The sequence below is a fragment of the Rhododendron vialii genome, chromosome 8a (genome assembly GCF_030253575.1).
Source record: "Rhododendron vialii isolate Sample 1 chromosome 8a, ASM3025357v1".
Lineage (NCBI taxonomy): Eukaryota > Viridiplantae > Streptophyta > Magnoliopsida > Ericales > Ericaceae > Rhododendron > Rhododendron vialii.
This window is the reverse complement of record NC_080564.1, coordinates 32,193,305-32,315,200: the sequence shown is the minus strand read 5'-3', so window position 1 is coordinate 32,315,200 and position 121,896 is coordinate 32,193,305. Positions and strand designations below refer to the sequence as shown.

General features: G+C 37.7%; 13 protein-coding genes, 1 long non-coding RNA gene and 1 other non-coding gene across 24 annotated transcripts; 12 read left to right on the top strand and 3 right to left on the bottom strand.

Annotated features, from left to right (window-relative positions):
- Positions 1-3,599: 3,599 nt before the first annotated feature.
- Positions 3,600-9,404, top strand: LOC131335420 (phospholipase D alpha 1). Of its 2 annotated transcripts, none has more exons than XM_058370752.1 (4): positions 3,600-3,748; positions 4,031-4,133; positions 6,278-8,177; positions 8,729-9,404. In XM_058370752.1, exons 2-4 carry the CDS (start codon positions 4,038-4,040, stop codon positions 9,163-9,165), a joined length of 2,433 nt encoding a protein of 810 aa, XP_058226735.1. In that variant the 5' UTR covers positions 3,600-3,748; positions 4,031-4,037; the 3' UTR covers positions 9,166-9,404. The 2 variants fall into 2 exon arrangements, with proteins under 2 accessions (XP_058226735.1, XP_058226734.1); XM_058370751.1 differs by having other exon boundaries at positions 3,602-3,767.
- A 3,175-nt stretch (positions 9,405-12,579) lies between these two features.
- LOC131335419 (uncharacterized) lies at positions 12,580-13,671 on the top strand. The gene is made up of 2 exons (XM_058370750.1): positions 12,580-12,981; positions 13,192-13,671. The coding sequence occupies exons 1-2, from the start codon at positions 12,810-12,812 to the stop codon at positions 13,416-13,418; spliced, it is 399 nt and encodes a 132-aa protein (XP_058226733.1). The 5' UTR covers positions 12,580-12,809; the 3' UTR covers positions 13,419-13,671.
- Positions 13,672-16,782: 3,111 nt separating this feature from the next.
- Positions 16,783-21,454, top strand: LOC131335418 (uncharacterized). 2 transcript variants are annotated; one of them, XM_058370748.1, is made up of 6 exons: positions 16,783-16,943; positions 17,061-17,165; positions 18,833-19,086; positions 19,277-19,367; positions 21,097-21,163; positions 21,244-21,454. In XM_058370748.1, the coding sequence occupies exons 2-6, from the start codon at positions 17,092-17,094 to the stop codon at positions 21,295-21,297; spliced, it is 540 nt and encodes a 179-aa protein (XP_058226731.1). In that variant the 5' UTR covers positions 16,783-16,943; positions 17,061-17,091; the 3' UTR covers positions 21,298-21,454. The 2 variants fall into 2 exon arrangements, with proteins under 2 accessions (XP_058226731.1, XP_058226732.1); XM_058370749.1 differs by having other exon boundaries at positions 18,809-19,086.
- LOC131299365 (small nucleolar RNA snoR100) lies at positions 20,197-20,304 on the bottom strand. Its single transcript, XR_009190750.1, has one exon. It is a non-coding gene; the product is annotated as a small nucleolar RNA snoR100 (small nucleolar RNA).
- Positions 21,455-22,825: 1,371 nt separating the features above from the next.
- Positions 22,826-24,511, top strand: LOC131335417 (26.5 kDa heat shock protein, mitochondrial). Of its 2 annotated transcripts, none has more exons than XM_058370746.1 (2): positions 22,826-23,376; positions 23,971-24,511. In XM_058370746.1, exons 1-2 carry the CDS (start codon positions 23,088-23,090, stop codon positions 24,360-24,362), a joined length of 681 nt encoding a protein of 226 aa, XP_058226729.1. In that variant the 5' UTR covers positions 22,826-23,087; the 3' UTR covers positions 24,363-24,511. The 2 variants fall into 2 exon arrangements, with proteins under 2 accessions (XP_058226729.1, XP_058226728.1); XM_058370745.1 differs by having other exon boundaries at positions 22,844-23,376; positions 23,956-24,511.
- A 3,189-nt stretch (positions 24,512-27,700) lies between these two features.
- Positions 27,701-29,001, top strand: LOC131335416 (EPIDERMAL PATTERNING FACTOR-like protein 2). Its single transcript, XM_058370744.1, has 2 exons — positions 27,701-27,982; positions 28,585-29,001. Exons 1-2 carry the CDS (start codon positions 27,739-27,741, stop codon positions 28,821-28,823), a joined length of 483 nt encoding a protein of 160 aa, XP_058226727.1. The 5' UTR covers positions 27,701-27,738; the 3' UTR covers positions 28,824-29,001.
- Positions 29,002-29,788: 787 nt separating this feature from the next.
- On the top strand, positions 29,789-34,393 carry LOC131298777 (uncharacterized). Its single transcript, XM_058324248.1, has 3 exons — positions 29,789-29,865; positions 31,042-31,358; positions 33,582-34,393. The coding sequence occupies exons 1-3, from the start codon at positions 29,789-29,791 to the stop codon at positions 33,728-33,730; spliced, it is 543 nt and encodes a 180-aa protein (XP_058180231.1). The 3' UTR covers positions 33,731-34,393.
- A 483-nt stretch (positions 34,394-34,876) lies between these two features.
- On the top strand, positions 34,877-38,619 carry LOC131335414 (glucan endo-1,3-beta-glucosidase 14-like). 2 transcript variants are annotated; one of them, XM_058370741.1, is made up of 3 exons: positions 34,877-35,095; positions 36,153-37,180; positions 38,309-38,619. In XM_058370741.1, the coding sequence occupies exons 1-3, from the start codon at positions 34,918-34,920 to the stop codon at positions 38,393-38,395; spliced, it is 1,293 nt and encodes a 430-aa protein (XP_058226724.1). In that variant the 5' UTR covers positions 34,877-34,917; the 3' UTR covers positions 38,396-38,619. The 2 variants fall into 2 exon arrangements, with proteins under 2 accessions (XP_058226724.1, XP_058226726.1); XM_058370743.1 differs by having other exon boundaries at positions 34,885-35,674.
- Positions 38,620-43,923: 5,304 nt separating this feature from the next.
- LOC131335413 (cucumber peeling cupredoxin-like) lies at positions 43,924-45,253 on the top strand. Its single transcript, XM_058370740.1, has 2 exons — positions 43,924-44,282; positions 44,631-45,253. The coding sequence occupies exons 1-2, from the start codon at positions 44,096-44,098 to the stop codon at positions 45,095-45,097; spliced, it is 654 nt and encodes a 217-aa protein (XP_058226723.1). The 5' UTR covers positions 43,924-44,095; the 3' UTR covers positions 45,098-45,253.
- A 2,724-nt stretch (positions 45,254-47,977) lies between these two features.
- On the top strand, positions 47,978-49,264 carry LOC131335412 (cucumber peeling cupredoxin-like). The gene is made up of 2 exons (XM_058370739.1): positions 47,978-48,347; positions 48,626-49,264. The coding sequence occupies exons 1-2, from the start codon at positions 48,161-48,163 to the stop codon at positions 49,093-49,095; spliced, it is 657 nt and encodes a 218-aa protein (XP_058226722.1). The 5' UTR covers positions 47,978-48,160; the 3' UTR covers positions 49,096-49,264.
- Positions 49,265-52,305: 3,041 nt separating this feature from the next.
- LOC131335411 (uncharacterized) lies at positions 52,306-62,161 on the bottom strand. Of its 2 annotated transcripts, none has more exons than XM_058370738.1 (13): positions 61,865-62,161; positions 59,043-59,140; positions 58,795-58,881; positions 58,617-58,722; positions 57,737-58,417; positions 57,215-57,357; positions 56,930-57,127; positions 56,740-56,830; positions 56,474-56,642; positions 55,652-55,762; positions 55,465-55,561; positions 52,868-53,032; positions 52,306-52,597 (listed from the first exon to the last, which is right to left on the bottom strand). In XM_058370738.1, the coding sequence occupies exons 1-13, from the start codon at positions 62,015-62,017 to the stop codon at positions 52,561-52,563; spliced, it is 2,136 nt and encodes a 711-aa protein (XP_058226721.1). In that variant the 5' UTR covers positions 62,018-62,161; the 3' UTR covers positions 52,306-52,560. The 2 variants fall into 2 exon arrangements, with proteins under 2 accessions (XP_058226721.1, XP_058226720.1); XM_058370737.1 differs by having other exon boundaries at positions 57,737-58,501; positions 61,865-62,160.
- Positions 62,162-66,328: 4,167 nt separating this feature from the next.
- On the top strand, positions 66,329-69,953 carry LOC131335410 (uncharacterized). Of its 5 annotated transcripts, none has more exons than XR_009202517.1 (6): positions 66,329-66,492; positions 66,603-66,726; positions 66,862-67,236; positions 67,381-67,525; positions 68,564-68,634; positions 69,305-69,953. It is a non-coding gene; the product is annotated as an uncharacterized LOC131335410 (long non-coding RNA). The 5 variants fall into 5 exon arrangements; XR_009202516.1 differs by having other exon boundaries at positions 66,329-66,562; XR_009202515.1 differs by having other exon boundaries at positions 66,330-66,726; positions 66,858-67,236; positions 69,305-69,950.
- Positions 69,954-71,519: 1,566 nt separating this feature from the next.
- On the top strand, positions 71,520-72,780 carry LOC131335409 (umecyanin-like). The gene is made up of 2 exons (XM_058370735.1): positions 71,520-71,856; positions 72,158-72,780. The coding sequence occupies exons 1-2, from the start codon at positions 71,670-71,672 to the stop codon at positions 72,622-72,624; spliced, it is 654 nt and encodes a 217-aa protein (XP_058226718.1). The 5' UTR covers positions 71,520-71,669; the 3' UTR covers positions 72,625-72,780.
- Positions 72,781-80,903: 8,123 nt separating this feature from the next.
- On the top strand, positions 80,904-82,159 carry LOC131335408 (cucumber peeling cupredoxin-like). The gene is made up of 2 exons (XM_058370734.1): positions 80,904-81,259; positions 81,542-82,159. Exons 1-2 carry the CDS (start codon positions 81,073-81,075, stop codon positions 82,006-82,008), a joined length of 654 nt encoding a protein of 217 aa, XP_058226717.1. The 5' UTR covers positions 80,904-81,072; the 3' UTR covers positions 82,009-82,159.
- An 18,436-nt stretch (positions 82,160-100,595) lies between these two features.
- LOC131335407 (protein LURP-one-related 5-like) lies at positions 100,596-102,667 on the bottom strand. Its single transcript, XM_058370733.1, has 2 exons — positions 102,273-102,667; positions 100,596-101,157 (listed from the first exon to the last, which is right to left on the bottom strand). Exons 1-2 carry the CDS (start codon positions 102,495-102,497, stop codon positions 100,741-100,743), a joined length of 642 nt encoding a protein of 213 aa, XP_058226716.1. The 5' UTR covers positions 102,498-102,667; the 3' UTR covers positions 100,596-100,740.
- Between the last annotated feature and the right edge of the window lie 19,229 nt (positions 102,668-121,896).

Here is a 121,896-nt window from a genome sequence, read left to right as displayed (position 1 = left end):
TAGGGTCCTACGGACACGGGATGAACCACAAAACATAGCCAGACCATTCAAAAAAATAGGGCCCACAAAACTCGCTACCGTTTTTAACTGCCCGCGGTCGCTGCCGTCGCTGCCGCTGTTGATGCCAAAACTTCTCCACCGTCGCCATCAAAGACAAACGTAGATTCGATCTAATGTTCACGAGTTCATTTTTTCTCAAGAAAATGTTCGTTGAAAAGATCTGCTATGTTTGGATTGAGATTTGAAATTTTTTTTGAAAAATAGTAGGGATAATAAGTGAAGAAAAATAGAGAGAGAAATGTTATAAGTAGGGAGAATTTTTAAAAAAATACTTTTTAAGTTGTGAAGAGAACATTATTGCCATCCAATGAACTCTTTTTTGTTAAGCGGACAGTTTAGATCATCAAAACGGACCGTCAAGACCCAAAAAACGGGCACATGTTGCAGTTGGGAACCCCATATCCAACTTTTAAGCTTTGCTATGAAGTATTAGGCACTGTTTCAGTTTCTTGAGAAATGAATTTTTTGAAAAGAAAGGTAATTTCAAATTTAAAAATTATATATTTACGCAAATAATTTTTCTATCAATATGGATCTTGTTTGATAAATTTCATTAAAAAATTTTAAACGGTAAAAAAAATAGAAAAAATAATTTTTATTTTTATTTATTTAAACTTAAAATTACCTTTTAAAAAAAAAATTACAAGAAAGCGAAACGGCCCCTTAACATCTTTATTGACAAATATGTTACCTCAATTCATGCCATTTATTTACAAAGTCTCGACCATTTATGTGGCAAACCATTGAGACACTTGGCAATGAGCATTATCAATCAACTACTGTATTATAGAACATCAAATCAATACTGTTGGTGGTTGGTTTTCGACATTCATGACTCAGGGTGGGTTCCAAAAACCCAAATAAAAACTTATTTTTTAAGAAGACAATTTCAAGCTTAAAAATTATGTGTTTACGCGAATAATTTTTCTATCACTATTGATCTTATGTGATAGATCTCATTGAGATCTTTAATACGGTACAAAAAAATTTAAAAATTATTTTTCATTTACATTATTTTTGAGTTTGAAAATGTGAAATAAGTACTTATTTTTTAAGAAGGTGTTCTGGAACGGAGCCTCAATGAATTACTCCATGCTCAACCTCAAGTAAAAATTGGCTCAAGTGAATGAGCTGAGTTCAAACATTGTAAAATTCGGCTCGATCGGATTTTTACTTTGGGATTTGCTTGAATTATGAAAAAGAAAGGAAAGTTCGATACATTGAACTCCCATTGTTTGGTTTGAGAAAGAAACAAAGAGAAAATTGCAAAATTTAATTCAATACCTAGTGAAATTTTTCTCTCAGTTTTCTTCCATTTTCCTTTTTTATTATTTTATTTCTTTCTTACACTTTGCACAGGTTCCAAAGGGAGTGTTTAGGAGCAACTTCAACCAAGCTCAATACAATAATGTTCAAAATCTCTACATGGAGGAATTTTTTTTGTAATTTACTATCTCTTTCCCTCAACTTTTTGTACTTTATGGGAAAATCTTTGAAGGACCTATCGTCTTTTTAGAGACTTGATTACCAAAATAGAAGCGATTAACAAAATAAATTTAGAAATCAAATGTCTAAAAGTGACGATGGATTATACTTTACAGACAATTGTAAAGAATGATAAATTATACTCTAAATATAAAAATTGAGAGTATTATAGAGCTTGGTTGGAGTTAGTCTTAAGACCACATACAATTGAAAATACTCATTGAGCCCCAATTACAAGAACTCGGGGCCTGTTGTACAGGGATGCGCATCCCTTTCATGCATAATCTCAGTTGTCCGTTTGTATTTTAAACGGTCTGAATTTAAATAATAAAAAATTTTGAATAAAAATTTAACTATTTTTAAATTTTTTTTACTTAAATCCGGATCATCCAAACACAAACGGACCGTAAAGATTGTGCACAACACGTTATTGGGCAGCAGGCCCCCGTTGCCCAATTGTAGTTGTAGGGTCAACCGATCATTCATCAAAAAGAAGATTACAAAAAGTTAATCAAAAAAGAGAAAAAAACAAAACAAAAGGACAATTATGGAATGCGCACTTGCCGACACCCCGGACTACGTTCACAAGGGTCCAATCATCAAAGCCAATAGAGAGACGCCACATAAGCAAAAGGTGTAACACGTGTAATGAATTCATAAGGCTGTTACAGAAGCCGGTGTGATCGGAGCGTAGATTTGTGAATACTCCAATCAAGAGCCACTAACGAGCGACCATTGGATATTCTCGGGAAGTAGTACTATATTTTTTTCAATTGATAGAAAACATCGTTCTACATCATATATGAAATACTACGTATAAATTCAGGATACTATATCAGTTGTAAGAGTTCACAAATATAGAGTACAAATTCAGGATTCAAGAAACAATCAAGCCCATTTGCTGTGTTTGGTTTGTGTTTTAAAAATTTTTTTGAAAAATAGTAGGGATAATAAGTGGAAAGAGATAGAAAGAAAAATGTTGAAAGTAAGAGAAATCTAGGAGGAATTTTTTGAAAAATTCTTTTCAAAAACTAAAGAGAACAAGGTTAAATAAATACAAAAAATAAGCTCATTATAACCTTATAGGATAGAGAAATAAAGGAAAAAAAGGAAAACCACCCATATGTAGTTAGCGCGATTCGAACTCCTGACTTCTTAGTGAAATACAAGAGTCCGGTCAACTATGCTAGCTCTGGTTGATTGGTTCGGAAAACACTAGTTGGAAAATGGGAAAATTTTGTCAAGGATTGCGTTATTGCCTCCTTGATTTCTACATAAATAAACAATCATATCCTTTTTTTCCAGTGCAATTAGGACCTTCCACGTGCACCTGATTTGTCTTGTAATTGTTTTCGAATCTCGCCCCAAACTTCTTCAAAATTTTACTCTAGCCCCGACAAAATGAACAGATGCCGTAAGATGAAAGTATATTAAAATACCTAATCCCTCATTTTTTAGATGTGATTCGATATTTTTATTATTATTAAGTTTGACGGTTGTCTCTAAACAACTGCAGTGACTAGCGATTCCGTACTTATTTCCGTGCTGAAAACTTAACTTACAGTTCAGTTACATATTTTTAAATAAGTTAATTAAGTTGTGCAATGTCTTGCAACACTTTTCCATGAGAAAAATAAAATAAAAAATAATGTAAGCGAAGCAATTAAAAAGAATTTAATTTCCATATCTTTTGGTTAACGCAAAATACCGTTCGTTTTTCACTTTAGTATTACGCTTAGGTTTTCAAGACATTGTGATGAGTGAGAGGTTGCAAGTTTCCCCACATAAATTCGGCTTCAGATCCTTTGTGCAGAAAATCTCTGTACCTCTCTGCTGAGGGTTTTTCGGCCAATTTGTGTTTTTTTTTTCAAGGTCCGAGAAATAACAGTCGAAAAACCACTCCGCACATAAGCACATGATTTTCCCGGCACAGAGACTCTACAAATTCACGGGTGCGAAAGCACAAAAATAAAAAGATCACATGAACCATAAAACAATTTACATAAAGATATGGTCCTGCGTATTAAAATATTGAAAATTCCGTATGAACATCCATACTTGGTGAGCATTTTAAGAGCAGTTTTCGCGAATCACTTTTCCTCTCCTTCTCTCCCTCTCTCTCCCCCATACTATATCGGATCTATGCGCTCACTGTCTTGACCGTCTCCGATCGGTTTTTTTACTCCAGATCTCGCATTCCAAAGTAAGTTCTTACCGTACAGGTACAACTCTCTCTCTCTCACTCATCGCTCCGCCGCATATTCCTCATCCACGAACACACACTTCACTCTGCCACGATCGCTAGATCCGTCCATCCTCATGATCTGATCCATTTCCCTTCACCGTCTTCTTTTGGACTAGCTATTTCGAGTTCAGTTCCTGCGATTTTCGTTTCAAACATTTTGTGAAGTTGATTTCTCTTTCTGCGACGTGTACTGATCGTGAGTGATACGGGGGTATATTACGCGTACGTAATTCTGTGCAGGTGAAAGATGGCGCAGATTCTACTACACGGGACGCTTCACGTCACGATCTACGAGGTCGATCAGCTTCATGGCGGAGGCGGAGGATCGAACATCTTCAAAAAGGTTGTTTTGTTTTCGAATCTATACCGTGATTTATTTCGCTTCCGTTTCTTATTCTGTTGTACACGTCACTTAACTTTCGACTCGCAAATCTTTCGAATTGGAGGACGCGATAAGTTGGGGATACGTGTTACGTGTAGGAGAAGATATTTTGGTACTCATGATATGCTACTAAAGTGTTTAAAAAAGGTTGATCCCTCACATGTAGCTTTATTTCCATCGAGTATGGTCGAGCACTTGAAAGTTGAAAGCAAGTGTCCATAGAGTGTCCTGGCATGTTTCCGAGTGTCCCGGGAGTGTCCAAATAGAAAAAGGTTACGAAAAATAGATGACACTTTAGGTTTGAGTGTATACGGGGGGTGGGTATGCCACATGCCACCCCGTTTCCAAAAAAAACGACTTATTTTTTACACTAATGAAAGTCGGTTTGGTACTTATCGGTACCCGAACAACTTGATTTTCTTACACAAACAGAAAAATACCAATTGAAAAAGTAAACGGTTCAGAAATATAAATAAGATCTCATTAAAGACCATGAGATAGTTGAGCCAAGCCTTTGTTTTTTTTAATAAAAAAATAAAACTCTAAGACAAGCCTGATGTTACAGCATACTTTCTCTTGTTATTTATACGAACAACATGCAACAATTATTATTGTACTTCTATCGAAAAGTGCCACCCCATTTGCCAAATTCTGGCTCCGCCTCAGCATCTGGTAAATTGTTCGTGCTACATAGATGGCTCCTTTTGGGGCTTTTTAATTTGTTTCGTTGCACTTATATTGTAAGTTTTGGCATTCTGAAATCCTAAGTTCTTAAAATAATCAGGAAATTGGAAGTGTTCACATTCTCAAATCATACGAGTTTTTACACTGTCAAAGCTTAAGTCCTGGATCGGTCACCGAATGAGTTTTTGTTGACATTGCTTTATGAAGTTGCGTAATGAATTTGTAATCTAATGCATTTTGGGTAGATAAGATCTAAATCATGCTCCTTATTTTGGGCAAAATATATCTCTTTCAGAGCATGCTGCCTTAGACTGAGCATCAAAATGAGGTCTATGGTACTTGGTGGTTGGAAGATTATGGCCTTTTGCATTCAAGTTTTGTGTGTTCTTTTGGTCGCTGTGAGGCTATGCCGCTATGGTGGCCTAATCATTCTTAAATGTCCTGTTCTTGAGTCTTGAGCACTTTTTCCAGCATATAACATCTTACTCTCAACTCTCAAGCACCTGTTTAGCTCAAAGGATTTTTACATATGATGTAGAAAGTGATAGGTACACCGGAGTCCGTACATATGGCTGTGCAACTATGCCTGATCTCAGTTCAGTCTCCATATCTGATACGACTTCTCTCTTTACGTTGAATCGTTGAATCTGATGCAGTAGTTGCAATAGTATTGTAAACCACGAAGTATATCTTACAAGTATACGAGTATTGCATCTTATTTTACTGCTTGCTGCCTAGAAGTGTACTTCCCATTTCCACATTAGTTCCAGTGTCTTTCAATGCTAGAGACTTGCGAGAATTATAGCAGGAAGTGTGATAGCAAAGACTGTTAGTCCTTTTTATTTAGATGCCCTTATTTTTATTTTTGTACTTGTTTAACCCCTGAATTCTCTGTAAATCTACCTGCTTCTTGCTATTTGTTTGTTGTACTGTGGGCATCTGATGCACTTCTCTTGGCCCTTCAATTGGACTTCTGGTTGGCTGATTACAGAATTTTACCTCTCTTGTATCGAAACTAGAATTGTGATTTACTTGCTGCAATTATGCAGAAGTTTCATTATGCATCTTTTTTATTGTGTATAGTTTTTTTTTTTTTTTTATCAGTGTTCTGTATAGCTTTAAGCCCATTAATTTTGCTCTCTATGTTGAAACTCTCCCTATTTCCACTGCTATTTTATTTGTTGCTGATTATTTTGATAATTCTGACAATTTATGTTGGTCGTGCTAACTTTAATCTTTCTTGAACAATGGAGATCACTACAAAGAAGAGGCTTCAAAATTACTGATTGACTTTTGTCACTTAAGTGATTGTCTTGTGGTGCAACATATTCTTCTATTATTGGAATTTCAGTGTTTATAGCTTCAGATTGGTTAACTTTCTCTCCTGGCTTACATTTCTAATTGGTGAATTTTTCTTGTAGTTTATGCAAAACGTTGAGGAGACTGTTGGTTTTGGCAAAGGGACTACCAAAATCTATGCAACTATTGATCTGGAAAAGGCTAGGGTTGGACGGACCAGAATGATAGAAAATGAACCTAACAACCCCAGGTGGTACGAGTCTTTCCACATCTACTGTGCCCATATGGCTTCAGATGTTGTATTTACTATCAAAGATGATAATCCTATTGGGGCAACTTTGATTGGAAGAGCTTATGTACCTGTTCAAGAACTCTTGGAAGGAGAAGAAGTTGACAGATGGGTTGAGATCTTGGATAAGGAGAAAAATCCGATCCGTGAAGGTTCTAAGATCCATGTGAAGCTTCAATATTTCGAGGTCGCCCGCGATCGTAGTCATGCTCGTGGAATTCGAAGTTCTAAGTTCCCTGGAGTTCCTTACACATTCTTCGCACAGAGAAAAGGATGCCGTGTTTCTTTGTATCAAGATGCTCACGTGCCTGATAAATTTGTCCCCAAAATTCCTCTTGCTGGAGGAAAACTTTATGAGCCCCACAGATGTTGGGAAGATATCTTTGACGCTATCACCAATGCAAAACACATGATATATATTACTGGCTGGTCTGTATATACTGAAATTTCCTTGATAAGGGACTCAAGGAGGGAAAAGCCAGGAGGAGACACCACCTTGGGTGAGCTGCTTAAGAAAAAGGCAAGCGAAGGTGTCAGGGTTCTTATGCTTGTATGGGATGACAGAACCTCTGTGGGTCTACTGAAGAAGGACGGATTGATGGCCACCCATGATGAAGAAACTGAACACTACTTCCAAAACACTGATGTCCATTGCGTCTTATGCCCTCGTAATCCTGATGATGGTGGAAGTATAGTTCAGGATTTACAAATTTCCACCATGTTCACTCATCACCAAAAACTTGTGGTGGTCGACAGCGAGATGCCTTCTGGAGGGTCTCAGCAGAGGAGGATTGTCAGTTTTGTTGGTGGAATTGATCTCTGTGACGGCAGATACGATACACCCTTCCATTCACTTTTCAGGACTCTGGACACTGCACATCATGATGATTTTCATCAGCCAAACTTTACTGGCGCTGCAATCACGAAAGGTGGCCCCAGAGAGCCTTGGCACGACATTCACTCCCGACTTGAAGGACCCATTGCTTGGGATGTCTTGTTTAATTTTGAGCAGAGATGGAGAAAGCAAGGTGGGAAGGATCTACTCGTTAACTTGAGAGAACTCAATGACATCATTATTCCCCCGTCTCCAGTTACATTCCCTGATGACCATGAGACATGGAATGTGCAGTTGTTCAGATCTATCGATGGTGGAGCTGCTTTTGGCTTCCCTGAAACACCTGAAGATGCAGCAAAAGCTGGTCTAGTCAGTGGGAAGGACAATATCATTGACCGAAGCATTCAAGATGCTTATATTCACGCTATCCGTCGAGCTAAGAACTTCATATATATTGAAAATCAGTATTTCCTTGGTAGCTCTTTTGGCTGGTACTCGAATGATATCAAAGTTGAGGATGTTGGTGCTTTGCATCTAATTCCAAAGGAACTTTCGTTAAAGATTGTTAGCAAGATTGAGGCTGGGGAGAGGTTCACTGTCTATGTTGTTGTCCCAATGTGGCCCGAGGGAATTCCAGAGAGTGGGTCCGTTCAGGCCATTTTGGATTGGCAGAGGAGGACAATGGAGATGATGTATAAAGACATTATTCTGGCTCTCCGAGCTAAGGGCATTGATGAGGACCCTCGTGACTATTTGACATTTTTCTGCCTTGGCAATCGGGAGGTGAAGAGGGGTGGAGAATTTGAACCGGGAGAAAAACCAGAGCCTGATTCAGACTATATTCGAGCCCAGGAGGCTAGGCGCTTCATGATCTATGTTCATGCCAAAATGATGATCGGTGAGTGGCCCCCATAAAAGGTTTTACTTACAGGAAATAATGTCTACTTCAGAAATACATTGAATGAATCTTTTGATTTTTGTTATTTTGGGGATATGATTTTGTTTGCTTGTGTAGTAGACTAGTAGGTTATAACATGGAACTTTTGTGTGGCTCAAATTCTATTTTGCGATATCTATGTTTTACCTCAACGGACATGAAAAAACCTCAATCGAGATAGTGAAATACCAATGCATCTTTTTAGTTGGAATTTTGGGCGGTTCTCGAAGAAGAAGAGCGAAAAAATGGGCCCTAGAGGCGAGACTAAGAGGAATGTATAAACCAAAGCTTCCATAAAGTTAATCTTGGTGTTCTATTACGTAGTTTCTGGTCCTATTTTCTCGGATAAAGAAAGAGAGTCAAAGAAAAGAAGTGATCCAAATCAATATTTATCTGCTGTTCAATGTCATATCACCAAAAGAAAATAGAAGTGAAATATATGATATCTATGTTGTATCAGGCTATTTTACCTACTCAAAAGGTTGTGTAATTAACCAAAATTACTGTTGCAGTTGATGACGAATACATCATTGTCGGATCAGCTAACATCAACCAGAGGTCAATGGACGGTGCTAGGGACTCCGAGATAGCCATGGGGGCCTACCAACCATACCACTTGATGACAAGGCAGCAGCCAGCGCGGGGCCAGGTCCATGGTTTCCGCATGTCACTCTGGTACGAACACCTTGGCATGCTCAACGAGACATTCAGCCATCCAGAAAGCGTCGAGTGCATCAAAAAGGTGAATGAGGTAGCTGATAAGTACTGGGACCTGTACTCGAGCGAGAGCCTCGAACGTGATCTTCCGGGTCACCTGCTTCGCTACCCCATTGCAATCGCTAGTGAAGGTGAAATCACGGAGCTTCCGGGAATGGAGTTCTTTCCGGACACCAAGGCAAGGATTTTGGGTGCTAAGTCTGACTACATGCCTCCCATCCTTACTACATAAGTTGGTTTTCTTCTCAGGTATGCTGTTTTGAGAATAAACTCCCTACTTACGCAGCTGTGTAATAAGTTGTGTGCCGTATCCTGCAGACTACTTTACTGTTTTTCTGCAGATGTCTTTATGTTAGGTTTGACCGCGGTTTAGGAATGCTGTTGTGTGATTTTGATACTGATAAGATAACTTTAACTTATTTGGAGTGTTATAAGGTTTTCTCATGTTATCTGATTACACAGTTCTTGTTAGTGTTCTTTGTTCTTGTTAGTTATGTCTCCATCTATATTCCGCTCGGGATCCAATTCTTTTATGCAGGGAAAAAAAAAATACGTACAGGGCAACTGAGCAGTTATCTACGTGAGAGGATCTTGATTTTGCTTTTTCATTTTTTGATTCAAGCCAATTGAGGGACTTGAACAAAGCCAGTGGCCCTAGAAAAGGTTGGGTGTGAACCTAACTTTCGGACTTCACTGAGAGTTGGAAAAACTGGGAATGTCTGAATCGGAGGGAAGCAGAGAATTCTATTGGCCATATAGAACCAGGACAAGGGGTACGGCTCGGATTGCGCACTAAGGCTGTAGTGCGCGGGGACCCCAAGTCGAGCAAGAAAACCCCAAAAACCAAATACATCTTGTTATGCTTTTGTTTTCTATCTTCCCAACTTCCTTAAAGACCCTAGCATCCACATAGGAATAACCAAAATCATAAAGTTGCTAAAGTTATCGATGTTCTTTTTAAAAAGTGTTTACAGTGGTATAATCAAATTTAACAACATTTTAGCAATTCATCAAATTTTAGCTATTGGGTAATCAAATTAGCAACATTTTGCCAATAACCAAAACATTTTCTCTGTCTCTTGCTCTCTCTCAACAATGTTCCTAAGAAAAATATTTTTTATTCAAAAATAGTTAAACTATTTTGCAAAAACTGTTATTTAAAAAAAAAACTGTCTTTTTTTTCAAAAAACTATATTTTTTAAAACTTTTTCCAAAAAGCGTTTTTTCTAAGTAAAAATTTTCAAAAAATTATTTTCTATTTCTCATAACCTGTTTTTATTAGTTTGAAAATTATTTTATATGGTGATAATTTTTAGATTTTTATAGGTTGAAAAGATGATACAGTAAATTTTGATTATTTAATGTTAATTATGTCACTGTAAACATCTATATTACAAAGAGAATCAAAAAATGATGCGACAACTTTTAATTATTCAATTTTAATTAGTCCACTGTGGATGCTCTTAGACCCTAGAACCGGACATGATCTTAGAAAGAGGGATGTGGAATCTGGATTATCTATCAATCACAGCCACCAAAAAGGTTGTGTAGGTTAGTCTTGGTGCACGTGGGATCCACCCCGAGTGGATACGTGCAAGTGTTTGTGCGTTTGCACGCGATGGTAGCATTGTCGATTTGGCTGAGAATCTATATAGTAGTTCCTACCGTTCACACTTCTGGCGTCCAAAAAAAGTTGGAGTTCCCGTGATGCTGATCAAAAAGGTCCGTGTGATTTGGGGAACAAATCAATATCTCACACTTGTAAGGAACCAAAGTACCATGTGTCCTCCATCCCAGATCTGGATCCTCTATACTTCCACGTGTGCCAACTTACAGTACAGAAAGTCTAGGTACACCGCATGAAAATGCGGTGACCGTCTATTGCGCGCCTATTGGAATCTATTCTGGGCCCAAAAAAATACAGAAAATATTCGTAAATTTTAAAATAATATTTCATGGGATCCTGTAAAAAATCAGCTTTAATGAATATCGGTAGGTATGTTTTTCGGAATTCGTAGGGACGAAACTGTTTAGTTTTGCATTTTCGTCTCTACAAATTCAAAAAACATATCTACCGATATTCGTTGGAGCTGATTTTTTGTAGAGTCCCATAAAATATTATTTTAAAATTTATAAATATTTTTCTATATTTTTTGGGAGCCCGCAGACGTACGATGGACGGTCACCGCAAAATTCATGCGGTGGTCGTAGTGTTGCTCCTTACAATATGCACTGTTCTCCCATTTTAGTACAATATATAGTATCAATTCCATTAACTAAAATAAATATTTATTTTTAAATTAAAGGTGATGTATTATGAGAAAACGATCTATCTCATAAAACGAAAAATAATCTGAAGGGTCGAGAGGGAAAATGTACAGCTAAAGTGTCTACTATGCCTATGTTCTTGTAAAATGTGAAGTGTTTTTTTTGGTAAGTATGTTCTTATAAAGTTGTAATAAATAAATAATAATAATTGCCGCTTAAACAAAGAATCCGGAAGAAAAATAAAGCAGTGGGAAACCAAACATAATAGTAAAAAAAAAAAATATATATATATATATTCAACGGTCCTACACATTCTAGAGAAGACACGGGAAGTCAATGAGAAATACTAGTCCATATATTCCATAACATACAACCCAAAAAAGGACCTAATCCACATTGGAGTCTCCATTTGACCATAGATAAGATTCTCTCCGCCAGGGCAATAGAGTTGTCTCACCGATGCTCACGTAATTTTCCTTCTTTATATTCTTAAAATATCGTACTCTTCCTAACGTCTCACGTTGAAAACCTCTCTCTTTAAGGCTATTAACTCCTTTAGGGACCATTCATGCTGGGTACTGCCGTAATTTTGATTGGGCTTTTCGCTTTTGGATGGTGAGTTTGATCCTTTAACATTAATCAAGCAACCCAACTACTCGCACAACTGTTGTGCACAAATCACGGTATGGAGCTCATTCAAGAGCTCACACAAACAATCTGAGTCGTTCATTAAATTTCAAACATTTTTTTCGAGGATCTATCCATTGCCTATAAGTTCTCGATCCAATCGTCTAATTTTCTTTTAGATTTCAAGATCCTAAAAAGTTATGATTGGATCAAACATCTATTGAGAGAACTCATTTATGAAATCCGTTTCAGAAACTTTCTTAAAAAAAAAACAGTTTATTTCACATTTTCAAACTCAAAAATAATATAAATGAAAAATAATTTTTTAATTTTTTTTGCATCGTATAAAAGATCTCGATAAGATCTTTCAAACAAGATCCATATTTTATATTTTTAGATTTCAATAATTTTTCAATTCTGATCTCTGAACATCAGAATTGTAAACGCATAATGATAACAAATATTTTTCTTCATAAATAATTTAAGTAAAAAAAAAAAGAAGACTTTTTTTCTCCTCCACAGTCAAATCAAGTCATTAATTGGCTTCACCCCATAATTAATTCTCTCTCTCTCTCTCTCTCTCTCTCTCTCTCTCCTCCATGCGGTGCACTAGGTTCAACGAAAAGCCAAAACGAGTACTACCAAACATCCGGTCCACCCCACCCCAAAAAAAAAGAAAAAGAAAAATTAAAAAAAATTAAAAAAAAAAAGTACCACCAAACACCAAACTAATACCGAATTCTATTATCCCTCTCCCATTCATTCACACAAGAAAAGGAAGAACAGCCCCCAGAGAACTCCAGATTCTCACGACTTTTCATTTCATTTGAATCTTTCTCTTCGATCTCCTCCCCTTTTTCACAAAACAAAATTACATACATATATATATATATCTCCTCCTTCGTATTTATTATTAAACAAAATAGCGGGTCTGGCGCGTCCTCTGTTTTCTCCACCTTCTTCCCCCAAAATTATTTGAACATGTCTTCCATGTTAGCATCGCCAGGGTTGGTCTTAGCGACGGCCATGGCCGTCTCCGGCACCGTCATCTTCCTCGCCCTCCGCCGGGAAAAGAATTTCCCGCCTACCCATTTTCTGGCGAAACAAGATTCCCGCCCCGCGAAGCCAATTCTTCGGTCCTGCATCTGTTCAGGTACATGAGCATCATTATTAGTCTCCTCAATTCCTTTCACCCTCACAAAATTCATGAAAATTGACAAATAATTTGTGTCGGCGGTAACAGCAATTTATTTTTTAAAAAAAATTGTGCACAAAGCACCATACAAAACAACATTTATTTTGATTGAAAAACTCATCGGAGCCGCCCATTAATGTGATTTTTCTTGATCTTTTTTTATGAAAGATGGAAAGAAGAGGGAGAGAAAGAACAAGAAGAGAGTTCAATTTGCGGCGAGCGTGAAGGACCAAGCAGGGGATGGTGAGGAGTACAGGAAGGAGCACGGCAAGCCACCGGCGTCGGGAATTCAGGGAAGTTGCAGGGGTGAAATCGGTGGAAGTCAAGCGAATCGAGTGGCTTTGTACAGCGGAATTCTTAGGGATCGTTTACAGCGTTTGGAGTGCTCTTATTGATTATAATAATAATAATAATAATAATTTTGGTACATACTGTATATTTTCTTGGTTTTTCTTTTTTCTTGGATCGTAATTGTTTGCCAAATAGTTTTCTTGGTTCGTGTTTGTTTGTGTTAATTCCAAACCCAGCTATTTCTAATTTGAATCTGTTTTGGGTTTGGGTGGAGGAGCAAAGGAAAGTGTAAGAAACAGGGGAAACATTTTTGTTTTCCTATCATCAAGTTTGTAAATAGTACAAGAGCTTTGTACATTTTTCTTTTTGTGACTTGACTTTCTTTATTGTGTATTTGTTCAAGATTTGGTTAATCTACAGTCTCAAAAAATTAGAAAAAAAAAAAAAAAACCTTACCTCAATTTTATACTCCCTCCGTACCTAAATAAATATCCGGCGCGTAAAATTAAGTTTTACAAAACATGTATATTTTTTATCAAAAAATTTAATTCTTTTTTGACAATCTAATAAAACTCATTGCTATCTATTAATTTGTAAAAAAAAATTAATTTTTTTAACAAAACAAATGCATCTTTTTGAAGGTCTAATTTTGCGAATCAAACACTTATTTAGGGACAGATAGAGTATATTGTTTCTATCCAAAAAGTAATATATGACCAAGGGAGACGAAAGTCTTCATGACCTATGATAGTTGCAAAGTGCTTGCGAACGTTTGTGAGCTCCTTTTGAATTTATTTGTACTAGTTACCTTTTATTTTTTCGAATTTGTGGAACACATTAAATAAAATTACGTTAATTGGATAGATAGATTCGATTACAAAACTCATATATTTCAAACAAATAAAATTGACATTGTGGATAGAAATCAATTTATTTTAAAATATGTGTTGCGAAAAATAAGTCAGTTGACATTCAATAATAAGTACTCCACTATTTATGAGTTACGTACTATTTTAATCAAATAGGTAATAAAATAATGAACGATTTTAATTATTAATGAAAGTTCGAAACGGATACACATGCGAGTCTAACAGCATGGTTACAGATTGGAGAGGATGTATACTTTTCTATATATTTATGATATTTATCCCTAAGTGTGTGTATTTCTATAATGTTATGCCTAACTCATGCATTTTAGAAAAGGGTTAAATACCGGGACACCCCTCGAACTATTCTTGTTTGTCTCGCTACCCCCTAATAGAATTTTGCCTACGACCAAACCCCTTTATTAAAGTTTCTATTTGGAGGACCTAACTCCGTTGGACGGAATGAATAAAAATACCATTTTACCCTTATGTAAATATACTCACAGCCCCATTCATTCTACACTTCTCTCTCTCTCTCTCAATTCAAATCCCCAGCAACCATCAACGCCACCCCACCCCAATCAAACGACCACGAACCCCCCCCCCCACCACTGAACCCAGCCAATCCTCCATCACCTCTCCTTCTGCTCTAACTGTGTATCCAAGCACACCACCGCCAGGATCTAATCCAACCCAACCACTGCTTGAACTCGTCGAATTTGGGGCCGTCCTCCCGCCGAACGTGGTGGCCAAGTGGGATGAGATTCTGTGTGAGGAGCGCATCCCGGCATGGACAAGTTTTACAGCTCGTTCAAGGACTTCTCGGCGATGATGGTTAGGGAAGAGGAAGTTGTGATCAGAGATTCCATCGGGGAGTGAAGGATTCGGATACAGGGTTCCATATCCTTCATTTTTGTTAATTGACTGGATGATTTCAGGGTTTGCGATCTAGTTTTAGGGGGAAGGTATTTGGGATTTGTTGAAATTGGAGAGAGAGAGAGAGAGAGAGAGACTGAAATTAGAGTTAGAAGAGATGGTTCGGCGGCGTTTGGTGGTGGCGGGTGGCGGTGGTGGTCAGGAAGAGGTGTAGAGAAGGTGGAGGTGGGAGAGAGATTGAAATTGGAATTAGAAGAGTGGTGACGGCGGCGTGGTGGTTGGGAAGATGAGTTCTTATGGGAACCATTTCTCTTGGCAGCCATGGATGACGACGACAACGGTGGTTGTGGGTGGCGATGGGCTGACGACGATGAAGGACGTGGTGGTGGTGGTGGGTGGCGGTTGTGGCGTATTTTAGTGTTAGGGTTTCATAGAGAATGAGAAGGAGTACTAGGGACAATAAGGGGAGGGCAAAATTGGAACATTTTCTCACATTTCAATAAAATTAAGGCAAAATTCTAACAATTTTGGACGGAACACTGATGGAAGAGGTCTATGGGACAAAAAAACTCTTCTTGGGGGGGTGGCCGTAGGCAAAATTCTATTAAGGGATAAACGAGACAAACAGAAATAGTTCGAGGGGTGTCCCGGTATTTAACCCTTTAGAAAATTGACCCATATCAACATCAAAGCTTTTAGTTTAGTTTAAAATTTCTAATAACGTGACCAAACAAATGTTGACTTGGAAGTTTTCTTTTGAAATTTCCCAACTAGCTAAGTCTTAAATGCTTATTCCATTTTTTCAACATTAGACTACCAACATGGGGTCTGAGAAGACATTTTGGTTATGATTTTTTCAAAGGGTGTGGAGAAAACAATTGAACAGGTAAAAGGGTAAAACGGGTAAGAAGCGGTTTGGTCTTTTGATTTTTGGCTTAGTTCATGAATTTAGACTAAAAATTAACAGAGAGTCAAAATGAGCGTTTAAAATTGTTAGATAGACATTGCTCCAAGCATTTATCTCCGTGCACGTATACGGATATAGCTGTATCAGAATCGTTCGATGTGTGTAATCTCATGCATAATGTATGAGACCCAAGTGCATTGGACTGTTGGATGAGTCCTAACGTATCTTTGTTCAAATTTATATACAAATATTTGTGTCCAAACCATTGCTCCAAAAAAACGTACGGATAAGTAAAGAAAAGTAAAACCTGACTTCAAAAAGGTTTTTTACTAACAAAGAAGTAAAATAAATCAAGAACTAATAATTTACTCTTTTTTTTTTTTGAACAGAATAATTTACTCTGGACCTTTTGTTTTTATAACGATTTAATCCAAACCTCGTCTGACTAAAATTGAGACATCCAGGTTCGAGATGGGGTTCCATCTTTTCTATTCCGAGAACTCTTGTGCCTCTTTATTAAGATGCTTTTCAGTCGTTAGATTCAAGGTTATGATCTCTTACCGTACTAATATTATCCAAATCCGATACCCTACACCTCTGATTTTGTTCCGACTCAAATATCGGTCGCCGATCGGTACTAGCCTAAATTCGAAACGGTACCTGGTATCTTGCCGGTCAATAGGAAAATCAATATTCAAGCGGATAGTACAATATTTACAACCTTGATAGAATTGTGTGAAAGCGATTTTCGGCATAGGATGCTGCCTCATTGCAGAGTGGGCATGACCAAAATAGTAAAACTACCACCGCTCTTTATCCTTCTTTTATCCATTTTGCCTTCACCAAAAATACGAACCCCAGAGAAGAAGAGGAACAGAAGCAGCAGCCCAAAGGAGAAAACAAAATCCAAATCCAAATCGGCTAAAAAATCCTATCGATCCCGGGAAGGAGAGAGACGAAGCAATGGCGGCGTCTCGCGGGTCTCTCTCTCTCTCTCTCTCTCTCTCTCCACATATAGGCAATATGCGTATTTAGGGATTCTATATATTCAGGAAAAATCTGATTTTTGTTTTAAAAATCTTATCGTTGAATTGCAGAGCTTTGTGATCTTTCCTTCCCGGCCTCCACATGCTTACGGTGGGATCTCTGCTACGCTACGGATCGATTGTAGTTTTGATTTCTCATATAATCGCATGCATGGGGTAGGTATTTCGATTCCATCCTCTATCCAATCCTGATTCAGTTAGACTTACATGATTTAAGAGTCATGGGTTTCTCGTAATTTAGGGAATTGGAAAAAAAATGTTTGATTTTGAGGTTAAATGGTAATTGTGTTTGTGGAATGTATAATTGTGAGCAAAGCTCAGTTGTCTCTTTATTTAGAGTCGTGTCTGTACTCTATAATAGTTGGACTTTTTTTCCCTAATAACTCAGGTGTCCGGGCTAACTTACGCACACTTCAACTAATCCGGGGGCCCAATACCACCACCTATTAGCAGAGCCCAATTAAAGTGGGAGCAAAGCTCCATATGGAGTGGCCCCAAAGGAGTTGATAACATTTGAGAGGTTTCGAACATGAGATCTTATGAGACCTTATGAGACCTTAGGAGAGAACAAACCCCTAAGTCTTGGGCTTTTGACCACTAGGCCAACCCTTTGAGGTTGTGACTTTTTTTTTTTTTGGTAAGTAAGTTGTGACTTACTATAGTGCTTATGAAAGATATTTTTGAATTTTCTCATTATTTGAAATATCCAGAGTGAGGTAATTGTTACAAACTTACTCCTAATGATAAAAAAGGGAATGAATACTTGTGAGCAAAGCCTTGTTTCAACCTAGGTCACATAATCCTCCAGTAGTACCCTCTGCTCTTCAGAATTTAATTAGCTTGGAATGTTTTCGAAAGACTCTTTAACGCTCGTTCTCACTCTCTCAGTCCTGCATGTGTGTATGTGACTAACATTTCAACTCCTCTTAGGTAAAGAATCTTCCACAGTGAGATTGATTGAGGTTCAGGCTGATGGTTTTCTTTTATCTGTCTTATTTGGTTGAATTTTTTGCTCATCAACCGGCCCAATGTTCTTACCCCTTCTGTTTCACGCTCTAGCTCTCTGAGTAAGATTTCTTCTAGCCTTATTGGATAGTTGGTCCAAGATAAAGAAAGGTAGCTACTTCCGTGAGTTATAGAGTAAAAGGTTATCTATTTAGTCAATTGTTCATGTGTATCCAACCTCTTCTTTAGTATTCCTTCATAGTTATTCCAAATCAACCTTTATTTATGCTTTACATCTTGTAGCCTTTTCTTAAATGTATCTAGTTAGTTCATCCCAGCACATGCGAAAGGATGAACGTTGATGCTTGATGCAAGTATGGTGCGGAAATCTATCACCACACAAAGTTAACATATTTTGATTTTTCCTGAAAGGTGCCTTTGTAAAGCTCCACTTTTATTAACTATTTAACTTTAAACACGTCTTGCAATTTTGTGACTCTCTCTCTCTCTCTCTCTCTTAATTCACTTGCTCAATGGACAATTCTTTACATATTTTCAACCCAAGTTACCTTTTTCTGTCTTGCACCAACTTTCATTTCGGCCTAATTTTTCGTGTTTTCTTCTTCCATCTTGTATCTTTGAATCTCTTTGTTAGCATTGTCATTTTTTTTAGTGGTTATATTGTTCAACAACTGTTGTAGAAGTTTTTGACATTTTTTTGTGTGGGGGTGGGCTGGTGGGGTGCTATGTTGTGTGATGTGTGATGTGTGAACTTTATCGATACTGAATCCTGTGTGTGAACTCTTAGTGGCTACTGTGTGCCAATTATTTGGGATGCTTATGATCTCTTACAGAACCAGATGTTTGTAACATAGCAGTGGTTGTCTGGGAAGCCATAGTAAACCCAAGCCGGTTACCTCAATTGATGAGCCACTGGAAGGTCCAAAGCTTCAAGGTCAAAAGGTATCAAAACCTAGCATATCGGAGGATTTCTGGACCACCAGCGCATGTGATATGGACAACAGTGCGGTGCAGTCGCGAGGAAGCATCTCATCAATAAGCACATCAAATCTAATCATGGATACCCATGGCAGTAGCAGTGGAAACCCCTCTTCCGAATTCGTTAATCATGGCAAGTTTGGGTTGCTTCTTTTTACTGATGACCTTATAGGCTGGAAATTTTATGTGCTTTTTGTCACATGTAACAGTTGTCTGCAAATTTGTCTTTCACCGTTAATTCTTGTCAGGTGTAGATGAATCTGGTGCTTTACCTCTTCTATTTTCCTAGAGTATGGCTTCAACTCTGTTGCTGAATGTCTCAGGTCTTCTTCTCTGGAACCAAAATAGGCAGCAGTGGATAGGAAATAAAAAGCCTGAGAATCGGGCGCAGCAGCTTCACGAACCTAAATTGAGGTATGTTGCTTTCGAGTTTCGAAAAGGTTACAGGGTGAGTACCCTAATAGTAAGTGGGGGGCCGCGACTGGTGTGGTTGCGCTAGTTCTCCCGAGGTTTGGGTTGCGCAGTCGGGTCCAATTGTGGCTCGGCTGTAGGGCTTTTCCTCGATTATCAAAAAAAATAAAATAAAGCAATATTAGTGATCTATGTGTAATCTACGCAAATTGCAAGTTAACCCGTAAAGGCAGAAATTGAAGTTTAGCCATCACATAGTTTAAGTAGTATGATTTTGAACCCCTTTTGTTTATCGGAGAATGTAAAAAGTAACATAAATTGGAACATTCAACATGGTTCAGCATTCTAGTGATCATTGTTTCCTCTAGTTGCAAACAATTCTCTTTAGTGTTCTAAAGTTTTAGGTGGCACCCATATTTTAGTAATGTAGTAACCTAAATTAGAAGAGCATGTTGCCCTAAAATTTCAAGTAATTAATCATTTTTTAGGTTGCATGTATAAAGTTAACAATTATTCTAGGACCACACCCCAACACACACCCAAATACACACCCACACACATTGCACACTCTAGTGTGTGTGGGTGTGTGTTTTGGGTGTGGAGGTAGAATTACTCCTTTAAAGTTAAACGGTGGCTACGCACATATACATACAATATCATGTCTTCTTTGGACTTCACAAATAGCTATATATACTTGTACAACAACAACAGAACCCATGTAGACCCCAATAATTGGAGGTATGGGCGGGAGTGGATTGGAGACTGACCTAACTTTTTGCAATATGCACAAAGTGCTGCTCTCTGAATACCACTGAAACAGTGGCCCTATACCTGTTTTGCTGCTGAACCATGCCTCCAAATCAAAGCCAAATGACATCAGAAAAAGTAGGCCTAAAGACCCAATTCAATTTATGTGCACATTACCATGCTTCCTTCATTGATAGTTTAGAGCATCGGTATGCACACATCTAGTTATATATACTTATAAATATCTATTTTACTATCAATATGAAATATATGTGATTTGGGCCCCTGCCAGACACAAATACTTTGTCCGCCATTCTCTATCTTCTGTATTTCTGGTGCACAGTGAAACCTCTTGTTTCTTGAAGAATACCTATGCTTTTGCAGCCTTCTGAATATGTTTTTCTCGAATATGTCAAATCAGAATACAAGATAGTTTGGCAACGTGGTTTGTGCATGATTACTCTCACGTGTCTTTCTTTATTTGTGCTGAATTGTATTCTTCCGTGTCTTGCTCAGTGTGTGCTTATGCTGTGAAAGTTACTTCCATGGAAGCAACAATAGTGCATGCAAGTATTTTGCAGCTTTGGAGACATCATAATTTTTTGAGTGCCAAATGGTTATCCAGTTATGCTTAGCAAACTTTAGACAGCATTTTCTAGTACCAAACTATGGAGTATACATTTGTTTGTAAAAAGTTTGGAAGGTGCTTTTCATGTTCAAAGAATTTCGTGTGTTGCGTCCAAAGGTTTGAATTGTTTGGTTTGTCCAGTTTCTTTTTCTTTCTTGGGGACAAGTACAAGCATGGCATGCCTAGAACACTTCATTGAATGGTGTCTTATCAATTTTGCCTGTACTTTAGAAAACCATCATAATATGCTCTCCGTTATCTTCTGGAGAAACCATTGTTGATTCATGAAGTTGTTTCTTGTAAAATTGTCAGCTCTTGACTGTCTCTGCATGGTTAAAAAAAGTTCTCTCTTTGCAGTTGGAACGCAACCTATGAGAGTTTGCTTGGTAGCAGCAAGCCATTTTCTCAGCCTGTACCTCTTGCTGTAAGCTTCCATCTTTGGAAATGTCATTTTGTTTTATCTTTTCGGGCAACATGCTCTGCTAATTTACTTTAAAATAACAGGAAATGGTAGATTTTCTCGTCGATATATGGGAGCAGGAAGGGATGTATGATTGAGAATGCGGAGACTCTTGAGGTTTTATTAGAGAGTAGAACCCACGACAGCTGTTGTAGATTTTAAATCGCTTTAGTAAACATTTTGTAATCTGTATACTAATACTGCAATGCATTGTCGAATTTATATGAAAATTTCTTGGCACCAGAATTTTAAAAATTCCTAAATTTGTGCAGTGGAAGTTGGTTTCTGTTTTTTCTTTCTTTCCTTCTCCTTTCTATGAATTTATCGAGTCACCGGTTCTGCGAACTTAGTGAGGATTAAGGCTGCCTCTGTGCATATGAACTTGATAAGTTTCAGTCAATCAGTTTTAGAGAGCAATACTAGAGACACAAGTTCAAGCCACAAGATGTCAAGATGCACATAGATTCCACAATATGCATGTGAAACCCTGTGATCCGGAAATCTTGTAGTGCACCCTGTAGGGCACTTCTATGACCATTGAAAACACTTGTGGACGGCTTGTACGTGCCATGTAGAGTGCACTACAGGAAGTGTACCACAGGATTTTTGATTTCCACATGAGACGGTTCTACACAGGATTTCTGATTCCACATTAGACAGATCTAGACACATCAAAGTGTGAATTGCGTCCGGAGAAATGTCCCAATTGTGTTCCCCCTTTAGAAACACCGAAGGGTGACACAAACACGGAGAGAAATATATAATCTCTTGGTTGATTCTTGGCGGGTTTTTTTACACGATAAGGGGTGACCGGTCAGCTTATGCGCATTTCGACTAGTCGATTGTTTCACTTCCCGACCTGGTCAAAGACAAACCATCTATGCCAGAATTGGGGGATTCATTGAGGTTTCTCTCTTTTGGCCTGGCCCCAGAGGTTGTCAAATTTTAAACTTAGAATGTTTATAGCTCATTCATGTTGCCACTCGAGTTACCATTGGGGTTATTCTTGGTGTTTCTTTTTGTCTTGTATATGAGATTAAATTATATACATTGCCGGTGTGAATATTTGTTTCCTCCAAATTAATTACATTGCACTACGTCGCCATGTTCTATTAATTAGGATCATTGTTTTAATGACATGGAGCAATGTAATTGATTCGAAAGAAAGAAATGCGGTCGGGGATATAATTTATTCTCCTTGTATATTCTTTTCATTTGTTGTACGAGACTAGAAGCCGCCATAAACTAGTCATTTGTGGTTGAGTCGCACCACTTTCCTATATAGTGATTACATAGGTTGACGAATGCATATCTTGTCCTCTGTGACTAGTACTTGGTAGAAGTTTTTGGGTGCAAAAATTGGGTGGTACCCAGATTCGAATACTCTATCTCTCCCTCAGCCTACCACTATCTCTCCTCTTTCTTTCTTTCTAAAATTCTGGCCGTCCAAGGACAGTTTGTATGCGCGCTCGGATACGACGTAGGTTATGACCCATTTGCATCCAAAAACTTCTCAATACTTGGACAAGCTACCTTCATACCCGGATCCCCTCTCAACTCGATTTCGGGTCATTTTCGGGTCCAGAATAATCGGTTTTGGATTTGAAAATTTTGCCACAAAAGTGAAAATAAAAGTGGCATCAATGCATTCCGTCTGGAATACTCTAGGAACTGCATATTGCTAGCATGTTTGAGAAGCAATAAAAGAAATAAAAAAAAAAAACCCTTCTCTCAACTCTCCTAGAAGCTCTTAGAGAAATCTCTTCAACTGTACAAGCTTTACCCATCTACCATCTTAAGTTCCCTCTCTCTCCTCTCTCTCTCTTTCATCGGCAAACAACATAAGGCATTTGCTCTCTTTCTCTTTCCAGTTTCTTGAACCCGTGCAATGGCTTTGGCTCGTTTAGCTTTTAAGAACATGGGACAGAGAGTGGCCTCCCCTTCATGTTATTCACTAGCTTCTCAAAGTTTGGTCATTAGGAGTCTCGACACCGCGCAGAAACAGAGGTGGGGCTCCGATCCTCCGCATGGGTTCTCCGCATCGTCCGGTGATCATCACGAGAAATCGGACGGCGGAGAGGTGGCTGTATCCGATGAGGGTGATAAGAAGTTCAAGCTGTTTCCAAGAAAGCAACGCAAGAGGGGCCTCTGGAAGAGAAACGACGACCGCAACTTTGGTAATCTCTCTCTCTCTCTCTCTCTCTCTCTGAACAGAGGATCAAATAAAGATGAAACTAATTTAACTGCCAGAAAATTGAAAATCAATGAAGATAAATCACAATTAGTGCTTTTGTTGCCTAACACCTAGGAAAAAAGGTGCCAACTTCAGGGTGTTTATGTCATTTTACATGAACCTCGATTAATCCCAAGACCCATCCTTGTTAAGGATGATGAAAACATTTACGTGGTCACTTTAAGGACCTTAATTCTTTGTTTGCCTATCGAGATACTTTCTTTATACATAATTTCTAGGCTGGCTTAATGCGTATGATGTGATCGAGATACATATCATTACTAAACATAGGTGAGAATTAACGTTTTAGCGAGCATGTTTTGTGCACCATGTTTTGTTCGCGGCATAGAAAACAATGGCTTGGTACAATGAGACACATCTAAAATTCTATCACTATGACATTGCCGCAGCTGGTTTAAGGAAAAAAAAATTTGATGTACAAGTGTAGTCAACGATTTGTTATATTACAAGTTGATGAGATAACTAAGGCAACCTGAATCGAATTCATATACGTGTACAACAGATCTTTTGCCCTCAGGGTTAGGAAACGCGTTGGTGCAAGCAACAGAGAACATCAACAAGCTGTTGGAGAATTTTTCACCGTCGAGGCTAATAGGCCGATTCAAAGAGCATGACGAATGCTACAAGCTAAGGTACTTGATGCCAGGGTTGGGGAAAGAGGATGTGAAGATAACAGTTGAGGACGGGGTTCTGAGAATAAGAGGAGAGCACAAGGAAGTGGATGAAGAGGAGTCCGATGATGAGCTCTTCTCGGCTATGAGGTACGGGTACTATGATTTTACGGCTGTTTTACCCGAGGATGCCAAGCCTGATGAAATCAAGGCGGAGATGAAGGATGGGGTGCTGACTATTATCATTCCTCGAGCTGAAACACCAAAGAAGGATGTTAAGGAAGTTCAGATTGATTGATGTTTTGGTGTTTGTGTTTGTGGTTTTGGTTTTGTTGTGCTGTTTTAATGGAGTATGTGTTTTGTATGCTGTGGGGACTCAATAATTGTGGTTATTTTCGTCTAACGGATGACAACTTGTTGCCGCTCTTAATCTATGCTTTTTCTACACAATCCTGTGTATCCCATTGTCCCGCGTATAGAATTGTCAACTATTAAAATAGCCAAATTTATCTAGTTCGAGTCGTATTCGATGGAGTAAATCAGTAGGTTGCATAAACAAATCAAAGTCAAACACATATTTCACTTTTAAGTTTTCAAAACTCTTATACTGATATGCATGTGTTATTTGGAGAATGTTATCCGAGGTTGGCTCTGTTCGACAAATAAATAGTTGTCCTTGGTCTGATGAGCCTGCGGAAAAATGTTGCTGTAAGCTTGTCCATTTGAACAAGTTTAGTTATATCGGCTGGGTTGAACCAATAAATCCTCCCTCATTTGATGAAATTGTGAAATTTGTGAGGAAAGGTAATAACTTGGAGCACAAATCTCTTTGGGAGATGTACATTTGTTCAATCTTGCAGGTGAAATTGCATCGTAATAGAGTTGCAGCTGAAATTGTGCATCGTAATAGAGGTACTGAAGTGAGTTGAATAACTTGATGTAAGTTGTTCAACTAATGAATTAGTAATTGCCGGTTAAATGATCGAATTAAGCTGCAACATTTTAATATTTGGCTTGTTTAGCAACATTCCCACAAAATTGCTACTCTCACCGTTTCATAATGAATGACCATTTTGACGCTTTTTATTGTCCCAAATTGATTATACATTTTGAAAAGTGAAAGGGATAAAACCACTTAGTTTCTACTTCTGCCCTTCCCTAAGTTGAAAAGGGTGGTTGTGTTTCCTAACTGTAATTTATTCTTAAAATGGACATTCTTTTTGGGATAGAGGGGTAATTTTTATTTACTCTCAAGATCATAACTAACCGTAGGTTTCTTGGAAATGTGATTGGTGAATTAAACACACTATTCCCACTACCCCACCACACGGTAATCGCTCTTTCAATCTCTTCATCGTCCGTCTCGGCATTCAATGATCCAGATTTTAACAAATTCTTTCAGGAAAAAGTTTGAAAGAGTTTTTTAAAAATCGAACCGTGCAAAACATTTTTAAACGGTGAGATTGAGTACGGTGGAAGAACGGTGAAAGAGACCGGTGGGTGTAGGCTTTTGGTAAACCCAATACCGACACGATTCCCAAGACAGGAGTTAATTTCCATTCTCTTTGGAAAGCAGGGCTATGTTGATTTGAATTTTGAAGACTACAAAGTCCTGAAGACTGAAAATTTATCAAAGTTCTCTTTTTTCAAACAGTAATGCTACACGCACAGCAAATGTGCACAGATTTTTTGTGGGGCCCACTACGGGTCCCACACAAATAATCCAAGCCGTTCATTAAATGTAAAATATGTTTTCAAGGGCCCTCGCAAAAAATCAGCTCAATCCAATACTCATAGATGCTTGATTCAATCATTTAACTTTTCATTCGAATCTCAGGATAATGAAAAGTTAAATGATTGAATCAAACACTTATAGATATCGGATTGAGCTGATTTTTTTGCGGGAGCCCTTGAAAAAATGTTTTACATTTAATGAACGGCTCGGATTATTTGTGTGGGACCCGTAGTGGGCCCCACAAAAAATCTGTGCACAAAATCTGTGCACATTTGCTGTGCGTGTAGCATTTCTGTTTTTCAAACAAACTGTTGGTGAACAAAGTAAAAAAGTATCACAGACATTTCACATTTTTGCAACACAGATGACCCGTACCAAATGTATATGTACCTCTACTCCTCCCGAGCATTTTCAGTTACAGAATTGCATAAAAATTCCATTATGCGGCTGGAAATATTCGGTACAGATACTGAGAGTTTTCGGTACCGGAGATTTGACCTCATTTTTACCTCATTGCCTCATCACCTATGAATTATATCTTGAGAGACTCTAATGACAGAAAAAGGACAGAAATTGAAGTTCAAAACCCTGCTTAATTGCTTGCTTAGATATACTGCATCAGCCCCGTTCCAGTTTACCTTTCTTTTATAAAAGTTATTTTTTTCAATTTTTAAATTCAAATATAATGAAAATAAAAAATAATTTTTTAATTTTTTTTGCACCGTATAAAAAGATTTATCAAACAAGATCCATGTTGATAGAAAAATTATTTAAGTAAACACATCATTTTTTAACTTAAAATTATATATTTTTTCAAAAGATATTTTTTCCACAATCTGGAACACCCCGTGTGTACGTACGCCTTGTTTGGGTTCCTAGTTTTCCGCTTACAACTCGAAATTAAATCTCTGTACCACTGCCAGGGCACTATTTGAGTGGGAATCTCTGATCTTTTAAGGACGGACAAGTCAAGGAACAAGTCTGCCTACACTAGTGTACAGAATCCGTCGTGGGGTTCACCACAGGTCTTATACAAACGATTTAAATTATTTATTAAATATAAAATATTTTTTAAGGGTCTCTAACAAAAAATTAGCTTAATTTGATACCTATAAGTATTTAATTCAATCATCTAACTTTTTATGATCCGAAAATCTAAAAAAAAAACAGTTTTCGATGTGCTTTTAAGACTTTAATTTCAAACCACTTTAACAAATAGTAGAAAACAGTCACTTTGTTTGGTTTAGATTTTAGAAAGTTATTTTTGAGAGTTGGAGTGGTAATGAGTGGAGAGAGATAGAGAGAAAGATTTATTGAAAACTGTGCCGAGAGTTGAGAGTTACTCTCAAAAAGTCCATCCAAGCAAAGTGAGTGTCTTCTTTGTCATGTTCCTACCTTAAAGTGGGCTGTGATTAACATTTTCCGACAAAAAAAAAACGTTATCAAAACTAAAGTCAGTGCAGCATTTCCCAAAAGAAAAAGAGGAATTTTCCAAATGAATATACTACTGCCATTCATCCACTATATCTTTTGTGGGACTCATTCTGAATTTCAAAAAAATATAGAAAAATGTCCATAAATTTTAGAAAATGTTTTTATGGGGTTCTGTAAAAAATCAGCTCCAACGAATATGGGTAAGTATTATTTTTTGATTTGTAGGTGCGAAACTGCTCAACTGTACAGTTTCACCCCTACGAATCGAGAAGTAGTACTTAACGATATTTGTTGGAGCTGATTTTTTACAGGGCCTTATAATATATTATTTTAAAATTTATGAACATTTTTCTGTATATTTTTGAGACCCAAAGCGGATCCTACAAAAAATATAATGAATGATGTAGTGGTTGAAGGTAGTGTAACTATACTTATGGTTTATAATTGGCCAAGTAGTAAGTGATGGCACCTGAGAACTGTCTTCTTCTTCTAGTGGAAACAGTATATGTGTGAGAGCTTCTCTGTGGAAGTGAACATTTGCTTCTCCACATACCCCATCCAACCATCTTCTTCTTCTTCTTCTTCTTTCTCAACATTTCCTATTCCTCAACCTGCAAATTTATGCATCAATAGTTACATCAAACAGACAGTGATGGCCCCATCATTTACAAACTACCCAAATGGTCTGATCAAAGTAGCAGTCACAGTGATTCTTATCTCTTCTCTCTCAGCTCTGCCTCCCAAATCAGGTAAAAGCCACCAACCCTCTTCAGTAAAACAGGTGATATGATAGGGTCTTCAAACTCATCAAAAAAAAAAAAAAAAAATTTGAAAAACCATTGAGTACTATATATTACATTTTTCATATATGAATATCTGCATCTGTATTATTGTGGAATTTGTGTACATTAACTACTGCATGTGCACTCAGAGTTGCTCTCTGGTTTATACTATATATCATGCGGAGTGGGGGTGGGTTTTTTTTTAGCCCTCACCAAATGAAGAGCCCGTTACCTATTCTATCGATTGAGCTAGAAGACATCTTCACTCTTTTACTTAGTTGGTAAGCTCACCCTCCTCCCTTTGTGGAGGCAGGAGTTCGAGCCTGCGAGGAGCAAAGGTGGGGTTCAGGGCTATGAACAGCCTCGGGACTCCATGTGAACTAACCTACTAACTTACTAACTCCCCCCTTTGGATCTCTTGTGAATTAACCTATTAACTTACTAACTCTCTCATACCTCGTTGATGTATAAACTATGACAAAAATAAATAAATAAATAATATTTCAGGTGTTCAAGTTCTCATGTCTAAGTAAATGTTTTTTTGCTTTCTTTGAAAAATGTATATACAGTTGGCTTGGAGTTGTCAAGTTATAGCAAGATGGTGTTGGGTTCAAGGCCTCCAGGGTGTGTAAACAAGTGCATGAGTTGCAGGCCTTGTATGGCTATTCTGGTCATTCCTCCCCATGTTATTATTAAGAATAATAAAAAGGGCTTCAGAGAATCATCACCATCTTCTCATAGAGAGGATGATAACTACTATCTCCTCTCTTGGAAATGCAGATGTGGAAACAAGCTCTACCAGCCTTGAGATTATCCATTTCTTAACCTACCCCTATAATTTCTGTCTCCATTGGACTGGAAGTATATTTGTGTTTAAGATGCATTGCTTTTTACTAATATTGTTGTGGAATACTTTGAGTACTTTGTTTGTGTTTATGAACTTATTGCACATCGGCTAAATAATACTTTTCAATTTATTAGTATTATATGAGTCTGGACGGCACTCCAATTATTGTCAATTAATTCATTTTGGAGGACTTTGTATTTGATTGACTTGGGGCAAAAAATATAATTGGTTTAGCTTATTTTGATGGGATGTATCTATCTTGTGTGAAACGTGGCTTGAATTTGGGGAAGAGAGGCAAAAACAAGGCCCGCAGCCAAATTCCGCTCGAAAGCAAACTTGGGGGCCGGGTCTGGACACCCTAAGGCAATGACCTTCGCAATTCTCAGTTGTTTTGCAACCAAACGGCGGTTAGTTTGGGGGACACAATAGAAGCTTTTCTGCAGCTATTCTAGGGTTTAAAGATTGTTTTTGGAGAGAAAACTTGAGAAACAAATTAAGAGGGTGAACGCGGAGTGATAATTAATCTTTATTGTTGATATATAGTGTAAGATCTCTTGATCCCTTCCCCCATAGATTAGACACATGTTTAGATGCTTATGTTTCATCTTTATTATTCGTGCGATAGCTAGATCGATTGAGTTGTGCATTTCGTATAAACGAAACACTACTATTGTATTGTCTACCTCTCGACGTTCACACCTGAAGAGTGTTAATTAGATCGAAGGCTTGTTGCATTCCAATTAATTATTCTCAAAAACACTACTACTATGATCTTGATTCTTGACAAGCTAGCTCTCTGCTCATGACTGTCCATAATCTAGCTTGACTTGAATGCATATATAGATTAAATTTTCTCCCTGATCTTTTAATTGTACTCCATTAATAATTTGAAAAGTTGTGTTCTTGAGGGAATCATGATCTAGTCAATGACCTCTCCCTATCTGAAATTTGAAGTTGAGGGAGGACAACGTACAACAGCAGATGCATCCAAGAGCATGGAGATGTCTTGTCTTCTCCGTAACCAAAATGCTCAATTGTTAAATCAAAACCCACAGTGACATTTATATGCTTTTTTTCCTGAATGGACTGAGGCAAAGGCAGGCAGGCATGTATGTACCAACGTTGAAGGAGAAAACACTATTGGAAAGTACTGCATTTTGCCCCTTTACTGATTTACGGAGTAGATCTGTTTGTTTATATCCATTGGGTCAAAGCCTGGTCGACAAAAATGTCCTTCAATCAATTACAGTACTACTGTATTAATTTGAGACAACAAAGAAACAAAATACTAGTACTAGTATCCGGAGAGTTGGATCCGGCTTCTTTTAAGTTCTAACCAGATCCGACTTCTTACCGGTCAGAGTATAAAGAAGTCTTTCTAAGATCCGGCTTCTTTAAGTTCTAACTAGATCTGGCTTCTTACCGGTCGGAGTACAAAGAAGTCTTTGTAATCGCATATCGATCATCCCTAATCGACAATGAAAACTAAAACAAAAAAAATGTAAACTGAATACCAAGTATTTCAGTATAAACAAAATAGTATCGGGAGAGTCTCGGATCCGGCTTTTAAGTTCTAACCAGATCTGGCTTCTCACTGGTTAGACTACAAAGAAGTCTTTGTAATCGCATATCGATATTGAAAAGTAAAAAAAGAAATGTAAATTGAATACCAAATACTTCAGTATGTTTATGTGAAAAATGTAGCAATAATTATTTGCTATTTGTGTAGCAGAAAGCATGTTGTTTGGAGTGGCAATCTCTCGTATGGTCTTCAATAAATTTTCTGCATCTATTTCTCTCAATTTATTATTCTTAAAAATCTCCTTCAAAATCCAGACCTGGGTTCGAATGTCAATACGCTAAATTTCATGAAGAATTTATTTTTCAATCTTTTTTATCATCTAGTTTTCAATCATTTAACGATTAAAAATGAAGAGTTTGGGCATAAAACTCAAACTAATGCGATTGGGGGCCCAATGAAACTCAAACCACTAAAAAGGGAAAATGATAGCCAATGACGTGTTTTGATAATTAATACCTGCTAAAGACATTTTTAGCATTAACAAATATTTTTAGTATATCCTTAGCGGGTATTAATTATCAAAACATGTCTTGAGCTATCATTTTCCCCTAACAATATCCAGCCCACTTATTGAACGACCTAACTTTTGGTCCACAGGCTCAATTTGATCCAATACGGCCCATTCCTTAGCCCATCCGGCCCAATTCTCCACCCCTACAAAAACCCACCAGAAATACCCATTGAATTCATCTCCTTAAAATGGCCCTCTGTTTCTCTCCGACCAGCGTGCTCCAGAACCAGGGTTGGCCTCGCCCGCACGCAAATCTCTCTCCTCTCCACCAATCTAGTTATTCCCTTTTCACCTCATCCCCACTGCTTGTCGCCGTCGAATCTCAATCCGCGGCGGAGCCGGTGCAGCTCAGCTAGTCCCCGCCGTCCGCCGCCGCCGGAATCTGAGCTACCCCCAACAGAAGGTACCTTCTCTAACGATTTTATACCCTAATTATTTGTTATGTATGCTGGTTTTGCTTGAAACGTTATCTAGGGTTTGTAGTTCCTTGTTTTTGTAAGGCAAATGCTGTGATATTTATTGGTAATTGCGGCTTTGTTTGGTTTGGTTTTTGGGAGAGATTTTTGAGGTAACAAGTGGGGAGAAATACATAAAGAAATGAGAGTAATAGTACTAATTGGGAAGAAAACTTACTGGAGACCGTGCGCAGCAATAAAAGGGTTGGGTATTTTGGGGGAGGTTTCTGGGATAATGAGTGGAGGTAGATAGATAAGAAATGAGAGTAATAATTGGGAAGAAAACTTATTGGAGACCATGCGCAGAGAGATAAAAGGTAACCAAAGCGAATACAGGTGTCGTTTGATGAGTGGATATTCGTAAATTTATGGTGATATGTGGTTTTATTAATTTAATAGCTGAGTTGATAATCAAAAAGTGCGAGTTTGGAAGCGGTTTTAGTTTGTTAATTTATTGGGTTAAAGGATTTTGACCTCAACATGAGCTTTGAATTTTCACTAGAGAGGAAAGGTTGTTTGATTTATGGCACTTGGCTATTTTTTGAATTTGGAAACATAAATCAGAACTTCTTGAGTAGAGTGAAGGGTAAGTGTTCACTGTTTAGTGCGCAATTGTGGAAACTCTAACCTTCAAGGTTTGTGAGTTTACGCTATTGTCTAAATGGTGTTTTCAGTATCTAGTCCAAAAATTTCCAATTTTCAGGACTACTCATTTCCTCCAACTAAATGATATTTTTGGTAATTTTAGTAGAAACAAGTGGTATTTTGGTGTTCAAAGACAAAAAAAATATAGCGTGAATTCAAAGTAACCACTTTTTTCTTGTTGGAAATTTGAATCCTAAGCTCAATATGGCATTTTTCAAGTTCTGACTTTCTTGTAACTGTGTTTTAATCACATTTTGTCAGTTAGCTTACTCATTAGGGTTATTTTTGCTCCATTTTGAAAATTTTCACAATGCATTTGGCCGTCCTTAACTGAACAAATAAGCGATCAACCCTTTTGTCTAGTATTAGTCTTGAGCATGATTGCCCATACATGACCAAGAAATCGCTGATGAAGATTTGCTTCTGGGAGAAAGTACTCCTTTTGGTGAAGTTGAGAAAATGCTTGGTAATATTCATTGGTTTGTGCCCGATAGGCAAATCAACTCGGATTTTCTTGGAAGGGAATAGGCCATTTTTTGGAGAATTCCAAAAGTTCATGTTTTGTGCAGGAGGGCTTTGGCTTATTAATGCATAATGTTAGGAGATTTTGGATATGCAAAATAGTGAACTGCATGTGGTCGCTCAGTAGATTGATGTTTATCATGGTTTTTTGATGTCCAATGATGACACGATGACATTGCTCTGCTCTATGACATTCTAAAGCCCAAAGCCGAGTCTCAACCTCCTGTATGGAGCCCTACCACATGTAATAGTGAAATACAGAAAATTTGAATGTCAAGATATGGTTGCACGAATGTTGCTGAAAAGGGTTATTGTTTGCATAGCATTAGGATGCAAAAGTTATCATATCGAACAGTAGGATTTGATGATATTTCCTTCATTAATATATTTTAGTAATGTTCCAGTGATATGTTTGAAACTTAACTATTTTTCTTGGGTTTATGTTTTTTGTGTCATATTCCTATATTGTACAAATAAGCCCCAACTATTTTGAACTTTGTAGTAAACAAGTTCTATAGTTTAAAACTTGGATTCTTCCTCTGTCCCCTTTGGAATGAGAGAAATGTTAGCCATCGCTGTATGTTAGTAACTGCTTGGGACATGATCGGTATGCAGATATATGTTTTTCTTTTGTTCCATCTGTTATGCTGCCATTTGGCCGGCTAAAAATTGCCAGTGAAACTTGGGTCTTATTATTTTAGTAATTCCATAATAGTTAAATCTCCTATAGCTTAATGTTCACGCAACAAATATTATCAGAATATGTTTGACAGAAAGTTTAAAGTTTCTTACCCTACTCTAAATCTGGGTACTTGTTTAAATCTCCTATAGCTTAATGTGATCTTTGGGTACTTGTTTCCATGGCTTCACATTGTTTGATATGGTAGAACTTATAGACACGTCAAGTAGCAACTAGCAAGAGTTATTTTACTCTTGTCCTATTCCATTATGTATGAATTGTTTAGAGCTGAGATTGACTGATCTGTGGTGGTGTTCTTGCGCAGGTCCAGAAGCAACTTTTGCTAGGTTGAAAGATGCAGTGCAGATCTTCCTTGCCGTTCTATTCTGGATGTCCTTATTCTTTTGGGCTTCAGCATGGGATGGAAGAAATGATGATGATAGACCAAACAAGGGATCTCGATTTAGAAGATGACTTACTAAGGATTTTGCTATGTATGTTAACAAAACAGAGAACTGAGAAGCAGTATTATTGGAAATATTATGATTTTTTTTTTATGTTTGGGGATTAATTTTAGATATTCCCTCATCTCTTGATCCATTTTTTGTACAAACTTTTGTTAAAGATTTGTGATAGCCTGGTTGGACAAGGTTGAAGATGTCACCTTGGAGGAATAAATGGAGAACATGCGATACATGGAAACCAAGAATTGAGAAATTGATGAACAGACGGAAGACAAACAAATGGTTGATGCCGGAGGTACTGAATTGGTCCAGATTCCATAAAAGGATCCAGACTATTGTTTAGTCTTGACAAACAAGCAAGATACTGGAACTGATGAGCTTCTTGAGCAAGAATTGTTTTCAAGTAACTGAATTCAAGAAAGTAATGAGGAAGCCAGCTGAGATTGAGGATGATCTGCACATCGTCAAACAACTCCCTTCCGTTTTTAGCTAAACATGGCCAGTAGTTCTATCATAACAATGCTGAAGTCTCTTTTGCCTCTTCAATGTCGTGGTTCCTGGGGTGTAATGTAACTTTGTTCCTGGGAGTCATCGAATTTTTTTTGGGTTCAAATTACTTATGGATCCTATGGTAGTTGTGTTACCCTAGTGGAGAGCATTGTAATTTGAAATTTACCCAAATTGTTTGTTTTATTGTTTAGAGCAGAAGGATTGGTGGATAGCATTGTAATTGAATTATGTGACAACCCTAGTCTTGATTATGAGGAGACCTCCAGAAGACAAATTGTACGGTACAAATATGTTCTTTCTTGGAGCAAGATCCTCTAGCCCAGTGGCAGGACAACTGATCATTACTCCTGGACGAATCGAGCTCTAGGGGCTCTTCCTGTAAGTGTGGTGGCGAGAGCATCTGGAGCGTTGCTCCAAGAGCAGATGTATTAAAGTATTAGGTCGAGATATAATAATTCGTGTTTTTCGTGTATATGTTCCAACAGATTATATTTGTATATAAGGCTTTGCTCCAACATCCTATTCTGATCATAAACACTGAGAATAAGCTTCCCAACTGGACAAGATTGCAAAACGTACATCACCAAAGATTGATTGCTGTCCTTCAGTTTTATTAATGGACATATGAAAAATATATACTTGTACACCTTATCTGCTTACTACATACATCCAATATGACACATCCTCATGGAGAATATCCTAAAAAAAAAAAGGCCCCACAGATCCACCCACTCCATCAAGTTCCCAATAGGGAAAACTATGAACTATTCTTTGTCATTGCGACAGGAGGGGGCTTGCCCATCAGCCTATGTTGTATCCAGTTTCTTCAAAAGAGACATCCAGAAATGGGTAGCAGCAATGACCGGTTCATTTGTCTACATTCTTTTTCTCCTGCTGAAAATATGTTTCACTCCGCCACCTCTATAAACCGCCTTCACTCCACCCCCACTCAAATTCTTAACTTGAACAGCTACGCCTAAGAAAGGTATATAGCTTTAGATGAAAACCCAGAAACCAAATCGGAAGAAAAAGGTATACTTTCAGAGAAAGGCAGATTAGTAAAAGGTAGAATCTATTCCAAGCCCTCTAGGCCAAACCCATAACTCTTCCAATAGATTCCACCTTTTTTTCTCAGAGAAAGGCAGATACAATAGAACAGATTACCCTCACCTTTGGATTAAGGCTAGGAATCTTTTTCTTTTCTTTCTGTTTGTGTTTCAGTCTTATGGCATGCCTTGAGAGGAAGCATTGCATCATAAAAGCAATTGTTGATGTCGAAATAGAGGCTATCTGTTTAGAATTATTGGAGATTGCTGCCAGGCTTTATATACACCAGTTCTACAAATGGAATGGCTCTTTCCACTTGATTTGCCTTTCAAACCAATGGGGTCTTCTTCTTTCTTCTCTTGGTTCCTTCTCTTTTTCTTGGTCACCTTTCCCAAGGGTATTTACCTTTCTTGTAATTCCTTCTATCAGTCTTTAATTCTTCTTGATAAGATTTAGTACATGATTTCTCTTTCTACCATTTTTCATTTCATGTTGAATTCAAATGATAAATTCCATGATGTTTAGTATTACTACCAGGTTGTTCTTGCCATCAGGAACCATGGAGATAATTATTTTGATCTTGTCATTAAATGGAAACTGAACTATTCTGATGTATGATTGATGAGCTTCTTTAATCCATAGTGACATGGTTTTTATGAAATTGTGCAACTAAAGGCTATGCTACTCTGTTTGGTTTGTATTTTAAGGGAAAAAGTTGTCAGAAGAATGTTTTCCAGGTGTTTGATGAAAGAATATGAATTAGTTGATTAGTAATATTTTCCAGGTGTTTGTCATCATCTTTTCATCTCCAATCTTGGTATTCAAGTAGATGAAGATTTGGACAAGGAATTAACTCATTCCTTTTCTTCTTGCAGTCCATGCATTTACTGGGACATACGGAGTAAACTATGGCAGAATCGCAGACAATATCCCAAAACCCGGAAACGTAGCCTTACTTCTCAAAGCAAACAAGATAAAGAACGTCAGAATATACGATGCTGATCACGAAGTTCTAACCGCCTTCAAAGGGTCTGGTGTCGAAATAATAGTGGGACTCGGAAACGAATACTTAAAAGACATAAGCGTGAGTGAAGATCGCGCCATGGATTGGGTGAAAGAAAATGTGCAAGCATTCCTCCCTGGGACTTCCATCAAAGGAATCGCAGTGGGGAATGAGGTATTAGGAAGCACTGATCAAGAACTCTGGGAGGCCTTGTTGCCAGCAGTGAAAAATGTCTACAATGCCCTTGACCGCCTCGATTTAACCAAAACGGTTGAGGTCTCCTCGCCCCATTCCGAGGCTGTTTTTGAGAATTCCTACCCTCCATCATCTTGTACTGTTAAAGAAACAATTCTTCCCTACATGAAACCACTTCTTCAGTTCTTTTCTCAGACTAATTCCCCTTTCTACATAAACGCTTACCCATTTCTGGCCTATATAAGCGATCCTGTTACTATTGATATTAAGTATGCTCTTTTCGAATCAAATTCTGGAATCTATGACTCGAAGACTAAACTTCACTATGATAACATGTTCGCGGCTCAGATTGATGCGGCTTACATTGCCTTGGAAAAGGCAGGATTCGGAAAAATGGAGGTTATTATTTCAGAAACCGGGTGGGCTTCAAAGGGTGATGCTAATGAAGTTGGGGCTACTGTGAAGAATGCAAAGACTTATAACCAGAATTTACGTAAGTTGCTAGCAAAGAAGAAGGGGACGCCTTATAAACCGAAGATTGCGATCAGGGCTTATATCTTCGCCATGTTTAATGAGAACTTGAAGCCTGGACCGACGTCTGAGAGGAACTTCGGACTGTTCAAAGCTGATGGGAGCATTGCTTATGACATTGGGTTTGATGGACTTGAAACTTCTTCAGCAGTATCTTCTCTCCTCTCCCTCAAGGTATGATTTTCACAAATACTCCTCCTACAATTCTGATTAATGTTTATGGTTTTTCTCTTCATTGGAAAATTAATATCAACCATCAATCGTTTGGTGGACATTTGCATCCACTTTCAAGTAGATCATACAAATGGTTCTGCCAGTTATCTCCCTGCTATCTTTTACTTTCTTGATTTCTCGAAAGACCTTGTGAAGTTCTTCCATGATTTTCCCTTCTTCTTCTTCTTTATGGCATTTCTATGTCACTTTATGTATGATGTGAGTGTGAACTTATTGCCATTTTATAAGTTCAAGTCTGATGAAATGCAAGTGTTGGGACAATTCGCATGCCCAAACTTCCAGTTCCTGGAAATCTAGCTAACATCTGTCCTTAGTCCTCAGTTCCATGAGATGAGGCTCTTTGCCAAATGCCACAGAAATAGAATTTGGTGAACATAGGCATCTTGTCAGACATCTTGAATCTCTTATTGTCCTCGGATGGTGGGCTTGATACTGTGTGAATAATCAAGGATGTTACTTTTATGTTACCTTACGCCAAAGCAACTAGTATTTGTTTGGAAGATGGTTTTGAGTATGATGATTTTCAGTTCCACATTCTCTTCTTCGGGTTCGCGAAAAATTCATTTCACATGGAACTGCTGATAATCGTATACGTGTTGTATCTTGCTTGTGAGGATAATGTTGTAGCAAAATGTGGTGCGCTAGTGTCACATTCAAGAATTCAAGGCTTTTCATATATTCCGAATCGATATGTTAAAAGTTAAAGGCATCCACACACCCACTTGGGGCACATAGAGAGGCAAGGAGAAGCAAATGCTGCTCAAGAGAAAAGATTCAATTGGGAAATTGTGGCCCTAAACTTGGGATAAGATTATGGAGAAGTAACAAGTAAATATGAATGATCTAAGGATGGTTTTATCTAGAACTGTCAATTTCCAACCCGACCCATGAACCCGCCAGAACCTACCCGTTGCCTCCTCTCGTTTTATCACTTGAGGAATAACCCGTAATGGACTAGTCCCGTGTCCTTCGTCTCTGTATTTCACTTGCACCAGACCCTTTCTGCTCTTTCTTTGCTATATCCATCTTCTTATGTTCCAAATGTTAATTTTTTTTTTTTTTTTTCAGGATATCGGATTAAAAGGTTGGTTCAAGTCTTCCTACTCGCTGATTTACACGACTTCTGCGGTTGTTCTTCTTCTGATTTTCGCATGATGAGGTCTTTCGAAAGGCGCCAACATCTATTTCCCTCTTTCGGTTCGATGGTACACAGATAATGGAGCTGTCCCATCTCCTTCAGTTATGTACAGATTGTTGCAAAGTTGCTTCTGTTTGATTCAAATGTATGTTCTTGTTACACAATATTGGAATTCTTGAAAGCTGAAAATCGTGGATGTCGTTTTGAAATAATGCAAGAGCAATATTGCTATGTTTAGTCTTGTGATTCTATTGGTAAAGAGCAACTCCACCCATGAGCTATTTGGGCCACCAACGTACGTAAAAACTTAGCAAAATATAGGACAAAGTGCATCAGCTGTGCGCGCTCTACCCGTAAAGCCAAAATTGGTGCCAGAAAATGGTGAAGTCATCTTTGGCGCCGAATTTGACAGTCTAATCATTTCGACCAATAGCTCTGTATCGAAAAATCAGATGGTTTTAATCTAGGGGTGTATATGGAGTCGAGATCGTGCCAAAATAGCAACAAACTGGTACACCAACAGTGCTATTTTCATTTTTTTTTTTAGCTTCTTGACATTGTATCAAGTCCTGAAATGAGTGTGGTGTCCTTTTTCCCAAGTATCATAATCTTGATTTAAATTTGATAGATTATGCTTGAAAAATGTAACACATGCGTACATTTGTGTTCGACACCTGTCGCCATGATATTCGTCTCCCGACCAATACCACAGTTCAGACGGAACCAGTCAAGAAAATTGTACGTTGTACAAGTACGAAATTCTTCAATTCGTTAGGAATTTTTGTAAGCTACCTTACGGGAGTTTCAAACTTTGCTGGAACCCAAATGAGGAAAGTTTGCTTCATTTGACCGTTTGATGCTTAGAAACTTCCAAGTCAAGCACCAGTTGCATGAGCTTATTTGACCGTTTGATGCTTAGAAACTTCCAAGTCAGGCACCAGTTGCGTGAGCTTATTTTTCTTCGTAACTTTTCGTCGTCTAAATGCATTCTTCATTGCCAAATCATCTCACTTAGGCGAGGTGGCTTTAAAACAAGAGGCTATCTCGAACAATAGCGGTTAAGTCCAAGATCGTTCGCAAAGAGTAAAAAGTTAAGTCGCGATACTTTCAATTGATTTCCAATCTAATTAATTCGAAGAACAATGGAAGTTTGGGTTTCGAATATCGTTTAAACTAAAATTAATAGAAAGTAGTTTAAAGGTTTTGAAAACAAGAGAGAGAAGGGGCTCAGGTTTCGATTCAACCTCCCCCCTCATAATATGGTTGTGATGAAATCTAAAGTTACATCCCACATATAACACGGATCACCATTAGGGTAGCGATCCCTGTCGATAATGGCCAAGAAAATTTACAAAATTCGTACTTATTTGTAAAGACTATCTCAACATTGTGCGAATTGTCATACTGGAACGACCCCCTGTTGAAGTAAGGATCGTCCAAGGACATGATCCGACTAATTAATAGTTCCGAGCCTAAAATATTACATTACATTTAGAACGTAAAGACGGGTCACAGGAGGGCCCGGCCATCCGGACGGGATTTCCATGGGGTTTGGTCTATCTGATTTTGATCTTCCCTCAGGCCTTGGATTGGAACTCCCTCGTGACACTCCATGGTTTAGCTTCAAATGTCATCTAACGGATTCCGTGAGTCTTCAAACAGAGAAAACGAGTATCAAACTCCAAATAATACACTAAATGAACATAACAAGAACAAAATTAAGGGGCGTTAATGGACACATTTACGTACGCCCCTGCTAGTGTTACCATTTTTTTTGTTCATTTAATTTTACTCCAAACGTAACAGGATATGGTTCACTTTGTTCGACTATTGGCATGCTTAAACGTGTGTTTGGCCTAACTTAAATTTTCTTGAAGACAATGTGCAATAATTATGGATATTTAGTGATTTTTTATTTGGTTTTAATTTTGTTAGAGTTTTTGAGATTAATCATTTATTTCGATGAGAGGAAACGAAAAAAGTATAAAGATATTTTTTCTGAGCTTTTTTTGTCTAGATCCTTAGTGTAACACTCCTAAAATTTTTAAATAAATAAAAAATTGGAAATGCTAATTTCTAATCCGATAATTAATTAACTAAGTTAATCAATCTAAATGTATGATTAGGTTTATAATAATAGTACTCAAAAAAGAAGAAGAAGGAAAAACAATGCTTAATCAATCGTGCATATACATTACGCATACCTTAGATATATATAAACAGTCTTGCTATTGTCAGCCCACTGGGCTGACGATAATCATACTAGAAGACAAAGAAAACACGTTACTTTTTATACCCTGTAATACACATTCACAGTCTCATTATTGTCAGCTCATTGGGTTGATTTTAGAATTTTCCATATATAAATAGGTAAAGAAGATATCTTTACTTTTTCCCATTTACTATACATATCTGTCCATGTACACAGGGATTTTTGAAAGCCATAAGTAACCCACAAATTATGGCTTCTGTACTTATCTCTTCCGTACCTTACTTCCCTTTTTCATTCCATCACTCCTATACTTATCTCACACACTTCTACTATCTCTACACTTGCACTCTCTCTCACTTCCTTATAAAAACCCAAAAAAACAGTCTGGTTCCCACGCTGTTCTTCTTTTTCTTCTCTAAATTTCTGTTTGCCTTTTTCCTGCTTTCGTCAATTCCATTTTACTTGCTTTTTCGGCCGGATTTAAGATAGATTAATCTCTTTTTTACTTTCTCCTAAGTATATAAATGTGTTATTATATTAGTTGTAATGATAGGAATTGAAAAGAAACAAATCCGTGCATTGTAAGTTTAAAAAAATCGAAAATTTTCGTTTTCGGTTCAGATCTGCGTTTTTCGTGAAATTATTCATATGGAAATCTGATCCGTTCATCTTGTTCATCTTGTCAAGACGATTCCGGAAAGGTATAATAATCCCCTTTTCGATCTTGGGATTGACCACACGACCCGGTCAAAGTTCCGGATTAAACCATATATATATGTATACCTACGTACAGTACACGTTGAAGATGACTGACGTCATCATGAACCCCATCTCACAGAATTACAGTTTACCCCCTGTGTTTTGGTTGTGTTAAAATTTGATCCTAAACTATGTGGAATTAATTGTTTTACCTCCTGTGCTAAAATTTTAAACTTTTAGGATACATCAATGACTATTTCTTAGGGATCTGTGATTTATGTTAACCTCTAAAGAATTTAGTAACTAAAAGTATTAAGTTTAGAAAAGAATAAAATTTATGTATTTATTTATTATTATTTTTTGTAGTGTTATTTTATTAATTGTTAACAAAGGCCCAAATATTTTAATAAAATTTTTGTGTAGTTCATAACTTCAGTAAATACATTGTGGATGTAGAACATGTTTAATTTACTGGAAAGTAAATGTTTGACAATCAGAGAAATAATAACATGATGTATAAGTTTGAAAAATTATTAAATTACTTATTTGCTAAAATTTTCCTGTTATAAACATAACAAATTAAGGGTATCGGCCCGCTCATAAAACACTACACGCTTTACTTTCTCGCACCATATTAAATGTTATATTGTTGTCTCATTGAAATGTATCGTGTTTGAGCTATTGTTGATTGTATCATGTTGTACGTGCTAGAATGAACTTAGGTTCGCTGGGGTGGTTCGAGTAGTGAACACATAGACGTGGTTAAGTAATGGATAAAATGGTAAAGTTGATCAAGCATGTTGGGTGCCGGTAAAGGACCCCGAGTACGGGAGTACGGTAAAGTACTCAGAGTGTGTGGAGGGCGATAAAGGACTCCGGGTACAGGATTTGGGATACGGTAAAGGATCCTAAATGCGGTACAGTACCCAGTGTGTGTGTGAAGGACGGTAAAGGACTCCAGGTACAGGATTTGGGATACGGTAAAGGATCCTAAATGCGGTATAGTGCTCAGTGTGTGTGTGAAGGACGGTGAAGGACTTCAGGTACAGTATTTTGGGAAACAGTAAAGGATCCCTGAATACGGTATAGTACCCAGTGTGTAGAGTTGGGAGACGGTAAAAGATCCTGACAATAAGACAGTGCGACCCCTAATGCTGAGTTGTCATGGAAAGTTATTCCATGGGAAGGTCAATGTTGGTGGATGTAGGAGGAAAGGATCTCGTGGAGAGAATCCTTAGATTTCATGTAAGATAATGGATAGTGAAAGAAATGACAATGTGTTATTATTTTGTATCTCCTGTGAATTGTTATATTGTTGATTTGCTAATTGTAAGGTAAGGGGTTAGTAGGGTTGAGATTATCTACTGAGTTTCAAAACTCATTATAGTACCGTTGGGCTGGCGTTTCATGCCAGGTAATCCAGAGATCGAGGAACAGAATCCGCAGCAAGATGAACAGTACCATGGTGAAGACCTCTCAACTGAGGAAGGAGAGTTTGTTGAGCCTTGGAGGCCATACCCTTAGAAGCTCTGTTAAATTGACGTACTTTTATTTAGATTTTCATAAGTGTTATCACATTTGTCAAACTCTATTTTATTTTGTTGGTTTGTAAGATAATTAAGTAGGTTTGAATTTGGTATTAAGGTTTCCGCTGCTAAACTCTGTTTAATAAAATTTCATTTCTTATATATCAGTTTTATGAATTATTAAATCAATGAAAAAAATAATTTAATTAACGTGTCTAAAATATCGGGGCGTTACACTTAGTAAATTTTTTGGGGCTTTTGGTCACAATATTCTAACTCTTTTAATTCTCTTTTCCAAAACAAATAACTAATCCTAAAAATTGACATTAATTGACAATAATTCAACAAAAAATGACAAGAAGACAGGATAGTAATACCGATTTTTCTTTGTCTAAATTCACACCTGAAATTAACCAGTACAATCTGACTGTATAAAATAGTGATATTAAGTGATGATAAATATCCGGGAAACATATTATATATTTCGCTTAAAAATTAAACTGGAGACAAATTAATCATAGTTCCAACTCTGCTGTATATATATTCTTCTTGAAATGGCCTACATGAACTTAATCATACCATATATGCTAAGAGAAGCATACATACAAGGAGGACTTGGACCCATTTAAACAGTACTCCCTCCGTCCCATAATATTTGTCTGGTCCGCAAAATAAGGATTAAAAATACTACAATTTTTGCAAGAAAAATTCAAAAAAAATTCAATAATTCATTAGATATCGATGAGTTCTTGTAATTTATGAAAAAAGTTTGAATTTTTTTATTGAAAGAAATGTATTATTTTTTAGTTCTCATTTTGCGGACCGGACAAACATTTTGGAACGGAGGAAGTATAAGTCAAGAGCCAAAGTCCCCGCTGGGGAAACTTCATTGATTTTTCTCATATATACAAATTCAATGATTTTTTTTTATTTTATTTTTGGTTTTTAACAGAACAGAAAAGGACAGCCAAAAAAAGAGTTGATTTAGTCTGCAGCCTTTGGAGATGTTCACATTCCTTGTCTGATTTTTCCTTTCCCCGACTTAGCCGCGTTCTAGACCCGACCCCCTTCCCTATATATACCCCCGTCTGTAACCTCTCGTATCTTCATCAAACAATTGCAATACAGTCTTCCTTATTCACATACTATAATTTCAAGAGAGAGAGAGAGAGAGAGAGTCCAACACCAATTAATATACAGAGTTTGTGTAAACTTCATCAAGCTAATACAGCACCTCATCATTTTACATATTGATACCTTGCTAGGAGATACACAGAGAAATGGAGAGGACCATGAGAATGGTACTGGCGCTGTTTGGTGTTGTTGCGGCGGTTATGCTACAATGTGCGGTGGCACAAACGGTGCATGTCGTCGGAGACACCTCAGGTTGGATCGTTCCTCAAAATGGTGCAGAAGCTTACGTTTCGTGGGCTTCTGATAAGACCTTTGTCGTCGGTGACATTTTGAGTAAGTGTCTTGTCATTCTCCCCATTTCTTCAAACTGAATGCTGTATTAACATGATCTTCGGACATACTAAAACCTAACATCTCTAACGTATAAAGTGTAACCCCCCAGAAAAAACATAATCTTCAGACATAACTTTTATACTGCAAAACATATTGTCTCTCTTTGCTGGTTTGAACCAAAACATCGGTCTCCTAATTTAATTATTATATCATTAATTACTACTTACATTTAAAAAAAAAAAAATCAACTACGAATTAATGCGATAAAAACAAAACAAAAAAATTTGTCCCTCGTCTTCTTTATAATTGGTATTCTTTATAATTGATGTGTTGATTTTGAATGTGCAGTTTTCAACTTCGTAACCAATGAACATGATGTGCTCCAAGTAACAAAAGACTCATACGACGCCTGCACTGACACCAACCCCATCGGAAACCCAATCACCACCGGTCCGGCCAACGTCACTCTCACCTCTGCCGGCGACCACTACTACATCTGCACCTACGGCAGGCACTGCGCGTCTGGTCAGAAGCTCACCATCACCGTCTCCGCCACCGGCACTCCCGGTGCCGCCCCACCACCTTCCACGACTGCTGCTCCTCCTCCTCCTCCGTCCACGCCTTCTCCCACCTCGAGCACCACCCCTGAAGCTTGTGCTCCGGAGCCGTCGGCCACCAACCCGACTGCCAATGCGCCCACCAGTTCTACCACGCCCGGACAAGTGGCGCCGCCGCCTCCGGATTCTTCCTCACCTGCGGTTTCGGGTGGTTTCTTTGTCACCATTTTGAGCATTGCCATGGCAGCCTTGTTTTAGATACAAGAAGATATTTACATGGGGGGAATGAGATGTAATTTTTTCTATGGGTTTTTTAATTTTCTTGCATTGAATATTAGTAAATGATTGATTTGTGATTCAATTTTGTATTGGAGCATTTGTTGAATAAAATAAGGTAGTTCCTTGCCTAGACAATCAATACTGTCTTTCCTTTCTCTCTCATCACTATGGTTGTTTGTCATTTGAGTGCTTTATTGTATATTTGACCGTGAGTGTGTGTGTGTGTTGCGGTCTCTCTCTGTCCCTCTCCCTCTCCAACATTTCAAAAACATGGTTTTTTATAGTGCATATATATATATATATACAGTATAAAACTTTGTTAAAAGAAGTGAAGTGAGATCAAAGGTGAACTATCAAGCACCAGGCCTTTGGAGACTAGAAAAGGGGTATACCGATTGTCGAAAGGAGAATTAGTGACTCGTTATGGACAGTTAATGATCAAAATGATATATATGAGCCCACTGATACATAATCAAAGCATAGTGATATGATATGTTGCATTGAGAATAAGTTTATGGATAACTTACGAACACGTGTAACGTAACGAAAGTTTGTCGATAAAATGAGAAATATATAGGATAAGAGTTGTTTGCTCCTGAAATTGAGAAGAGATACAAAAGGTTTGAAATGAATATACAGGGTCCTGAGTACCCGGAACGTGAAATAGATATACGAGGTCCCGAGTTTCTAGAATATGAAATGGATGTACAGGGTCATGACTACCCAGAACATGGATTTGGTATACGGGGTCCATCTGGAATGTCTCTAAGTCCACCATTCGGTGTGACGCTAGTAAAGAGCTTCTCAAGCTTTTATCTCAAACCAAAGGGGATATACCAGATCCAAAATTCCCGGAACGTGAATCACTTGATACAAATAGGTGTGAGGTGTAACATGAACAACAAGGGTAATACTTGTCATCTTATTTGCATATAAAATTTGTAGAGATTTTTTCTACTGAGTTAGTATAGCTCAACCCTTTATATTTTCAGGTACAAACTAGGGACCGTAGCATGAAGTACATGGCATGTATGACATATTTTTGAAAGCTTTCACCTAAGGGTTTCTTTGTCATCTTTTGTGCAATCACATTTTGAGGATGTAACAGTAACTTCAAATTTGATTTCTTTTGACGTTGGATTACTGTAAAACTTTTGTTGAACCTCTCTTACTCCATACTTATGTAACATTCAGCCATGGGGCCTTAAAAGTGTAAATTTTGAAACTTATGGTGTTGGAATCACTAATCTGCGAAATGGACATTGCAATCTTTTTGGGGGATTATGTACGTTATTGCGAGGATTTAATTTTATGATCAAAGTTTATCTTTATTTATGTTTAAAATCGAGTGGGTGGCAGTAAATTTTTGAGGCTTTTGGTCACAATATTCTACTCTTTTAATTCTCTTTACCAAAACGAATAATTAATCCTAAAAAATGACATTAAGTGACAAAAATTCAACAAAAAAAAATGACAAGATAGTAATATTGATTTTCCTTTGTCCAAACACACCCGAAATTAATCAGTACCATCTGACTATATAAAGTAGGGGTATAAAGTCGTGATATTAAGCGATGATAAATATCCGTGAAATATATTATTTCGCTTACAAAACTAGAGACAAATCATAGTTCCAATACGGTTGTATTCTTCTACAAATGGCTTACATGAACTTATACCATGCTAAGAGAAGAAGACCAAGGACTTGGAGTACCCATTTAAACAGCAAGTCAAGAGCCAAAGTCCAAGGGGAAACGGTCTACATTGATTTTTATCATTTAAATTCTATATGATTTTTCTTTCTTTCTTTTTTGGTTTTTAACAGAACAGAAAGGGACAGCAAAAAAGAGTTGACTTGGGAGATAAACTGACGCAGCGGAATTCACGAAGAGATTAGTTAGCGTACTAATCCAAACGAGATAAACAACTCGTCGCAACGAGCAAATCTTGCGCACAAGAAAGAAAGAGAAAATCTCTGTAATATTATTAATCAAAAGCTGCATAAACCCTAAGTTACAAACCTTTATATAGGCCGAAACTCTAGAAACCCTAAAAATAAACTTGGAAATTAAAAAGTTCCAGAATTTGGAACTTTTCCTAAAATTGAAAACGGGAAAGAAAAACAAGACTTTCCCAAAAAGAATCAACTTAAAAGGAATTACGATCTAAGAGTTATTAAAGAAACAAATCTTTCCTAAAACGGCAAAATAACGCAATAGAAAGCCTAAACGAATGAATCGGGCCGAAAAACACCATTCATCATCAACCTTTAGGGTTATGAGTATCGACTGGAGCGCGAAAATAAGTCAGCCCACCAAGTTTGGGCCTATTCTGAGCTCGTCCGAATTTAGCCGATTTGGGTAATCTGAAATTAAACACCGTTTAGACTTTCGGGGCTTAGCTCGGTCTAGCTGATCATGGAATTGGGCCTCCACATGTTCTACATCATAAACTTATTCACGGAAGCTCCGTGAACGGCGCAATCAATAGCTGAGATTCGTTTTCAATTCTGACCAATCAAAATTAATTGTTACTGATCATAATTGATTTTCAGACCAATCCGTCCAAAAATACTTTGAACGTACGCAATTAGCCTCCGTAAAACCTTTTTTACGGAATGATCCGCAAATAAGATTTTCTCATTGATTTAGTCTGGCTTTGGAGATGTCCACATTGGGGTTTCCTAGTCTTCTAAATTCCAACCAAATGGGGGACCCAATTAACAACTTTCATAGCATTCAAATTGGACCAGCTAGCTTCACCCAGCTCGGTCCTTAATTGTCTGATTTTTCCTTAATTTGCCGCGTTCGAGACCCCCTTCTCCTGGCTATATATACCCCCGTCTCGATATGTAACCTCATATCTTCATCAAACAATTGCAATATACAGTCTTACTTATTTACATACTATAATCTCTAGAGAGAGAGAGAGAGAGAGAGTCCAACATCAATATACAGAGTTTGTGTAACCTTCATCAACCTAACAGCACCTCATCATTCTACATATTGATACCTAGCTAGGAGACACAGAGAGAAAATATATATGGAGAGGAACATGAGAATGGTACTGGCGTTGTTTGGTGTTGTTGCGGCGGTTATGCTACAATGTGCGGCGGCACAAACGGTGCATGTGGTCGGAGACGCCTCAGGTTGGATCGTTCCTCAAAATGGTGCAGAGGCCTACGTTTCGTGGGCTTCTGATAAGACCTTCGTTGTCGGTGACACTTTGAGTAAGTGTCTTGTCATTCTCCCCATTTCTTCAAACCTTATGCTATGTATATTAACATGATCTCCGAATATACTAAAACCTAACCTCGCTAACGTATATTGTCTCTCTTATGAACCAAGACATCGATCTTCTAATTTTAATTATTATATTATCATTAATTACTACTTACATTTTCAAAAAACAAAAATCAACTACGAATTAATGCGATAAAAACAAAACAAAAGAATTTGTTCATCCCTCGTCTTCTTTATAATTGATGTGTTGATTTTGAATGTGCAGTTTTCAACTTCGTAACCAATGAACATGATGTGCTCCAAGTAACAAAAGACTCATACGACGCCTGCACTGACACCAACCCCATCGGAAACCCAATCACCACCGGTCCGGCCAACATCACTCTCACCTCTGCCGGCGACCACTACTACATCTGCACCTACGGCAGGCACTGCGCGTCTGGTCAGAAGCTCACCATCACCGTCTCCGCCACCGGCACTCCCGGTGCCGCCCCACCACCTTCCACGACTGCTGCTCCTCCTCCTCCTCCTCCGTCCACACCTTCTCCCACCTCGAGCACCACCCCTGAAGCTTGTGCTCCGGAGCCGTCGGCCACCAACCCGACTGCCAATGCGCCCACCAGTTCTACCACGCCCGGACAAGTGGCGCCGCCGCCTCCGGATTCTTCCTCACCTGCGGTTTCGGGTGGTTTCTTTGTCACCATTTTGAGCATTGCCATGGCAGCCTTGTTTTAGATACAAGAAGATATTTACATGGGGGGAATGAGATGTAATTTTTTTCATGGGTTTTTCAATTTTCTTGCATTGAATATTTTTCTTGCATTGAATATTAGTATACGCTTGATTTGTAATTCAATTTTGTATAGGAGCATTTGATGAATAAAAATATAAAATAACGTGGTTCCTTGCCTAGAAAATCAATACTGTCATATTTCTTTCCCCATCTGGTTAGAACGAATGAAGTTCCTTAGAATGTGCGCTAATGTTTGATTTTAATAATTGGATGTTAGAACTAATTAGTACGCAGCTCGACTAATTCCAGGACCCTGAAATTAAAGTTATAATAACGAGTATTTGGTACGTACTCTGTACGTGACATTTTACATACCAATCTCACTTGTGCTATGTGAGAGCATCAAAGAATGTAGGACATTCATACAAGTTTTAGCGTTGATAATAAATATGTGGGGGACAAGAAGCTTTAACATGAGATAAACACACCATACGTACGTACTTACACGACAAATATGAGTTAAACACAACATTGCGAACGAGCTATCTGAACCTTAATCGGAACCCCCAGACAGAAATTGCAAAAGTAAGACAATATTCGATCACCTTCAGAAACACAAAAACGAACCCTAGTCAGTTTGATTACACATTAGTGTTGTTACCTCTGATTTGTCCTGGTTGTTCGGCGTCGCTTTCCGTCCGTTGAGGGGAACACCACTCCTCAGCATCGCCGACATCTCTCTCCCCCGCCCCTCTCTTAATCCCAATTACTCCAATTTGTAGTAGTAGTATGTAACTAAAGGATGCGAAGGAACAGATGGAGAGAGAGAGAGAGAGAGAGAGAGAGAGAGAGAGAGAAGGCGGTGGAGAAGAGTGGCGGGGGTATTCATTAATGAATACAACAATATGCACGGGAATTTGGTTTCCAAACTTTGATTGCCTTTTAATTTTTCCATTCACATTATAAACCTACAATAGTGTTTTTTTTTAATCTATATTTCCTTTTCAGTTGATTGTCTTTTGAAAGGAGTATTATAAAACAGAGTGATTTTTTACAAAATGTCTAGGCATACAAAGTAATATCCACGACCGTCAAATCGTATTTTGACAATATGTTTTAGTCGACAGAACACTTCTATTATAAAAGGTAGGAAGAATATTAATTCTCCATATGATTATACCCCTCTCTCCTATTTTTTTAGGCAACGTATCCCTATTTAAATTTTGTCTTTTTATGATCAAACGGGAAAACGTCTCAAAATATATGGTAACTGACACTCTGTGTAGATTAGATTTGCTGGGTAGAAATTTCGAGTAGAGCAAGTAATTTATTTAAGCTAAGTATTATGTTCTGACTCCGCTAGCATTTCAATATTCTACACAATGTTTTTATAGATATACTAAACAGTAGTGCTAATGATACAGATTTTTCACGCTAATGACAGATTTTTTTCACGCACAGATCGTTATGTGGGTTCCACTCAAATAATCCGAGCCATTCATTAAATTTAAAACATGTTTTCTTAACTTCTAGTATACAAGAACCAAAATTACGGGGAACTACACATTGGGCAAAAATTCAACTCAATCAGTTTTCTATCTGATAATTGCTGCCATCTTGTATTGTTGACAACCATGCCCCAAGGTCACTGAAGAGGGTAAATACTGTTTAGTTTTGGTGTTTGAGGCATAAGCTCTGCAGTTGTCAGATTTTGAGCAAAAACAGGTGAGATAATTTCGTGGATGCGTATAAAACCAATTTTGTTCTTTGTTTTCCTTCTTAGTGATCTACTTTCTTGATTGTTCATTCTCCCTTTAACATGGTTGTGAAAGTTTATCTTTGAAAACTTCAACAGAACAGCAAAATCCACAGTTCCCTAATTGCATAATTACTTTGTAGTTCTTAAGTGTAGAGGAACAGTATTTATAATCACATGCTGACATATCATACTCCTACGTATTATTAGGCAAAATTTGCTTCATTCTTTGGACCAGGGATCACAGCTGAAATTGGTAAGGCTGTAGTTTCATAATTTACAGTAAAGCTTTTAGAGGCAGGCTATGATCAGATAAGCATACGTAGCAAACATTTTCGACTAACATTATGATTTTGTGGCTGCAGGGAAAGGAGAAAAAGATTTATATGAAGTTCAACTTGTTTCAAATTCAATTTCAGAGTAAGGTATATTAAAGGTTCATCTGAGTCTGTTCTTGTCCAACCACACAGGATAGTAGTATCCGTGCAGGATAGTGTTGTAATGTTTCATGCAGTTGCAAAATCTTCAGTGCAAAAGGTTTGTGTGATAAACAAAAAGAAAAATAGAATAGGGGAAAGAATCAAGATGAAAGATGTTGGAACCCAATTTGGGGGAGAGTTGTACCAATAGATGGTGTGGAAGCCCAAATAGAGAAATGCTACGTGCAAAGAAAATGAGCAAAGAATTGACCCTTAAAGTGTACATGAACGGTTCAGATTCACTGTGATGAATCTGAACCGTTCATGTACACTTTAAGGGTCAATTCTTTGTCCCTAACATTCCTCGCCCAAATATTTTGTATTTGTAAATGTTGAAGAAGTTGTTGTGTGGCTCCTTTTTATAACTCCGAAGTAACTGATCGACACATTGTTGTATTTCTGGTGTTGTTTTGATTGTATCTTATTTTTGCCCTTGAAATAAGCTTATAGGTAGCACTTGCATCGTGAAAATTCAGAAATTTTGGTCAATTACCAGTCTTCTGAACCCACTGCCTAAGGGTGATTATCAGGTGGTTAGGAGCTTATTTCATGCAATATGGTGAATAGGAAAAACATAAATTCAAATCTCTTTGGCAAAGTTAAGAGAAACTCATGCCCTTTGATCCTAGGCTACCGGCTTCTTGGCACTATTCCCTTGATGGGGTGGAGTCAAGCTAACACTCAAGTCCACTTGAGGGAGCACATGCGGATTACCGTATGGGGTACTCCTGCACTTAGGCCTGTCTAGACCCCTCTGGTCCCGCTCCCTAGCAGGGAAAGGACTCTGCTGATAACTAGAGATAGTTGGCATGTACTTATTGCTCCCTCCTATCTTTTTTCACTTGAAAAAAAAGGGTAGATGCAAATCCAAGAAGTTAGTTGTTGGCAAATGGCAAATTCAGACGTAAATACACATCTTAGACGATAAATGGCTTTGTCTAATTTTTCTGCATGAAACAAGCATCACAGGGGAAGTAAAAAACTGGAGGATAGATAACTCCCCAAATTGCCACACATCAGCAGGATAGTCTGATTGGATGTTCTAGATTGTGAGGGCTAACAAGTACCAATGTATATAGAAAAACTAAAATGCATCCTCAAAGAAAGCATAAGGTTCTGGACCCTTTTTAACAGCCCCTCACAAGTAACAAACACAACCAACATACAAAGTTAAAAAAGCTCCAAGTTTAGGCAAGCAGTCATCAAATAAGCATGGAAGCTTTTGGACCCTCTTACATAGTTCCCTCATCTTCTTCATGGCCGCATGCTCTATACCAACAAAGAAACGCATTAGAAACATAATCCAACACAAAAATTTGCCCCAACTTTCATTTGCTTCCCCCCCCCCCCCCCCCCGCCCCAAAAAAATAATAATAATAATAATAATAATAATAATAAAATAAATAAATAAAATGAAGTTCTAAACCTAAGAATAGCATAAGTGGTTTAGCTAGTAACACTTTCATACCCAATCAAATGACGAAACATACATAATATTAGCACAACTGGCAAAGAGGTCAAAAAGGTAATCTACAGTACCTTGAATGCTCTGAGTTAAGGTGATGAATTCGTTGCAAAACTAGTTCTGTTTTTGTCAATTTTCTTGATGGTAGTCCATTTGTAAGCTTCAGAGGTGGTAGTCCATTAGTAAGCTTCAGAGGTGGTAGCCCATTAGTAAGCTTTTGAGACCATAGGCTGTTTTTCCTACAAAAGTTGTTAAGACAGTTAAGCATCAACCAACACAAAAAAAGTTAATCAAAACTGAAGTAACAATTACTGGCAATAAGCCTTAATGAGTTACAGAATAAGAGCACATATAGTCCCACAATGAAAAAGGTAAAGAGTAAAGTTGTCCCTCTGCTAGATGATGGCCAATAATTCAATATGTTATATGTAGGTTCGGGCTTTCTCGCAGTAGGTAGCTGGCGTGTAAATCTTCGTGAGTTGGAGAGATGTGGTTAGTTAATGCGAGGGGGAATGGAGGAGCAATCTAGTGAGGGTGAGAAAAGAAGCAGGAGCACAAAAGAGACATAGGCAGCGTGTCCCTTGTCTTTTTGACGTAGTGAGCAGCTTTCCCTAGATGGATCGAGTGTGGTCACCTTTTAGGGAAAAATGTTCTCCTTCCTCAGAATCAGTGCTCACACTTTCTCTCTAGAAAAAAGTCAGCTCTGTCAAATCAGAAGAGAATGTCAAAGTATTTATAGGGCACCTGGGCCTTAGGTCAGGCCCAAGACGGCGCCCAATTAAATCCCAACATGTGTCCCTTCTGTACCTATAGGTCGCAGGAGTGTCGTCATCGCATAGACTCACTCCGCAGGCGTGCCCCTCCCGCGACGAGACCTCCTTCTCAAGCCACCAAACCACTATATCCCCCTCAATTCCCGTAGGTAGGATCGTGATCCCACGACGATCGTTTTGTCTCAAGGTTCCCTTGGCCCTACCTGGAGGCCAAAGTAGGACTCTTGACGCTCTAATGAGATTCCTTTTTCATCTCGAAGCACCACGGCTCACGCGGTCTCCACCATGATGGCTCTTGTGGGCTACTTTGTTTACTTAAGGCTTTTCTGCTTCCGCGGGGCCCGCTGGGCTTCCGCAGATATGGCTTCTCGTCACGCAGGTCCCTTTCCGCGGGGGCCTTCGCCATGTAACAAAATATAACCCTCCTTCCACATGTCTCTATGGTTGGTTGGTCAACAGTCTTCTTTGGGTCAAAGATCATCAATGATATTCTTGCTTGGCGGGTCCCTTGGCGGCTTGACCGCGTGTCACATTCCAATTGGCTAGTCAAAGGGTCTCCGTGGGTCAACGGTCGATATCTTGACCTACCCTACACTATACAACAAAATAAGAGCACTATAGTCCTACGTTGAAAAGGTAAAGAGTAAAGTTATCCCTTTGTCTAAAAACTTAAACGATGGTCAATAATTCAACATGCTATATACAAAATGCAGATAAATCAATGAAGTGATTTAGTTTAAGAGTATGACAGCATGAACAATTCTATTTAGAACTTGCTTGAGATATGTAAGAAGCTCATAAATGTTAATTGTATGGAATGAGAAAAATGATACATCATTATTGACTCTTCTCCATCTCCAATTTATATTGTTTTGACCTCTTATGGAGTAAAATCTTGAGCTTGAATTATGTTCATTGTTCATATCTCTCACCAGGCAGAACATGCAGATTTTGACCCCATAAGTTCAGCTCGGGATAGATAACATGAGGAAAATTAGACATTGAATATGAGCCATGTCTAATTCTTTTTGAATCTCAAATTCTAGATTGTCCAAACAAAATGCATAAAGGAGCTGTTAACAAGGGGATTGCACAAAGGAGGTTTCAGGAAGCTGATGTTGAACATGGATGGGAGCTCACTTGGCAATCCTGGCACTGTTGGATTTGGTGGTCTTCAGAGAGGAGAGACGACTCAAAACCATGGGATTCTATGGAAAATTGTTAATTGATGTACAGCTTGGGGAATCTTCAATGTCCGAAACTAGTCATAGACGTGGAGGTTGAATCAGAAGTAGGCAAGTAGCTATCAAGGATTCAAGATGATCCAAGAAGGACCACCCCGCAACTCACGACACAAAGTGCTGGTGGAAGAATGCAGAGCCCTCATGGCTAGGAGCTGCACAGTTGGGCATACTCTTCATGAATAGAGTTGCAGATAGGCTGGCTAAGATGGGGTCAGTGCAAGCCACTATCTTGTGACATGGGTGATCCCACCGGAGGAGATCAAGGAAATGCTCGCTGCAGACCTTGCGACCACAGCGTTGGTTCGAGGCTCAGCCTCTTCTTAAGTTATATTTTATGTCCACCGAAGCATATTTGTTATCTAATGTTATCAATGTCTTTAAAAGCCTCCCTATAGTGCTTCTTACATGTCCCGCTGCCTTTTCTGTTTTCAGACATTAGTTTTAATTTCATACTAGATTGTAAAGTGTAAACAAATTTCAGAAAGCCATACAGATGAAAATTAAGATGTCCCAGTCCAATGGTCCTGTTTTACTTTTACCATACTGTGACAAAACTACTTTTATAAAACGCATAAATAAGGATGCAAGAAATGCATACCGTTGCATGTAAAGTGGACTGCACATGCCACAAATGTCACAAATTCTTATATTTACCTCAAAGAAGAAATATATTTTTCAATCTCTTTTTCCTGATCAACATCAAAGGTGAACCATTTTTCACCCAACTCAGCAGCATCCCAGGTTCCCACATCTGTAAATTGATGCAAAAATATCAATATGACATTCAATACAAAAATGAATGCTTAGAAACATCTTAAAATAATGCACTACAAAACATAACCTTGAAGCACAACAACAGAGTCATCAGAATATCCATTTAGCCTCCAATATTTGCGTCCGTTAACATCCAAAAGTATAGATTCTGTTCTAACAGCAGCAGATCCTTTTTTATCTACAGAAATTATTCACAGAGGAAGATAAGAGGAGTTTATCACACATACTTAACTATGAGGAAGATGCAAAACATGAATAATTGGTGAAGAAAAATATGATGTCTTTGGGAATTCTGCCCCAGTGCATGTCCATAGAAAATATCATTTGCTCTGACTAATGAAGGGTGAAGATTGAACAGCATTCCACCAGTCAGAAAACATAGTGCAAACAAATTAAGAACATCAAAATAGTGGTGGCAACAAACCGAGCTGCACCTATATAGCAATGGACTGAAGTTCAGCTACTTTGTTTGCAAATGCAAACTCATTGTTTTAGGTATATTAGAGTCCTAATCCGTAAAAAGGTGCTGAGAAATTAAGGCCTAACAGAGTTTAATATACTGAGCCATGCCAAAAAGCCGAGTTTCTTCTGTGTCAATCGCAAAAATTTTAGTAGAGAAGTTTCAAGTTCGAAGGAAGATTAAATTCTAACATCAAAACGCCTAAACCTAAACTATTTAACAAGCTCAATTAGGACCACATAAAGCTCAAGCTCAGATCAACACATATCACGTAAGCAAACAATCATCTTAGGCTAGTTAAATTCAGCCAAGGTCAACCTCTACCTCTACCCAAAATTAGTAACCCCAACTTTAAAATAGCCCAAGAACCAGTTAAACTCAACTTATTTGCAGCTGAATGTTCTGAACTTTATAACATAAAGAACATACCATTAGGTACCATGTCATGTGATTCCAATATCTGAGCATGTGCTTGAGCTGCTTCAGTTTTAATTTGTGAAACAACGGCTTCATGCTCAGAAATTGAAAGGGGAGCACCATTTTTTGCAATGATAGCTTTGGCAAACTCATCCATCATCTTCTGCTTCAATTCTTTGTCCTGTAACGATGATTAGTTTGAGGACAAAAAAAATAAAGAACACTTAAAGCAATTACATTTTAGTCTGAAGGCAAAAGTAGTTTGTGAGTTTTGCTACCTTTTGTTTTACAGCATGAACTCTTTCTTTTGTTTCCTTCACCTTTTGAAGAACTTTTAAGTTCTGTTCATCTATCCAACTTCTCATTTGCCTGCAAGAAATATAGATTGCACATAATTTGCTGTGATAAGAGAGGAAGTCAAAGACAACTTTAAGAACAAGACAAAGAGTTAAAAAATTTGTCACTTACGCAGTGCTAAGAACTTCATCGCATAAAAACGTTAAGAGTCTAAGCCTTTCTGAGGAGTCTAAACTAACATAATCATTAGCTTCCTGACCAAACTGCTCCAACTTCAAATTTTTCTGTACACACTCTGATCTGGATGCACAATTCTTCAGAGCATGCAGCCATGAATTTTTGCCATTTGTTGGAGTTAGCTCTGTAAAGCTAACAGAAAACAGAATGGAAAACAGAATATTAACCCCACTATAAGCGAATTGACAAACTACACTAGTCTAGTGCTGGTGTTCATACTCTTCGCCCAAATCCTTTTGTATCAGTGACAGCAACTGGATATGAAAATGGACAGCTGGAGAATGTTTTCCTCGGCGGCCACGTCCCCCACGTATTAAGTCTTTAAGTACATATGCAGGCTCCCCTTCCTTCAAAGCAAGAATCTACCAAAGGAGGATGAGGAATGAGAAAGTAAGACAAGTATTGATGTTCCACTAAAAGCTTTGGTTCTGTTACCAGTCTACAGAAATAACATAACATCAATAAGAGAGTGTACAAAACAACAATGACCTTGACATTTAACTAGTACCAAATTGTGAATCTTTGAAGCCACATCAATAAAGTTTGACCGATTATATGAGAGTACAACAAATAATTGACACTACTCTTCTTTGGTACTTTATAATAGTATACCTCCTGCTTGAGAAGAGTTCAGAGTGATAAGAACATGATCTGTCTAAGAAATCAACTACGTACCCATAACACTATGGGTGCAAAGTTACATTTCTTCTCCCATTATAGAAATAAATTGGTTTTACTTGCCTCCTTAAAAGCAGCACAGAATTCTAAGAATTGCAGGGCATGACCAACATCTTCTGGTGGTAGCTCAATGCCAGCTACAGTTGTCAACTCTGTGCCCTGAGGCAGTGGGATGTCAGCATCAAAGTCCTTGCTTTGGAGCTTCATGGCATCTGCTTGAATTTTGCTAGATTCCATAACAATCCTGGGCTGGGCTTCATCCGTTTCAAGCTTCTGGCCATCCCAAACCTCCATGACTTTAATTGGTCTGCTCTCCCTTTGTTCTTTACTCTTTTTACATCCAATCAGATTGGATGATACTCCCTCAGAAACTCTTGTCTGGAGATTCTTTTCCTTTTCTAGAACACCCTTAACATTTCTACCAGTTTTCACCTCTTTCTTAGAAATCAGGGGCTTTTCAGTATTATTCTCTTTTAATAAAATCTCATCACCCTGGTTACTTTCCTGTATATTGGTTGACCTTTCCTTACCTCTTTGACGCTTTCTGGGGCTAGTCCTATTCGATAGAACCCCCTCACTCCTGTTGCCACCTTGTGTCTCCTTCAGCCTCTCATTAGAGATCTGAGGATTTATGGGACTGGCCTCCTTTAACAAAACGCCATTGTCCTGGTTGCTATGTTGAATCTCCTTCAACCCTTTCCGCTTCATTTTCTTCAGTTTTCTCTCAGCAGGGTTCGATGGTAACTGTGGAGGATGTAGATTCGAATCAATGTTTCCACTAATATGATTTTCCTTTCCCCGCTTTGCAGGCAAAGCAGCAGCAGGCTCCTGTTTAAGAAATTTTTATAGACCCGTGAACAGACAGGGTATACCACTAGTATTCTGTAACATAGTAGAGAGTTTCTTGTTCTCAAGTAGCAAGCTTTCCTCGAAAAATACTCACAGCATTCTCAGGACCTGTAACATGCAGCAACTGTGAAACAGAAGAAAAACCAGTTGCCTTGGCTGCGTGCACAAGAATGCCAGTGGGTTGGTGTCCTCGTTTCTTCCTGAAAAGAGCATCTTTTGAGAAACACTTGAAGGACCGGTCAACAGTCAAAGTTCAGGGAATAAACACTTACATGCAGAAACTGCAATTGCAAATGCCTCTGCACTTTGGACAATTCCAGTCCTCCAACACTGACACTTCTTCTGCCTTCTCTCCATATCTAATTCATAATCAAAAAGACCAATTGCATGGAATACCATACAAACATCCCTCTCCAACCAAATAAAGACGCATATGTGTACTTGATGTGTAGGTGTATACCTATATATGTAAATATAGCTGAAAAAAATGAAAGTGAAGAAACACATAAATGTATCCAACCTGTTCAAGAGGCATTTGTGACAAAAATTCATAGTACAAGGCTTGTCGTCTTTCTGATTCATGCAGGAAGCCACAAAATCCATGGTTTTTTGACGGCACTACAGATGTAAAGAAAATGAGATCCTAAAGATGAAACAATAAGGGGAAACATAGTTCAAAGATTTGATTTATGTTAGCATTTCGTTGCTGAGAGAAAGCAAAAGTAATTGCTTTGTAGTTTCAACAATGACCTATGAAGAAAACTAGAACCTCAAATAAGTTGTGCTGTGCACAATGATATGGCTCTATTGATACCTGAGTAACAAGAAAAGGATATGTGAAACAACACTAACATGCAACACAACTATTTTCCATAAAATCAGGACACGCCATGTCGGAGACATGCTACAAGTATAAGCACATACATATCTTATATGTCATATTCAAAGGAGGATGAAAATGCAACATGCAGCAATTTGGGTTTAACATTCACATACTGGAAAAGTCAACACATAAATATATCAACAACTGCATCGAACGAAACATGATAAAATAAGCCATACAGCCCATACCCATACATAAGCACTTGCTCCAACAATCCATAAATCCACCAAAAAGTTTCTGAAATGTTAAAAAGTATAAAAAGCCAAGGGCAAATAAGAATAAATTTACGTTTTCCTTATGTTATTGTACCGAGTTATCATTTGTCAAACTTGCAACGTGTTTCATCTATGTACAAGTGATAGACATGATGTCCCCCGGGGCTATATGCAAAGCATGTTAGGTCTTCAAAAAAACAATTAGACACTTGCTAGAAGTTCCTTTTTGGGTTGTAGTGGGAACACACAGCGGCGGACGCAGGATTCTTGATGTTGGGGGGGCGACACCAAATCACATGTATTCGTAAATTAACAACAAAATATCATCCTTATATACTATGAAGCACCGACACCTCTAGAGGTCGAAGTACGCAATGTCGGACACGGGGACATAGGGACACGGCGGGGACACCTCGGGGACACGTATGGGACACGCCACGTGGCGTGTCCCATAATTTAATATAAATTTTTTAGGGGGACACAGCAGGGGCAAAACTGTAATTTTAAAAAAAATTGGGGGTTAAACTATAATTTTTTAAAAAATTTTGGGGCCAAATTTTATTTTTTTTAAAATTTCTGGGTGTCAAAATATAATTATTTATTTATATAAATAAATAAATATACACGTGGTGTATCCCCCACCGTGTCCGTGTCCTCATTTTTTTAGAATTCCTGTGTCCGTGTCCGTGTCCGTGTCATTGTCCGTGTCGGTATCGGTATCGGTATCTATGTCTGTGCATCATAGCTTATATAGCAATAACACAATTTTGAGGAGACCTTTCTTCATAATTTTTACATACAAAACCTAAAATATAGTAGAAATATTGCGATAATTGGGGGGTTTGCGGGGACCTGGGCCCGCTTGCACCCCCTGTGTCCGCCTCAGGAACACACCAACAAAATAATACTGTTAGAAAAGGCCCCTTTCTTGTTCAATTTGAGACACTGCAGTAACTAAAGAAGGGATATTTACAGTTCCATGTAGAGTGAAAGACTATCAACAAAGAGAATAGAGCAAAGTGCACAAATATTTTGCCAACTACAGAAAGCTTAAATAGTAATAGACGCTATATGGAAGGCAAAAGCTTGAACATATCCGGTGTGGGCACACCTTCGAGTGTGGTATGACTGCAAATGCTATGTTTTCAGGTTCAAGTTAATAAAAAGGCTACCTGGGCGAAACAAGATTTTTCGCTGGGAGTAGGGAAAAAAACACTACTTGCAGCCATAATGGAAGCTACATGAGTGAGCTAGAAAGAACAATAATTGTTGAAGTGTCGTGGTAAGTTAAACACTGAACGGTCATATTGTTGCATTTAACATTCCAATGGACCTAGTTCTACAGACATTGGTCCAAATATGAAAAAATTCTCAGTTCATCTCAAACCGGCAAATCCAGGTCTGCCCCTCAAAACAATGCTCCTCTTGCTCAAGTTCAGATAGTTTGGTTCAAATCCAATCCTTTTAGTGTTCAACTAGCCCAATTCAAGCTAGTCATCTAGCAAAGTAGCAATTGGGACAATAATGGACAGATCTTTGTAGGATTGGCATTGGACATTATCTACTGAACATTACACTAATCACTAATGCTACATACATACCACCAAACACAACACAGAAAAGGTGAGTCACACAAGTAGGGTCCACATGCTATGGGATCCAGCACTTCTGAAATGTATATTTGAGAAGTGTGTATGTAGCATTACTTGCTCTATAATAAGAAATGCAGATGGTTAAGAAATGCAGATGGTTCAGTGATTTGGATTGTAAAGTGATACATTTTCCTGAACATATTGGTCCACATTTCGGTTCCTGGTTTTTTCATTTACTCCAATAAACAAACAATATATTCGCACTAGTTGATTTCCATATCACTGAACTTTGTATTTACACAATGTTTCAGAGAAACAATGCAAAGGCGAATGTGGAACAAGGCCTATCTTATGCAAACTTTTTGAGGAAAACTCCACGATAGTAAGAAAGTGCCCGCACACAACACAGGGACTTCAGATGTAGCCCGCATTTGACGAACTACATAAATCCTATATTCTTGTTTGTGTTTTTTCATGCTTTATTTTCTGCATCTGTATCTTCTAGATCCTGCATTAGGGTTTTGCATATTCCTACAAGAGTAATCTAACTTCCCCGAGTTTTCTCAGAGTTTCAAATCAAACGAAGAGAAAAAAAACAACAAACGTGTTTTGAGATTCCGCGTGAGAGTTTCGTCAGATAGATCGATGATACCTGATGACAAGTCTTTCCGTGTTCAGAATCGTAGATTCGACCTCCAACAAGACGAACACCGGCACGCTTGGTGCGCTTCGCCCGAAGATTAACACCGTTGTCGTCGGATTGTTTCCGAGACCTGTCTTCCTTCTTCTTACCACTTTTAGTCATCTTGCCCTTCTGATTTTGTATGCTCTGTTCGGAATCAGATGTTGAACCAATCGGCAATCACCATTATTGTCGCAAGCTGTTTAAAAAGGGGTGTGAGAGCCGAACTTCTCCCCTCGGGAAACGTTAATCGGAAGAATTTCGAGCGCCAAAATGGATTTTGGGCATTTTTAAAGGTTTTCCGGATTTTCCCGCCAGAAATAGGTGGAAGATTGGATTTTTGAACCTTGTGATTGGGCTTTGGCTTGCTCTTTTCCAGTGCTGCTGCTCACACAGCAAGATGACACAGATTTTGTGTGGGGTCCATTACGGGTTCCACACAAATAATCCGAGTCGTTCATTAAATGTAAAATATTTTTTCAAAGGTTCTTGCAAAAAATCAGCTCAATCCGATACTTCTATGTGCTTGATCCAATAATCTAATTTTTCATTTAGATTTCAAGATAATAAAAAGTTAGATAATTTGATCAAACACCTATAGATATAGAATTAAGCTGATTTTTCTCGAAGTCCCTTGAAAAATATTTTACATTTAATGAATAACTCGAATTATTTGTGTGAGACCCATAATGGACCTCACACAAAATCCTGTGCATAAAATCTGTGTAGGTATCCTTACTATCATTAGAGCATCTTCAACCAATCCTCCCCCAAAACTCTATTTGAGAGTATGCAAGTAATATACTCCATATTTTATCAGAAAAATAATTTTAAAGCATTTGACTATTCATCTCAACTTAAACTATTTTACTCTATTTCTACTTTCATTCTACAAAAACTCGCTTTTGTTCCATTTTTCCTTCAAAATTCAAGCTATCATTCTTCAAATTAAACCTTAATTAAAAATATTCAAGATTTATCTTATATCAAAGGTATTGTGAATATCTTTTGGGCGCTGCTATTCGCAGCCCTTTATTTTCTCCCATAGCTAGTGAAAAATTTACAATTATACTCGACAGTTAATTACCGAAATTGAGATATATTTTCAGCATTCAATTACCGAAATATAATATTTTTTTCAACAGCTATTTACCGAAAATATATGTTCGGCAGTTGTTTACCGAAAGTTGAACATATTTTCGACATGTAGTTACCGAAATATAATCTTGTTTTCAACAGCTATTTACAGAAATGTTATGTATGATTTTCAACAACCATTTACCGAAATGTAATGGGCTATGAGAGAAAATAAAAGGCTGCGAATAGCAACGCCCTATCTTTTGAATAGGGCCAATCGTATAAAATAATTATTATTATAAGAATTAAAAGTTACACTCCTTTGATGGAATTAGAGGAGATCCATTAGTAAAATTTTCATACTTCAAATACGAGTATGAAATCCCATCCTTGCAAATAGAGGGAGGATTAGGGTGTGGATTGGAATGAGTTTTTCCTCCCAAATAGAGAAACGGAGGGAGGATTGGGAAATGAAGGAATGGTACGAGATGCTCTTAATTCTTAGAACAAGCTTCTCTTATCCATAATGATAAAAGTATTCACAGATATCCGATACGGCCAATTTTTGAATGGCTCAAAGTGTCCGTATGGGATCTAAAGTAAACCCCGCACAGTATCTGTGCATATTTTGCGTAGACCAATCCATGTATGGATACGCTTATAAATGTCTTGTGTTAGGACAAGGGCATAAATAATGTAGAGCAAAAAATAGTGCCTATGTGCTGAGAAACTAATCTAAACTAGACAAAAATGTATGGACCGCATACGGCTATGATAGAATCCATTTTTTTTGTGAACCCGGCGGGGTGCTTATTGTCCGCTGAGGACAACATGCGTGTTGTCCTTTGTTCGAGCCGTCTTTGCTCGGCAACAGGCACCCCCTTCTTTTATGGGATTGAGATTGCTACAGTCTACAGACCATTAGTCCGAGACTGTAGAATAATTTCTCCAATAAGACCTCTGGGCCTCATATAATCTGCTTGGATATAGTAATATAATATTTTCTACACCATACATGTTTATAATCTGTGGTCCTCGAGAGCTCTATAGTCTATAAAATTATCCTGTTGTTTGGAATACAAATAGAGAAAAACTTTATTAAGAGCTTTTCGTGAATAAAATTTTACGGAGCCAAATCGCGTGCGTCCAAAGTGTATTGGACGGTTTAGATTTTGAAAAAACTATTCGCGCGAAGAGTTAAACTCTTCCAGCGAATAATTTCTTTTTTAAAATCCGGACCGTCCAATTAATGCCGAAGTGAATGTCTGAGATCATGCAACTCCGCAAACGACTTATTCACAGCTACTCCGTGAATAAGCCAACCTCATACAACCTTTTGTCATCTTTGGTCTAGGACACCGACTTTCCACAATCTTGGATACTTGGACTTCTCTTTCTTGAACGATTAAAAAAAGCAAGCAAGGTTTTCAAATGAGCTCGGAATTCCCAAATTGTGAATCTAATAGATATTATAGGGCACTGATAATTAAAATCAGTAAAATTGATGCACAAAAGATACTAAAACTTTGCTAGATTATCCCTATGACTAAAGATGTAGTAAAACAGACTGTGCAATTGAGCTGTAGGCGCTTTGATGATAAAGATTTCTGAAATTTTTTCCTTCCACAACACCTGATCGATCAATCGCTCCGTACTCCCACGTCCCGAGATGTCGACACCTGACACCGTGACATTAATTCGTCTCCCGATCAATACCTGTCACCGCGACATTGATCAATACCGCAATTCAAAACCATCAATTTCGGAGTAGTAACCAGCCAAGACAACTGCTATACAAGTACGGAAGTTTCAAACTTTACGTGAAGCCAAACGAGGAAAGTTGTTTCATTGACCATTTGATATTTGCTCAGAAACTTCCAAGTCAAATTAAGCACCAGTTTAATTAGCTAATTTTTCTTCCAAGTCAAGCACCATTTGGTGGGCTTTCCCGTAATTCGTACAGTAAATTTTTGCATCTTTAATTTGGTCGGGATATTTTATGTTTTTAATTTCGTTTGTTAAGATAAACAATTAATCCAAAATATTGACATTAATCTGATTTTAATACCCCGTTCCGCTAAGATTTTTTTGGGGATTTTTGGTTTTGTCCTTATTCAAATTTTCTTTGTGTTTGTTCGTTTTGCGCTAAATTAACTTTTGTGGATTAGTGATTCGTTTCGACGAGAGGAATCGGAAAACCCAATTTTTTTTACTTTTACCCAAACATTTTTGAGAAATATCCAAGATAAAGCTCCCAAAGCTGGCTTTTTGGGATTTCTTGGATATTTCCAAAAACATTTAAATAAAAGTAAAAAAATTTGGGCTTTCTGATTCCTCTCGTCGAGACGAATTAATAATCCACTAAAATTTGGCACAAAACCAACAAACACAAATTTTTTTTGAATAAGGATAAAACTCGCAAAAAAGCCCAAAAAGCTTAGCAGAATTCATTTTACTCCACTATACTACGAGGGAGTATTCAACTAAAGCAGCTATATCAACAGTACGTGATGTTTGTCTTATAAAGCTGGAGACAAACCGTAGTTCCAATTCTAGTCTTGTAGACATGGCCTCTATGAACGTACAATGCCAAGAGAAGCTGACAAGTCAAGAGCCAAACGTTCCAGGGAATTTTCTCACATCAATTAATTGATTTTCCTTTAATCATCTATTTCGATGAGAGGCATCAATAAAGTATAAAGATATTAACCGAAAATGTCAAGATAAGACGTCGCTAGAGGCACTGAAGACGGTAGAAGACTATTTCTTCTGAACTATTTTTGTGTTTACTGATTTTTTTAGGCTTTTGGTAAAAATATTTTGCCTTTTAAATTCTTTCTGTGAAGACTAATAATTAATTACAAAAATTCAGTAAAAAATGACCAAAAGATAAGATAGTAGAAGTACCAAAAAAATTTTTGTCCAAACACACCCTAAATTAACTAGTTTCATCCAACTAATTAAAGCAGAGATATGAAGCAATGATTTATTCGTTACGAAATAAATTTCATGCACAATCTGGATGAAATATAGTATTTCCATCCTCCTAAATAATAAGAACAAGTTTGAGGGATGGCCATTTTTGGCTTGATTTTTCCAATTAAGTCCCTCAATTGGGCAGCCTCAAGGCTGGAGGTTGAGGGTAATTGGGTCCATTTGCTTGCTTCTATTTTGGTAATTACGTGTGTTTTAGAGGGCAATGGAAAATGTGCCATTTCTGTGGAAGTGCACGTGTTCTTCTCACGTCCAAGTATTCCTCACCAACTTTACTCTCTATCCCTTCTCGAAGTTCCACACCGCAGCAACATTTCTCTCATCCCCCCCCCCCCCCCCCCCCCCCCCCCCCTGCTCTCTCTCCGCGGAAGCTTTAGAGACCATCTACGAATTAGTGATCCAACTAGGCGTATGAATTCGTGCTCCGGTCTCTTGCCCTGTCTCCATAAAGGAAGAAGATCTCATCCCCTCCGTGCGTTGAACTTCGAAGAACGAAGATCGTCAACGCTTCGATCGCTGATTCATGGGTAATCTCTCTCGGCCTTTTGACCTCCTGTTCAAAGTGTTTTTTAGGGTTATCTCTCTTAATCACTGAAAGTAATTGTTTGTGTAAGCATTTTCTGTGCGATTGAGTTAGCTATGCAAGTGCAGAAAATTTCAAGTTTGTTGTCGCTCAGAATTACTTTCTTCGAGCAACAGAGGTTGATTTACAGAGGCAGGATTTTGAAGGACGACCAAACCCTAGATAGCTAAGGACTACGGTACGGCTTGATTTAATTTTAAAGCATTTTGCCGCTATATGTTTGTTAGGATTTTGTGCTTTTGTGTTTTTTTTTTTGCTGTTTGTGGTGCATTTTTCCTTTTGTGTATATGATGTGTGTTTTTTTTAAAGGAAGGGAAAATATGGCTTTGATCTACTGGAGATGGCTTTGATTGTGCATATTTTTGGGGCGTTTTGATGTTCCTAACATTTGGAAGAAAAAGGAGTTTGTGGTTGTGTGCATGTGTTTGGATCTTATATATAAATGTGAGTACATTCTTTCCCTTGCGCTATTCTGGATCGTTGGGTTTTTCTGATCTTCTGGAGATGGTTTTGTATATGGTGTGTAATTTTTTTTTTGGAGGAAGGAAAAATATTGCTTTCGCAACACATGGAGCTCAATATCACACGATAAGACCAAAAAATGGTTTTGAAAATTGATTGGGGTATCAAGAGATTAATGATAGCTAGCTTGTGTTTATCCAAAGGACATCTTTAAGCTGCACCTCAGGTGATACTATCATTATCGCTTTTGAAATATAGAAAGACGATAGTATGTCTTCTAGAGATTAAATGTATATCCTATCAAAAACTACATGAAATTCATCAACTAAATGGGGTTTTTTTTTTGTTTCCTGTGATTTTTTAAGTTTAGGCAGACATGATGAAGAAGGATTCTGATTTCATCGAGTTGCTCGAGGGCGAGCTCAGAAATTCAAAAGGATTTTTAGTAGAGAAAGAGGAAGAGTACATCATCATCAACTTCATGCTGCATTAAGTTTTGGGCCTAGGTACCCATGGTATTGTTTATCTTTATTGCTATAGAAACTATAGAAATTCTAATGCTTTTCAGAAACATTAGGAGGCTCTCTTTTCTAACATCCAAAATTTTTGTAGTTGCCAACCGATTTGGACGCAAATAGCCATCAGTCTTTAGGTGAATAAGTCTTGACTTTCCAGATCACCCTTTGATAGGTGGAACCATCAATTTGGTTAACACAACTCATCAACACTTGCCACATGTGTGGCCCAACCGTGGGTTGAATAGCTCATGTGTCCTGTGATGCTCTCGACTAATTTTTAATGGTGTCCAATCGGGGCTCTAAAAGCTCATCACTCTTGCACTGTTTTGTTTTACAGTTACATCATTAGTCGCGGGATTAAATGTCAAATCATCTACATATTCACTCCGTCGTTTTGATGAACTCCAAGAGCCTATGAGTTATGACTACAATTAACTCCAAATCCATTACAGTAGCAGTTGAATATCTACAACTTTAAAGAACATATACTTGCTTTAAAAAAATAAAAACTAGAACGACAAACACGAGGCGACACAGTACCGTGCAATGGAGAGTAATAATTCTTTTTTCTTGACCACTTTATTCTGTTTGAGTAATGATTTAGCAACTAAAGTGATATCCCCTCCCTCCTCTCTTTTTTTTCATTTTGCCATTTCCAATTTTTTAAGGGGACACACATTACTTATGTTTCCTTTGAAAGGTAGATTTGATTCCCAACATTGCCCCTTAATCGCATTGATCAGTTTGTCACACAAGTTTAGTTTATGCATATTTAACTTGACCATCAGGTTTAACTCTGCCACGAAATACATGCACCTGCTATGTTTTTAATGGTAATCTATTTTTTTACTCTTGTTATCTCATAAGTTCAGTTTGTGTCTATGGCCTTGGTTTCGAGCTTGCATGTTTATTCGCTGCTCTGTTCAGAGCATGCATAATCAGATAACTCCATCACTATCCACTCCTATTTCAATTTGTGGGAACTCTAGGGCTTCTATCCTCTCCCTTATTTGTGTTTATGGATTTTGGCTACAGATATTTGGGTTTGAGCAGATAGGGTTTTATGTTTGTGAAATTTTCAGATCAAGGATTCAGATATTCTAAAGGTAATTTTTTGAGTTCTTTTTCCATGATTTAGGTTGGATTTGAGTTGTGATTCGGGTGAATTTTGTGTCCTGACTTTATTCCAGTAGTATTGGATTCACCTTCAAAAAATAAGGTCGGCGAGTTCTCATATAAATTTACTCTCTTTTATGCAAAATCAGTAGTCAATTTTATAGCAAGAATGAGTGGTTGTGTTGAAGGACCAGGAATGGTATAGAATGTTGCTCAGTCATGTGCTATATTGATTAGCTTTGGGCGTGGTTGCCACTTAATTTTCTCAAGTCTGCCTTTAATTTCTAAGTGGGTTCACTACTTTTGACTTTATCTTAGTCTAGCTGATTGCAATCCGTTAGCATGATGTGGAATAAATGCATGTGATTTCGTTCAGTACGTATTTCATGATTTTGGACAAGTCAGTCCTTTCAAATTACTATGCAGTGTATGGATATCTGTGGCTGCTCATGTGAATTTAGTCTGTCCTACATGAAAATAGTAATGAATTGAACAAAAAAAGTTGGTTGTTCAGTTGAAGGATGAGGAATGGGTTACGGTGTTGGATACTGTTTGCAATCTAATTTTTTTCTTCCTTTTTTGCATTCTTTACATTGTAATATCCAGCTTTGTTGTGAAGCTACCTAATAAGATAGCATGGGATTTACGATAATTGTGCAGAGGCTGATGGTGCTTTGGATAAAGCGAGAAAAGACAAGAAGAGGCACCTTGAAGACACTGAATCTTTTCTTCTTAAGAAGAGGAAGGTAATGACGAAACTTTGACAAGAAATACATTGACTAGCATAATTGCCCTTTAACAAGGATATATGAACCTTTTTATAAGTTCTTGCGAAAAAGTTAACATGGACATTGATTTTAGATGGTAATTACCTCTGTAGTTAAACTTTTTTGCAGTAATAGCAGCTTAAAGAAGAGATTGAAAGGTCTATGTCACACAATTGGCTTTGCTCTTGCCTAAGTATAACCTGAGGGCCAAGTTTCATGTAGAATGTCTGATGAGTTTGAACAAATTTCTTGCTGTTTTGTGGGCACTTTTTTCTTTCTAAGGCATTTACTGAGTTTAACTAGCAGAGAAAGAAAAAGGAAGAGGGGCAAGGCAACATATGGTGCAGATACACACCGCTACAGATTTCATTTCTTAATTGAGGGCCTGAGGTGTATTTCTTTTTTATGCTCCAATTTGGAAGCTGAAATGGGCCATCTGTTTGGCTTGTTTGGTCTATGTTTTGGACATAAACTCTTTCCGACAATTAGATATGGAGTATTTTTTTGTACTCTTAGCGTTCATGATAATACTGAATCTAAATCTTTTGCTCTTCATTGCAACGCCAGCATGCCCAAATTGGTACCTTGGCCAATCAAAAACTTGATGAAGAGGAGCTATCCAAAGAACTTATAATCCAAAGACTTCTTCGGCATATCTATTTAAAAACGTGAACGATATTAAGCCACATCTCCCCCTCTCCTTTCCTTCGCCTGGTTCAGAGAGAGAGAGAGAGAGAGAGAGAGAGAGAGAGTGTTTTGGGGGTTCCTTCTGTTCCTCTGCGCTGCTTGCAGCCACTGGACGAAAGCCAAAGAAACTTCCATAGAAAATGTTTTGCTATGCATAATTTCCTTTCTCATTACTTTTGGACCATCTATCTATTACTACCACAAACTTTATTGCAATTATGTTACTCCACCATCTATAAATAGACTATGCAATAAATAAATTGTATGTAAATCATCTAATGCCTTTGCTACTTTAATCAATCCGTATAATGTACCTTTATAGCTATTTTCGTGTCCTCTCAATTCCAACTTTACCATTAGAAGCAAGACTAATCTGCCCTGAATCAAAACTTATTCCCTTCAACGAGCATGACATTCAAGCTTTACTGTGTTATGCTTCTTCAGCATCTGTAAATAGACTACACACAATGTCGTCCGTATATAAATCATCTAATGCTTTTGCTATTTTGATCAATCTATGTAATATATCTTCCTATCTATTTCCATACTTTTCTATTGCGTCCGACTCTAAAATTACAAACAAGACATATCTAGCCTATATCAAAATTTGTTCCCTTCAACGGACATGCATTCGTGCCATGCACGAAGGTGCACCTAGTCTCTTAATAAGTTGCAGACTATGGGGTGGTGCTCTAGTTGGATCTCCTGGGTTGGATATATATGGATCGAACATGACTTTACAAAATAAGGAACCACGTTAGTGCCTTGCCGGCTAGCTAGAGATGATCAATAGGAACTCTGATAGCTAAGTAAGTCTCAGTCGAAGGAGGAAAAGTACAAAGCTAGAGTGTGAGTAAAAACGACATATACTTCTCAAGGGTTTGATACTGTACTTTATATAGGAAATTTCTTACCTTGGTCTCCATGATAGCTTGTGCCTAGTTCGCGCGTGTCTCCCATGACATCACAATTGACCGCTTCTTGAACTGAAGCCATGCATGACGATTGTCGTGTGCCACGCTGTTAGCTAGCACGTGACCGAGCCACGTGGCAGAACCAAGAGAAGCAGCAATTCAAGGACTTGGCCCAATTCAAACAGTAAGTCAAGAGCCAAAAAGTCCCAGGGCGGGGAAATTAACATTTTGATTTTTCTAATACACTATAGTATGATTTCGTTGATTTTTATTTCTTTAACAGAAAGGCAAGGGACAACAGAAAAGAGTTGATTAGTCTGGCTTTATTCAGAAGTGTCCCCATGCATTCGGGTGGGGTTGGTTCCTAGACTTCTGCTAAATTCCAACCCAATGGGAGGGAGGGACCCAACACTCAAACTCAGTCCTTGTCTGATTTTTCCATAATTTGCCGCGTTCTAGACCCGGCCCCTTCCCTATATATACCCCCTTCTGTAAACTCATATCTTCATCAAACAATTGCAATACTATAGTTTCTAGAGAGAGAGAGAGAGAGTCCAACACCAATATACAGAGTTTGTGTAACCTTCGTCAACCTATAACAGCACCTCATCATTCTACATATTGATACCTAGCTAGGAGACACAGAGAGAAATATATATGGAGAGGAACATGAGAATGGTACTGGCGCTGTTTGGTGTTGTTGCGGCGGTTATGCTGCAATGTGCGGTGGCACAAACGGTGCATGTCGTCGGAGGCACCTCAGGTTGGATCGTTCCTCAAAATGGTGCAGAGGCTTACGTTTCATGGGCTTCTGATCAAACCTTCGTTGTCGGTGACACTTTGAGTAAGTGTCTTGTCATTCTCTTCATTTCTTCAAACTGTATGCTGTATTAACATGATGTTCAGACATACGAAAACCTAACCCCACTAACGTATAGAGTGTAACACCCCAAAGAAAAAAACTTAATCTTCGGACATACTAACGTATAGAGTGTAACACCCCAAAGAAAAAAACTTAATCTTCGGACATAACTTTTGTACTGCAAAATATATTGTCTCTCTTTACTGGTTTGAACCAAAACATTGGTCTCCTAATCTTAATTATTATATTATCATTAATTGATGTGTTGATTTTGAATGTGCAGTTTTCAACTTCGTAACCAATGAACATGATGTGCTCCAAGTAACAAAAGACTCATACGACGCCTGCACTGACACCAACCCCGTCGGAAACCCAATCACCACCGGTCCGGCCAACATCACTCTCACCTCTGCCGGCGACCACTACTACATCTGCACCTACGGCAGGCACTGCGCGTCTGGTCAGAAGCTCACCATCACCGTCTCCGCCACCGGCACTCCCGGTGCCGCCCCACCACCTTCCACGACTGCTGCTCCTCCTCCTCCTCCGTCCACGCCTTCTCCCACCTCGAGCACCACCCCTGAAGCTTGTGCTCCGGAGCCGTCGGCCACCAACCCGACTGCCAATGCGCCCACCAGTTCTACCACGCCCGGACAAGTGGCGCCGCCGCCTCCGGATTCTTCCTCACCTGCGGTTTCGGGTGGTTTCTTTGTCACCATTTTGAGCATTGCCATGGCAGCCTTGTTTTAGATACAAGAAGATATTTACATTGGGGGAATGAGATGTAATTTTTTCTGTGGGTTTTTCGATTTTCTTGCATTCAATATTAGTATATGATTGATTTGTTATTCAATTTTGTATTGGAGCATTTGTTGAATAAAATAAGGTAGTTCCTTGCCTAGACAATCAATACTGTCTTTCTTTTCTCTCTCATCACTATGGACGGATTTAGGAATGTATCTTAGTGGGGTATCTGCTAATTATAATGACGAAAGTTTATTTTTTTAGTCAATCATAGTATGATCGTTCAAATTAATGGGAGCTTTGGTGAGGAGGACATAGTATAGGAGTTAATTATGAAATTAGGACATGTACATTTTCTGTGCAGCGGCCAGGACATTTGGCTCCCGCATTCCAAAAACACCCCCAACAAACACAAAAGGGAGGGAAACCGAAGAAAAATGGACGCAACAGATTTCAAAAGCAGTAAATTGGGCTAAAGTCCAAAAGCATGGGTGTGTTGGCCATTTAGCCCACGTTAAGATTTTATAGGGTTCAGGGTCCATTGTTTTAGAATTATTACTGCATGAAGTCCTCGAGTGGACAAAATTACCCTGAAAGATAAACAATCGTGGTTCTCTCTCTCTCTCCGGCAAATATGGCAGCCATGGCACCGCGGCTGGCACCATCCCCCACCCCACCTATACACCAACGTCGATCAGATCTGAAACTCGAAGTCCTTGGTCTTTGGATCAAATCCTCTCTTTAGTGTTTTCACCAATTCGACGTCCCCATTTTTTTGCCTTCCTCCAACCACCCATGCTCACCTCTGTTGGATTTCGGCGACGTTAACGACAAAACCCGCCGGAAATTTCGTGAAATGATTATAACAGGAACCTAATTCAAAGCAAAGCAAATGCAGTTGCATTAACCGTGATATTTTTTCTACTATTTGGAGTTCATGAACTGTGTAGAAATTTTATATCCATTTCAAAGTCAATTGGCAATGAGTGAAGAAGTCTCATATGTTATTAAGTGATCACTCATTCCACTTCCAAGCAATATGAGATTCATTTCCTCAACATCCCCCCTCACGTGCAACCGCGTTTGAGGTCTGTCACGTGTGGCTACTTTTGGGTCCTATCATCGTACAGCCTTTTTGCTGGTCTGTCATTGTGAGGTGTGGATTAGGAATTTTATAAAATGTGGGGTGGAACGGGCCCCGCTTTGATACCATGTAGAAACTTTATATCCATCTCAAAACCAATTGGCATTGAGTGAAGAGGTCTCATATGTTATTAAGTGATCACCCATTTCACTCCCAAGCAATGTAGGATTCATTTCTTCAACAAACTGATATAGTACTCAGGTTCTTGTGTTGGAGCTTATCGATCTTGCTGTTTAGTTTTCTGATTTGTTTCTGCACAATTTGCATACGTACGCAATTTTCTTGTGTTGGAGCTCAACTTCAGTAAGATGCACGGTGTGAGTTTTCAATGTGTTTATGTTGTTTGATTTGTGTGGTGTGAGGTTGCAATTAACCTATCAAACCCATTGAAGTTATATGCATGATTGGGTTGTGGGATACGCATACAAGTAACTGTTTTTATAGGCTCTATTTTTATCTGTTTTGATTGTTAACCAACTGTTTTGTTTTTGTTGTATAAGAGTGGTGATGGTCATTAGATGGTGTTTTGGGCTTAGGAAGATCAACTCACGATGATGATGAATGGCAATTAGGATAGCTGTTGGAGAATTTATGGTGCTTATTTGTGGTGGGTCTTGGTGGGCGAGCTGGAATTGAAGTCGATCGGTTGTTGTGGTGATCATGATAACATTTTTAGGGACAGATTAAACGGAAATGCTAGGGACAAAGAAAATTTATCCCGAAAGTACCCCGAAAAGATCAACTAGTGGTTGAGATTCACCTTGATGTGTGTGACATAATCATAAAAGTGATTCTCAACCATTAATTGCTGTTTTCGGGGTACTTTCGGGATAAATTTTCTTTGTACTTAGCATTCCCCCAGATTAAAAGAGTAAAATACAAATATGAGACTAGCACATGTAACGTTACTTGTTAATTTATTCTGGAGAGAAAATAGAATAAATTAGCATAGATAACTATATCTAGGATTATAAAGAGTATCGATTTGGACAAATAATTTTACGTGGGATAATAATGAATATAAATTACACAGATAACCATACTTGTTAGTTTTATTGCGATTGTAAAAATTACATACTTGGACAGATAACTTATCTTCGATAGTAAAGAGGACAAATTTAAATAGATAATCATATCTGTTGATTTTATTAGAGCATCTCTAATGGCCTCAATAAAATTCTAAGCAAATTAACTAGAAAATGAGCAATTTTCGTATTTAACTAGCCCCTCTATATTTGCTCTCTCCAACAGCCTAACCTGTTTAGACTATTCAAACCCATTGCCATTATTTTATTAAGCTTATATTCACAACATGAGGAATTTTCAAGTGAGAGATCCCTCATTTTGTTAAAGTGAGGGATCCCTCATTTTGTTAAAGGGAGGGATTTTCATTTTTCGATCAAATTTTGAAAATCCGAACCGTTCAATGTGTGCAGAACGTAATTTTAAGGGTTCACGCGAGAAATCAGCAAAACAAATGACCGGGAAGGGCGTCATCCGAGCAGTTTTTTTTGAACCGTTCAATGAAAACTGCTCGGATGAAGCCCTTCCCGGTCATTTTTTTTGCTGATTTCTCCCGGGGACCCTTAAAATCACGTTCTGATCATTTTGAGCGGCTCGGATCATCGAAATTCAATCGGGAAGGGGAGTCCCGCATTTTTAATAAAATGAGGGATCTCTCACCCAAACCTAACTCTTCACAACATATATGTATACATACATATTCACCGCCATCTCCACCCACCATTCGACTGGAAATCTTGCCGGAATCAAACGCCCAAATCAAAGACCCACCAATCAAACCACAAATTCATTTCTCTCTCTCTCACTCACACACACACACAAATCTACAAATCAAAAATGTAAAATCCCGTTGGAAACTAAAATTGAAAACCCCAAACAGAAAACCCCACTGGGATCCGACGCCGGAACCAACAACAGCGAAAACGACGAAGCCAAGTTCTATTTTGCCGTTGTCGAAACCGATTCCGCCGTCGTGGAGCATCTCTTTCGAGCTTGAGATCTCAATTATTTGGAGATACAGAAAGGGACTCCGTTTTTCTTCTTCCTCCACGAAGAAACACAAAGATGGTCCATGTGGCCGGCCAGGGACACTGCAAGAAACACAAAGGAAATAATAAAATAATAAAATCTCTCACCCGCCCACAATTCATAGTGTCTCACTCCATGTACCCCCACACAGCTCTTACTCACATGTGTGGCAGCAAGTAGATGACAAACCACCCAAAATCAAGTCCCAACATCCTCAAGAAAAGGCTCACCTCTTGCATGCCATATTACTACAGTACCTCGTCTGGACCAGCGAGGTACTGTTAACTCGGGCCAGATTATTTTATTATTTCCTTTGTGTTTCTTGCAGTGTCCCTGGCCGGCCACATGGACCATCTTTGTGTTTCTTCGTGGAGGAAGAAGAAAAACGGAGTCCCTTTCTGTATCCCCAAATAATTGAGATCTCAAGCTCGAAAGAGATGCTCCACGACGGCGGAATCGGTTTCGACAACGGAAAAATAGAACTTGGCTTCGTCGTTTTCGCCGTTGTTGGTTCCGGCGTCGGATCCCAGTGGGGTTTTCTGTTTGGGGTTTTCAATTTTAGTTTCCAACGGGATTTTACATTTTTGATTTGTAGATTTGTGTGTGTGTGTGAGTGAGAGAGAGAGAGAAATGAATTTGTGGTTTGATTGGTGGGTCTTTGATTTGGGCGTTTGATTCCAGCAAGATTTCCAGTCGAATGGTGGGTGGAGATGGCGGTGAATATGTATGTATACATATATGTTGTGAATATAAGCTTAATAAAATAATGGCAATGGGTTTGAATAGTCTAAACTCTAAACAGGTTAGGCTGTTGGAGAGAGCAAATATTTAGGGGCTAGTTAAATACGAAAATTGCTCATTTTCTAGTTAATTTGCTTAGAATTTTATTGAGGCCATTAGAGATGCTCTAATAAAATCAACAGATATGATTATCTATTTAAATTTGTCCTCTTTATTATCGAAAATAGGTTATCTGTCCAAGTATGTAATTTTTACAATCGCAATAAAACTAACAAATATGGTTATCTGTGTAATTTATATTCTTTATTATCCCACGTAAAATTATTTGTCCAAATCGTACTCTTTATAATCCTAGATATAGTTATCTATGCTAATTTATTCTATTTTCTCTCCAGAATAAATTAACAAGTAACGTTACATGTGCTAGTCTCATATTTGTATTTTACTCTTTTAATCTGGGAGAATGTTAGATACAAAGAAAATTTACCCCGAAAGTACCCCTAAAACAGCAATTAATAGTTGAGAATCACTTTTATGATTATGTCACACACATCAAAGTGAATCTCAACCACTAGTTGATCTTTTCGAAGTACTTTCGGGATAAATTTTCTTTGTCCCTAGCATTTTCGTTTAATCTGTCCCTAAAAATGTTATCATGATCACCACAACAACCGATCGACTTCTAGCTCGCCCACCAAGACCCACCACAAATAGGCACCATAAATTCTCCAACAGCTATTCTAATTGCCATTCATCATCATCGTGAGTTGATCTTCCTAAGCCCAAAACACCATCTAATGACCATCACCACTCTTATACAAAAACAAAACAGTTGGTTAACAATCAAAACAGATAAAAACAGAGCCTATAAAAACAGTTACTTGTATGCGTATCCCACAACCCAATCATGCATATAACTTCAATGGGTTTGATAGGTTAATTGCAACCTCACACCACACAAATTAAACAACATAAACCCATTGAAAACTCACACCGTGCATCTTACTGAAGTTGAGCTCCAACACAAGAAAATTGCGTACGTACGCAAATTGTGCAGAAACAAATCAGAAAACTTAACAGCAAGATCGATAAGCTCCAACACAAGAACCTGAGTACTATATCAGTTCATGAACTCCAAATAGTAGAAAAAATATCACGGTTAATGCAACTGCATTTGCTTTGCTTTGAATTAGGTTCCTGTTATAATCATATCACGAAATTTCCGGCGGGTTTTGTCGTTAACGTCGCCGAAATCCAACAGAGGTGAGCATGGGTGGTTGGAGGAAGGCAAAAAAATGGGGACGTCGAATTGGTGAAAACACTAAAGAGAGGATTTGATCCAAAGACCAAGGACTTCGAGTTTCAGATCTGATCGACGTTGGTGTATAGGTGGGGTGGGGGATGGTGCCGGCCGCGGTGCCATGGCTGCCATATTTGCCGGAGAGAGATAGAACCACGATTGTTTATCTTCCAGGGTAATTTTGTCCACTCGAGGACTTCATGCAGTAATAATTCTAAAACAATGGACCCTGAACCCTATAAAATCTTAACGTGGGCTAAATGGCCAACACACCCATGCTTTTGGACTTTAGCCCAATTTACTGCAAAATTATAGCATGCAATATTAATTACAAAAGTTTATAAAGTGTACTTTAAGTTAAATTAGGTAAAAATGAGCACAAAATCTCAAACAAAATTTTTAAAGTATGTTTTAAATGAACATTAACAAATTTTAGAATGATCGAGTTAGTTTTGTTAATGTCTTTATTTCAAAATATTTCTCCGAAAAGGTTAAAAACAAAGAGAATCAAGAAAGAATAGCTCCAAATAGACAAACAGCTTGTAAAGTAACAAGTATAAATGCATCATATGATGAAATTAAGGCATAAAACTAATTCTATATCAGGATATATACATAAATATTCTTTAAAAAATATTTTTATTTCAAGTGGGGGCACGCGTTCGAGTGTGGGCACATGCCCCCACGTGCCCCATGTCCGTCCGTCCCTGTGTGTGTGTTGCGGTCTCTCTCTGTCCCTCTCCCTCTCCAACATTTCAAAAACATGGTTTTTTATAGTGCATACATATATATACAGTATAAAACTTTGTTAAAAGAAGTGAAGTGAGATCAAAGGTGAACTATCAAGCACCAGGCCTTTGGAGACTAGAAAAGGGGTATACCGATTGTCGAAAGGAGGATTAGTGACTCGTTATGGACAGTTAATGATCAAAATGATATATATGAGCCCACTGATACATAATCAAAGCGTAGTGATATGATATGTTGCATTGAGAATAAGTTTATGGATAACTTACTAACACATGTAACGTAACGAAAGTTTGTCGATAAAATGAGAAATATATAGGATAAGAGTTGTTTGCTCCACAAATTGAGAAGAGATACAAAAGGTTTGAAATGAATATACAGGGTCCTGAGTATCCGAAACATGAAATAGATATACGAGGTCTCGAGTATCCAGAATATAAAATGGATGTACAGAATCATGACTACCCAAAACATGGACTGGGTATACGGGGTCCATCTGGAATTTCTCTAAGTCCACCATTCGGTGTAACGCTAGTAAAGAGCTTCTCAAGCTTTTATCTCAAACCAACGGGGATATATATACTGGATCCTAAATTCCCGGAACGTGAATCACTTGATACAAATAGGTGTGAGGTTTAACATGAACAAGAAGGGATTGGATAGACAATAATGGACTAAATAACTAAGTGTAAAGTGTTCTTGTGAGATCTTTGGTCTCCGATGTAGCGTTGTACCTTATCCTATGCTCCATTGATTTCCGAAATCTCTTTTCTCATATATACTTGTTATCTTATTTGCATATAAAATTTGTAGAGATTTTTTTTACTGAGTTAGTATAGCTCAACCCTTTATATTTTCAAGTACAAACTAAGGACCGTAGCATAAATTGAAGTACATGGCATGTATGACATATTTTTGAAAGCTTTCACCAAAGGGTTTCTTTGTCATCTTTTGTACAATTAGGCTGGGTTCTAGAAACAAAAAAAGAACTTATTTTTTGTTGAATAAGAAGGGTTGTTCCGGAAAATAAGAAGGATGACAATTATTTTGGTAGAATTTATATAGGTACCAATGGGCGGCGGGAGGGAAATCGTACCGGCGGCCGCGCCGGGCCGTCTCCGGCCATCGGACAGCCGATCCAAGCCGTCCAAAAATTCTAAAAAAAAAACCAAGGGGGCCCCTGGCGGGAATCAACGGCATCCGAAGTATGTAGGGTGCTTGATCCGAGCACCCCTTTTGGTGTTGGAATCACTAATCTGCGCAATGGACATTGCAATCTTTTTGGGGGATTATGTACATTATTGCGAGGATTTAATTTTATGATCAAAGTTTATCTTTATTTATGTTTAAAATCGAGTGGGTGGCAGTAAATTTTTGAGGCTTTTGATCAAAATATTCTACTCTTTTAATTCTCTTTACCAAAACGAATAATTAATCCTAAAAAATGACATTAAGTGACAAAAATTCAACAAAAAAAAATGACAAGATAATAATACTGATTTTCCTTTGTCCAAACACACTCGAAATTAATTAGTACCATCTAACTATATAAAGTAGGGGTATAAAGTCGTGATATATATTAAGCGATGATAAATATCCGTGAAATATATTATTTCGCTTGCAAAACTAGAGACAAATCATAGTTCCAATACGGTTGTATTCTTCTACAAATGGCTTACATGAACTTATACCATGCTAAGAGAAGAAGACCAAGGACTTGGAGTACCCATTTAAACAGCAAGTCAAGAGCCAAAGTCCAAGGGGAAACGGTCTACATTGATTTTTATCATTTAAATTCTATATGATTTTTCTTTCTTTTTTTTTTTTGGTTTTTAACAGAACAGAAAGGGACAGCAAAAAAGAGTTGACTTGGGCGATAAACTTATTCACGGAAGCTCCGTGAACGGCGCAATCAATAGCTGATATTCGTTTTCAATTATGACCGATCAAAATTAATTGTTACTGATCATAATTGATTTTCAGATCAATCCGTCCAAAAACACTTTGAACGTATGCAATTAACCTCCGTAAAACTTTTTTAACGAAATGATCAGAAATAAGATTTTCTCATTGATTTAGTCTGGCTTTGGAGATGTCCACATTGGGGTTTCCTAGGCTTCTAAATTCCAACCAAATGGGGGACCCAATTAACAACTTTCATAGCATTCAAATTGGACCAGCTAGCTTCACCCAGCTCGGTCCTTAATTGTCTGATTTTTCCTTAATTTGCCGCGTTCTAGACCCCCTTCTCCTGGCTATGTATACCCCCGTCTCGATATGTAACCTCATATCTTCATCAAACAATTGCAATATACAGTCTTACTTATTTACATACTATAATCTCTATAGAGAGAGAGAGAGAGAGAGTCCAACATCAATATACAGAGTTTGTGTAACCTTCATCAACCTAACAGCACCTCATCATTCTACATATTGATACCTAGCTAGGAGACACAGAGAGAAAATATATATGGAGAGGAACATGAGAATGGTACTGGCGTTGTTTGGTGTTGTTGCGGCGGTTATGCTACAATGTGCGGCGGCACAAACGGTGCATGTGGTCGGAGACACCTCAGGTTGGATCGTTCCTCAAAATGGTGCAGAAGCCTACGTTTCGTGGGCTTCTGATAAGACCTTCGTTGTCGGTGACACTTTGAGTAAGTGTCTTGTCATTCTCCCCATTAATTTCTTCAAACCTTATGCTATGTATATTAACATGATCTCCGAACATACTAAAACCTAACCTCGCTAACGTATATTGTCTCTCTTATGAACCAAGACATCGATCTCCTAATTTTAATTATTATATTATCATTAATTACTACTTACATTTTCAAAAAACAAAAATCAACTACGAATTAATGCGATAAAAACAAAACAAAAGAATTTGTTCATCCCTCGTCTTCTTTATAATTGATGTGTTGATTTTGAATGTGCAGTTTTCAACTTCGTAACCAATGAACATGATGTGCTCCAAGTAACAAAAGACTCATACGACGCCTGCACTGACTCCAACCCCATCGGAAACCCAATCACCACCGGTCCGGCCAACATCACTCTCACCTCTGCCGGCGACCACTACTATATCTGCACCTACGGCAGGCACTGCGCGTCTGGTCAGAAGCTCACCATCACCGTCTCCGCCACCGGCACTCCCGGTGCCGCCCCACCACCTTCCACGACTGCTGCTCCTCCTCCTCCTCCGTCCACGCCTTCTCCCACCTCGAGCACCACCCCTGAAGCTTGTGCTCCGGAGCCGTCGGCCACCAACCCGACTGCCAATGCGCCCACCAGTTCTACCACGCCCGGACAAGTGGCGCCACCGCCTCCGGATTCTTCCTCACCTGCGGTTTCGGGTGGTTTCTTTGTCACCATTTTGAGCATTGCCATGGCAGCCTTGTTTTAGATACAATAAGATATTTACATGGGGGGAATGAGATGTAATTTTTTTCATGGGTTTTTCAATTTTATTGCATTGAATATTAGTATATGATTGATTTGTATTGGAGCATTTGATGAATAAAAATATAAAATAACGTAGTTCCTTGCCTAGAAAATCAATACTGTCATGTTTCTTTCCCCATCTGCTTAATTAGAATGAATGAAGTTCCCTAGAATGCGCGCTAATGTTGGTTTTTAATAACCGGATGTTCGGACTAACTTGCACGCAGCTCGACTATTTTCGAAATTCTAAAGTTAAAGTTATAATAACGAGTACATATTTGACACGTACTCTATACATGACATTTTACATACCAATCACTTGTGCGATGTGAGAGCATCAAATAACGTGGGATCAGTGCCCCACATAAAGTGATTCTTCAAAATGATACACTACAAGAAAAATGAAAATTAGTGACGAAAAAGTGGCGACGAAATTTAATTTTGTCACTAAATGAGTATATTTGGCGACGAAAAAATAAATTCGTCACTATTCTGATAACTTTCGTGACGAAATAATTTCGTCACCAATTATGCCTGTTTAGCGACGAAAAAAATATTTTCGTCACTAAAGGTACCCATTTGGCGATAAAATACATTTTTCGTCGTCAAAAACTTAAAAAAGGTGACAAAATTATTTTTTGTCGCCAAAGATAATCATTTGGTGACAAAAAATATATTTCGTCACCAAATGCTTAACTTTGGTGACGAAAAATAATTTCGTCACCATTTTAACGCTTTCAGCGACAAAAAATATATTTCGTTGTCAAATGAGTACCTTTCGTGACGAAATTTATGAATTGCGCTTTGTCACTAAATGTATTTCGGAAATAACTCTTTACTAAAATCTCCGATTGAGATAATTCAAATTGGGTTTGAACAATAACTCAATTGCCTACAACTTTCATGTTTATCAAAATTGCTAATTTTAATGTTTAAAGGTCCAAAATTACATTCGAAATATATTTTCATGTTAAACATATGTGTTATATATTAGATATTTCAAATATTTACTGAAAAGTGTGTGTAGTGCAGTTGGTTGCCCCTTGCGCGAAAAACTCAAGGGACTCGGGTTCGAAACCCAGCAAGAAAGATGGATTTCTTTTCCCATATGAAAACAACTTTCACAACGAAAAATTTCGTCACCGATTTCTTATATTAGTGACAAAAAATTTCGTCACCAATGTGACCTATCGGTGACGAATTTTTTCGTCATAATAAGTGAGGAAAAAATTTTCGTCACCAATTATTCACTTTTTGGTGACGAAATATTTCGTCATCAAAAGGCACTATAGGTGACGAAAAATAGATTTCGTCACCAGGTAGGAATCCTCGACAACCTTTAGTCGACAAATTTATTTTCGTCACCTATATTATTTGTGACGAAAAACATGCAATTTGTGACGATTTTCATTCGTCACCCAATTGAATTTTTCTTGTAGTGATATTTAAATTTGATCACCATAACCTTAGTAAGGGAAACTCATAATATTCAACGAACATGTTTTTTGGCCTGAGAAAAATTTGTTCGAATTGAGAATTGACTAGTACGTATTTGCCAACTATTTTTGACAATTCGATCTGATTCACACCACATGATTTGTCGTCCCGTAATGAACTCTAAAAGTCTCGATCATGTTTCCACCCTTTCACCAGGGCTTTCGTCTCCTGTAAGATTTGGAAGCTTTATGACAAGTGGCTTTCTACATATCACTGCCCTTTTAATGTCAAGCCACGAGAAAACAAAGTATGCAAACAAAAGGCGAAAACACGAACAACAAAATATACGTGGTTTTCACATAGCACGAAGCAAAGTACATTCCACAGGCAAAGAGCGAGAGAGAATTCATTGTATCCAAAGAGCAAGATTATAACGGAGCCGATTATACCCGTTACTCTACAGATTGAAGCAACCTTGAATCCCAAAGAAAGAGATTCCAAGAGCAATTGAGTACTCACAACTCACTAGGGACTAAAAAACCTAATATGTACTCTTGCGTAAACTCTCCAAAAAGACTTGCCTATAGAATACCGCAATGTATCTATCTCTATATATAATAAACACAATCAAAACCTTGCTATAGAAGTCTAAACACATTAGAAAACATCCCCAAAAAAAAAAAAAGAGAGAAGAAATTCAAGGCACATTCATAACATCAAAGTTTCTTGTAGATATGGTCTACAGGAACGTCCAATTAATGCTGGGACAATGACGAACTGACGAGGAATTTTAGGCAAATAAACAGGCAAGTCAAGGCAATGAAAGTTCCACGGAAAGTGAATTTTCACAATGTCAATTGATTTGTATTTTTTGGAAGAAGTCCATTTTACCCCTTGTGATTTGGGCCTCGTGCGGATCGCCTCCCTGATATTCGCGTAACCCCTCTTGGTTTATGGAGTAAAAGGCACATAGAACTCCGATAACTGCTGCAACTAATGTATGACTTCAATTCATGAGCTTCTTCCTAACTCACTCCACAAACCCAACAAAATTATAGCATCACCATTTCACCACTCCCAATTCACTGCATGGTCTCCCAAATCCATTTCCTCAAACCAAACACAGCATATAGATTTAAGAAGGGTATTCTCGTCATTATAGTTGGAGGAAAAAGAATTTTCAAAAGAAGATTTTCTTTTCAAGGCACGTAATGGAATTTGCAACGGTGCTTCTTACTCCATAAATCACGAGGGGTTATAAGGTCATGCATGTTTAAAAGACAAAGAGGCGATCCGCACGAAACCCCCTAACCGCAAGGGATAACAGACTCTTTAATTGAACGCGAAAGGGGCAACAAGAAGAGTTGATTTAGTCTGCCTTTGGCGCTAGATAGCTAGACTTTATAAATTCCAACCCATGGGACCCAATTTAAGGCATTCAAAATTGGACCGACGCCCAAACTTGCCCTTCAGGTCGGTGCATGTCTCATTTTCCTTTTGCCCAGTCTTTAGCCGCGTCCTAGACCCCTTGGCCTTCGCTATGTATACACCAGTTGTAGTCATATTTAACCTCATCGAACATTTGCAATACTTCCTTATATTTTCATATACTGATTCCCAAAACCGGGAATCCTGCAGTGCAGGGGATTGAGCCAGAGAGAGCCAAGCGCGAAGACCGAGACCATCATACAGTTTGTGTACCCTTCAACGTAACACCTAATAATTATTGCCATGTGCGGATGTCCCCCTCATGATTTAAAATTGACCACATAACCTACCTGTGATTTTGAAAATGTGCGGATAGACCCTCTGCTGTCATGTTTTTCATCCATATTAACGGAGGTGTATCTCACATGCCTTTAGAATGTAATTTGAGTCGTCTATAATGTATTAAATAAAAAATATAGTATCTCTGTAAAAAATCATCTCGATCAGGCATTAATAACCCAGTGATTTAATTTTTAGTAAATTCAAATTTGAAATTTTAATTTCATAATAAAATGGATTCGACCATGAGTTTTTCATTTTTTGATTGACTTGAATTTTGGCATAGATGTAGTACTCGTCAAAATTTACAATATCAATGGTTTAGATTCAATTTTTGGCATCGGGAATGATGTGGTTAGATTTTAGAAAAAAAAGACTAATCAATGGACATGATGAGATATATCAGTCTTTTAATATTGTGTCTGTTAATATGGATGAAAAATATGACGGCAGGGGGTCAATCCGCATATTTTCAAAATCACAAATAGGTTATGTGGTCATTTTTGAACCATGAAGAGGGTATCCACACATGGCGATAACCAGGGCCGGCTTTGGACTAAGGCTCAAGAGGCCGGCGCCTTAAGCCCCCAAGGATGTGTAAAAACTAGGGCCTCCTATTATTTTGGGTACCCATTATATATGTTCAATTTTTTTGGGTATAACAACACTAGAAGCTCATTTTAATACCCAAACCACCTATTTTACGCTTAAGAGACACATGCCCAATGGTTGGGCCCAACCTGACTTGCTCAATCAAAGGAAACAAAAAAGGAAAAAGAAAATGCAGATCACGGGCGGCTGTCTTCATGTAGAGCCCCTTGGAAAATGATCCCATGTGGTGGATTTCTATATAAGTTTTATGCACATTCTACCCTTAACAGCTCTAATCTCCTGAACACACAATAAAATGGAAGAAAATGAATTAAAGATCAAAGAAGAGAAAACATGATCAAAATTAGTATTTGTATGGGTTTTTCCTTGTCGAATACATGCATTTGGTTTTGAAAAAATCATTTAACTACTTGTTATTTTATTGTCATAAATTTTATTAAGAGCTTCATTGTCGGCGTCCGTCTTAGACCCCCAAAATCTCAGAGCCGGCCCTGACGATAACCACAGGGGTGAAAATAGACTTTGCCCATAATTATACATATGGATATCAGAGAGATGGAGAGAAACATGAGAATGGTGGTGTTTGCCCTAGGTGTTTTTCGGCAGTTGTGTTGCAATTTCCGGTGGCACGAAGGGCGTATGTCGTCGGGGACAGCAGCTTAGGCTGGACCATTTCTCCAAATGGAGCGGAGGTGTAAGGCTCCGTTCCGGAATGTAAAATAAGTATTTATTTTTTAAAAAGATAATTTTAAGCTCAAAAATAACGTGTTTACACAAATAATTTTTTCACCAATATGGATCTTATTTAATAGATCTCATCAAGATTTTTAATATGGTGCAAAAAAAATTAAAAAAATATTTTTTATTTACATTATTTTTAAATTTAAAAGTATAAAATAAACTGTTTATTTTTTAAGAAAATTTTTGGGTCGGAGCTTAAGTTTCATGGGCTTCTAACAAAAACTTCATGGTCGGCAACGTTCTATAAGTATTGCGTGTCTTTTCATCTCCTTTTTTTTTTTCCACAGATTTCTGGCACAAGTCAATGTCAACTTACATTATTTTTTTCCTTTTTCCCTGACAAAAAAATCTTATCTTTTTTTTATTTTAAATACCATTGTCACATCATTTTTAATAATATTTTGATATCAATCACAGCAACCAGCCTTATTTGCATATTTTTTATTCATATCCTCGTCTTACTGAATAGATGTGTGTTGATTGTGAATGCATGTGCAGTTTTCAACTTCGTAACCAACGCACACGATGTAGTCCAAGTAACAAAAGACTCGTACGATGCGTGCACTTCAACCAACCTCATCGGCAGCCCATTCACCATCAGTCCGGCCAACATCACTCTCACCGCCGCCGGGGATCACTCCTCCCTTGTTAGGCATGTCTCTCTCACCAACGTCGTTAGCGACTTAGCGGAAAAGGGGCCTTGTGAAAATGAACTTACCTCAGTACACCACGGTTATACGCAATCCCCCGGTATCCGGCCCCTTTTGTTACATTTTTTCAATAGTTGAGAGGAGAGTGAAGGCGACAGGAGAGTATATCTTTTTAGGTACTAAAGGTGAGAGGAGAGAGAAGGGAGAAGACAGGCGTGGCTTTCTTCCGCAACGTCCATTCAAACATTCGCACCAAGCATGGTAGTAGAAATGGCGTGAGGAGTTTGTAACTAAAATCTTGCGCCACTTTACCATGCAATGGCGTGTAGAGTGTCTGCATCAATTAGCGAAATTGAGCGGAGGGCTTAAAGGTGTATTAAAAAAGGGGAGTTGGATAAGTTTTTGAGTAGTTATTTCAGTGTACGAATCAAGGGTAAACATGAATCGATCAAAGAAGGAGACGACAAACTTGACTTCCTAATTTCTCGGTCGATTTCCACGAAGAAGGTGAAGAGTATTGTGTTTGCGCGCGCCTTGTGATTGGCCGCATAGGTCTGTAAAAGACAGTAAATTTTGAGTAATTTAAAGAGAGTGATTAACATTGATAGTAATAAAGATCAAGTAACAGAAATACTATCTCTATACGTATCATTATTTTTGTAGGAGAAGTAGAAAGAAATCATCGTTTCGAGGAATTTTTCTGTGCCGCTTGGATATATCTCACGTGTATCCGCTCGCCACATCCGAACCGTCCAATACACTTTTGGACGGTTCAGATTGAAACACTCTCTCTCTTTTCTGATCCTAACACTTTCTCTCTCCATTCTCTCTCTCTAAATCCGAACCGTTCAAAAATATAATGGACCGCTCGGATGCACCAAACGGCACCATGGGGTATCCATCTGGCACTGATAATTTTTCCCATGGTTTCAAATGGTTGCAGATATGGTCTACATGAACGTCGTCAAGACAAAGTTCCAGTGGGGGCAAGCGAACAGAAGTTTCCGAGTGTTGCTATATGTACCGACCACGGGGAGGGAAAACGTACCGACGGCCGCCGGCGGGCCGTCTCCGGCCACCGGACGGCCGATCCGAGCCGTTCAAAAATTCTAAAAAATAAAACCGAGGGGGTCAACGCGGGAATCAAGGGCATCCGAGGTGTTTAGGGTGCTTGATCAAAGCACCCTTTTTTCGTGTATATATGTACACACACATATATACACGAAAAAAGGGTGCTTTGATCAAGCACCCTAAACACCTCGGATGCCCTTGATTCCCGCGTTGACCCCCTCGGTTTTATTTTTTAGAATTTTTGAACGGCTCGGATCGGCCGTCCGGTGGCCGGAGAAGGCCCGCCGGCGGCCGTCGGTACGTTTTCTCTCCCCCAATGGTCGGTACTCATAGATTTTTTGGAAGTTTCCACTGTGAACTCAATATACTCCATTGATTATTCTTTGTACGTACAGGAGTATATTTTCGAAGGACGGAAAGGACTCCAACTAAAACTAAAAGGAAGTTGATTCAAGTCTGCGTTTGGGGCTTTTGCTCTTTAATTTCCACATTGGGCTACGTACGTCCCTAGACTTCCAAAATTCCAACCAAATGGGACACCCAACAAATGACGAATGTTCTCGTACTTAGGTTGGACCATTCCTCAAAATGGTGCAGAGCCGTACGTGTCGTGGGCTTCTGATAGGATCTTTGACCCCATTTAATAACAGTGATAGATGGATGAGATTCGTAAGGAGATAGGATTATGATTGAGATTGGTAATGAGAAGGAATTGTTAATGAATATGTTTGTTTGGGATGAAATTAGATGATAAGATTATTAATATCATGTTTGTTTGAGATGAGATTAGATGATGGGATTGGATTGATAGAAGAAATTGGTAATGAGAAGGGATTAGTAATGAGAATGGGTTGGAATGGGACTACTAATACCAAGTCCCACGGGGTATTCTCTAAAGGCTGGATTGTACATCCCAACGGACTAATAGTCCAGAACTTTTTTTGTTACCAAACAAAGTATTAATAGTCCCATGGGATTAATAATTCAATCTTAACCCCCAAACCCGTTATCAAACGGGGCCTTTGTGGTTGGTGTCATTTTAAAAAAAAAAAAATTACCAATCAAAAAATCAGACATTATATATATAAGGATAAGGAAAAGAGTACAATAAAAGGGGACACTATCGGTCCGAAAATACAAAAACAAGAACTAAAAACAACAAAACAAAAAAGAAAAAGCCGTCTGGAACCACGACACCGGAACCGAACCCGTCGAACACACTCGTGAAGAGGGGTTGGAGAGGCCGAAGTTAAGAGGCCAGATATGAACACAAAACAGAGCCTTCTTGATGACCCGCCGCACCAACTGAAACTCGTCCCGCCGCAGACTAAATGCAGAAGCCGCCGCAAACGCCATCTTTATCGCCGGTGAACTGGTTCCAAGAAATAAGACCTAGAATCCTAGATCAACTCCTAAGTCCAAAAATGATGGGGAGAATGAGAGGTTTCAGCTTCCGAAGTGGAGAGTCTCAATCATCTCACAACCATGAGCGTAGAAAGAAAGAGAAAAAGAGGAGAAGTCAGGAGCTGGGAGATTGGGAAGAGAAGAGGAAGGAAGGTGGAGGAAAATGAGGAAAAAAGGAGGGGGGAACCCACCCCAGAGCTTCTCTCGATCTCTAAGCGTTCTTTCTACGCCGATCCCATTGGTTGGTGACGTTTTAAGTAAGTGTAACTATCGTCATCCTCTGTTTGTGTATGTTTTTATTTATTTATTTTTATTTTTATTTTATTGTTGTTGTAGACCTGTTGTTACACATCGCGCTACACAATCGAACTTTTTCTGCAACGATTTCTTCCATTAATCCGCTGAATAATTAGACCTAATGGGAGCCATCCTATTTGACGTTTCTTTGGACTTTCTCTTTATTCATCCCTCACCTTGTTGAATTAATGTGATGATTTTGAACGTCCAGTTTTCAACTTCGTAACCATGCGCACATGACGTGCTCCAAATAACCAAATAGTCTCATACGATGACTGATCGGCAGCCCAATCGATCACCACCCGGTCTTGCTAACGTCACTTTCACCTCCGTCGGCGACCAGTAGTACTGCATCTGCAACTACGGCCGCCACTGCCAGTCGGGTCAGAAACTCACTATCACCGTCTCTACCAGCGGTACTCCCGGTGCTGCCCCACCATTAGGGGTGTCAAATGGGCGGGTTTGAGTCAAAATGGGCAAGTTGTAAGTGGGTTGGGTCTTTAATAGGTCATTGACCCATTTAGACCCATTAATTATGAGTTCAATTACCCGTACTCAACCCGACCCATTTATTTAAAATCAAACCCAACCCGCCCATTAACCCAATTACATACTATATACTAAAATTTTAAAATGACCAAAATACCCACATACATTGAAATGACCATATTACCCCCATACAAAAAAATGAAATCTGAGAAGGACCATATTACCCCAAAAAAAATAAACTTAAAAAATAAATACTACTAGTCCGTATAATTCGTTTAGTTGCTTTTTTTTTTTTTTTTCCGTTCTTGCATATTTAGTTGCATTCTCTCTCTCTCTCTAGACTCACTAGTCTTAGTAGTCTAGCAGTTCAAGCAAATTGGGAGAATCCAGAGTTCATTTCTAACATCTCCCTCGACGTCCGCCGCCTCTTCGATTTCCTCGTCCAATTCGGTAATTTCCGAAAAACGAAACTCATCTAAAATTTCGGTCCTTCTCAGATCTCATTCGGGATTTTAAAAGACTCTTCTAGGGTAGGAAGTGATTTTTTAAAATTTGTACCATTGATTGTTGAAACGGATAAGAGATTGAGTGCTGCGATAGGAGAGCGACACCGCTAAAAGGAGAAAAAAAGTCGACTTTTTTTTACTTAAAATTAGTTATTTCCCAAAATATTTGGATAAAATTTAAAAAATATTACTTTTTCGATTTGTTAATAGTCAAAAAAAAATTGGCACAAAATGAACAATCGCAAAAAAAATTGAATAAAGACAAAAAGTACTAAAAGAGAGAGTTGTTTTCGGAACGGGGTCCAATAATTTTTGACTTGTCCGGAAAATGCATTTTGAGAACTTATTAACTTCGAAATTTATTAATCCTTTGAAATCACTGCTATTTTTCCGAGGGATTTCACTGCTTTTGAAATGGGTTTGTTTTAGAGAGAGAGAGAGAGAGCGCAACTCAGAAGAGAGAGAGAGAATTTGGTTCAGTAATTTAATTCAGTAATGCTACACACACAAATTTTGTGCACAGATTTTTTGTGGGGCCTACTATGGATTTCACACAAATAATTCGAGCCGTTCATTAAATGTAAAACATTTTTTTAAGGGTCCCCGCAAAAAATCAGCTCAATCCGATACTCATAGATGCTTGATTTAATCATTTAACTTTTCATTCAAATCTCAAGATAATGAAAAGTTAAATGAATGAATCAAACACTTATAGATATCGGATTGAGCTGATTTTTTGCGGGGGCCCTTGAAAAAATGTTTTACATTTAATGAACGGCTCGAATTATTTACGTGGAACCCGTAGTGAGCCTCACAAAAAATCTGTGTGTAGCATTACTGAATTTAATTTGGTTCCGTAATTTACGGTAAATTGCTTTTCCCACCCCCTCTGACATCACACCCCTCCCGGTCCCACACCCTTTTTCCGTTTTTACCCTCCCTCAGCCCTTTTAATTACCTCTCTCCATTGTAATTGGCCCCGGCTCTGCTAGCCCCTAAACGGCAACGTTTTGGTTAAAAAAAATTCTCACCATCAATTTGCAATCCTATGAAGCAGAAACGTAATTATGAGAGCCTTAGAGACAAAATTTGATTATGTCTCTTAAGAATAATATGATCAAAATAAAAAGATCTTCACACCCGTTCAAACGCATTAAAAATTGAAATACTTAATTTTTTAACCATATTTTTTAATATATAAACGGTCTAAAAAAAATTAAGTGTTCAAATTTTCGCTCCGTTTGAATCGGTGCAAAGATCTTGTCATCTTTTCACCGTTTCAAACGGAGTGAAAATTTAAGCACTTAATTTTTTTAGACCGTTTAGATATATTAAAAAATATGGTTAAAAAATTAAGTGCTTCAATTTTTAATGCGTTTGAACGGGTTTGAAGATTTTTTTATTCTCATCATATTATTTTAATTTATTTCTTTATTTAATTACTCATATTTTTTTAAGGCCTTTCAACAAAAACGCCCTAAGACTTATTTTTTAGTTTTAAGACTCTCTTAGGATGTCTATTGAAAGGCTTTGGAACCAAAAATTTATTACGACCATTTAGGATAAAATGATCAGAAAAAATAACATCTTTGCACTAGTTCAAACGGATTGAAAATTGAAACACTTATTTTCGTAACTATATTTTTTAATTTATAAAGGACAAAAAAAAGAAAAATAAAAGAGTCGTATAAACATGATCAATTGAAACACTTTTTTTTTCTTAATTACTTTACAAAGCTTAGAATTAGACTTGAACCTATTATTAAAGAGAAAAAAAATTCAAACTAGAAAGAAATAAAATGAAATAAAATGAAAAAAAAAATCAAACTGGAAAGAAAAGGAAAAAAAAGAAAGAAAGAAAGAAAGAAACTGTAAAGAAAGAAAGAAAGAAAAGGAAGAGAGAGAGAGGCGGGGGTAATTCCGGAAAAGTGAAGGTGGGGCCGGGGTGTGTCAGGGGAGGGGGGAATAGCAGCTCTCAATTTACGGAGTGTTTCACTGTTTTTTGTTGGTGGGTTATATGCATGCCTTGCTGGGTCATTTAAATTGACCCAATTAAGACCCATTAATAGATGGGTTCGATGGATTGAGACCCATTATAACCAAACTTATAAATGGATTGGATTGGATCTATTTTTTAGTTGATAAATTTGAGTTTGTTAATGAGTTTGGGTTCATTTTGCCACCTCTACCCACCATATATCAAGAAAAACCAAACAAGTCGCATAGTCGAAGTTGTCGAACAAAGTTGTTCCGCTGAGATGTCCTAAGACTCCTAACAGCTTACAATTTTTTGATCTATGATCATTAATTTTTCGTTGGAAACTTAAATATATATACTGTAGTTAGTAAGTATGAGACTATACGAGTCACAACGTAATTTAGTTAACGTCTTAGAGCATCTCTTACTCATACTCTATATCTCTATTTGAGAGTATCAAAATATTTCAACCCATCTTTTCAACCCTCCTCCATTTGAGAGTATGAAATTTTGATCCTCTATATTTAGAGGATAAGAAAAAATATAGATCATCTCTATAACACTATTCACCTTTTTAAAAGACATTTTTGTCCTTATAAGTTTTTCTTACTAAATTTTTATACCAACCATATTCTTATGAGAGTATAAAAAAGGTTTTTTTTTTCGTAAAGTGATTTTAGAGGAAAAAATAGAAGACTTGTGGTTGGAATAAATAGGAATAGTGATTTCCTCTAAAATCACTTGATAAATAAAATAGAGTATTTTAATACTCTCAAATAAAGTATTAGATTGAAAATGCTCTTATGCCGGGATAAATTGAAGGGATTTGCGCAAGATTACACGAACCATGTCGACGCCCGTTTTGTTTCGTACGATGATGAAAACAACTCGTGATGTGCGTGTGTAGTCATCTCGCCATCGTTTTCAAGCCACAAATATTTTGCCACTTTCCTTATGAGTAAGTCTACGGTTACCGATCGGGAAATTCCGATCGGAATCCTGACGTTCCGCCGGGCACGCTCCGGCCACCGGACGGTCGATCCGATCCGTCCAATAATTCTAAAAAAAAAATCGAGTGGGCTTGCGTGAGAATAAATGGCATCCGACGTGTGTAAGTGGCCGATCCAAGTACTCTATTTTGTGTTTGGATAGGCCAAAAACGGAGTGTTTGGATTGGCCAAAAAAGGAGTGCTTGGATCGGCCACTTACACATGTCAGATGCCATTTATTTTCGCGCAAGCCCACTTGGTTTTTTTTTTTTAGAATTATTGAACGGATCGGATCATCCATCTGGTGGCCGGAGAGTGTCTGGTGAGGCGTTGGGATTCCGATCGGAATTTCCCGATCGGTAACTGTAGACTTTCTGTTTCCTTATTTTGATCATCCATATCCTTTCAAGGACGCACATGCCATTGTTTGCCATGATCAACTTATTTTAGTGGTTTTGAATTCCCTAGCCATCCTTTCTCCAATGCCATGAATAGACTTCACACATTTTATGTACGATTCCTTTTCAGAAGAGTTTTTTTTTTTTTTTTAACTTTTACCCAAGTTTTTTTTTATAAGTAACCACTTTTTAGACATTTTTTTTGCTAAAAAGTTGTTATTTCTCAAAATACTTGGGTAAAAGTAATTTTTTTTTACTTTTTCGATTCCTCTCGTCGAGACAAATCAATAATCTACAAAAGTTTGACATAAAATTAACAAATGCAAAAAATTCAAATACGAACAAATTTTTTTAAATTTAAATTAAGTTTAAGTTAAATTCAAGAAAACGCAGCCTAAGTAATGATAAAGTCCATCCATTCTGCTTGCCCTGACCAAGACAAGTCGATCACCTATTCAAATGATCATTTTTAGCTGTGTCAAGCTGGCACATCACGATTGGTCCGTACATAAGGAATTTCAATTTCTCTGAAATGATATAATCATGTCTCTTACGAAAAAAAGAAGAGGAAGAATAGGGAGCTGATTAATGAAAGTTCTTCCCACGGGATCCTCCTAGCCGTTCCTGTAAGACAGATCACAGTCAAGGATGGGATCAGGGGGGGTCTAGTGACGGCGACCGCCACGACAAGAATTTTAGAAAATACAATTATTACATGTAAAAAAAAAATTATGCCCAACTTATATAGTCTCGCCACCACTAGATTTTTTTCCTTATTTTTTGTTATATACTAGTCCTAAATCTTTCTCTCTTTTTTCAAGCAAGGAGACCCAAAGAAATATCCCAAAACTAAATTCAACGGGCCAAAGTGAAATACTATAAAAGATGAGGTGTAATTAAGGAAAAAAAACTCCACAACTCAGCGTGCAGAAGCAGATGGAGCTTATGATGCCATTACCACTTTTGAATTTGTGTTCATCTTACATCTTATGAAGGAAATAATGGAGATAACTGATGACCTTTGTCAAGCTTTGCAGCGTAAATCTCAAGACATATTGAATGCAATGCATTTGGTAACCACAACCAAAGTGCTAATTCAAAAGTTTAGGGAAGAAGGACGGGTTCTTTTGCTAGAGAAAGTCACTCTATTTTGTGAAGAACATGGGATAACTGTTCTAGATATGAGCTCTCCTCATACAGGAGGTCGAGGGCGTGTTCGAAAAGATCCCATCACTATTGGGCATCATTTGCAGGTCGATATTTTTATGGGCACGATCGATTCTCAATTGCAAGAATTAAATACCAGGTTCAAAGAAGATACAATAGAGTTGCTCATTCTTAGCACAGCTTTAGATCCTCGGGATGGCTACAAATCATTCAAAGTCGAAGACATTTGCAAGCTTGCTGAGAAATATTATCCTTCTGATTTCACAGAGCAAGAGAAACTACACTTGAGATTTCAGTTGCAAAATTATGAGCTCGATATTTTCAAGCATCCGGAGTTTCAAAATCTAACAACCATTTCAGAGTTATGTCAAGTGCTACATAAGACAAGAAAGTCTGCAATTTATCCTCTTGTTGATAAATTGATTCGTCTTATATTGACTTTGCCTGTTTCAACAGCTACGACAGAACGTGCATTTTCAGCTATGAAACTTGTGAAGACTAGATTGCGCAATAGAATGGAGGATGATTTTCTGGCAAGTTTATTGATCACATACATTGAGAAGGACATAGCTAGAAGTTTTGATGCCGATTCTATCATTGATGCTTTTAATGACATGAAAGAGCGTCAAGCACAATTCAAGATGCCTCACTTTAGTTGATAGATTAAATTAAAGTTGCTCTTTTTTTGTACTCCATGTGCAAAAGACAAACATCATTTATTATATTTTTTATTATGTTATTTTAATTTTTTCTATAGTCGATGATTTTTAATATTGTAATGCATCTTTTTATATTTTTGGTATATATTTCGCCACTGCTAGGGTAAAATCCTGGTTCCGTCCTTGATCACAGTTGTTCATGGTTGTTTTTTAACAGTCCAAATTAAAAATTAGTTTTATAGCTCCTATAGTGCACCCTTTGCACTGCACTACAGGGTTTTTCATTCCAGCTGGATTCATAGCATCTTTCAACTGAAACGTGTTTGTAGCCACAAGGCAAATATATATATTGGGAATATTGGAATCAAATATCTAGAGCAGTCTATCGATCATAAAGACAACGATGAGCTAGAATTGATCATTTCAACAGTTCTTTTTTTTTAAAGACAATTGTGCAATATTATCGGCTGTGTTTCGAGCAAAAATTGCTTTTCTAGGGCGATGGGGTATTTTCACATCGGTTGAATACAAAAGTTTAGTGCAACATTGTATTATTAAGTACGCGGATTCCTTACCTTATCGATTGCTGTTTGGAGACATAATTGAGCTTTACAACCTCTGTACTTGGAAATCGGTAAGAAGTTAAATGTGCACGCGGTACGTGCTGCCGAATGAGCACAATGCACATGCGGAACGGTATGAACTGTAAAGTGTTACTGTATATCTATTTGGTATGAAATGGATGCGTAGTTAATTTAGCTGGTAATATCTTACAGAAAAAAACAAAGAGCCTTTTAGATCCAATTTTCAAGCCATGACGTACTCACGAGAGGTTCGAGGCCCACGCCTCGCATTTTCTAATTTATTTTCCTCTGCTGCTTAATTTTTTTACTGTAGAATGTTCGTTTCGATATTTGTTTTGTTCCCCGTGACAAATTTAAAATCTTAGCCATGGCGTGGAATCTATAGATAATTAACGCACTGATCATGACTCAAAAGGAATTCATGCTATTTAATATACCAACAAGATAAAGCTAATGCGGATCGAAATTCTATTTGTCTTCTTCCCCGTGGAATCGGAACCCTGTAGCGCAGAGGTGCACTACGGGGCTACATGGCACATCTAAGTCGTCTAAGAATGCTATCAACTCTTCCGATAAGAGTTTATTTTTAAATCTGCATAGTTGAAAGCACTCTTGAAAGGCTATAATTGTGTCCTACAGAATGCACTACAAGAAGTGCCCTGCAGAATCATCTGATTCCCTTTGGAAAGTGTGCCACTCAGACACTGCTTTTTATTAGGGAAAGTCATGGAAAAATTTAAATATTCCAGTAAACGTCAGTTGAACAATAATTCTCTCTTTGTTTCGAATACTTGATAGTATTTTCCTAGTAATATTGCCGATGTTCGAATAATACTAGTACAATTTTCTACATTCGTATATACTTTTGAAAAAATTTGGTGCACCATTAAAAAAATCTCGACTACAACTTCTAAATTAATGAAGTAAAAATAAAAAAATCCATAACTTACTTACGAGAATCTCCTTCTTCTTTTTTTTTACATTTTTTAGATACGAGCACTATTATCGAAAACCGACCTGCAACTGAGGTGTTTCTTAGATGTTTCATTCTTCATAATTCTTTCCAAACTCTATTTTATTTTTCTCTTTGGTTTGGGTCCAGTAGGGCTGTTCGTGGTTGGGTTTTGGGCGGATCTGTTCAGTTTCTAGGCGGATTCAAATTGTTATTTTCTCCATCCACAACTGTCCGTGAGTGTTTCACGGTTCGGTCGGTTTGATTTGTGATTTAGGCGGTTCAGCTTGGTCGGTTTAGGCGGATTTGAAACAACCTAAGTACCACCCGTCCATGAGCATTGTTCGGTCGGATCAGTTTAGATGTGATTTGGGAAGATTAAAGCCTCGAATTTGTTTTTTTATAAATACCAAAAATTTAAAAAGTATAGTAGCACAATAAAACATCATACCACTCCTTATTGCCCCAAGATTAGCCAATAATTTTTCGTATTCACATAACATTAAAATTTCTATGTCAATAACAAGTAGCATGGTATATGAAGTACTGTCAAATTTACCAATACTATTTTGATGGGGCTAATAGTTTATTGTGAAGGATTTTTTAAACAATGAGGATGTGGTTGATCCTATTGATAGTATCCAGCTATTTGTAGACCTGAATTCAGCTGCAGAAGTTAAGAACATTGGGAAAGCAAAATGGAAACAGAAATCAATTCAAGAGATGCTGCGCATCCTGAAACCCAAGAGAAGAGGAGGAGGGAAGAAGAAGAAGAAGAAAAAATGTGCCTTGTTTAGGTCAACAATAGCAATTGCCGCTTTATCATCTCGCGGTAATAATAATTGGAATATATTTATTTTAAGTGCGACGCAAGCAATTTGGGCTATTGATGAGGCTCGAGAAGTTTGGGACTTACAAAAGACTTTAGGTATGACTGTATGAGTTATGAGGGCAAGGAGGAGGATGTGATTAGAAGAATTGCTCAAATGGAGGAAATTGATGAGCGTTATAGAGCCATGTTGATTTCGAAATCCTAATATTTTCTGTTTTGAGGAGTTTTTTAGGGAGGTGTCAGGTGTTTCTTTAGCCATGGCGTGGAATCTATAGATAATTAACGCACTGATCATGACTCAAAAGGAATTCATGCTATTTAATATACCAACAAGATAAAGCTCATGCGGATCGAAATTCTATTTGTCTTCTTCCCAGTGGAATTGGAACCTTGCAGCGCAGAGGTGCACTACAAGGCTACATGGCACATCCAAGTCGTCTAAGACTGCTATCAACTCTTCCGATAAGAGTTTATTTTAAATCTGCATAGTTGAAAGTACTCTTGAAAGACTATAATTGTGTCCGACAGAATGCACTACAAAAAGTACCCTACAGAATCATCGAATCCCCTTCGGAAAGTGTGCCACTCAGACACTGCTTTTTATTAGGGAAAGTCATGGAAAAATTTAAATATTCCAGTAAATGCTAGTTGAACAACAATACTCTCTTTGTTTTGAATACTTGATAGTATTTTCCTAGTAATACTGCCGATGTTCGAATAAATACTAGTACAATTTTCTACATTCATATATACTTTTGAAAATTTTTGGTGCACTATTCAAAAAATCTCGACTACAACTTCTAAATTACTAATGAAGTAAAAATAAAAAATACATAACTTATTTACGAAAATCTCGCTTCTTCTTTTTTTACATTTTTAGATACGAGCACAATTATCGAAAAACGACCCGCAACTAAGGTGTTTCTTAGATGTTTCATTCTTCATAATTCTTTCCAACTCTATTTTATTTTGAACGCTGCTACTTGCACAGCAAAGGCTGCACAGCAGCCGTGCACAGACCCGTTTTGCGTTCATCTCGGGTCTCGCAAAGATGATCAGAGCCGCTCATTTTGTTCAAAATACTTCGATTATGGTCCCTGTAAAAAATCACCTCAATTCGATATCGGGAATGGTGTTTACAAATCATCTAACTTTGCTTCAAAAATTAGGCTAAATTTTAAAGCAAAATTAGATGATTCGTAAACACCCTTCCCGTTATCGGATTGAGGTGATTTTTTACAGAGACCATAAACGAAGTATTTTGAACAAAATGAGCGGCTCCAATCATCTTTGCGAGACCCGAGACAGACGCAAAACTGATCTGTGCACGGTTGCTGTGCAAGCAGATTTTCTGTTTATTTTTCTCTTTGGTTTGAATCCACTGTGTAAATACTTATGATCCTTAGAATTTTTTCAAACCCAAATAAAATACTCCAACTTAATTTAGCTACAACCACCCACAAAGTTTCTAAAAGTTCTAGATTGCCTCCTCAAGTTTGAGAAGTTATAAAATGCCCACGGTCCCTTATCATGATGTAGCCTTTAGAAAATTCGACATAATTTATTTGATATCATCAATTCCTAATTTATAATGGATCAAAATATCTTTTTGTAGCCTGTAAAATGCTATTTTATCTATGTAATTTTTCACAAGCTACAAAATTATAGTACATCACATTGTAATTAAGAATTGATGATGTTAGACAGATTTATTCAAAATTCTTAGCGGCTTGGTCAAAATAGGGGTAACTTTTTATGTAACAAGGTGAAAATTGTTATGGGACAATATATAATTTTCAAAAAACTTTGGAGGTGGTTTTAATTATTTACCCTTAAACTAGAGATCTACTAGTAGATTCCAAAACAAAGGCAAAATTTTCAAACCATTAACAACTCCACACAGAGTCTAAATCAAACCATTAACATACAAAAGTGAGCCTAAAAAAAATTGGAAATTGATTTTTATGCTTCTCTTTCGTCCGATTGCTTTTCATTTTTTTTTCCGTTCATGTAGAATTACAAAACTACCATTCATACCTTTTTTTTTATTTACACATGAAAATGGTAATCATGTAATTTCATATTACTACAAGAAAAAAGAGAGTAAATTTGGATAAAAGAGGAGTTTGAAAAAATCAATTTCCAAAAAAATAAAAGAAAATCAAGACGACAAAGGAGAATCCTCACTGGGCAACCCATCACCAACACCATCAGCATCACCATCGCCATCACCGTTGATCTGATCAAGAATCAAAACAAGCCCCATGGCAAAGGCACCGTCGAATCCGGGCTTGAGGCAGAGAGAGAAGACGTCCTTGCCAAGCACCACGTGGGCCGAGGCATCCACTTTGCGTCGGATCTCGGCCCCCAGTTCCTTCGCCGCGTCGTAGATCGTGCAGCATCGGTTGGCGAACGACCCTTCGATCTGGTACTCCTCGCCCGGGCTGCCGCCGCCGTACAACTCCACCGTCACGTCCGACCGTCCGATTATTGAGGATCTCCGCACGCTGAAGATGGGTTTCTGACCGTCCGCTCTTTCTCCCAGGTATCCTTCCCAACGTTGGTGGAGACTCGGCCTCTGCTTCAGAACAAAGATTACGTGACAAAGATCAGTAAAAATCTAGCACGCTGGGTTTACTTGGATGGTTTCAAATACCGAGTCGCCAGCTAAAACAAACAATTCGCGCACGATTGTGAGCGGGGCGCGAGCGTGAAAACGTCTTATGAATACTTAATAACTACTAAAATCGGCTAGAGCACAAGACATTGACATTTTGAAGGATTATAGTCCATTGGTCCAATTTTGATAGTTTTGTACAAAATGAGGTGTAATTTTTGGATTAAAAAAAAAAACTTTCGTACATAATTTTTCAAATTTTTTCATACTAAATTAAAAATCTTGATTAGTTAAATAATTTTGTGCGAAAAAAATTCAAAAAATTAAGAAAGAAAGTACTTTATTTTTTGATCGGAAAATTACAGGTCTTTTTGTAGAGAACTGTTATTTTAGAACGAAGAGAGTATGTGACTAAGCTTGCGGGTACTCTTTATTGTCATTGAGCGAAATTGGTGATACTGAATGACACACATAAATGTATGCACCACTAAAAATGGAAGGAGATCCAAATCCTAAATTCTGGTTTAGACAAGCGAAGTCAACTCACATTTACTACCACCCATTCTTTGTTTTACTATTTTGTTTTCTCGCACAAACGCAATTCGTTCATATATCAACGTGAAAATGATATGAGTACCGATAGCCGATGTTAGGAAATCGTACTGACGGCCGTGCTTGGCCATCTCTGACCACCGGACGGCCGATCCAAGAAGTCCAAAAATTTTATAAAAAAAAAAACGACTGCAAGGAAATCAAAATCTGCGAATATTAATTAAAGCACATAATTTCAAGAGGAATTCAACTAGTATTTGGTTCTCTGACTCGGCAGACCTTACTCGCACAGTGGGCCATGAGCGAGCGTTACACTAAATTAAAATCCAATCAATACCCATCAATTCAAATTAGAAACCGAAGCAACCCATGTAAACCAATTCAATTTCCCGTTAACTGGCACACTAATCGTCATTTAACCCATTTGACCCACCGAGTCGACTCGGTCTAACAGTGTGGAACCTCTTTCTTTTCTTCTTTTTTAGCTCAGTACTGTAGAAGCTAAGAACTGCAAAAAAAATTACCTTTCGTCGGACGGTGAGGAGGCAGCGACCAGAAGCGTCCATGAGGACGAGCTCGCCCCTGTCACTAATATCGGTCCCGTACGAGTCGACCCGGAAGACAAGCTCGCCCTTGGAATCGTAGGCGGTGAACCCATCTCCGGCGAAGAAACGAGAGGTCTTGAGGACAGTGAGATGGGTCTCTTCTTCCCATGTAAACCCATTTTCCACGACGGCCCCTCCTCTCATCTCTCGTCAACTTTCGAAAGCCCTCTCGGTCCTTTGAGTTTGAGAGTCTGGTTTTGTGTGGCTGTAATTGTGCAGAAATCTTAGAGCGAGAAAATGAGGTGAGGGGGAGAGAAATATAAATAGAGGTGAGAGAGAACAACAACGGTGGAAAGTTTGGATCCTCGACGTATGGGACACGGATAAAAAAAAAAAGGGCTTGGGACACGGATAAAAAAAAAAGGGTTTGGGACACGTGGTAATCATTAATAGATGGAATTGTTTTCCTTTGAAGTTAATATCAGGGGTCGGGACCAGATCCGATCAATTTGTTTCGGACCAATTTAGTCCATTTAGTGCATTTGAACTGATCAAAAGTGTTTTAAATGGCTCAAAATTGACTAGATCTTAGTCATCTAAAATAATTTTGAACGATTTAAATGCACTAAATAGACCAAACTGATCCGAAGCAAAATTGACTAGATCCTTCCCAGGGTTTAGGGGCAGCCACCCTGGAGCTCAGAGACCCCCAGCAGAAATAATGTTCTAATCTCGAATAGCTTGTCCCTAAATAAATATCTGATTTACATAAATGATGACTTAAAAATAATACAAATTCTTTTTAAAAAAAATTTAAACTTTTTTCAACAATTTATTCCATGAAGTGACATTGGGACAAGGGGAATAATACATAAATTTAATGCGTTTAACTCTTAGGAGCTGTTTGGGTCGAGTGAAAGCAGAGGGACAAAAATAAGAGGGGGTAAATGGGGTGGGACTCACTGTTAAGCCGTTGTTTGGGAACGAAAATTGGAGGGGTCTTAGTTTTCACCCCTTTTTCCTTTTCACCAATTTCAAGGATTCTCGGGTATAATTTTTGGGCATCCCTTGACCTCCCCAAATTTAATCCGACTTTAGAGGGGAGGAATGGGGAGGAATTTGAACAAAATCACCCTTGCTTATCCCCTTTCTCCAACCCGAAAAACTCCTTATTTAGTTTCAGAACTCTCTTAGGGTGCTCATTAAAAAGCCTTAGAACAAAAAATCCATTATGTTAAATGATCAGAAAAATAAGATCTTCGCATCGGTTCAAACGGATTGAAAATTGGAACACTTATGTTTTTTACACCATTTATATATTAAAAAATATAGTTAAAAAAATTAAGTATTTCAATTTTCAACCCGTTTGAACCGGTGCGAAAATCATATTTTTTTAACATTACTACAAAATGGTATAAAGATCACGGTTCAAGAACTAAAAAGATCTCATTTTTTGTAAAAGCGTAATAAAATGTTATGAACTATAGTTTTAATCTCAGTTATACGAAAAAACTGAAATGGAAAGATTTTTTAATCTCGGTAATCTAAAAAGTGAGATTGTAACTTCAAGAATAGATCTCATTCTAAAAAAATTGAAATTATATATGAAAGAATATATCTCGTTTCGAAAAAAACTGAGATAAAAAGATTTTTTTAATCTCAATAATCTAAAAGTGAGATTGTAACTTAAAGAATAGATCTCGTTTTTGAAAAACTGAGATAAAAAGAACCTTTAATCTCAATCATCTAGAAACTGAGATCGTAAGTTAGAGAATACATCACATTTTTTTTTAGACTTGAGATGAAAGCTCTTATATAGGAAAAGTTGAAAGTCGCTTACCCCTTAATCAACTACGCGCGCAATACCCCTAAATAAATGTCAACTCTCAACCATTCTACAAAAAAATATTTCGTCAAAAAATGGGGTACTTTCGGCAATGAAAATATATTTCGTCACCAAATGGATACCTTTGGTGATGAAATTTATGAAGGTTGCGTTTCGTCGCCAAATGTATTTCGAGTACAACTTTATGCTCAAAACTCCATTAATTGAGATAATTCAAATTGGGTTTGAACAATAACACAAAGGGCTACAACTTTCATGTTTATCAAAATTTCTAATTTTAATATTTGAAGGTTCAAAATGATGTTCAAAATATATTTTAATGTTAAACGCATATGTTATATATTAAATATTTCAATTAAATATTGAAAAGTGTGTGTGGTGCAGTTGGTTGAAGCTTCTATTCAAAACTCAAGAGACTTAGGTTCAAAACCTAGCAGGATAAATAAAGGGGGATTTTTTCCTTTAGGAAAACGCCACTTTCAATCTCGGTTTTTAAAAAAATTGAGATTATTACGCTCTAAACAACCACGGTTTTATAATGAAACTGAGATGTTAATTTATTAAAGGTCACGGTTTTGTCTTTTTTAATCACAGTTTTTATGTTTTTAGTCAAGGTATTAATGAGTTTTAATCACGGCTTTTATCCTGTGGTTAAAAGATAGAGATTTTTAGTTACACCTTGATAGACCACGGTTTTGAATGCGAGATTAAAAGTGAAAGATCACACCAAATAACCGAGGTCTTTATCTATTTTTGTAGTAGTGTAATCATTTTATCTTAAATGGTTATAATGGCTTTTTGGCACTAAGGTCTTTCAATGAGCACCCGAAAACTTCTTATTTAGTTTCAGAGCTCTCTTATGGTGCTCATTGAAAGGCCTTAGAGCCAAAAATTCATAATAACCATCTAAGATAAAATTATCAAAAAAATAAAATATTCGCACTGGTTCAAACGGATTAAAAATCGGAACACTTATTTTTTTAACTATATTTTTTAATATATAAATAGTGTAAAAACGGTTTTTAATATAAATTTTTTAGAATAGTCATTTTTAATATTAATTTTTGAATTTATATACTTATTTTAATACGTAATCAAATTTAACACTGTACATGGATAAAATAGTCATTTGACAGCTTTTTCTACCATCCACCCGATTCTATAAACCATCCAAACAAAGTTAAATTTTATCCCTCTATTTAATACTTCATCCAAACCACATACTATTTTATCCCCCTTCATAAACCATCAAAATTAATATCCCCTACTATTTTATTCCCCCTTCATATTTTTTACCCCAATTTTTTACCTGCATCCAAGCGGGCCCTTAAGTGACTGAGTTTGTCCCGGTTACCAACTCGATCGGGTTATAGTTGACAAACATTGAGCGGAATTTTTTTTTTAATAATCGGTTGTCCGGGCTCGCTGGCACTCACCTCGACTATTTTCAGGCCCAGAAGGTAAGTAGGTAACGACCGGGCCCCTAGTGGTCCCAAGATTTAAGATGGTTGGCTTTTGGAAAATTCGAACATATATACGACCTCATGGTCAAAACACTTATTGTTTTCATACCCAATTTGCCAACCCGTGGGGTACGTTATTGAGTGGAATTTTCATATTACTCGTTGATGGGAAAAGGAGTATTTTGAAAGGGGGAGGTGTAATATCAGGCTGGGAGTTTTTCTTCTTGTGTTTTGCACATTTTAATTTCCTCTTTTCTCCCTTAGCGACTTTCGAGATGGTTTTTTGTTGAACAATCCCAACGACTTTCGAGTGGGTATAAAGTAATGTATCTTTGATTTTGGAAAAAATAGCAAAGGTAGGTACGTAGTCCCAAGGACTTTGGACTTTGGCAATACAATCAATTTTAAGGACTTTTTTCTAGGCTAATTAGATTTCGAGCTAACTTACACACACTTCGATAATATTTTAGAATTAGCTACCGCAAAAAAATCTAATGTGGCTTTAACGACTTGATAGTTTTAAAGACTTAGTATTAGAATAGTATAATATACCATTTCTAAGACTAATTTATTTTGTTGTATGTATTATGTATATTTCTTTTTAAACATCGTAAACGGATACTTACCCAACAAAAAGAAGTAAACGGATCTCTATTTTAAGTAGGGGTGTCAACGGGTGATTTTCAATGAGTTCAAATTGATTGTAAAGGAGTCGGCAATTTAATAAGTTATTGATTTGTTTAGAGTGAATCCAATGACATAACCAAAAGTAAAAGATTTTTAACGTTAGCAATGTTTGTCCAAAATATGGCTCACAATGATATAGCCAAACTTAGTAAACCCTTAACCAATCTGAGGCTAGCTCAGTTGGTTAAAACTCTTGCGTCTCACTAGGAGCTTAGAAGTTCGAGTCTCCCAATCTACGTGTGGGTGTTCTTCCCCTTGGAAGGTTTTTCCTTTCTTTCTTTGTCTTTATCCTAGAGTGTAATTTTGTTCACCCTCCTCAAAAGAGGGTGAACATTACCATTTCTCTTATTGGTTGAAATAGTGTGGACAATAGAAATGAGGGTAATGTTCAGCGTCTTAAGCGGAGGGTAAACAAAACTCAACTTTTCATCCTATAAGGGCTTATTTCTTGTATTGGTTGAATTGTTGGACTTGGTTGTTTTGTGGACTCTCATAATTGATGAGTGCCCCGAATTTATACTCTATACTTCATATGTATTGTAAAATGATATCTTCTATCGATTGACAAAAAAAAAAAAAAAAACCCAATTGCTGACAGGTATGTGTGGGAATGATGACATTTTTTTGATTACAAGTAGGGCACTTTCAGGCTCCATTTGTTTCGTTGTAAAATATTTTTTTGCATTTTCCGTTGTTTGGTTAGACAAAAAAAAGTAAAATATTTTTGGTGGTAAAACCTTTTCCATCATCTAGGCACAAATGATTTCATCCAAAAATTTCCGTAAGTCATTTTCCCCCGGGAGTGCCATTCATAATTTGAGAACCCACTGTTCACAATTATGTCACGCCCCGTCCGCGCACGGCACCCTATGCGGGCCCGAGCCGGTGCGACCGCATGCCCACAATGATTCCATCCATTTTTGTACAATATTGTATGCTTTAGGCGCCCAAAGACGATAAACTTCCCAGTAGGGTCACCTATCTTTGGACTACCCCAGAATGAGCACACTTAACTGTAAAGTTCCTACGGTCTTTGGCTCGCCCTCACTGCTTTAAAAGACATTGTACAAATAGGATGAATCATTCATTATAAATTGTGACCTGCCCCCCTCAACCTGCTAGTAGACTGTCATCAACAACCAATGGGAGAGTGTTCTTTATCAATCATTGCAACCCCAACAGAGAGAGAGAGGATGGATTTTGGGGGTTCGCCTCCTCTCCAGTGTCTTCCATCCAGTCTACTGTTCAGTTTGCAGTTTGTGGGCTCATTTCGGGCCCACGTCAATAATCGGAACCGTTCATCATGTAGAATTCGTTGAGATGAGCCATCGTACCAAAAATCATGTCCATCGGATTTGTATTGATAGCTGTTTAAAATACATTTATTTGATAAAAATGGTGTTGGATGCACTGGATAGGAACCCGCCCAACACCATTTTTATCAAATAAATGTGTTTTGAACAGGTAACAATACAAATCTAATAGACGTGATTTTTAGTATGGTGGCTTGTCTCAACAAGTTCTACATGATGAACGGTTCTGATTATTGATGTGAGCCCGAAATGGGCCCACAAATTGCAAACTGGACAGTAGACTAGATGGAAGAAAACTGGAGGGAAGGCGACTCCAAAAACTGCCCGACAAGCAATTGAAGAAGCCAATTAAATTGTGAACATTAATGAAACCACCTCTCCTGAACCAATTGGAACCGTTTTATGTTTGTACGTATATGTTGGTGATATATGTACATTTTGTAAAAATTAAAAATATTTGAATTGAGAGAGTGTTTATTTGATTAAAATATTTCTAAATCAGCAATCTGTCATTATTTTGAAAAATATTTTTCAAGTGTTACCAAATACCAAAAAATAAAAGTTTAAAATTGGCTCTGTTTGTTTCGATGTCGGGTGGGTACGGCTAACGTGGTGTTTGCTTGGCGTCTTTAGGCTGTCCAAATTTTTTTTGAATGATCCGGATTAAAAACCGTTAATAGATTATTTTTAATTCAGATTGTTCAAAAAGATTTTTTGAACTAGTAGTTATTTATTTCAATCGAATCACATCTGGGAGAAGGGGATGGGTACACCTGTTTTGAGAAGGGGGATGGGATACGTGGGCGTAAGACCATCGGGCACCAAAAACAAAAACAATTTACCGAGAAAAAGAGAGTAAAACATTTGAGGAGTGCTAGGGACAAAGAAATTTGACAAAGAAAATACCCTTAAAGTGCACATGAACGGCTCAGATTCACTGTGCAGTTCATCTGAATCGTTCATATATACTTTAAGGGTATTTTCTTTACCCATTTTCTTTGCTCCTAGCATTTCTCAAAACATTTTCACCCCTTTCCTTCAAAATATTTTACCTGGAAAATATTTTCCTCCTCTTTGGCTCTTTCTATTAGCCAAACAGCGGAAAATCGGTAAAATATTCTATCTAAAATATTTTACGTCCAAACAAACAGAGCCTTATTATTTGAAAAAATATTTTACAAAGAAAACATTTTGCATGCCTTAGTTTCAGTAGATACTTTCGCAAACGATGACATCCCAATCAACCCATATCTGATCTGATAAGATATAAAAACATAATAAGTAGCAAACAAAAAGGTAAAATTAATTAATTAGTTCATCGCTATCACCCCTTGCGTAATGCTCTCTTCCTAAAGTGTAAGGACTCTAAAAAATATTATCGAAGTTCTTTTCAATTGATTTATGTTGAATGTTTGAGATGCTCTTTTGGTTTGTTTTCTGCCGTCCTTCCAGATTATAAATAAGTGTAGAATGTAAATATTTCAAAATTACCATAATAAACCGTCGTAAATTACTTTTGAGAACTTAAGTAATAAGAGTTTTAAAAAAAAATACAAAGAAGAAAACTAACCAAACCAACATATATAAGAGAAAGCATAGTAAAAATTGTAGTAATTAAAATATGAAAGATTAACATATAAGTATACGTTATCTTTTCATATTACTGGATTAATCACATTACTATAATCTTTGTAGGGTTAGCCGTGGGGTTTTGTTAAACAAAATTAGAGGTAAAATCGTCATCAATCAATATCAACACATGCAGCACATTGATATTAAGAAATTAAGAATATATATGTACGAGAATTAACATTACTGTTTCATTGACTGATTTAAATTTTGAATATATTCAATATCATTTCTTGGAATTAATATCATTTTCAATATCAATCAATATCATTTTCAATATCACACTACAAGAAAAAGTATGTTTAGTGACGAAAAAGTGGCGACAAAATTTAATTTCGTCGCTAAATGAGTATATTTGGCGACAAAAAAATAAATTCGTCACTGTTTTGATAACTTCCTTGACGAAATTATTTTGTCACCAATTATAACTATTTAGCGACAAAAAAGATATTTTTGTCACCAAAGGCTCCTATTTGGCGACGAAATAAAATTTTCGTCGCCAAAAGAGTAAAAAAGGAGACGAAATTATTTTTTGTCGCCAAAGATAACTATTCGGTGACGGAAAAAATATTTTGTCACCAAATGAACCAATTTGGCGACGAAAAATATTTTCGTCTTCTTTTTACGTTTTCAGTGACGAAAAATTTATCCTTTGGTGACGAAATTTATGAATTACGCTTTGTCACCAAGTATATTTCGGGCATAACTCTTTGCTCAGAACTCCGATTGAGATAATCTAAATTGGGTTTGAACAATAACATAAAGAGTTACGACTTTTATGTTTATTAAAATTGCTAATTTTAATGTTTAATAGTTCAAAATGGCGTTCAAAATATATTTTAATGTTCAATGTATGTGTTATCTATTAGATATTTCAAACATATGCTGAAAAGTTTGTGTGGTGTAGTTGGTTAAAGCTTGCGTGCAAAACTTAGGAGACTCGGGTTCGAAACCCCGCAGGAGCAAGAAAGTGAGATTTTTTTCACATATAAGAATGTCTTTCGCGACGAAAAATTTCGTCACCGATGGGTCACCTTTGACGAGCCAAAGGGAATAATTTGTGACGAAATTTTTTGTCATTAAAAAAGCACAATAGGTGACGAAGAAAATTTCGTCACCAAGTCATTTTTCCGTGACGAAATTTTTCGTCACCAAAAGGCACTATAGGTGACGAAAAATAGATTTCGTCACCAGGTAGGAATCCTCGACAACCTTTAGTCGACAACTTTTTTTTCGTCACCTATATTATTTGTGACGAAAAACATACAATTTGCGACGATTTTCATTCGTCACCCAATGCAATTTTTCTTGTAGTGTCAATCAATGTCATTTTCAATACCTTCTCAGGAATTAAATAGTAGAATATTAGAATAGAATGCATATATTCTGCATATTTATAAACGAAAGTCTAAAATCATACTTAATCTACAAAGTTTATTGAGAATATAAATGATAAAATTGTACGGTAAATTAGTAACTTCTTCGAATATGCGTATGTACGTAGAAACTATCCATCCCTAAATAAGTGTCTGGGGCTTTTAAAAAGATTCATTTTCTAGTTAAAAAAATTAAAGACCTAGGTTTGTGTTCGGACACTTATTTAGAGACGGAGAGTACCAATCAGTTGGGTCAATGGAGTAAGAAGATATTTCTAACTAACGCGTGATTACATTTGCTGGACTAAAATAATTGGGGGTTGGTGATGTGTAGCTATTACGCAGTACCGTGTTGCGTGGCTCGAATGCCGTCCGTTCGGCAATCCAACGGTCCAAATATCATTTTCACCCATGTTGCATCTGAGCCGTTCATTGCCGAAATGAAATTTAAACCGTTAGATTGCCGAACGGACGGCATCCGAGTCGTGCAGCAGATGCATAGCACCAACCAGTTTTATAACACCCAAATTTGGCAGCTTCCCGAAAACTCCATCCCCTCCTCCACCAACCCAATGGGAGAAACGAATCACTCCATTTTTTTTTGCTAATAAAGGATGTATCGAGCCGGCTCACGCCCACCTCGAAATAATTCTTAGAGGCCTTCCAACAGTCGTCTTACACGCAAATGTGCGAGAGTGGGTGTTCTCAAGAGTTGCTGGCCGCGAGAATTGAACCTGAGAACTTAGGAAAGAACAAATCCCTAAGTTTTAGACCCAAACCATCATGCTAGCCCTTTGCAGTTGAATCACTCCATTTACGCTAAGCTATAAGCAATACCTAAGGCTTAGATGAAGATTGCTCCAGTTGGCTTGGCTACAATTGAAAACTCATGAAGAAAGTTTTAATGCGACTATTCTTTACCCTCTTCAAAATTACCTCCCAATCGAGTTGTATCCTCTCGGGTCAATGGACTATTTCATCCATCAAGTTCAGTAAAAGTAGGATCCAGCTCCCCTCCGAAACTTAGGTTCATATTTCTAGGGATTACGTGACGCGAGAAGAACTATATAAGCATGTTTGATGGTAGAATAAGAGAGGTGGAGACTATGGAGTCGGCCCAAATGTCCCAGTTTTTCATAGTCCGGTATTTGATTGCACACGGTGGCCGGAGACTGCCTGGCGCGGCCATCGGTACGATTTCCCTCCTCGGCGCCCATTACTCATAGCACAACTCCTTATTTTTTAAGAAGACAATTTCGAGCTCAAAAATCACGTGCTTACGCAAATAATTTTCTTATCAATATGGATCTTGTTTGATAGATCTCATTGAGATCTTTAATAGGGTGCAAAAAAAATTAATTTTTTTTTCATTTACATTATTTTTGAGTTTGAAAATGTAAAATAAACTTTTTATTTGGGTTTTGTGGAATGACCCTTCTTATTTTTCTTTGAGAAGTTCCAAAATAAATACTTATTTTTTAAGAAGGTTTCTGGAACGGAGCCTAAGAGCCATTGGATAAAAGTGGAATTCTAATTGTCCAGCATCTCATGTGAGGTATTAACTAATACCAGGGGAGTATGGTGTATTAATGTGGTGTTAGTGTCCCCTCTATGCCCATCGTCTATCCCATCTTATTCAATCCTCCAAAACGTAATCCAAGAATCAAATGTGACTAATGTACCAAGAGTAATAATACTAGATAAGCGAAACATCTCTCTGTCGACAAAGAGAAAATCAAACGTCTTCTTCCTTCACGTAGGATGCGGTGTGAAATAGGAATTTGGGGACTCTATTATACGTCTTGTCCCTAGAGGACAACATGGGTGTTGGATCCAATTCGGGCCATTCATACTCAGCAATGGACAACTCAGATTTCATCTGGCCGAACAGATCTCAGTCGTCCGATCGAGATGAAATCTGAGCCGTCCATTACCAAGCATGGACGGCCCGAATTGGACCAACACACATCCTGTCCCTTGCACCCTGGGTTCGTGAAGTAGGCCTACTAGCTGGCCAAAGCGAGAGAGAGATATGGGCCACAAATTCTACAAATAATGCATGTAAGACTAGTCGATCGATCTCCATCCAATCTAGATCCTCAGTGAAATTGATTCGGGGACCCTGCTGTCCCCTCGCGGGGATAGCGTGGGTGTTGGCCCAATTTGGGCCGTTCATGCTCGGCAATGGACGACTCAGATTTTATCCTGCAGAACAAATCTCAGCCGTCCGATCGAGATGAAACCTGAGCCGTTCATTGCCGATCGAGCATGAACGGCTTGGGTTGGGGCCAACACGCATGCTGTTCCTTTCACCTCGGGTTCGTGAAGTAGGTCTACCAGCTGGCCAAAGTGAGAGAGAGATATGGGCCACAAATTCTACATACAATGCATGTAAAAGTAAGACTAGCTAGTGTCTCCAATCCGGGTCCTCAGTGAAATTTGAAATGTGGGAGAGGAAAATGATGAGAAGGTGGACTCAATGGGGGTGGGTAAGTCGGTGAGATTAGTAACATTCAAGCCCGGCCAAAATCGACACAGCTAACCAACCTGCCCACCACTTGATATTAATATGGGATTTAACTTCTCCTTGTTAATTAAGGATCCAGCTTGACTGCAGATAAGTGTGTGTGCGATTCAATCTGAACCGTTCATTTTGATAATTAATGGTTCAAATTTGTTGTAACTTTTACTGGTAAGAATATAAAAGCAAATTTGGACCAATATTAAAAATATTATCCAACAGTTGCAAATTACTTGGACCGCACCTCTGCCAAACTAAACTGTAGACGAGCCAGATTCTTAAATATTAGCGGTTGTTACTTGGACCGTACCTCTGCCAAACTTTCAGAAAGTTGAGATGTAAAAAGATCTGTCGAAAGTATGACAAGATCACTCCACCGAAAGAAAGATCGATCAATACAATACTATTTGACAACTACAACTTGTTTGGAGTTCTGCATAAATTTATTTATCACTTCACAACCAAGGAGGCCAGCGTCGGCGACCGCGTAACCACGCTTCGAATCTTCATCTAAAATAGTACAAGTTTTTGTCTCAAGATCTTAAACTTGTATCAGAAACATCTCGTTTTTAACAATCCAACAAGTTAGAGGACATAGTGGAAAATTGTTAGAGTTTTTTAGCGGGTGTGAGAGTTTTCGCTTTGCTTGTGGTGTTTTTGGTTGGTTTTCTGCTGTCGTCCTCTTTGTTTTGGTTCTCGGGTGACTTTTTTGTCGGTGTTGCTTGAGATCCGTTTAATCTTTATATTATTCCTAAATATTAATGAAATCTTTTTTGCTAATAAAAAAAAATCAACAAGTTTTTTAAGAAAATAAAGTTATTTTTATTTCTACTACTCGTATTTTCTACGGTATTATTTGATTTTCAAAATGAATATAGATGCACAAGATTGCATCAACATTATTTGTAAATGACCGTCCGCATCTTAATAGTTGATTGGGTTGAACAAAAATATGCGATGGTAATTATTTTGGTAGTAGTTGTACCGTTCTTATCGGGAAAATTAATACCATCGCTTTCCTCATGTTACAATTATTTTTTTTTGCTTTGTTCACCCATGCAACCTTAAATTATGTATCCATCCGTCCATGTTCACGACGACTAATCGGACAATAAATTGTATATATTTTTTATTTTTGGGCAACCCTTTTCCTTTTTTTTTTTCTCACCTCCCTACCCCAAGTATCTAGTATCCAAACAGGGCTTTTACTATTCGGGCAAAGGAAAAAGGGGTTCTTCCGGGCCGGTCCTATATATGTGAGTGGATTATGTCTGCAAACGAGCCGAGCCGAGCCGAGCCGAGTTTTACTATGTTCAAGCTTGTTTATTAAGTTTTTAACGAACACGAGCTTGAGCTCGAGCTCGAGCTCAGTGAAAACTTAATGAGTTGAGCTCGAGCCAAGCGGATCTTGGCTTGACTTGAGCTTGAGTTTGTTCACGAGTCTCAACGGACTAACGAAATATATATGCATAGGCCTAATACAACCAAAAATATTTTGATTGTGAAGGTATATATCTTTCATTTTCCTATGGAGGGATGGTGTGCTGGTGTGCGTGTGCTTTCGCCTCCCTTAGTTGATTGGAAACTGAAAACGAAAAGAATAAATTATGAAATAACAATAAAAATCCTAAACTTAAGTGTATATACCTTGGCTCGCGAGCCGACTCGAGATGAGCTTATCTTAGCTCGAGCTCAGCTCGTTTACAAAACGAGCTGAAAAAATTGGCTCGATTCGTTTGCAGTTCTAATTATGTCCCATTACATCTTTGCGCACAAATAGCGTACAAGTATTTTTCCACGCAGAAAAGCTATGTGCACAGCAGCTTATACACAGCAGCTGTGCACAAATGCCATTTCTCCCTGCTCGGGTCGCACAAAGATGATTGGAGCCGCTCATTTTGTTCTACATATGTCGTTTAAGGTCTCTGTAAAAAATGAGCTTCGTTCGATATCGTTAGAGGCGTTAACAAAACACCCAAAATCACTACAGAATTTATGCCTAAAAAAATGAGCAAAGTTGGGATGTTTCGTAAATATTCTTACCGATACCGGATTAAACTTATTTTTTGAAAGGACCACAAACAAAATATTTTAAACAAAATGACCGACTCCGATCATTTTTTTAAGACCCAAAATGGATCCAAAAAGGAATTTGTACCCACTGGTACAGATTTTTAGTCTGTACCAGTAGCACCATTCTTTTCCACGAAGTCCTACTACACGCTCGTACACCATTTCTCTCCTCCCTCCCCCCTCTCGCTGTACAGCACGCGCGTACTAGACAAGAGTGATATGGACAGGTTCTTTTCTTCCTCTCTCCTCTCTATTCCTGTATTCCTCTTCCATCACTCCCACTCTCTCTCATCCCTCCTTTTTATTTTAATGTTTAAAATCTTATAAAGATTATAGGTAACTTTTTTTCTATACACTTATTTTTTAATAAAATTTATATTTTTAAGATTTACTCATAAGATGTAACTAATGCAATCAATGTTGAATATGAAATTTTGAAAAATTAAAAATTTTAATATCTGTTCTATTTTGTCTAAATTTATAATTAATAGTCTAAAATTTGATACTATTGATTTAATACTGTGAATTGTGAATATTTGTTTTATTTTCATTGTTAATTAACATTGTTAATTGTAAATTTTTAATATTTAATATTTTTTTCTATTTTTATTGTTAATTAACATTGTTAATAGTAAATTTGATAGTATTAATAGGCAATTCATTTGTTCGTAGACAATTAATAATTGAAATCGATAAAAATTTAACAATATAAAGTTTAATCACAACAATATAAATTTTACATTGAACATTTAAATTTTAGCTTTTCATAATTTTATATCCAATATTGATTTCATTAGATAGATCTCTACATTTTGAATATGTTATTTTCACAAAAAATAGTAACGCAGAATAAAAATTACAAAGCTTTAAAGATTTATTAAAAAATAAGAGAGAGAGAGAGAGAGAGAGAGAGAGAGAGAGAGAGAAATTAAGAGAGAGCGCTTTGTGTGTAGGTGTGTGGTCTATTTATGTCTAACCATTTTTTGCAGTGTTGCACGCACGTGGGTTTTTTTGAATAAGAAATAAGAGACTTGTTGAGCACATGGACTTTTTTGAGAAAGATCCAGATCCTTCCAGCCATGAACTAAAAAGTTAGGACCGGCCATGAATTATCTCAAGGAAAAATGGAAATTGGTCACTTCACAAACTCACGTGGTGCAGCTTTGTTTGTGGGCAAATAGGTTTTGAGAATGCGATTCAAATAGGGCCCAAAAGCTTCTCGGCCACATCTTGAAATGTGGGCTTAGTCATTCCATTGACATTTTCCCGCTGAAAAAGGGAAAAAAACATCGTTATTTTAAGGGAAAATGACAGCCCAGGACGTGTTTTGATAATTAATACCCGTCAAGGACATGCTAAGAACATTTAAGAACATTTTTTAATGCTGAAAATGTCCTTGGAGGGTATTAATTATCAAATACGTCATTGGCCGTCATTTTCCCTTATTTTAAATGGAAATTGGTCACTTCACAACTCACGTGGTGCAGCTTTGTTTGTGGGCCAATAGGTTTTGAGAAAGTGATTCAAATAGGGCCCAAAAGCTTCTCGGCCGCATCTTGAAATGTGGGCTTAAGTTATTCCATTGACATTTTCCCGCTCAAAAAGCAATAAAAACATCGTTATTTTGAATTGGGTCTACATTGTACCGTCTAGCGCGTGATTTAACGTTAAAATCATGACTTAGAATGATTCACTAATCGGAATGAACAGAGTATACCGGGAACACCTATATTCTGATAGATCTGCTTGCTCAAAATATGGCAGTATTCTATAAATCTCTCGTTTTTCTAAATTCAATGATCGAAAAACACGTGTCCACGCTTTGGGCTTCCCTTATTTTTGCACAAGCATGATCTTGTTTTTTTTTTCTTTCTATAAATCAAACAAGGAGATCGTTGTTTGTAATTCTTTTTAAGTTTTTTTTTTTGGAGAGCAAGATTTGTGAGGGAGGGATACCAAAGCACGAACAATGACGGATGTGTAATTAAGAAGGCTTACATGCCTCCTAGAACATGAATTCTTGTTTTGGCTTAAAAAGTTAAGGAACTTTTTTTATTCAAAATTTCTTTGCATTTGTTTGTTTTGTGTCAAATTTTTGTGGCTTCGAAAAAGTAAGAAATTATGATCGAAACTCATAATTTTTTGAATAAAGACAAAAAATAAGTCAAAAAGACACTCTTTTTAACTTATTTTTGTCTTTATTCAAAAAATTATGAGATTCGATCAATTTTTTTTTTTTACTTTTACGATTCTTCTGGACGAAACGAATCAATAAGTCACAAAAGTTTGACACAAAATTAACAAATATAAAAATTTGAATGAAACCAAAAAAATAAGTCATTTTGACTAATTAAACCATGACTTTATGGTGTGTAGTTTTGGTTCATGACATGAAGGGCTCTCTGGGCCTGACGTAGGAGACTTGAATAGAAAGCCCACATGTCAGTTCTTCTACCCAGCCCAACTCGTATTCGGTCCCATATGTTTTCGACCTTGCCAATATTAGGGCTGCAAACGAGTCGAGCCGAGCTTTATTATGTTCAAGCTTGTTTATTAAATTTTTAACGAACACGAGCTCGAGTTTGAGCTTAGTGAAAACTTAACGAGTTGAGCTCGAGCCTAGCAGGCCTTGGCTTGACTCGAGCTCGAGCTTGTTCACGAGCCTCAACGGACCAACGAAAAATGTATATATATCCTCGCATAGACCTAATACAACCAAAAATATTCTGATTGTGAAGGTATATATCTTTCATTTTCCTATGGAGGGGTGGTGTGCTTGTGTGGGTGTGCTCTCGTCTCCCTTGGTTGACTGAAAACTGAAAACGAAAAGAACAAATTATGAAATAACAATAAAAATCCTAAACTTAAGTGTATATACCCCGGCTCGCGAGCCGACTCGAGCCGAGCTTATCCTAGCTCGAGCTCGGCTCGTTTACAAAACGAGCTGAAAAAATCGGCTCGAGCTTGTTCGTTTAGCTTCCAAGCCGAGCTTGAACGAGCAACTCACGAGCCGAGCTGCGAGTGGCTCGCAAGCGGCTCAATTCATTTGCAGCCCTACTTGCCATGATGGGATCATAGTTATTTTCCCTAGTTATTTCTTCTCTAATTTTTTTTGTTGAGGCCTTCGTGTCTAGAAAGCATTCAAAGGCCACTCTTTTTGTTGAGTGATTATTCAGATGCTCTCGTGGTGTTTCAAGGACCTCCACCACCACACATTCACTCCAGATCCATCCCACATGAACGCGTGGTGATAGTAGCGGCCCTTGGAGCACCATGTGACGGTGCTCTGAGAGCAAATAATTTTTACTCATTTTGGTTAACTTACTTGAGACCCAATAATTACGTACCCATTCCGTGTGAATGTGGGGGTGGTGGAGGCAGGGACGGAATCTGAATTTGTTATACGAGGGGGCCGGCTATAGAATGAACAATGAAATTTTCAAATTCAAATGTTCAAGAATATGAAATATCTGAATGACAAAATAATACCCATTACAAACCACAATATCTACGTGATCTTAACAAACCAAAACAATTAAAAGGTGAAAAAATAAAATAAATTCAATATGTTATACGTCAAGCATGTACCAAAATGGAATTTAGTAATACCTTAGATCCGAAAATCATCTATTATTGAGTTAGAACTAATTGTTTCAGTAATTTCCTTCTCAATAACTATAACCAAAGCATTTGTGAGAAATTCATCCTCCATCCGAAACATGTGTCCTGACAATATTTATAGTTGAAAATGCCCTTTCTATCCACTTTTTTTATTTAGTCGGGGACCACCATGTATAATTTTGATATTTAAACAAAAAAACTTAGATAATTGTGAAAATTTGAAACCACTCAAGGGTCGTGGCCCCTGTGAGACGAAAGGTAGATCCGTCTTCGGGTGGAGGCTCTCGGAGCACCATGTGACGGTGCACCAAGAGCAAATAATTATTTCTTCTTTCAGTTAACTTAACTTAGGCCAAATAATTAAGGGGCAACTTCTCTTACATCAACAGAGCCATGAATGGCGACTATGTGCAAGTGCAATGCTCTTTACATACAAAGCATGTGGGGAGATTTTCAAAGATTAGAATCTCAAAGCACGATCGTGTAATCGAGACTTGATATGACATAAGGCAAATGCTTATACTAGTTTCTATCCCACATAGGCTAGGTTAGAAACGATACTTTACTTTATGGAAGTTTTGTGCTCGTAGAATAATTGTCAACCAATATGGACGATTTAGCTTTGAAAGATTCTATTGAATCTTTGGTCGACATGTTGCTCGATACCCCACCCACAATGGATGGGCTTGCATTAACATAATTGAATTGTCGTTTGTCTCCATTGACATCTCCTATGCCCTCTTAGTCAATTTCCCACCATGGGGAACTTACTTTTTAGATAAAAAACGCGATACCATTGCTTATAACGGTTTTGTTTACTTCAAATTATCTTTTTTGCTTTCCGTTTATAGTGATTTTTTCAATATTGATCATATTTTACATTATATAAATTTATATTCTCAATATATTTAATACAAAACTAACGAAAGTTAGAAAGACAAAAAGAAGAAAATTTAATCAAAGTAAAAAATCGGATATTTAATTGGTTTTAGAGACCGTTATGTCCGTAACAAATTGGAGTTTGGATTTTGTAGGGGCCCTCTCTACAGTACAATGGCCATGAAACTAGTCCTTAGGATGCCAATGGCATTTTTAAAGGGTGAAGAGGAAGGAAGCGAGGCTGGTGCAGGGCATTTTTAAAGGGTGAACAGTGACTCATCTAAACAGACCAGTCACTATAGCAAAGTCACTCATTTTGCAAAGTGAAGAGGAAGGAGGTGAGGCTGGTGCAGCGCATTTTTTGTCCATTTCCTCGTTTTTGCTCATTACTTTAGTTTAGAGAGATGATTTGAAGAGCCACGTGCAGATGATCTTAGAGTTTTTTAGCAGGTGTAAGGCTTTCGCTTTGCTTGTGGTGTTTTTGGTTGGTTTCTTGCCGTCCTCTTTGTTTTGGTTCTCGGGTGACTTTTTTGCCGGTGTGCTCAAGATGCATTTAATCTTTATATCAATCCTAAATATTAATGAAATCTTTTTTGCTGAACAAAAAAATCAACAAGTTTTTTAAGAATATAAAGTTATTTGTATTTCTACTACTTGTATTTTCTAAGACATTATTTGACTTTTAAAATGAATATAGATGCACAAGATTGCATCAATATTATTTGCAAACGACCGCATCTTAATAGTTGATTGGGTTGAACAAAAATTCGCAATGGTAATCATTTTGGTAGTAGTTGTACCGTTCTTATTGGGAAAATTAATATCGCCTTTCTCATGTTACAATTTTTTTTTTGCTTTGTTCACCCACGCAACCTTAAATTATGTATCCATCCGTGTTCACAGCGACTAACCGAACAATAAAATATTTATTTATTTATTTTTGGGCAACCCTTTTCCTTCTTTTTTTTTTGTCACCTCCCTACCCTAACCAACCAAATAGTACTGTAAGATCTAAAGAAGAAGTAGTAGTAGTAGTAGTATCTTTTTTAGCTCTCTTTTTCCTTTTGTTTTTCCCTCCCAAAAGTCTCAAGTACACCCAAACAGGGCTTTACTATTCGAGCAAAGGAATCAAATGGAAATAAAATTGGTCACTTCACAACTCTCACGGTGTGCGATGTGATGCAGCTTTGTTTTGTGGGCCCAAAAGGTTTTGAGAATGCGATTCCAATAGGGCCCAAAAGCTTCTTGGCCACATCTTTGAAATGTGGGCTTAGTCATTCCATTGACATTTTTATGCTGAAAAAGAAAAACACAGATACTATATATATTTTCGAATTATACCGTCTAGCGTGTGATTTAACGTTAAAATCATGACTTGAATGATTCACTAATCGGAATAAACAGAGTAATGCTATATTATACCGGGAACACCTATATTCTGATATATCTGCTTGCTCAAAATGCAGTAGTATTCTTTGAATCCCTTGGTGTTTTTTTGTAATTTTCGAAACCTACAGTATACCATCTAATGAGTGATTTAACGTTAAAATCATGATTTGAATGATTCACTAATAGGAATAAATAGAGTATTACTAAATAATAATGAGAATACCTATATTCTGATAGATCTGCTTGCTCAAAATGCGGCAATATTCTACGAATCCCTCGTCTTTCTTAAACCAATAATTGAAAAACACGTGCCCACGCTTTGGGCTTCCCTTAGTTTTGCACAAGCATGATCACTGTTTGTTTTTTTATAAATCATAAAAGGAGATCATTTTTGTACTGAAATGCAAGCAAAATTCTTTTAAGCTGTTTTTTTTTTTTGAGAGAGAGACCAAAGCTTGAACACATGACGTTGCACATGACTTGCAACCGGATGTGTTAAATGTTTACATGCCTTCTAGAATATGAATGCCACGTTTAGGAGTGATTATTCGATGCCTTCGGGGCACGGCCACGTGGCGTCCCAGGCTGCTTCTCCATCACATATTGTGGTGGGATCCACACACGTTGTCTTAGGTCCCACCACAACGTGTGGTGGAGAAGGGGTTGGGGCACCGCCCACAAAGGCATTTGATAATTTTTCCACTTTTTTTTTGCAAAGAAAAAGGCATGTCAGTTTTTCTACCCAGCCCAGCTCGTATTCTGTTGGGCAATTCACGGGCCGATCCAGTTTCGTGGACCTTCTTCCC

What these genes read in the sequence shown, in the direction of transcription:
- LOC131335407 (XM_058370733.1), bottom strand. Translation starts at nt 102,497, where the DNA reads ATGAGAGGAGGGGCCGTCGTGGAAAATGGGTTTACATGGGAAGAAGAG. An exon ending in TCCTCACCGTCCGACGAAAG is followed by an intron (nt 101,158 to 102,272) that starts GTAATTTTTTTT and finishes GTTCTGAAGCAG; the next exon opens with AGGCCGAGTCTCCACCAACG.
- LOC131335411 (XM_058370737.1), bottom strand. Translation starts at nt 62,017, where the DNA reads ATGACTAAAAGTGGTAAGAAGAAGGAAGACAGGTCTCGGAAACAATCC. An exon ending in GATGAAGTTCTTAGCACTGC is followed by an intron (nt 56,831 to 56,929) that starts GTAAGTGACAAA and finishes TATTTCTTGCAG; the next exon opens with GCAAATGAGAAGTTGGATAG. An exon ending in CTCTGTTGTTGTGCTTCAAG is followed by an intron (nt 55,562 to 55,651) that starts GTTATGTTTTGT and finishes ATCAATTTACAG; the next exon opens with ATGTGGGAACCTGGGATGCT.
- LOC131335414 (XM_058370741.1), top strand. Translation starts at nt 34,918, where the DNA reads ATGGAGAATATCCTAAAAAAAAAAAGGCCCCACAGATCCACCCACTCC. An exon ending in ATGGGTAGCAGCAATGACCG is followed by an intron (nt 35,096 to 36,152) that starts GTTCATTTGTCT and finishes TTCTTCTTGCAG; the next exon opens with TCCATGCATTTACTGGGACA. An exon ending in CTTCTCTCCTCTCCCTCAAG is followed by an intron (nt 37,181 to 38,308) that starts GTATGATTTTCA and finishes TTTTTTTTTCAG; the next exon opens with GATATCGGATTAAAAGGTTG.
- LOC131335417 (XM_058370745.1), top strand. Translation starts at nt 23,088, where the DNA reads ATGGCTTTGGCTCGTTTAGCTTTTAAGAACATGGGACAGAGAGTGGCC. An exon ending in AAACGACGACCGCAACTTTG is followed by an intron (nt 23,377 to 23,955) that starts GTAATCTCTCTC and finishes CGTGTACAACAG; the next exon opens with ATCTTTTGCCCTCAGGGTTA.
- LOC131335418 (XM_058370748.1), top strand. Translation starts at nt 17,092, where the DNA reads ATGCTTACGGTGGGATCTCTGCTACGCTACGGATCGATTGTAGTTTTG. An exon ending in TTCCGAATTCGTTAATCATG is followed by an intron (nt 19,087 to 19,276) that starts GCAAGTTTGGGT and finishes TGAATGTCTCAG; the next exon opens with GTCTTCTTCTCTGGAACCAA. An exon ending in CTTCACGAACCTAAATTGAG is followed by an intron (nt 19,368 to 21,096) that starts GTATGTTGCTTT and finishes CTCTCTTTGCAG; the next exon opens with TTGGAACGCAACCTATGAGA.
- LOC131335409 (XM_058370735.1), top strand. Translation starts at nt 71,670, where the DNA reads ATGGAGAGGAACATGAGAATGGTACTGGCGCTGTTTGGTGTTGTTGCG. An exon ending in CGTTGTCGGTGACACTTTGA is followed by an intron (nt 71,857 to 72,157) that starts GTAAGTGTCTTG and finishes TTGAATGTGCAG; the next exon opens with TTTTCAACTTCGTAACCAAT.
- LOC131298777 (XM_058324248.1), top strand. Translation starts at nt 29,789, where the DNA reads ATGACCTCTCCCTATCTGAAATTTGAAGTTGAGGGAGGACAACGTACA. An exon ending in GCATCCAAGAGCATGGAGAT is followed by an intron (nt 29,866 to 31,041) that starts GTCTTGTCTTCT and finishes TTTGGTCCACAG; the next exon opens with GCTCAATTTGATCCAATACG. An exon ending in TGAGCTACCCCCAACAGAAG is followed by an intron (nt 31,359 to 33,581) that starts GTACCTTCTCTA and finishes GTTCTTGCGCAG; the next exon opens with GTCCAGAAGCAACTTTTGCT.
- LOC131335416 (XM_058370744.1), top strand. Translation starts at nt 27,739, where the DNA reads ATGTGTGAGAGCTTCTCTGTGGAAGTGAACATTTGCTTCTCCACATAC. An exon ending in AGCTCTGCCTCCCAAATCAG is followed by an intron (nt 27,983 to 28,584) that starts GTAAAAGCCACC and finishes ATGTATATACAG; the next exon opens with TTGGCTTGGAGTTGTCAAGT.
- LOC131335412 (XM_058370739.1), top strand. Translation starts at nt 48,161, where the DNA reads ATGGAGAGGAACATGAGAATGGTACTGGCGTTGTTTGGTGTTGTTGCG. An exon ending in CGTTGTCGGTGACACTTTGA is followed by an intron (nt 48,348 to 48,625) that starts GTAAGTGTCTTG and finishes TTGAATGTGCAG; the next exon opens with TTTTCAACTTCGTAACCAAT.
- LOC131335413 (XM_058370740.1), top strand. Translation starts at nt 44,096, where the DNA reads ATGGAGAGGACCATGAGAATGGTACTGGCGCTGTTTGGTGTTGTTGCG. An exon ending in TGTCGTCGGTGACATTTTGA is followed by an intron (nt 44,283 to 44,630) that starts GTAAGTGTCTTG and finishes TTGAATGTGCAG; the next exon opens with TTTTCAACTTCGTAACCAAT.
- LOC131335419 (XM_058370750.1), top strand. Translation starts at nt 12,810, where the DNA reads ATGTCTTCCATGTTAGCATCGCCAGGGTTGGTCTTAGCGACGGCCATG. An exon ending in TCGGTCCTGCATCTGTTCAG is followed by an intron (nt 12,982 to 13,191) that starts GTACATGAGCAT and finishes TTTTTATGAAAG; the next exon opens with ATGGAAAGAAGAGGGAGAGA.
- LOC131335420 (XM_058370752.1), top strand. Translation starts at nt 4,038, where the DNA reads ATGGCGCAGATTCTACTACACGGGACGCTTCACGTCACGATCTACGAG. An exon ending in GATCGAACATCTTCAAAAAG is followed by an intron (nt 4,134 to 6,277) that starts GTTGTTTTGTTT and finishes TTTTTCTTGTAG; the next exon opens with TTTATGCAAAACGTTGAGGA. An exon ending in TCATGCCAAAATGATGATCG is followed by an intron (nt 8,178 to 8,728) that starts GTGAGTGGCCCC and finishes TTACTGTTGCAG; the next exon opens with TTGATGACGAATACATCATT.
- LOC131335408 (XM_058370734.1), top strand. Translation starts at nt 81,073, where the DNA reads ATGGAGAGGAACATGAGAATGGTACTGGCGTTGTTTGGTGTTGTTGCG. An exon ending in CGTTGTCGGTGACACTTTGA is followed by an intron (nt 81,260 to 81,541) that starts GTAAGTGTCTTG and finishes TTGAATGTGCAG; the next exon opens with TTTTCAACTTCGTAACCAAT.